At 37.7% G+C, this 144,179-nt stretch overlaps 1 protein-coding gene and 1 pseudogene across 5 annotated transcripts; one reads left to right on the top strand and one right to left on the bottom strand.

Moving 5' to 3' along the window:
• LOC149237532 (uncharacterized) overlaps nucleotides 1-19,443 on the bottom strand; it is a 129,768-nt pseudogene extending 110,325 nt beyond the window's left edge.
• An 18,862-nt stretch (nucleotides 19,444-38,305) lies between these two features.
• On the top strand, nucleotides 38,306-104,585 carry LOC149237531 (histone acetyltransferase HAC12-like). 5 transcript variants are annotated; one of them, XM_089372681.1, is made up of 5 exons: nucleotides 38,346-38,460; nucleotides 38,561-38,649; nucleotides 102,977-103,151; nucleotides 103,735-103,837; nucleotides 104,144-104,585. In XM_089372681.1, the coding sequence occupies exons 3-5, from the start codon at nucleotides 102,997-102,999 to the stop codon at nucleotides 104,306-104,308; spliced, it is 423 nt and encodes a 140-aa protein (XP_089228807.1). In that variant the 5' UTR covers nucleotides 38,346-38,460; nucleotides 38,561-38,649; nucleotides 102,977-102,996; the 3' UTR covers nucleotides 104,309-104,585. The 5 variants fall into 5 exon arrangements, with proteins under 5 accessions (XP_089228805.1, XP_089228806.1, XP_089228804.1 ...); XM_089372679.1 differs by lacking the exon at nucleotides 38,561-38,649 and having other exon boundaries at nucleotides 38,306-38,460; XM_089372680.1 differs by lacking the exon at nucleotides 38,561-38,649 and having other exon boundaries at nucleotides 38,325-38,476.
• Nucleotides 104,586-144,179: the final 39,594 nt, after the last annotated feature.

Genomic DNA, 144,179 nt, shown 5'->3' with positions numbered 1-144,179 from the left:
GGCAGACAAAAGTAGTCAACAAGACTTTGGTGCAGCTTCTAAGAGGATACAACTAGAAGCGTTCGAAGACCTGGGATGAAAATCTGGTATATATACAACATTCTTATAACAGGGCAGACCACACTTCTACAGGAAAGTCCTCATTTGAGACTTGTTTTGGATATTTTCAACCTTCACCTTTGGATATTGCATATGGGCAGTAAGGATGAGTGAGGGAAGATCCTACATGAGATGCTTTGAGGGCTGAAATATTTATAGAGAAAATCAAGTAGATCCATCTACAAGTACAGGAAGCACTGCAGAAGTCGCAAGAGAAGTATAAGGCCATGCATGATCAACACAGAACAGAGAAATCATTCAAGGTGGGAGACAGAGTATGGCTACAGTTGAACAAGGAGAGGTTGCATGGGCCTGGTAAGAAAATCAAGGCTCTAAGGTATGGTCCCTTTGAGATATTGGAAAAGGTGGGTGATAATGCTTATCGACTCAGTTTACCACCATATATGCACATTTACTTAGTTGTGAATGTAGAGAATTTGAAACTCTATGAGCCTTCCATGCTAGATCAGGAAGAGGAACATGTCCTACCTTCTGTGGAGGATTTGGCACTAGACGCTCAGGCAAAGTTGACAGAAGATACAGTTTTGTAGAAGAGGTCTAGAACTACAAGACAGGGGCAATATGACCTTCGACATATTGGGTTGAAGGGACAACTTCCAGGCAAAGCTAAATGGTACACTGGAGAGAAGGTGGAGGAAAAATTTCCTCACCTCATTCGGTGGAAGCTTTTGGGGACCAACAACCTCCCAAAATGGGGAGGTGTGATCCGAATTTGATCATTATATTGTTTTTCATCCATATCGATGCATTTGGAGTAGAAAAGGTGGAGGAATCAACTCATGGGATTGTTTTTACCAGCGAGACCCAGTTTGGCGAAACGAGGTCTGAAACCTTCCGGGAGCATTTTGAGGCATCAAACGATGTTTTTTGGTGGTAAAACTTTGTCGCTCCAGTGCACACATTTCCATGATATTCGACACACATAGACCTTTCCAACAACGCAAGAAGCATGTCAATCAGAGTTTGTATGCAAAAGTTATGCCACTCAGAAGTTGACCTTCCTATTTTCACACCTATAGTTCGAGAGGATTTCGTGCCAACACCCATTATTTATGGAAAAGGGGCTAGCCACGTATTTATGATGTAAAAGACTCTAGAAGAGTCTATTTTGTAACTCTAGTTAAGAGTTGATGTAGTCAAACTTAACCACTAGTAGGTTATCTAGTTGTGTTATAACCGTGCCACTAAGAGGAAGATGCATTCCATTATTTCGAGATCATTTTGTTCCATAGCTAAGCAAAGATAGCTAGGAGAGATAGGAGGTAGAGCACACAAAGAGGATTTGTGTACTGTAGCAACCCACGGGCAACATGCATTACTTCTTTGTACTTGCAGCCATATTTCCAGACAGAGAAAGAGAGCGAAGCGGCCTAACTTTCCAGCTGGGTTTTCTCCTAAAAGGGTTTCCTAGAGAGCATATCTTGTGTCGTATGTGTGTGCGAGCTTATTTTATCATTCTCTACTTTTTTTCATAATTTCCATTTGCATGCATGCACTAATTACAGTAAAATCTACAGATCTAGAAATTAAATAAAATTGTAATAGTGTATAATCTCATATTTTAATATAATATTATTAGATATGTTGTGAAAAATTGTCAAGTGGAATATCCACGGAAGTTTATGGATCAACAAAACACATAAATTACAACTTACTTGATAGAAGTATAAACAACTGGAGATGGCTCCAACATCTAGCTCCCATGTTCTAGGTCACCAATCCATCCTTCTCCACTCTTCGAGGGATAGCCATGGAATGCCCATTTTGGATGTGGTAATAACTGCATTAATTCTTGTGCCCGTGGATTACTGTATGGATCATAAATGCAAGAAGGCTTCTCCAAGTGTTATGCAACATATGGAAAGTGCTTTGTATCATTTATGTATATCTTTGCACCTATGGCAATGATGTGATAAGGAGGGCATACATTAAGACTATTTGGGTGGAAAAAATTGGTAAGACTTGGGTTGATGATCATCTCACTATATCTGGTAACATCAATATTTACATCCCCATCACATGGTCTTCCATGATTTTCCTAGCAACTCCCCATATCAATGAGACAACACTGTGATCCGGATTTAAACAAGAAAGCAACAAATTATAGAGATAACCATAAACATAGAGATGCAATGGAAATAATACTTCATTTCATTAATGTAAAATATTGAAATATGCTTACAAACAGAAATGGAAATAAACCAGCTAGGGCGATGGTAGCTTATCTCTTAGAAGAGATGTGGCAGCTACATGCCTCTGAACTGCCTTACAATGAGGCTCAAGGGCCTTTTTATTATTGAACAATAAGAGAAAACCCTAAACAACCAAAACCCTAACCCGAGGAGATGTAACACCAAGAGTTTATGGGCCCCGTTGGGGTGAGTTGGACAACCAACTTCCCAGGGTTATGACTTGGTCATATTATCTCCGTTTGACGTGCATGATAACCCGTTGGAAAGATCTCTCCGAGGACTACGACGAAAAAGACAATTTTAGAAATTAAATTGTTGGCGGTAGATTTCCAAAAAAAACATCGTTTAGGGCCTCAAAAAGGCTTCGGAAGTTTAGGACCCGAAAAACTACTAAAAATAGTAAATTGTGCTACAATTAAGGAAACTGAAAAACTAAAAGAAGCAATGGTGGGAGTCCAAGTGGAATTGGCGGGTGGCCACCAATATCCACCTAGATCAAATTGGCTCTTTAGGCCACCTCCCTTAGTTACACTGTGTCAAGTGAACCTTAAAATTGGGTGACTTTGGAAGTTGCTCCATCATTTCCCCCAATTTCATAATGGTATCCTCCTGGATATCCTCGAGTAGCATCAACACGTAGGTATAACATCAACCACGAATACTTTTTTGAAGTTTTCAATGTATGGGAGAATACCCAACTCCCTGTTGCGGGTTTCTTCTCCCATACTACAAAATAATAAGAGTGATTTTCTACTCCTCATTTTAAATCAACATCTAAATCATAACTTCCACAGAAGCTACGCTTCAGGCTACCTCCTGGTCTAATTCTGGACCAAGTATGGTAGACAAAGGGTTGGTTCATACAACCTTGGCCAAAACAGGGGAATCTTCTAGGAGCTTTAAAAGGACCTATCGTTTACCATTTTGAGGGCATAACCCTGATTCTATGGGGATCAGGTCTCGAATAATCTACAACTGAGGTTGAGTGCGCCTATACTCCCTCTTTCCAGCGGTAAAATTTATGATGGGCAACCTAGATACTTGAACGTCAAATTGAAGGTTTGAGATTTTTTTTTTACCTATCACTTTATACGTTTGAAAAAAATGTCATCAAATACATTTAAGAATAAAAAACAAAATAAAAAACATTGCAGAACGTTAAATTCCAAGCCTGAATCCCTCATTTAAAATTTCATGAACAAATTCATTGTGTATAACAAATAAGGGTCCAACTATGACGTCTGGAGAAAAAGTATTCCTAATTTGTTCTTTTATTACCATGGACTATACACCTAGCCTAGCTATAAGGGGTAGAATGTATTAATTTCTAGTCTAATAAGTAATTATGTTTTTTTAAATCTTGACAATGTGTGAGGTATCATGAGGTAAGTGTTTTAATGCATATCAATATTTACTAGCCATTCAATTTATATGGTTGTGCTACTTGAGAAATAGAAAAAAGACAACATGTGAAAGATTGTAACATAATAAAAATGACAATCCATCACCAATATTAGCATAAAAAACATAAATATTTTTTAAATAAATTATTATATATTAAAAAAAACTTTGATTACGTAAATTCAATCTAATTTGATTTAATACTCACTGGATGATTGTTGTCGAATCCTTACGTCAATGTTTTACTCATGATGAAGTCCTTGCAAAGTTTTTCCAAATGTCAATGACCCACCATTTGACCTCTTTGCCTACTTCATGGGTACATTTTTTCTTTCCTTCGGCCCCACAACCTACAATTGGGCAATATAAAGGAAAACAATCTCTAGCAAATGTGGAAGAGAGCTCACTACTCAAGAAGATCCCATTTCCTCAACATGCAAAACGCCAAACTCTTAACAATCTCAACAAGGTCATAAGTTTAATCATAAATTCAACCGACATTACAATGACCATCCAACATTATGGTGCATGATAAGTGTTTTCTCTAATCTCCAGTCCTCTTTTTATAGTAAAATTGGTTTATGCCACTTGTCCATTTCATGCAAAATTATAATTTCTTAATTCCTTATAATTCACCATCACATGTGTCATCTATCTACGCATGTGCACTAATAATTCCCTTTTTAAATGTTAAAACAAACATTTTTACTCAGTGTTGTCTACTTGTTATACTTTTTGAAGTTTTTGGCGGGAATTCAACGAAAAAATTGTGGTCAAGTATTGATTTGTGTTGTTCAAACTAGTTTTTTCACTACATACATGGATTCAACACCCTGAAAAACCCCTAGGACACTTAGATTGTGAAGAGATCACCCCTCAAACTTGTCATTCCAATAAACCCCTGCTAGATTCTAAGCAAATTAGGCTGGAAAATAGGGTGAAAAAACTTTCAAAAAGTCAAACTAGCCTACACTTTTTTACTCACCCATTTCTTTGTTTTCTCTTAGATCTTCTTCATATTTCCTAATTTTGTGCTACTTAGAAGTCTAGTTAAGTACAACTTGTCCTCACTTTTACTCTTATCTTCTTCTTTTTTGTAAGTTTAAATTTAAGTTAGGATTATAATTCTTATAATTTCTCCATGATTGATCATTTTATAATTAATTTAAATTATTTACATGAACATATTTTGTAGTAAAGATTTTTAAATCTGGTTTTACTTTCTTTTTCTTTTTCTTTTTTATTTCAAGAAAATATAATTTCTTTCAATTCAAGAAATTGTTTAATATGATATATGTTATGAATCTTTTTTTGTTTTTTTTGTTTTGTTTTTGTTTTTTGTTTTTTTGTTTGTTTGTTTTTTCGTTTGTTTTTGTTTTTTTGTTTGTTTTTGTATTTTTGTTGTTGTTGTTGTTGTTTTTTTTTTTTTTAAACGTTATGTTGTTTCCGGGGGCAACTTAATTGGTGATGGTTGTGTTATGAATGTTGCATTACAAATATTTCACAACCTTCACAACAAGCTAAGTTCAAGACAACTACAGAAAAATATATTCGTCAACAACTTAAAATGATTTTAACACACCTATGTTAAATTATATTCATACATGACTAATCGATTTACCTAAAAAATATCGAGTTACATTAGAATCCTAAGCTTCACAAAATCATTCTCAACCCTTATTCACCTGCCCAAAGACAAGCATCCAAGACACTTCATCCGCAAAAGAAGTAGCTAACCTATGGTATGAGATTTCAAAGAGGACACTTAACCAATTTTCTCATGCCAAGTGCAAAACCTCAAAGTTCCCATTCTCATGTTCAAGAGGTAAAAAAACATTTCTCGTGTTTATCACATTATTACATATTCCAAAAAAAAATTCCTGACTCAAACAAGATAAACATGTTTTTCCCCATAAAATAGTTTTGCATAAGTGAAGAAACTATGCAATGAATATGTTAAAACTTTAAAGTTATGTAGATCTAAGGTTAATAGTATTTCAAACCTCAAAAATTTTGAGGCCTTCCAGCTCAGCTACAAGGTAAGATGTATTAGGATTTGTATTTGGAACCTATTTGTTTGTAAAGGTATATATACACAAACTTATCAAAATATCTTATCAGAATTAATTATAATTGTAAATAATAATAAAGGATGAAAGAATACATCCTTGTCTGGGGTGGCAATCAAGGAAGAGGGGGCATGCTGCCACCGCCCCACCTAGATAATGGATTGGGGACGTGACAGCATGCCCTGGGAGAGCTAATTGCATTTAATCTAGTTTTCAAGTGATCATAATGGAGTGCAAAGTCTCCACAAGAATGCAGCTTGTGGATGTCTGGCGACATGAGGCTTTCGTATCAATTAAGTTGTTCACTCATGCAATGGGTGGTAACATTATGAATCTGCTCATGGTGTTAAATCCTCAAATGTATTTTGCATGTAGTCCTATGGAAAGGGGTTGTAGTGGGATGAGCAAAGGATCACTGTAGAGTTTGAGACAAGGACAATGAGGTAGAGTTTTCGGAGTTAGCATGGCTTGAATCTAAATCACTAGCTTGGTTGTTGACCTCTAGCATGCATTGTATCCCTCCTCATCACACACCTCCTTCTAGGTAGTAGTAATCCTGAATTTCCTTAGTGGAGCATATGTTTCTCAATGCGCCCCATCCAATGATCTAGTGTTATCATTCATTGTTGCATGTGATCCAAGGAGAGGAGAATATCCTTCTAGCTTTTTTTCATATCCAACAATACCTTGCCAAGGAGAAACTTAAGGTGTCAATAAATATCCACCATGTACATGTATTTCTTGTATCAAATGTGCATGTGCCCGACCTTAGGGTTATATATTTTAATAGAGGAATACAACTTGTTTGGTGCTAGAGGGGAAGGAGATATCAGACTTTCTGAAATCGATCCAAATTTCGACTACCTAGCTGACACGGCGAGAGATTAGGATAAAAACAAGAACATGTATAGAGAAAATAGAGTTGAATCTGAGATGATGGATGCCAGGGTGATTTGTTGGAAGATTATGAGCTCCAAAATTGTGAATATTCCTATAATGATACTTACTTGGCAAAAGTTCTTTGAGGCACAACATTACCTCAAAAACAAACCCCTTTTAATGGATAGAGATGAATGTTGTTGGGGAGATGACATAAACCACAAATTCTTGCTAGCTTTTCCAACATAAATCCCCAAGACTATAAATTGAATAGACGAGAGCCTGGAATAACAAGCCTACGACTTGCTTTTGTAGAAAAAATAACACTTCCAAGGGGAGATAAATAGAATTTTGCTGCCATGAGTGATGGCCAAAATTTCAGCCCCATTCCCTGAGTTTGCACTACAAACTAGAATGAGATCCATAAGATTGGAGGTAATCATTGAATTTTTTTATTTTATTTTATTTATTTATTATCCATATGGTTCATGGTCACAGATCAATGATTATAACATCCACGAAATAATCATACCAGACAGATCTACCTGAAACGATCACTTCCTCTCAGCTCAACCACAGAGCCTAACCCTGAGAGTGCTGAGAGAATTGAACCCATAACCTCTCAATAATAGATGTGCTTTAACGATGAGGACTTGACAAACTAGGCTAGGGTTATATATATATATATATATATATATATATATATATATTATTTACAACTTTTAATAAAGTTAAATATATTTACATAAATTATTATAAAATTAAATGTTTTGATGGTTATAGTGTTGGTTGGGAATAACAAACCCATGTTTGGCAATAAATAAGGGGTTTCCAAAAGGGAAGGCATAGAGTTAGGGTTTGTAATAGTTGCAACACAGAAACAGGGTTCAGGTGCGCACGCGATTTGATTGGGGTTATGGGGGTCTCTCAGTGAATTCATAGAGTCATACTTAACTAACTATTCTCTCAACCCCAGTCACATGGATATATTTCCCTCAGATTCAAAGTTTAGACTATCCAGGGCAGAAGTGGGATAATCATATGGGGTTTTGAATAGGGGCATGGTAACTGTTGGGGCATTAGGGATTTTTCGGTTACTTACCGAATTTTGGCAACCTTAGTTCCCATTCTTCTGAGTTACCATTGGGTTCACAACTTTACTCACTTTCTCAAGAAAACTACAACAACTTGGAATTGGCGGTGACATGTCAAGTTAATGTATTGGTTCCTCCTCTCCTATGGGGTTTAAAATTCCCTTCTTCGAGGCTATTAACTAGTGGTTTTCAATCACCTGAGTTAGATTCTTTTTAGTTTTTTTCACAAGATGGGGAGAAATCTTCTTTCTCGACTGCAAAAGGGAGTTTTTCTCTCTCGGCCACTGGTCTAGCCTCTAAGGTGGAGCTGGTGTTGGAGGGTTTCTAAACAGCTTCAAGTGGCATTTTGAGGACGTTCTCAATGAATGGGGATGAAGTTACTCTTCCTACTAGGACAATAGTAATTGAACAACAAGTTAGGGATGGTGAGGGTGGATAGCTTCACACTCACCGGTTAAAGATTGATTAGTTATGAGCTCCAAATTAAAAAATGATAGGGTCTTGTGAAGTGAAAAGTGCCCAACCGATTATATCCTCAGCTTGGGTGTTAACGTTGAGATGGAGGAGGTTGAATCTTTGGTAGAGAAGACTCTGGTCAGTCGGGCTAGAGAGGGAAAATTTAGTATTGGTACGTTGCGTGAATGGCTCCAAGCAGATATTGGCCCTATTGGAGAATGTAACTAGTTTCAATATTCATAATTGTCAATGTACTCACGTCATTATGTATATCCTATTTTACAAAAAAAATAAGAAAGAAAAATATTATTTTTAAGCATGGGTTCCATGTTTCATTTTATTGGGCATCTAGGACCTAGGACCCAGGGTTTTTCATGTCAAAAGAATAATTTTATTGAGTCAAGAGAGTCCTTGTCAGTTGTATAAAACCCTATTGGGCAAGATATAATATGTAAAATATATTAATTATGACTCTAGAAAGTCCTATGAGCCTCAAAGCACAAGTCAACCCTGCCAGTGACAAGTCGGCCTAGGAGAGGTTATTCAACCTCATGGAAAGGCTATAAATAGAAGCAGTTTTGACCTCATTTGACACATTCAACCTAAAAGCAAGAAACAAGTTTGATCTGCAGTGAAAAGAGAAGGAAATAAAGAGCGAAGATCAAGAAGTCAAGGAGAAAGATCAAGCAAAAAGAGGGAGGCTGTAAATCAAACTTAAATTTATTCACACGTGCGAGAATGTAGAGTTTCTAGGCTAATTGCAGGACCGAAAGTTGAAGGTAGAATTGCAAATTTGGTGTTGCAGGACCGAGACATTGATTGGGGCAGTTTGTGAAGAATTTGACTTCCATTGACTTGGAAAACCTTGACTTGTTGAAAGAAGGATCTCTTGGAAGTCTAACACACGCAAATAAGTTAGGGTTTTTATTGTTCTTAAGGGTCGAAATTCCAGACTTGAAGTAGAGAACCGAAATTATGAAGTGAAGCGGATTTGAAGTGGTTTGACCTTTGTTGACTTAATCAAACTTTGACTTATTTGAAAGAGATTCTTGAAGGGTTGACTTGTTGCTTGGAGGAAGACTTGGTCTAGGGTTTTGGGTCTTGATTTTCTCATTTGAAGTGGATTCTATAAGAAAAAAAAAGATTCTTTTTGGGGTTTCCTCTTGGAGGGGTTTTGCCCTGGTTTGGAGCCTACTTCTTGTGTTCATTGTCTTTATTGTTTTTTCTCTTGATAATTGTTTGATGAAAAGATATAATAAGGAAACATAAAGAAGATAACTGAAGTTCACCAGCAATTATTAAGGTTAATGAGAATTTGTTTTAATATATGCCCTACTACACTCTCTCACAACCCCTAAAGTAAATTCCTCTCCAGATATTTTTATGTTAGCTAAAGGGTGGATTCAACTCAACTTTGGTTCTCATGAGGATGCAAAGGCTATAAAAAAGCATGTTTGGTCAATTGATTCTAGCCATGTCGCATTTAAGTTTTGGTCACTTTTCGACACAAGTGGGGAAAGGTTAGATGTGTTTTCGATCTAGGTTCGGTTGGTCGGGCTCTCATTGAATATGTGGAATGAAAAGAGCATCAAGGATCCCAACAATAACATTGGGGTTTTCTTGGAAGTATATTATTCTTTTAAAGAAACAATCGATATATCAATGGCTTGGATTATGGTCATTCTTGATTTAAGAAAATACCTTTATCAAACTATTAGTATTGGTAGAGCCTATGAGCGGCTTCAGGTTCTTGGCTATGAAGGGGTGAACAAATTTATCGATCAAACATGAACTCTAGCTAAAAAACCTCCAAAAAACGTGAAAAAACAACCCAAAAATGAAAAGTGTTGATGTTGCATCAAACTTTTTTTTTAAATCAAGGTAAATTTTCAACATTTTTTAAAAATGGCTATAAAAACCAATTTTTTTTGTGCAAAAAACACCCTGAAAATGAAAAGTGTTGATGCTCAAAATACGCCTTTTTTTTTTCGGGGTAAATTTTCAATATTTTGTAATAACGACATTAAAAATAAATATCATGACTTCGAAAAACCTTAAAATTCCAATGATTTTCAGGCATGACATTAAAGATAAAATATCACGTCTCTGAAAAGCTTGAAAATTCCAACAATTTTCAACCATAGTATTAGAGAAAAAATACTTATAATTGTTTTCAACCATACATTAAAGATAAAATATCATGACTTAAAAAACCTTAAAATTTTGACAAATTTTCAACCATGGAATTAAAACTAAAGATCATGACTACAAAAAACCTTAAGTTTTCAACATAATTTTTTTTATGACTAAACAAACTTTAAAAATGAACACTTGAATGAAAAAATTATTATACCAACAATAATTTCTTTTTTAAATGCTAAAAATATAACAATTTTAAAATCTTGGCCTAAGACAACTTGACAATTGCAACAAAAAAATTAAAAATCAACCATCAAATTGACACACAATGTAGGTGAACTTGACCCATTGTAATGAAAACTTAAAGACCAACTATGAAATTGACACATTATAGGGGCATAGTCAATGCATTTAACGAAAACTTTAAAATTGAATATCAAATTGACACATAATGGGATCAAGTTGTTATTCAAGGATCGACACAAACAATGCAAAAAATAATAATAATAATAATAATAAATAAATAAATAAATATGTGTGTGTTTGTGAGAATAAATAAAAATGAAAACTACAAAAAAAAAAACAAAAATTAAAACATTGAAAGAATAAAAACAAAAAAAAACACAAATTAAAGAAATAAAAGGAGGAGAAGTAATAAATAAAAATATATATTAAAACACAAAAAAAATTATAAAACATGAAAAAATAAATCATATATATATATATAAAGACAAAAAAATAAAATCAAACATTAAAAAAATAAATAAATAAATAAAACAAAATGTAAAAAAAACAAAATGATCTTATAAAAATTAAAAAAATTAAAAACAAAAGACAAAAGAAATAATAATAATAATAAAAACAAACAAACAAACAATTTAAGAAAAAAATATAAAAATAAATAAATAATACCTTATTAATAATTAAAAACAAAAAAAACATTTCAGATTGGATGCTTTTGTGATTCATGATTTAAGCCAAGATCTTTCGAAGAAATCATATAGAAACATTAGGGTTGACGCGTTTTGAACTCCTATCGAGGTTCATCATAGGAAATGGTTTATAATACCATTTAAACCTTTTTTTTTATTAAAAAAAAAAATATGAATTCAAGCTTTTGTAATCCATACTTGAATTATTGAGAAAACTTTCGGCAATAATCACATAGGAGGTGTTTTTTTACGTGTTTCGAACCATCAAGTGTGGTTCATCACCATGACAACATGGATAGTCGATCTTACCATACGATTAAATAGAGAGAGTGTTGTAGAGAACAATTAGTTTTTAACAATTAAAATATAGCAACTAATTTTAAAAAATACTATTTCTTAATAAAAATATTTCAAATGTTAAATATGACCATAAAAGTAAAACAAATTTTATTTATTTATTTATTTAACAATATAATATCAAATTAAGTTAACAACCAAAAATATCAAGTCAACAAATAAAAATAAAACCAAATAAACTATTATCATTAGGTAAAAAAATAAAAATAAATAAATAAATCAAACATTAATAAAAGTAAATTAATGCTGAAAAATTAAAATGACATTGACCGTTCAAAAATCAAAGGATTCATGAGCACGCAACCAACATCAAACATGCGAGGACCTGATTCTCAGCTCTAGCAGAACATGTGGAAAATACTAAACATCACATGTGCATTAAGAGACCCGAGTCATTGCTAGGATCGGTCATTTCCATCAACGCAAGTTTAGGGAAGCCATATAAATTGAACGGAGGCCCAATAATCTAAACAGAGATGATGGATGGAAAATTCGTAGTGGCTTGGTCGTGGCCCTTTCTTCTTAATAATTTATTAATTGTATTCACTCTATTTTTTTTGTTTATATATATATATATATATATATATGAATTACCACTGATTCGTCTATTTTATTTGTCTTATTTTATAAGTACATTTTCATTTTTCATTTTTAATTTACTTTTATAGTTGTTTGAGTTATTTATTTTTATCTTTTTACCTAATGATAATAGTTCATCTGGTTTTATTTTTATTTGTTTACTTGATATATATATTTTTAAGCTTCACGGGACCACATTTTCATCATGTCCAATATATCCCAATGGGGGCGGGGGAATTAAACCAGTGACTTCACATCAAGGAGTGCCTTAACAGAGCACCCGATCAACGTCTATCTAAGACCTTGTGGAATGTCGACTCGATAGTTTTGTTAGTTGACTTAATTTGATATTATATTGTTAAATAAATAAATAAATAATGTTTTACTCTAATATTCAAAGTTATTGTTTGAACTATTTTTATTAATAAATAATATTTATAAAAACTAGTTGTTATATTTTAACTGTGAAAATTTAATTGTTCTCTACAGTGCTCTTTCTATTTAATCGTATTCTAAGATCTGATTTTCCATCTTGTCATGACGATGAATCACACTTGATGGTTCTAAACGAGTCGACAAAACATCTCCTATGTGATTATTGCCGAAAGTTTTCTCAATAAAAAAATAATATATATACATATATACTTGTTTTTAAAATTAAATTAAAAATAAAAAGTTGAGGCTCTTCGAGCCATGGGCGGGGCAAGGTTGATTCCAAGAATCAACCTTGCTTGCCCAGGGCCCGTGCATGGGGGCTTGGGCGGGGGGGGGCTCATGCAACTCCCCCTCGCTTAGGCCCGAGGCTCCCTAGGCGTGGGTTCTTGGGCCTGGGCGGGGGGAGGGGGTACTCATGCAACTCCCGCCCTCTTAGGCACGAGGCTCCTTTGGCCTTGGGTGGGCAAAACCAATTCCCAAAATCGTCTTTGCCCTACCCAGGGCCTGAGGGGCCTCAGTTTTTTAATATAATTTTTTTTTGTTAATTGTTTAATTTTTTTTCATTAATTTGTTTGCTTGGGGTAGCTCAATTGGCAATGGTCGTGGAAATGAAGTCTCATTGAACCAAAAGTTTTGGGTTCAGCTCTTGTGCTATGCCCCCGGTCTGGGTGAGAAGTTGGACATGATGAACATGTAGTCCTACCAGTGTTACAAAAAAATGTTTTTTCTTCAATTTATTTCTTTAATGTTTTTTGCTTTATTTTTTCTAAAAAGAATTGTTTTAATGCTTTTTGTTTTTTCAATGTTTTTATTATTTTTTATGTTTTTTATTTTCAATTTTTTTTTTAATTAATTGTATTTTTCATTTTTAAATTTTTTATGTTTTAAATTTTTATTTTTAAGGATTTTGTTTTGTTGTTTTTTTTTTTTTGTTATTTTTGCTTAAAATTTTATAATCATATTTTTTTGAGGAAAAAAGAAAAAAAACAACTTCAAATGTCATAATTTTTGGATATAAAATTCATTAAAAAAAATCATAAAACTTGCTATTTTTTTCAACTTTTTGTATTCATTTTTTTCATAATTTTTTTTATTTAACATTTCGTTTTTAGTGAAAAAGTCTTGAAATACATATATTTTTTCAATTATATCTATATGCAAAATGTGTATTTTTTGTCTTTAAAATTATTATTTTTTTAGTGACAATTATTTTATATGTTTTGAAGTATTAATTAATGATATATAAATATATAGAAAATCTTAACCTCAAAATATTAATATTATTATTTTTTTAAACTTTATAAAAAAAATTAAATTTTTCATTATAAAAAACATTGCAAAGAAAAACAGAAAACACATGTTAGGAAAACCCTTAAAAAACAAACACCTTAGGACGAAAAACAAGAAGAGGAATAAAACAACTTGAAAAAATGTTAAATAATCAACATTTAAAAAAAGTGTGCATACTTCGGACATGAGAAAATTTAAAGTGTCAGAAAGTGTAAAAATAAACCCTCTAAAAAAAGGGGTTGATGGTGCATCAAACACTTTTCAAAATCAACATGAAAATCTCAAAAATTTAAAAAAAATGTTCATACTTGATACATAAGAAAATTTAAAGTGTCAAAAATATGCTCCAAAAAAATGTGTATTTTGAATCAACACTTTTTAAAATCGGATGATTTTTTGCTACCTCAAAAAACGGTACTCAGTACAGTTCTTGTTTCATCGGTAACTTTGTTGGTGTCATTTAGGTGCAAATATTGCCATAAATATGGGCACACTGTCCGCTGTTGTTCTCTCCCTTTCAAAAAGGTTTGATGCGGGTAGGAGCAAAGAAGAAAATGAAGGTGGTTCAAGGATCAGATTTGGGGACTTGCTTGAAGGAAGGGTTATCAGACCCTAGGTCAAAGGATATTAATGTGGAGACACCACCTACTTTTGGCCTTACCAGTATCAGGGTCATCGCCTCAAGAACTGTTTCAGGATGTTGAGCTTTCTTCTCAGGCTCCTGATGGAATGTTTTCTCTAATTGTGCATCCTCTGAGTTCTCTTTGTCTCCCTCTTGATGTCTCTTCCCTTGCTATTTCTTTTTCAACTCTGGGGTTTGATTGGAATCATGAGTGTTATAGGTCATTTTTTTGCATTCAAACAATTGGCCTGAACCTGAATCTATCATCATAAATTTACACTTTGCATCAATCCCATACAAAGCCAAAAAAAATTCCCTTTCCAAAAGTTACAAGAATATTGGGTTGCATTGGCTAAAAAAACCTGATTTTGTGGATCATCGCACTTGTATTTAAGACAACCTGCACTAACGTAGTTTGCACACATGCAAACTTCGTTGGTCTGCGCTGGTTGCTTTAAGAAAAAGTGCAATGAACACCTAGAAATGAGGAGAAATAAAAATTAATTTCGAAGTTTCTCTCTCTAAAAGCTTCGAGAGTGGTTTTAACTATTTACTGTTGGATCAGATCTTGAACTCCTACTATTGAGGTCTTATCTCTTATCTCTTAGAACTTACCTCCCTCTAATGTGGATCTAAGCCCTAGAATGGTCAATCTAAAGCCACCTCATTTACCCTATAAATCCAACACCTGCCGTAGAGTATGGGTTGGCTTTTGGAGACTTTGATTATGCCCTTATGTTTCTCATTTGTGTCTAGAGGTCCGTAATCCATCCATGTGCTTTATGTGTGATTAGAGGCTTACCATTGTGGCAGTGAAAGGATAAGATAATTGGGAGAGTTTCACAAAGTAAATGCCTACAAGGGTTGTAATATTTTCCTGCCATTATTAATACAAAAGTGCATTGTTTCTTCTATACATTATGTTCTGTTTTTACATATGTAGAACATGAATCCTTGACTTATCGTGTAGAGTTGTTTGTATATGTTATTTTGTATATTTTGGTTCTCTTGCTTGTTTTGGATGATTTGCATGTTCCACTTTTAGAAATTGGAGTTGGAGCTGGAGCTAATGAGCAGGGAGAAGGAGGAAGCTTGCATTGGATTCCAAGTAGGTTTTCTTTCCATATTTCAAACATCTCTAAGGAAAAACATTGCAATGTTTTCTTGGTTGTTTCTAGGCTAAGCCACTAGTTCTAGTGAGATTACTTTTTTCCACTAAAGAAATATATCCACGAAACAACTTGGCGAGTCCATTGAGGAATGATATGTTCTTTAGTGGTTTTCTTTTCCTAGACTTTTAAAACCTCTAAAATCGAATTTGTTTGACTTGTTCAGACTATCATTGGATTTAGGAAAGCTTAATTTCAAGCTTGATTAGTGTATGTTTTTTGTGTTTTGAGAAAATCTGCGCCATCACACTTTTTCTTCTGAGACAAAGCGACCCAAAGCATTTGTTCGAATCAGTTAGTGCAACTCAACACATTGGTGCCTATACTGTACTTGCAATGATCCCTAAAAAATGCAAAAAATGCATCTTGCTCTGAATTCTGTTTTGTTTACAGTGTCTTCCTCAGTCTCTGGTCTGTCCAAGGTCTCTGTAAAGCCAACAGCTTGTGTCAAATTGAGTGTCATTGATTTTTTATAAGAGATTGCTTCTTTTGTCTCTTTTTGTCAATCATGTTTTATCATTTGACTTGGTTATTGATTTGTTAAGAGGTTGTTCATATTATAGTTGTAATATGTTTGAATTCTTTCTGATTCAATAATATTGTCATACTTTCATTTTTCTTTATATTGAAAATTGAAAGAAATAGAAAAGAGTTTCATTTTCTCATGCATTAGGGCTTTGAACTTTTGAATTGGAATAGTAAATTTGAAGATATTGTTTGGAAGTTGTTGTTTTCTACATCATTGTTTGAAACTCCTTCCCTCCTTTAGTTTGATATTCATTGAATTAAAATAGTTCTTTCTCATGCTAGTTGCATCATAGGAGTTCAAGTGAATTCGTTTTGATCGTTGAAATCGAAACCACAGTCAAGGTAAACATTAAAATTTATCAATGAACCTAAGGAGAATTTGAAACATTAAAGACAAATTTAGTGGTCTAGGCTAGAAGACGTGTTCTGGTGTCTCTAACTGTAGGAGTTGTCATTACTTGTCAGCGTTACATCCGGGGATGGTTGGTTTTCCATGTATATCAGAGTATATCATAATGTTCTTCCACATACCTTTGGGTACATTGGATAATGTTCCATGTACAACGACTATATCAGAATTCCCCCATCATACGGTTATGCATTAGACAACACTACTTTGAACTGGCTTCCACGAACCTTCAGGTATATTTTGGAATTTCCCATTAGGATGCAAATCAGCCCAAGGTAACTGAGTCGACCACCTCGTCAACTATGATACAACAAACACAACATTCGGGGAGATTGTGTGCACATACTTAGCGATATATTGCAATTCACAGTGACCTTGTAATCCCTTCATACCTAGTGACCCTTTTCATTGTTATTATTTCATTGATCGAATTCTCACTTTTTATTCTTTAGCATACCTTAGGTTGAGTATGATGGCAACAGTTCCTGAGTCTACTAGTCAAGGAAACCCTTATGAAGGGAATCCTGGTTCTTTTCCTTTTTTGGAAATATTAGTGCTCCTTATATGGCTACGTTGTCCCTTCCTGTATTCATGATAGGTTTACCGGTTTGGTTTTTTTCAACTTCCTTGGTTTTGAATGTCCAAACTACTCCATAACCAAGTCCTCCACCTGAACAACACAAACCTTAAGATGACCCTTTTCCTTCTTCACCCATCGTCTCTTCACCCCTTTATTCTTCCCCGCCTAGTGAAAGTCTCGATGCTAGTAACCAGGAAGCTAAGGAGAAGAAGACAAGGAAGAAGAAGAAGAGGAAAAATAAGCAAGGGGGCAACCAAGAAACCATTATTATGAATGTATCTAGTGCTTTTGAGCCTCGTAAAATTAAATTCTCTCGCAAGCTTTGTAAGGTTTACAAACTTCTTAGAGATTGTCCTAGTACTACCCAAGTATTAGAAGTGTGGTCCATAGGCTCACATCAAACTTTGTCATCAGCCTCTGGAGATCATGCTGGTGACAAACCATCAACTAGTGATAATAAGGTTCCAAGAAAAAAGGGTAAAGTTAGGTTTCCTTGTAGGTTATGTGAAGGGAGTCATCAAACTCACCTTTGCCCTCATTTGGATGAAGCCTCCAAATTGTTGGAAAACCTTACTGTTTCTCAGCAGTAACTTCCAACTAGTTACCATAAGCTTTCCCCCAATCCTCCATTAGTTGATGAAGTGATTGACCCAAATCCATCTCTAGTCAATACTATTCTCCTTGGACGTGAATCCCATGAGTCCCTTTCCAACCAACCATTGGTTGAGAATTTGGTTGACTTGATTCCATCTTTCGTAGACCATACTCTCCCCATTGAAAGTGAAGTGAATACCACTCAGGTTCTTCTTGTTACTTCAGATCCCACTAAACAAGGGGGAATTTCTCTCATTCTCATAGAACCCCCTCCAAGTAATCAAGTCATTGCCTTTGATTGGAATCAATTGGCAGAACCTCATATCCCTTCTTACATGCCTTTCCAAATCATGGTTAATTCTTGTTATAAGAACAGATATTACACTCATATAGACGAAGGCGCTTCTGTTTGCATTTTATCCTTGACTGCTTGGAAAGCTTTAGGTTCTCTTCAACTTGTGTTCATTACGCAAAATCTATTAGATTTTAATAGAAGAAACAACGAACCTTTAGGGATCCTTCCTTAACTATCTATTACCTTATAAGGAAAAACTATTTGTATTGATGTTATGGTAGTCCAAAGCCCCTTGGATTTAAATTTACTCCTAGGGAAAAACTATATTTATGCCATGAACGTTGTTGTGTCCACACTCTTTTGAGTGATGTATTTCCCGCATGATGGAAAAATTGTGGCTATTGACCAAATTTCATTTGTTGGCCCGGATTTGACTGCCAACCATCCAACTTCCCTAAATGTTCCTAATATGCAAGTGATATCCCCCTCGCCACAAGTTAATTATGTGACAACCTATTCCATGCCTACACCTACTGACAAAGAATATCCTTGTGTAGAGTTTTCTTCCGGAATCATCGCATCCATAGTTGTTAGAATCGACGTTTCGAGCCATCCATTGTGGCTCATCATTAGGATAGATCTATAAGTGTGTAGGACAGATCTCGTGGGAATTGAATAAATAGAGGAATGAGCAATGTGGAAAGGGAATGTTGTTAGGCAACCATGTCATTATTTATAATGATAATTTTTAAATAATTTTAATAATTTTAATGTTAATGTTAATATTAACTTTACCATTAATTTCTAAGAATTTTTCTAAAATAATAAAAAAATTATTATATTAAATATAATTAAAAATAAGAATTTTCTAAATTAAAATTTAACATTAATTAACTAAATTAAGATTAATTAAAATAATTTTCACTTTAATATTAATCAAAATTTAAATTAATATTAATATTAACTTTACCAATAAGTAAATTAATAAAATTCTAAAATAAAAATTAAATAATAGCAATTATAATTATAAAAGAAATGGATAAATCAGTTAAAATAATTGAAGATAATTTGAATTAATAATAAATATCAAGATTATCGAATACCAAATTCACCATGCGATAAAAAAATTTCGTGGAGATATGCGCGAATGCAACTGAGAAATAGGAGCGGGAGCCTGGAGTAGCCATCACGAGGGGAACCAGTTAGCAGGAGCCTAGGGCAGCCTCCGTCTAGCAGGAGGAAGCCAAGGATGTGCGCAAAGAGACACACCCAACCTTGAGACTGTGCGAAGCGCCAGAGCCATGGCCCCAGGAGGGGGTCGCGAAAAGGAAACTCCCTTGCCACTAGAGCTAACAGCTTTCCGGGATCTGGTTGCAACTTGCAACAAAAGGCCAGCATCCGAAAACCAACAGAAGTTCATGAAAAAAATGGCAACTATCCCCACAGTTGCTTTGCCTACTGAAGAGCCTTGCAAAGCTACTTTAAACCTAGCAGAAAGAGGACTTATCGGTCAGTTCACAGGCTTATGGCTCTCGCCAAAAGTGGTAGAAGCTTGGGTTCAAAGGAACTAGCGTCCCCTGGTCAAAGAAGGAATAAAAATCCATTTCGTTAGCAAAGGCTTCTTTGTATTTGTATTTGAAACAGTAGAAGACAGAAACCTAATATTCAGAAATGACCCGTATTTCATGGGGCCTCAGGGACTGTATCTGAATAAATGGACTCCAGACTTCGACCCGACCCAGGATGTGCCCTCGACTATTCTGGTCTAGGTGAGATTGCCCCACCTTCCTCTTCACTACTGGAACCCTAAATCCTTGGAAACCATAGGTAACAAGCTAGGCAAATAAATTAACCGACTAGAAAGAAGAGACCAGTATTCCTGTGCTAGAATTTGTGTAGAAGTAGACTTGGAGGAAGGTCTCCCTGAAGCCATTAAACTCATGGTGGTTGATTGGTCACACATACAAGTGCTAGATTATGAGCAACTACCATTTAAATGCAGACACTACCATGGCTACAAGCACTTTGCCAAGCATTGTAAAAAGAAATCAGAGGATGTAGTTGAGAAAGAGAAGGGAGACCAATGGACTCAGGTCCAGAAATCAGGACCAACCAAGTAGAGCAACAGGAATAAAGGGAAAGTCACCTCCACTAGGAGGGTTGATCCTCCAGAACCCCAAGCAGAAGGAAGTTCAGTCCCTCCAATAGCAGACATATCAACCAACCCCTTTGATATTCTCAACACACCAGAAGAACACCAAGATCCAGCAAATAAAGAGATTGAACAGCAGGAAAACAACATGGAAGAAAGAAAAAGGCAAGAGGAACCAGTCCAAACCCCAAAAGGTGCCTCTAGTTCCCCTTCCTATGTAGATATGACAAGAAAGAAGACCCCTGAGACATTGGGATCCTCGGAAGATGAAACATCTAAGAGGCCCTTGAAAAGAGTGGGGAGGAAATCTCATCGAGAGGCCAGAGAAGAAGAAGTAGAGAGACTAAAAATGCAAGGTAGTCAGGCCACTATAGAGATGTCTATCGACAGAAATACTAGAACCAGGCCTCCCAAGGGAGGAGCTACCCCAACCCCTACCAGTAAATAATGCGATTAGTCTCTTGGAACTGCAGAGGATTGGGGAACCCATCAAAAGCTGAAGCAGTCAAGAGCCTATTAAAGTCAGAACTTCCCGAGATCCTCATGCTCCAAGAGACTAAAATAGAAGGAGAAGCCCTTCTGGAACTCAGCAAAGCAAAATGGAAAACAAAAGTTGGAAAAGCGGTAAGTGCTAGAGGTACATGCGGCGGGTTAGCCACTCTCTGGGAGGCTGAAAAATTCCAACTTGAAAGCTCCTTTCAGACGCAACACTGGATTTACACTGAACTCCGACACCTACCAAGTAAGATAAACATTGCTCTCTTTAATCTCTATGTTCCTGTACTCTATGTAGAAAAGGAACAATGTTGGCAAACCCTGACTGATTTTTTGGAAGCTTACTCCCTCAATAATATAATTATTGCTGGAGACTACAATCTAATCCTAGACCCAAAGGAAAAAAGAGGAGGAACCAGTAGCAGGGACCACTTCCTCCCCTTAGTGGAAAACCTGATTCAACAATGGGATTTAATGGACTTCAAGCCAAAAAAAGGGCTATACACCTGGACAAATAACAAAATAGGGGAGGAGCATATCTTAGCCAGGCTGGACAGATTCCTCCTTCAGAGTTCCTTCCTCTCCGAGAAGATGATCATTTCCACAAAAATTCTGCCAAAGTGGAACTTAGACCATAAACCCATCCTCCTACTGATGGAAGAAGAAGAAAACCTGGGACCAATCCCCTTCCGGTTCAGCCCACTATGGGCAAATAGGGAAGGGTTTTTGGATACAGTGAATAAGGCTTGGTCCATTCAAGTTCAAGGATCACCCAGCTATGTTTGGGAGCAAAAGATAAAATCCACCAAAACTTCCCTGAAGCATTGGATAAAAAAACCCACAGTCTCTCCCACTACCCAAAGAAAACAAAGCACAAAGCAACTGTTGGATCTCCAAATGGGTCTGGAGACTCAAGACATAACTAGAGCAAAGATTCACAGGGAGAAAGAACACCAAATCAACACCCTCTGGACATTTAGAGAAGAGGAAGAATATTTGAGGCTCAAGTCATGCAATCTCTGGCTTGTGTCTGGAGACAAGAATACAACCTTCTTCCACAAGCAAATTCGTACCCACCTCTCTAGAAACCACATTGCTGAAATCACCTCGCCAGATGGGACTATACTTAAAGGCACAACACTGATTAAAGAGGTGACAACCTCTCACTTTCAGCTGTTGTTCAAAGAAGAAGGCATGGAGGATAATGAGGAAGCACATGACTTCCTCAAGCACATTCCAAGGATGGTTAACGAGGAGGACAATGCATCTCTCCTGAAGCCATTCACTGAAGAAGAAATCAGCAATGTCATATGGAATATGGAACCAGACAAAGTCCCTGGACTAGATGGATTCTCAATACACTTCTATAAACTCTGCTGGGACATCATCAAGGTTGATTTGTACCGAATGATCAAAGGATTCCTTCGAAAAGCCAAAGTGGGAGGAAGCACAAACTCCACCTTCCTAGCCCTAATTCCCAAAGAAGCCAACCTGGAGACTTTCGACAGATTTAGACCAATCTCGCTTTGCAACGCGTCCTACAAAATTCTCACCAAGCTCCTTGCTAATAGAATAAAACCTCTGCTAGACAAACTCATCTCTTCCAATCAAGGAGGGTTTGTCAAAGGAAGGCATATCTTGGACATAGTGATACTTGTGTAGGAAATCATCCATTCCAGCCACCAGCGCAAAGAGCAAGGTATGCTCATCAAATTGGACATGGCGAATGCATTCGACAGAGTAAGACACTCCTTCCTTCTCCAAGTTCTTTTTGCATTTGGTTTCAGCCCTGAATTTGTTAATTTGATTAAAGCATGCATTGGAGAACCTTGGATAGCCCCTCTAGTAAATGGTAGACCTGCAAACTACTTCAAAGCTTCAAGGGGAATCAGGCAAGGATGCCCTCTGTCCCCCTTCCTGTACATTCTGATGGTAGACTCTCTAAGCCAAAAACTCTCTGATGAGAAGCTCAACGGGTGCCCTAATCAACCATGCCTTGTTTGCAGACGACTCTATCCTTTTGGGAGGAGCCTCTATTAAAATAGCAAGAGCCTTCAGCGGAGTAATCCAAAGCTTCTGCAGAGTCTCCAGAGCTATGGTCAATAACAAAAAAAGTGTAGTGTATGGTTGGGCAGCAGATCAGTAATCTATTCTCAGGATTGCCCAAGCCCTAGGCTTCATCGGATATGTTTCTTGGGAAAAATTCAAGTATCTTGGCCTGCCTTTAACCTTGGGCACTACTAAGGCCCCTCACTGGATGGAAATTATCAGCAAAATCAAGGCAAAAATGACTGCTTGGGGAGGTCAGTGGCTTACCACAGCTGGGAAGCTCACTCTGGTCAAGTCAGTCCTCTCTTCCCTTCCTATCTACCAAGCCTCTTTCCTTTTAGCTCCAAAAATGATCACCGATCAGTTAGCAAAGCTGATCCGAAATTTCCTATGGCAAGGAGGAAAGGGGAACCAAAAAAAATTCCATATAGTAAGTTGGGACATAGTGAAAAGGCCAATACCTAAAGGTGGACTTCAGGTAAGAGATCCTATGTTGGCCAATCTGGCAATGGGAGGGAAGATCCTTTGGAAAATCTTCTCAAACCAAAAACACCCTGTAAGTCAAGTTCTAATTAAAAAATATCTGCACAGGCTCTCAATAAAGAATATGGATGAAGGAGTTTCTCACAAAGGAACCACGTTGTGGAAGTTGTGCACCCAAGGCTAGAAATTCTTCAAAGAACAGCTCTACAGAATTCCAGGAAATGGGAAAAGAATCAGACTGTGGGAGGACAAGATCATGGGTCTCCATCCCCTAAAGCTTGCTCCAGATATTGCAGACTTGTGTAACTGGCTCATCCAAAAAGGTATCCACAAACTTGCTGACATTTGCACATGGGATTCAGAAGGGAACTGGAGTAACTGGGACCTACATCACCCCCCTGGTTGGATGCTCCCTCAACTCCATCAATTATTGGATAAACTCACTGGTCTGGCTCTTGTGCACCTGCATTCGAGGGACAAGTGGGCCTGGGGGAAGTCTGATTCCTTCTCAGCCATGCTAGGTTTTTCAGCCCTCCAAGAATAACAACCTCAGATCCATACTACAAAGCTTTGGCAGCGTGTATGGGACCCATTTGGACTCCCAAAAATCAACTTCTTTTATTGGACTCTCATGCACAGGAGGACCCTCACAGGGGAAAACCTAGAGAAAAGAGGAATAATTGGTCCACACAGATGCCCCCTCTGCTGCAAGGACCAGGAAACGTTCGATCACCTATTCATAGACTGCCCCTTTTCTCAAGAGGTCTGGTTGCAAGCTACCACGAGGCTTAATGTTCAGTTCCCTCAACAATCTTTAGTGGTTAGTCTTTTCACAACTTGGAATCCACACTCTTTAAACATCAAATCAACTCGGACTAAAATCTGGAATGCAATCCCAAAATATATCTGCTAGGGAATCTGGTTGGCTAGGAATGAAGCCATCTTAAACAATAGACTTCAATCCACCAATGCAGTCACTGCCAAGGCAAAAGCCTTGCTGCTGAAAACTCTTGAAAATAGACCTTATAAGTCAAACAACTACCTTCTCCCTGAAGAGCTCAGTTGGCTAGGTGAATCCCTGAGACGGGTAAGCATCAAGAAGAGTAATTTACTCTATATATGGACAAAAACATGACAACTATAGTTGGGGTCTAGGTCAAAGCACCAACAACCAGGCAGAGATCCTAGGTCTGCTAAAAGCTTGTCAGCTGGCTCAAAGGAACATAGGGGAAAACCTTCAAATCTTTGGGGACTCTGAAATCCTGATTAAAACCCTTAATAAGAGCGATCAACTCAACAACCCTGCTCTAAACAAGACCCTAGAAAGAATAAGAAAGTTGACTCAAAACTTCACATCCTGCTCATTCTATCATGTCTTGCGAGCTCAGAACAAGGAAGCCGACATAATGGCCAACAAAGGATGTCTTCTAGCCCAAGGTATGCTGGTGAACAATGATGAAGACACGGAAAGGCACCCAATCCCTTAACAGGCAAGGAGAGTCGTCCAAGGGCAGAACCCGCAGAACAAAGGCGAGCTCACAGGTTTTCGGCTTTCTGCATGGGCCAGTTGAGATAGGAGTAAAAGCAGGGTGCAGAATGGATTTCACTCAGAGGACGATTTTGATGGATGAGAGGTGAAGACTTAGGGCGGGGGAAGATCCGATGGTCATAGTGAGCTGGGAAAGATGGGGGTTAAAGACGCGAGGAGTGGTAAGCGGTTTTCATCGCACCACTTCTGGTTGCTGGGTAGTTTTTCTCATATCGGACACGATTCAGCTCACGACCTGACGCATCGCTGGACAAAACCACCCCCCTTTTCGCGTGCCCCTAAGGTGATAATGGTTGGACAAAAAATCGTCGCAATAAGCGTTGGATCTGGGCGGGGGAAGATCTGACGGTTATCACGCGCTTTTCATGGCGGGGTCTTATCCTTGCAGTGGGGCCAGGTACGGAGATGGGTCCCGGTTAAAGCTCGGTCAACTAGGGACGCGATAAGCGTCGGATCTGGGCAGAGTTGATCCAACGACCATCGCGCTTTGAAAAAGAAGGGGAGTTATTTCGCTGAGAGTGGTAAGCGGGTTTGTTTGCACCGCTCTTGGCTGCTCGACAATTTTTATGAATCGGATGCGATTCCACTCAGGGGCCGACGCGTGGCAATATAAAACCGCCCATATCGCGCGCTCCTGAGGAATTAAGGTTCAGAAAGCAATGGACGCGATATGCGTCAGATCTGGGCAGGAGAAGATCTGACGGCTGTCGCGTGTCGAGATCGGCGGGGGTTAACTCTGTAGTGGGGCTGGGTACGGGGGATAAGACAGATTTTAAACAAAATCATTTTAATTTTGCGGGTTGGTATTTTGGCCCGTTGAACTTAGTGTCTGTGGGTCTTAACTTAACCTAGGGATGTACCAAAGTTTCAAAGAAAAGAGGACCATAGCAAGGCAAGGATAGGAGGCCTCTTTTGCGCCTGAATTCTCGCACTTGTTTGTACTCGAGGTTGTTTGGCTTGCCCAACCTCTTCTTATTAATAAAATTCAACCGTTTCTGTTAATATATATATATATATATATATATATATATATATATATATATAGATATATATATATATATATTATCAAAGATTAATATTAATATTAACATGAATCCTGAATTATCTTAATCAGTATTCAAAATTATATATTAACATTATTAATAATTAAAAAAAATAATAATAAAAAGAAATTTAAACATTCTTAATAAAATTCTAAAATAAAATAAAAAATTAATCAGAAATAGTTGAAATTATAAAATAAAATTAATTAAAAAACAAAAGTAATAGATGGAAGAAAAATAAATCAATTAAAATTATCATATATTAAAATTACTTAAAATTAATTGATTTTTTTTTATTAAAAATTAATTAAAATTAAAATTATCATTAATTAAAATTATTAAAAATTATCATTATAAATAATGACATGGTTGGCTAACAACATTCCCTTTCCACATAGCTCATTCCTCTATTTATTCAATTCCCACAAGATCTGTCCTACACACTTATAGATCTATCATGATGATGAGCCATGGTGGATGGCTCGAAACGTCGATTCTAACAACTATGGATGCAATGATTTCGGAAGAAAACTCTACACACAGTACAAATCATAGAAGTCTCAAAACAATAATGAATACCCTATCATTGTTTGGTCAATTTCTAGCCCTTTTGGATCCCTTGATATGTCTTCCTGTGAGGGTAATGTTCTTCCATATGATCAAACCCTCTTGGAAGCAATGGCCTCTTGGGGGGCATGATAAAGGCAAATCCTAACCTATGAGTAGAGTTCATTTTCTTGTGTCAAGCTTGTTAAAAAGTGAAACAAGGTGTCATGAGCATGGTTCCTTTTCTTGTGTTAAGCTCGTTAAAAAATGAAACAAGGTGTCATGAGCAGAGTTATTTTACTGTGTCAATCTCATTAAAAAATGAAATAGGTCACCACGAGCATAGTTTCTTCTCTATTTCAATCTTGCATAAAAATAAAGCAAACATATGAGCATAACTTCTTTTTTTGTGTCACCTTCATTTCATTCGCCCACATCATTTCCTTCCTTCCTGGTGAAGATATTTCCCTCAGTGACCAACAATCTGTGGGTCTAGAAGAAGAGTTGATGGACGAAATGAAGTTGGGAAGGCATGCCTCTACCATTATGCTGGGGGTAACACATTTATCTCAAGCATAGTTTTTCTCTATTTTCAAGCTTGTGGAAAACTGAAATCACTCTCAAGCACATGTTTTCTTTGTTTCAAGCTTGTGTAAAAATGAAACCTATTCTGAGATTAGTCTTTGTTCCTTCTCGTGCTCGTAAATACATGAGAATAAGTTACCGAGTATACTTTTATCACTTTTTTGGGCTCACTAAAACTTACAAAAAATGAACCCCCCTGGAAGGATTCCACAATTTATCCCTCGCAATTGCCACTTTTTATCAGCCTATTTCTACAAGATGAACCTTGGTTTTAGCATTCCATCATCACCATTTACTTGGCCGATCATTCACTTTCACCTGATGTTTTACCCTTTACTAGAGGAGCCGTTGCATTGAGTGGTATTATTAGCCTGCCTCTTGACCTCTACATGTTTTCGAGCAGTGCCATCATGACCAAAACCAGTTGCTACCCTTTTATACCACTCGTTCCTCCAGGAAGAGTCTTCTTTAAGCTCTTTTCAGACTCCTAAAATATGAAAATATTGTCAAGCACTTGTCTCTTTCGCACTCATTCAAGTAAATGAAAGGATGTTTGCCCAATATAAGTTTATTCCTTTTTTGGACTGGATGGGTTGATTACGAAAAAGGAATACTTTAGTCAAACATGACTAAAAGGTTCCCCCGGGTATTGTTTTATGCCTTTTTGGGCCCAAGAGACTAAATTTGCAAAAAGGAACCTTTCAGAGTTTTCTTTTTGGCCTCTTTTTCAAATTCTTTAAATATGAAAAAGAAGTTGAGTCATAGCTTTGCTAGACTCATAAAAATGTAAACAATGTAAGACTCATCAAACATGACGAGACTGAACCACTCCTTCTTAGGGTTCGTAAAAAATACTCAGAAGGATTCATCCGAAGGATGAATTTACAGATCAAGCATATGTTATCCTTCTTAAGCGTGTAAAAGAATAAAGAGGGACTTGCCAGAAATGGGGGAGAAAATGGGGAAACAATACATGGAACTTGTTTATGGTAATGAGTCACCTTTGAACATGACACTCTTTCACCTCTGTGATTGTCCTGGGTTAGGGAATCCTCTTGCCTCTCTTTTGATCACTCCTTATTGGATGCCTCTCATTTGACATCTGTTAGCCTTTTCTCATGTCTACTGCCCTTGAATCAACTCTGAATCATCACATTTTGTCTCAAATCTTGATGCCCATTTCGTGTTGTTGATGAGGGATACATTAAGGACCTCCTGCGATGGGTCACTTCATATTGAAATCAACACATTATCTAAGAAGTGGATTTAGAAACTCCCTTTAGTGCCTTGGAACTTGCATGCCTCAATGACAAGTTTCCTCGCTTTTGGTACCAGGTTCTCATCATTGGCCTTCGACCGGAAGATTCTGTGAGGTGTTCAACTTCAACTCATCTATTCACACCTCATAGATTGTGCTTAGTACCTTGAGGGCCATTATCATTATCGGTGGTTTCTCTCGCATCTGTTAATGACTTTCATCATTGGCCAGTAATCAGATGGTATCTACCATGTTCAACTCCAACACATCTATTCACATGGTTAGACTCGTAATATCGAGTGATGAGGTAGAAGACCCCAAATCTAGTTTCATCCATCTAGACTGCGATTTTAGCATTCATACAAGATCTACAAAGTATGATGGCTATGATTTTCCATAAAGTCATCCAAGAATGGGTCCACAATGTGTATCAATGAACGTGACTTTGATCATTGTACATGTAAAATGGCTTATATGACGAGTGTGGGTACACCTACCACAATGATGATATAATGATGATAATGTATTGTTACAATCAATTGATGATATTAACTAGTCGATTCTTGATCCAAAATTTTCACAGGGTAAAGCACTTTAGTCCTTAGCCACAAATTCTGACTTTGTACTTTAGCGGGCAATTTGTTACAGGTCATTTTTTTGCATACAAACAAATGGCCCTAAACCCAGATCTATCATCATCGATTTACAGTTTGCATCAATCCCATAGAAATCCAAAAGCATTCCCTTTCCAAAAGTTACAAGAATCACAAGTTACATTGGCTAAAAACCCTAATTTTGTGGATCATTGCACTTGTCTTTAAGACAACCTGTGCTAGGGAAGTTTGCACAAATGCAACCTACGCTAGTCAATGTAGGTTTCTTTCACAAAAAGTGTGATGAACACTTGGAAATGAGGAAAAATAAAAACAATTTCAAAGTTTCTCTCTCTAGAAGCTTCGAGAGTGGTCTTAACTATTTACTATTGGATTAGATCTCAAACCCCTACTATTGAGGTCTTATCTCTTTTTTCCTAGAACTTACCTCCCTTTAATGTGGATCTAAGCCCTATAATGGTAAATCCAAAACCAACTCATTTACCCTATAAATCCAACACCTGCCATAGAGTTTGGGTTGGATTTTAGAGACTCTAATTATGCCCTTATGCTGCTCATTTGTGTTTAGAGGTCCATAATCCATCCATGTGCTTTAGGTGTGATTGAAGGATTACCATTGTGGTAAAGGAAGGACAAGATAACTAGGAGAGATTCACAAAATCAAGGCCTACATGGGTTGTGATATTTTCCTACCATTATTAATACCAAAATGCATTGTTTCTCCTATACATTATGTCTTGTTTATGCATATGTAGAACATGAATCCTTGACTTATTATTTAGAGTTGTTTGTATATGCTATTTTGTATATTTTAGTTCTCTTGCTTGTTTTGGATGATTTGTAGGTTCCACTTTTAGAAATTGGAGCTGGAGCTGCAGTGAGCAAGTAAGGAGAAGGAGGAAGCTTGCATTGGATTCCAAGTAGGTTTTCTTTCCATATTTCAAACATCTCTAAGGAAAAACATTGCAATTTTGTCTTGGTTTTTTCTAGGCTAATCCACTAGGTCTAGGAATATTGCTTCTATCCCTAGAAAGAATTTATCCATAAAATAATGATTATGGGGGATTGGGGTTTGGTGTGTCACAATCTGTATCTAGGGCTTCACTTGCTCAAATCATTTTCCCTGTCCCCCCTTCGTCATTGGCTTTCTCCTCTTTGAGAGCCTCCACTTCCTTTAGTGTATCTGGTTTCTCAAGGGATTCTGATGTTGGTGATATCCTTTATAAATTTTTTTCTCGTCTAATTCCACCCCCCCTTCCTGATGCCCTCTCTAGGGGCTTAGGTCAAATAGGGTTGTCCTCTCATAAATCTCGCAGGAGGAAATCATCTTTGTCCATGGCCAAAGAAAGAGCTAAGGATGATTTGGTTGTTGGAAAGAAATTATCTGTCACTAGGGCACTTAGAGCATTGAACGCCCAGGGCATGGTGTCCTTATCAAATTTTTATCTTTCAATAGTAGAGGCTTGACAAGTGACTCCAAAAAACTTTCCCTCAAGAGATTGGTCAAGGTTGAGGGACTGAATGTTGTTTTCCTTCAAGAAACTCTGGGGCCTGGGGAGACAGTATCTAAGTGGTGGCCTGGGTGCAGGTGTAATGGACAATCGTTCAAATCCGAAAACGATTTCTGCAAGTTCAGGTGGAATTTCTTCTTGTACTTCCTTTGGAGTATCAGTCATCTACCTCCAAACTTGGATATTCTGCTAAATTAGCAGAACTGCTTAATTTTAGCCGCAATGATAAGTGCTTTACAAGTCCTCTAAGCATCACACATCGCAAATCACATTTTCTTAAGGCCAAGGTTCATTCACTCATGAAATATTGTGATGCGAAACTAATCGGCGATCCTCCACCATTTGATCAAGGCACACTTGATCCAATGGTTAGTAGCGATATTGCACGGGGATCTTGCACGACGTTTACCCACCCTTACGGAGCCAATAAGGAATATAAGTCCTCGATCTATAAAAGTTCAAGTTCGGTTTTGAAATTAACGTCCGATCACTTTATGATCTGATATCCATTGGATATAAGAGGCCATCAAATCTACGACTCGAGGGACTTCAACAAGCACACGGATTAAAAACGGCTCAACCCTCGCAGTTGATTATGACCTAAAAGTTTGAAAATGAGATCGACAGCTAGGAGTGAGTGCGGGGCTTCAACCACGATCAAGAAATCCGTACACTCTTACCCCCGCAGTTGCTGATCATCCAGATCTTTTACTCCGTCATTCTTCTTCCGCCAGATTTAGTTCTACTCTTTGTAAATCGAAGCTTAGCTAATTAAAACTCTGTGATTGAAACACAGTCAATTTAACTTAATACACAACGAAAGAGAGATTAAATGCGATCACACCAGTTTATACAGAACTCTAAATTTTTAGGCCAAACTGAAAATTCAATAATACACAGAGATACTTCGGAGGGATACAACACCTCTGGGATTAACCAATTATACACAAAAATACATAGAGATAAAATTTCTGTAACTTAATCTTATATGGCCAAAACAAGCCAAATCAGTCAAAATCCCATTACAATCATTCAGAACTTACATAAATACCATTTCATTCTAACAATCAGATCCTTAATCACTGGATTGAATCTACCTAATCTTAAACAATATCTAATCTGGTTGATATTCTCCTCGAGAATCTCAACTGAATCTAAATTGCATGAATTTATTACAAAATCACTCAATCCCTAAATCCTAGCTCAAATCCTATCTAGAAAACTTGTAAATTGACAGCTAAAGGATCCCACTCCTTTGCTTGTAAACTTTTTTTTGTATTTTTGGAATAAATTCGAAGCCTTTTGTCTTCAAGCCTCATGCTCCTGCATCACTAAGGCCCTGGAGTAGATGTTGGGAGGGTGGAATTTTATTACCTCAAATGTTTGTGGTCGTTCAGGAGGTCTCATTGTGGGTTGGGATACTCGAAATGTTCCTGTTTCAAAATTTTGGAGTGTTAATTTTGATAAGGGCTTGAAAATTTTTCTTTGGAATTGGGGGTGCCCCTCTTTTATATTAATATTTATGGGCCCTATGAGGGTCGTCTAGAGTTTTAAAACAACTTTTTTAATCTGAAGATGTTGGAGGTTGAGAATGTGATCATCGGTGGGGATTTAGATTTTTCTTTGTTTGCTACTAAGTCCTGGGGTACAAGAGCCAAAATTCGACAACCTTTCTGACTTTTTTGTCAGCAAACTTATGGATAAAAAGTTGTTGGATATTGAACCTTCAAAACTATTATCCTCGTGGTGAAACCATTGTGTAGGATGCTAATATTGCTAAAAGGATTGGCATATTCTTAGTGGTGGAAGCGTTGGTGGAACATTTCAATAAATTCATTAATGGATTGGGTCTGGGGGTGAGTTTGACCACTTGCCCATTCTACTGGAGATCAAAAACCCCGTGCCCAAGCCTGGTTTCACTTTTAAACTAAACTCCTCCTAGATTAAAGATTAAAAGTTTGTTAACTTGTTCAAGGAGGGTTGGTCCTATTATATGTTGGACATTGGATAAACCAATGCTCCCCGTGTGTTTCATGACATGGACTAACTGCCTCTCGTGGATCCTTATCTCTAGAGATGTGATCATTGACTAACACCTGCATGTTTTGGTTTGATGGCAACTGTGATTCCCAACAAGTGGTATCAGAGCATAGGTCACGAGTTCGATACAAAACCGACTCACGTTGGGGGAGAGATTGTTGGACATTATTTAAATCGATGTTCCCTATATGTTTCATGACATGGAATAACAACCTCTAGTGGATCCTTATCTATGGCAATGTGATCATTAACTAACACCTGCAGGTTTTGGTCTAATCGTAATCGCGATTCCTAACATTATACCCCTAATTGTGGAATCTCGATTGCCCAAAATTTTGAAGATAACCTCAAACGTGTCAAAAGTTTGGCTATGGATTGGTTTAAGCGGAAACAGAGAAGGGAGGAGCAGGAGCTATCTAACATTGAAAGTGAAATTCTTGATGTATCTAATTCTAGGGATGGGGGATTCCTAAATGCCGATGTTAGAGATTCTTTGGTTCTCTTGGAGTCCTGTAGGAAGGCCATTATTGAGGCTCAAGAAGCAACATGGCGACTAAAAAGTAGAGCCAAATGGCTTGAAAATGGGGATGAAAACACAATTTTTTTCCAGGCGTTCACTATGGTAAGGAAGATGAGTAATACAATTCAGAACCTTCAAGACGAGGAGGGAAGGGAGGTCACAAATTTTGAGGGCCTTACTTCTCTTGGGTTTGCCCATTTAAAAAGATAATTCAAAGAGTCTGGTGAGGATAGCATTTTCAAAGTAATAGAGGTTGCTCAATTATTTTCCAGGTTCATAGAGGATGAAGATAAGAAAGCATTGGTGGAGGAAGTCTTAGATGAATAATTGAAGGTTGTCCTTGCTAGCTTTCAGAAAGACAAAAGTCTTGGGCATGATGGTTGGGGAATTGAGTTCTTTGAAGGGTTTTATGAAATTATTGGCTCAAACTTACTTGCAGTGGTAAATGAATCCAAAAGGGAAGGAATGGTCATAACTACTTTCAACACAAATTTCATTGCCGTAATTCCCAAAGTGGACAAACCTTCTTCTTTTGAGGACTTTTGTCCTATCTCCATTTGCAATAGTATATACAAGTTATATCTAAAGTTATCATCGAAAGATTAAAGCCTATTTTTTCAAATTCTATTTGAAATGAACAATTCAACTTCCTTGAAGAAAGACAAATTCATGAAGCAATTAGAGTGCCCCAAGAGAAGCTTCATAACATCAAAACTCTCGAATTAAAAGTAGTCATAGAACTTGATCTTTATAAGGTGTATGCTTGAGTGAGATGGATATATATTAGATTCCTCTTGATTAATCTGGTTTTCATAATTAATTTAGTGAATTGGGCCATAGGTTGTATTCAATCTGTATCTTTTGTTGTTCTTAAAAAGGGGTATGCATCTCCTTTTTTCCATGCCCAGAGAGGTCAGAGAGATGGTTGTTCCCTGTTTCCTTTGTTGTTTCTTTTGTTTGCGGAAGGCCTCATTCACTTGTTGGAAGACGCTAAGTGCATAGGTAAATTTCAAGATGTTATTGCAAACTCTCTATCCATTACTCATTTACTTTTTGTTGACGATATCCTAATTTTTTGTAATGGTGCTTGTAGTGTTGTGGATAAATTATCAGATATTATTGACCTATTTGGGAAAGCTACAAGCATGGTGGTCAATGATAGTAAATCCTCTATCACTGTTCATAATCTTGTAGGCCATGAAGTGTTGAATATCCATAATACTTTTCCCTTTCCCTTTCATGATATGGAAGTTGGCCTAAAATATCTGGGTTTCCACTTGAAACTAAACTGTTATAGGAAGGAAGACTAGGTATGGTTAATCACAAAGATTGAGAAAATATTAAAGGGTTGGAGGCTAAGGTGGTTGTCAAGGGTATGGAGATTTATTTTAGTAAAATCAGTCCTGGAAGTGATTCCGGTATTTTGGATGTCTGCAACCTGGATCCCTAGGGGAGTGTTAGAAAGAACTAGAGGAATTTGTTTCAAATTTTTATGGGTTGGCTATCAGGACCATTTCATTCTCCCTTGGGTTAAATGGAACTGTATAACGATGCCCAAATCATTAGGTGGATGGGGTCTCAAAAATATTTTTTGGTTCTCGAAAGCTCTTGTAGCCAAATGTGGGTGGAGACTCTTGTCTGCTCCTAGCTTGTGGACTCAGGTGGTATATCAAAATACATTCATCCTTACTCTATAGAGGAGTGGGTGAGGTTGAGGGAAAAAACATGTGATAATATCTTGGTAATTTTGAGGGTTGTTCTTAATTCATTAGATCTCATTGCTTATGGGTTGGCTTGGAAGGCTGGAAATGGGTTTAAAGTTAGGCTAGATCAGGACCCTTCGTCAGGTTGTGGGCAATCCCATTTGCTGCCTCAGGTACTTATAGATTCCCTTAGAAATAGAGGCATTACAAGGATAGCTCATATAAATAACCCAAACCATACCTTTATAGAGCAACAAGAATGGATTTCCACAGAAGATTTACGAATCGGTCAGCAATTTCATGAGCATTGGAGGGGCTATCTTGATGGCCTTGTTGTGGCTCATATCAGGCTCTCCCAAAATGATGATGAATTGGTGTGGGCTCACTCTCCTATGGGTATTTACACCCCAAAGCTGGGGTATCTTCATTTGAATGTGATAATTTTTGAGGAGGCTGAGGAGTGGTGGTGGAGAGGGGTTTGGAAAGTGAAATGCCCAACTAAAGTGCACCTTTTCTTGTGGTATCTCTTGGCCAAAAAGGTCCCTACTTGGGATAATATGAAGAGACATAAGAAGATTCACCGTGGATGATGCTCCCTTTGTAAATCGAACATTAAATCCATTGATCATCTATTTGTTGATTTCCCTTTTTGTTGTTAGATCTGGAATTTGTGTAGTGTTGTGTTTGGCAAGGTCCTTGTTTTCAGGAAAAGTGACAGTCTTGGGTCCAAAGTAGGGTTAATGAATCATATAAAGTCTTGCCTCTACTAATTTGTTGGGGTGTTTGGTTAGCTAGAAAGAAAGAAATTTTCCAAAATAAATATTCCTCTACGAAGCAGGTGGCAATTGAAGCAATTGTCATTCTCTCACATCTTCCTTAGCCATCTGTTTCTTCTAAGCATCAACTTGTGATCCCGAAGGAGCCTGATAAATCCCACCCATGGGGGTATTTTGATGGGGCAAAGCAAGGGGATAAATTCACTTGTGGTGGTGGTTTCATTATGTTTTTATCTGATCAACATTATTATAAAGTAAACATTGGACCGGGGAGGGGCACAAAAAATATGTTTGAATTATTATCTTGTTGTTCCTTATTGGCTTTTACTCGGGAGAAGGGTTGTGATTAGTTACAAGTGTTTGGTGATTCTTTGTCGGTCATCAATCATGTTAATAAAATTCGTCAATGCCACAACATTTACATCTTATTCATATTTTGGAGGATTTACAGAGAATCAAGCTTTCTTATGTATCTTTTTCTTGCACTCATATTTATAGGGAGTGCAAGAGGGAAGAAAACAAATTATATAAAGAAGGCCTTCAACTGAACTAGGGGCTTTTGTCTACTAAAGAGTTCCTAAATGGCGCACATCACTGTTACTATCATCGTCCTTTTATGGAAGACTTCGATGCACAAAATTAGCTCCTATTTTCTCACTGTTATCTCTTTATTTCCATATCATGTTGTCATGTTTTGAATTTGATGTTGTATCCAATATAGCCAAAAACTCTGTTTTTGTCTTAGATTGTTTATGAGTATAGCTACTCAGATCTATTTTGAGACCTTTGAGAGGCGCTAGGGGGCGTTTGATGTAATGTATGCATATATTTTTCTTGGAAAGTTTGGTATTTTTCTTTTTGGTCACTCTTTCAATCACGACATATCCATCTTGAATACACACTCAGATGTGTATATACAAAATGTAATTTTGTTTACTTCTATAAATGAAATTACTATTTTTCCCTAAAAAAAAATAATGTTGGTTGGGAAGATCTTTTAGATAAAGAGTTAAATTGTAAATTAGGATGATATTTGGTTTTATATATGAGGTTAAGGTTAAACATTATTAAAAGCTATATGATCTAATTAAAATCTAATTAAGGGACTACTATGATGACCATAAAAGGAGATTAAGTTTTGGTTCATTTTCAAGGATATTTTTGGTCAATTTTGTACTGATTTGTTGCAACAAATGAGTATGAAATTTCCAGAAAAATTGGCTGAAAAATATGTTTAGAAAAAGACCAAAACATAGAAGAGGTAGAGTAAGACTTAAATATATTTACTCAAATTAGGCTCTTTTTCGAGTTTACTAGAAATTTGATAGTGGCTGTCATACTTGTTATTTTTACAAATCATTGTCAGATTTGAGGAAAATTCACTAAAAATATGCCAAAAAAGGACCCAAAGAAGAGGTATACTTTTTAATACATTTTTGGTTTTTTTGGGGCATATTTTTGAGTCAATTTTACTTATGGCAATGATTTGTTGAGATCAAAATTGCTATTTTTACAAATCTCTACCAAAATTTGGATAAAATTGACCCCAAAAACATGAATGAAAAAAACCAAAACATAAAAGAGGTATTTTTTATACATTTTGGTAAGTTTTCAAACATATTTTTTAGTCAAATTTACTTCTAACCGTGATTTATTGAGATCAAATTTGTTATTTTTACAAATAGCTACCAAATTTTGAGGAAAAAAAGCAACACTAAACAAGAAAAAAACATATAAATTAAACTTAAAAAAAAAAAACTAATATTCCCTTATAATCATCATCTTGATTACTTTAAATTAAATCATACATTTTTTTGGTAAATTCTGATCTTAATATGTTTCCCTTTTTTAATCAAATTTACCATTTCAACCTATTACTGTCAAATTTATGAAAAATTTGGCCCAGGGAAATATAATAATGATTTTTTCGAATTACAAGTTTTGATTGAGTGCTAGGAACTATGATAGAAAAATGGTCAAAACTTATAAATGATAGGAGTTGTATGTAGTGTGATTTTTTGGACTTTCTGGTGTTGGAATCCGGCAAAAAAATTTGAGGCGAAATCTTGATTTGTGTTCTTTAAACTTATTTTTTGACTCTATATAGATTCAGCACCCTTGAAAACCCCTAAGACAGTTAGATTTTGCAGAAGTTATCGATCAAATTTATGATTTCAATAAATTCCTGTAGCATTTTAGAGAAATTAAACTATAAAAGCCCACAAAAAAAACCTTCCAAAAACTCACACTAAAAACAACTCGTGCCCACTATCTTGAAATGTGATGTAATTTGGGTGTGCTCGCGAGTCGCTACGAGGTAACTGCGCGGCCCTTTTCGCCAAATTGCCTGCTTTTCTTTGTTCTGTTCACACATGCGGGGCCCGGCGGTTCGAACTTTACACCTCGTCCTTCCGCCACTGCTTTCTCCTTTGAATTTAATTTAATTGAATCATATATTTTAACTTAATGGATACACGGGGCACAAAGGATTTCATGTGTGTGGGACGCTTCAATCGTGGATTCCTATAATCAATGAATAATATTTTAAGGTTCACTAACTAAAATTATAGTACATGGGAACTTAGTCTTTTGTTTCTGGATTTTTGCAATTTAGTTTTGTTTTTTTGTATGATGAGTTTGTTCAAATTTTAACAGTTTCCAATAATGCCAATAACTAGTATTAATAAATTGTTAAAAGCATTATATTTCAAAATGAAATATTTGTTTTATTCAGCTGTCTCACAATTGTAAAAAGATAAACTTTTTCTTCCCAGACTTCTTTAATTTTTTTTTTCAACATTTCACGAGAAATTGATGCTAACTAATTCTTAATTGAATTATAAAAGTCTTTATAAATACTAACTCCAATATACTTTTTTATTAGAAATCACAAGTGATATTAAATCCTCACACCGTACTTCTTTTTTCTCTAAGCTGCGTAGGCATAAGGGTTTCTGATCGGCCGCAGGATTGCTTCATTTTTGTGCGTACCAGAGGTGTATTGGAGCAATTGTCGGTATTTTTATGGCCCTTTAATTCCCTATATTTTGTCGCAAAACATTTCACTTTTACTTTTTCAAATTGGAATATTTTCAGTCTGCACTGCGTAAATTTTTCCCCTTAGATCGGATGTTGGGTTGGGCATGCATTTTCAGTCTCCAATCTCCAACGTGTAATTATCACCAGTAAGCTCAGTGTTTTGCCCTGTTGTAATTCAAGTAAAATTAGCTCGTAGGATTTGAAATGGTGATCACTGTTTGTATAAATGATAGATGCTCAGGTGGACGTGCTCTTTTTTGTTATGCAAACTATACATATTCCCTATTTCTGCATTAGAAGGTTGATCAGGAGCTTACTGGATTGACCAGCACAGCAACTGTTTTCGAAAACGCCCACTTAGAATGCAAGTTGTAGATGCCCAGGTTAGAATCAGTACCTCACTAGATTCATGCTATGAGATTGAGCTTTTGCTAGAAGGTAAGGTCTGAAAAGCTTTATTGGAGTGTATCAATTTTGGGCTCTAGGGTTGTTTGTTTTGAGTGGAAGTGATCGTTTAAATTTGTTATCGCAACTGCTAATTTGGTATGGAAGTGAAGATTATATCGTACGCTCAACTGAAATTGATCCGTTGGATAAAGGGTTGCAACACGTGCTTCTCAGAAATAATAATCATGTATCTTCTCTGTATTTAACGAAAACCTTACCAGGAGATTCATTTCTCGTTACGGTTTCCATCTCATCTGAACCTTACATTAGTACATACCTAATCGATACTATGTGCATAATATACTCAGATTGGGGAGTGTAATGCAGAGGGGCAGGTAAGCACTAGTTTTTGGTTCCCATTTCTAGTAACATAGAGTTGCAACGCTTTGTTCTCACTTATACCGAGCATATATACTTTTGTTCCAGGTCATAGATGTCTAAGTTTTCCACTATTGCATGCTAGTGTTTATCGCAGAGGTGATGGATTCTTGCGTTTCCGCTTTCTCTTTTGTTTTCTTTCTGTGAGTGTGAACCTAATAGTCACACAAGGGTGATTTATGCAGTGCTACACACAAAAAGTTTGCCAATCATGAATTTGGCTTTGGGGTGTAAGTCCCCGGGTTCACGTGACAGCATCCTCCGTCACTCTGTTACAATCATCACTTAGAGGTGCCTGGGTTCACGTGACAACATCCTCCCTCACTCTGTTACTGTCATCACTGAGAGGTGCCTGTGTTACAATCATCCTCAGAGGTGCTCATGTGCTTTGGGGTCCTCTTTCTTACGAATTGTCTTTGTGATGCGAATCATCAGTTAGAGGTAGGGTGCCTGTGTGCTTTGTGGGTCCTCTTCTTTGTGATGATAATTGTCTTGGTCATGCCAATCATCACTTAGAGATAAGGTGCCTGTGTGCTTTGTGGGTCCTCTTCCTTGCGATGATAATTGTCTTTGTGATGACAATCATCACTTAGATAGGTGCCTGGGTGCTTTGTGGGTCCTCTTTTTAGGAACAAGTGTCTTTGTGATGCCCATCATCATTTAGAGGCAAGGTGCCTGTGTGCTTTGTGGGTATTCTTCCTTGTGATGATAATTGTCTTTTGATGCTGATCGTCACTGATGATAATTATCTTTGTGATGCCAATCATCACTTAGAGCAAAGGTGTCTGTGTGCTCTGTTATAACATCACATCACTTAGAGGTGTCTGTGCTTTGTGGGTCCTTTTCCTGATGATAATTGTCTTTGTGGGTTCTGTGTGCTTTGTGTGTACTCTTCCTTGTGATGATAATTGTTTTTATGATAATTATCTTTGTGATGTCAATCATCACTTAGAGGTGCCTGTGTGCTTTGTGGATTATGATAATTGTCTGTGATGCCTTCTTAATTCCAAATTCAAATTGGCATACTTCCTTAATGAAGGTTTCTTTCAATGCTAATTTGATAATTTGATAATCAGTTTTTGACTATCTGTGCTATTGAATAAATTCATATGGCTTGTAGTTGTGACCATTGGTTAGGTTCTTTGACTTTTCATCCAGCTGTTGTGTCAGGGCATCTTTTGTGTTTTCAACGGAAATGATTCTGAGATTTTGTGTCTTAGCTACCTGCTAATTTTTTTCCAGGCGATATTAATGATTAATGCGCAGCTTTATTTTGAAGTTCATGGCACATGCAGTGGCAAAATTTGACAATTTGAATTAAAGAGGCAACTTTTGAATATTTGAAGAATGGTCATTGACATCTTTAATATGGGTGTACGCTATAGTGAGAGCAATCATGGTTTGTCTATTTCATTTGTTGTAAGGCTTCACCAGATTCAGGTTGTTAGAGATGAGTAGTGAATTGGGAAGTGTATTGTGCGATGTTGACAACACAGTTAACATGGGAATGAGTTCAAGATGAGAGCATTTTTGTCAAGGTATTATATCAGATTACATTACTGGTTGGGAGAAATGTGCTCCCTGCATCAGTTGTTATGTCACAGAAGTAAGAAGTAGATGGAAGAATGCTTTTTGTTCAGAAGTCCAGCAGCTTGGCAGATGCACGCAATGTCTTTGACAAAATACCAAAATCAAAATCAAATACTTGGCCAAGGAATGCCTTGATCAGACGATATGCCATGCACGTCTGCTATGATGATGCCCTGACACGCTGTTAACAAATGTAATAAAATGTAATAGGAGGAGAGCTTGCAACCAAAAGTTTTAACCTTTCGCTTTGTTCTGAAAGCTTGTGCTAGCCTTGCAGCTATGCAGCAAAGGAATGACATCCACGATTGCGCTATTAGAAGTGGGTTGGAATCAATATTTATGTGGGAGTTTAGATGATGTATGCCAAGTGTTTGACAAAAAATGCCAACAAGATGGTTCATTTGGAATGTGATGATAGGAGTATACATAGAATGGCCTGTGTCATGAGTATGGAACTGTTATGGAATCTGATAAGTTCACCTTTGCCTCACCTTTGCCTTTGTACTCAAGGCTTCTGTCGGTTTATCAGCTTCATAAGAGGGCAAGGAGGTTCAAGGTCATGTAGTAAGAACCTAAGTCGCAGTGTTGGCTACCAGCTGCGCGGTCCTTTTCGCCAAATTGCCTGCTTTTCGTTGGGCGGTTTACCACAGGCGGGGCCCAGCGGTTCGAACTTTCCACCTCGTCATGCCACCCTTGCTTTCGCCTTTCACTTTAATTTAATCAAATCATATATTTTAACTTCATGCATTCATGGGCATAGAATTGGGGGTTTTGTATGTGCGTGGGGATACCTGTTCATAGGAGTCTGTGCCTCGTGTAGGCCATAAGGGTTTCTGATCGGCTGCAGGAGTACTTCGAATTTTTACAAATTGTCGGGACTTTTAAATTCTTCTGGGTGTACTTTCATTTGATGGGAGCAATTGTGGGTATTTCAGTGGCACTTTAATACCTTATGTTTTGTCATTATTATTATTTGTTCGAATTCTTCCCCATTGTTCTCCGCGCATTTTTTTTTTCTTAGATCGGATGTTGTCTTGGGTATGCGTTTTCAGTCCCCAATCTCCAACGCTAGTTCGCTGTTTTGCCCTGTTGTGGTGCAAGTAAAATTAGCTCGTAGGATTTGAAATGGTGACCACTGATTAGGGTACATTCAGTGTTTGTATAAATGATAGATGCTTAGGTTGCCCGTGGCCGGACGTGCTCTGTTTTGTTGTGCAAACCGTACATATTCCCTATTTCTGTATTGGAAGGTTGATCAGGAGCTTACTGGATTGACAAGCACAGCACCTGTTTTTGAGAACGCCCACTTAGAATGCAAGTTGTAGATGCCCTGGTTTTCCCATGTTAGAATCAGTACCTTACTAGATAGACGGTATGAGATTGATCTTTTGCTAGAAGGTAAGGTCTGAAAATTTTTATTGGAGTATCAATTTTGGGCTCTAGGGTTGTTTGTTTTGAGTGGAAGTGATCGTTTGAATTTGATTTCGCTACTGCTAATTTGGTATGGAAGTGAAGATTATATTGTACGATCCACTGAAATTGATCCGTTGGAAAATGAGTTGCAACACGTGGTTCTCAGAAAGAATATTTATTTATCTGCTCTATATTTAACGGAAACCTGACCAGGAGATCCGTTTTTGGTTACGGTTTCCATCTCATCTGAACCTTGCATTAGTACATATCTAATAAATACTATGTGCATAATATACTCAGATTGGGGGGTGTAATGCAGAGGGGCAGGTGAGCACCAGTTTTTGGTTAGGGCATCTCATGGTGGCAGGCATTCCCAATCCATCTCTTTCGCGCTAATCATAATCTTTTGAGAGCGGGGGAGCTAATGGAAAATAATGAAATAATTTCAAAACTATTAACTGGCCAGTTGTGGGTAACGTTATTGTACCTACTCAAATATGAATGAATGAAAATTTTAATGTCCACTAGACTAGTTATAGTCTATGGGACCACTAGCTTCCCTGGTTTTTGCCTTTTGCAATTCAATCCTCTTATTACTCAAATTAATGATGAGCTGACCCAACTTTCTAATATTCCCCTCACTTAAAAGACAATGCCAAGGAACTGATGTTAACATACTGCTTTAACTGTCTCTAATGTCTCTGAAAGCATCACATTCCAAAATGAAATGTTTTTCTGATTCCACTGCCCCAGAAGTGAAAAAAGTACACACCTGCTCTTCCCAAGCTTCTTTAGGTCTTTTCCTCCGACCTGTTTCGCATCGTAATTAATGTGAGTTAGTTCTTAATTGAGCAATAAGAATCTTTGCTCTCCATGGAATGCTAGCTCCAATGTACTCTTTTTGTTGGAGATCACACATGGGTTTGAATTCTTGAACATAATACTTCTTCTTTCTACAACTCTTTTCCCCATATATGCTTACGAAACTTCTCCATAACATAGCTCTTTAAATCCTTACTATTTGTGGGATATGCATTGATGTAAATATTCCATTTTTGCATCCATATGTTGTTTTGTCTCATCCATGATTTCTTTCTTTCACTTATTCCTTTATTGAAGATAACTTCAGGCCATCTACCTTCTCCCATTTGCTCAATTCTCTGAAGATACCTTATGAGACGCACCATAGCAATTGCTTCGACAGAAGTTGCTCCTCTTTCACTCAGCATTATCTCATAAGAAACTGAACTTTTTATTGTAAACTTGCTCATGATCAAGCGTTTTTGGATTTCTCAATTTGCTTCCATTTTGAGACAGGGAAGGAAACAATAGGCGGGGTAAGAGAAATAGTAGCTAGACTTGTCAATTAAACACCTAATATTATTAAGGTGCTACACGTGCCTAAACCCCAGAAAATAAGTTATTGGTTCGTGAAGGTCAAAGGAAAGTGTCTCGGAAGATGGATGGAAGGCGAACTCTGCTTTCCCTAAAACAATCGATGAGCAAATCCTAGGGTTTGCTTACCTAGCACTTCCCTCAAACCTGCCAAATTGTTTTACCTAGCTTCTCTATTCCTTCAAAATAGTGACCCCCTAACTTTTAATAACATAGAGTTGCAACACTTTGTTATCAGTTATACTAGAGCATATATACTTTTGTTCCAAGTCATTGATGTCTAAGTTTTCCACTATCGCATACTAGTGTTTACCACAGAGGTGATGGATTCTTGTGTTCTTGTTTTCTCTTTTGTTATGTTTTCTGTGAGTGTGAACTTAATAGTCGCACAAAGGTGATTTATGAAGTGCTACACAAAAAGTTTGCTAGTCATGAATTTGGCTTTGAGGTGTAAGTTTGTCCACCTCCATCCCTATGTTCACGTGACGACATCCTCCCTCACTTTGTTACAATCATCACTTAGAGTTGCCTGTGTTACAATCGTCCTTAGAGGTCCCTGTGTGCTTTGGGGTCCTCTTCCTTATGGATTGTATTTGTGATGCCAATCATCACTTAGAGGTAAGGTGGATGTGTGCTTTTTGGGCCCTCTTCTATGAGAGCCCCACCCATGGTGCTCTCATAAAATATATTGTAAATATTTTACAGATATGTGAAATCAAAGAAAAAGGGGACTGAGTCAAAGGGGCATGTATTCCAGACCTAGGGAGGAGGATTGCTTGCTTGGGATGTTGTGGTTTCTTGTGTAGGAAACTTGAATTGCTTGGACAACCATTAAAAGCTGGTTGGTGCACGAATTTAATGAACTAGCTCTTGAAATTGAAGGAGCTACAAATAAAAGTACACATGCCATGTTGCTTGAAAAAACAACAACAAGAAAAGAGGGCAAGAGATTTATGAAGGGGACTGCATAGTGCAAGCAAGAGAGGACGAGGCAGTAAATGTTGGCTGAGAAAATAAGCTAAGGCAGTAAGAACGAGGAGGAAGGATCCTTGCAAAAACAAGGAAAAAGAAAGCAACAGGGGGGATTCGAATTCATGCTGGAGGCAGACAAAGAAGGCACCCATTCGAGGGTCCAAAGAGTGTAATAAACAGGTCGCGCAAAATAGAAGAGAAGGGGATTGGTTCTTTGGTTTCCTGGAGGATTTGGGTTTTGTTGCTAGTCTCTTGAGTCGTGTAACAACTTTGGGTCCCTAGAGGCTGTGGGTTGAGATAGGATCCCTGGAGCCTTGTAACAACTTTGGTCCTTGGAGGTTGTGGGTTGAGATAACAGACTCTGGAGCCCTATAACAACTTGGGAAGAGGCTAATCCTGGAGAACATCAAAGGAAAACTTGACTGAAGACCCTTGGTTTTTTTTTTTTTTTTCTCAGTAAGACTACTCTAGGAAATTATATTATATACAGAGAGAAATTACATGCATTGAGACAAGTTTTCCAAGGCCATCGATGGCACTGTGGTGTGGCAGCTGACAGTTGCTTGCATTGAGCACTAGATGCCCCAAAAACTTGACAGAAGGACACTGTTTTAACTTTAACAATGCCCACGCAGGGGCGGAGACTCAAGAACTCTACCCACGCAGGGGCGACTCTGTAGATTCGCAGAATTCCATAGTAAACTGAGGGACGTAATTGAAAACAGAGCAGGACCTAAACTAAGATAACCAGACCCGTTCATAATGTGCGACCGAGACAGAGGACTGCAAAACATGACCAAAAGACTATGACATGAGACAGCAAAACAGGACCTGAGAGGAGGGAGGATGATGGTGCTATTCCTCTGGCTCCAAATCTCCCGGGTCCATCTCCACGATCGGGTACCCAAAGCCTTCGAGGGGATCTTCCTGGACCTCGTTCGCTTCCGCGTTGGATGAAGACGCCCCCGCTTTGGACGCTGAAGCCACCTGGATGGGCGCCTTCCCTTTTGCAGCAGCTGCTTGATCTTCGGCTCTGTCCAGCGGATTCGCAGAGGGTAATTCGCTGTTACGTGCTCCCTTGAGGTCCTCCTCTGCGTCTCGAACAAAAAGGATTGAAACATGGGCACTAAGATTGCCCAGCTTGAAGACTGCTGTGCCGAACGCTGGAAGCATAGGCTGCCTTGGTGGTTCCTCATTCGGGATGGAGGTGTCCATGTACTGGGAAACTTGCAGCTGGGGAATTCCAAACCTTCGAAAACAGTAGGAGCAACAACAGTGGTGATGCTCTTCTGCCACTGCAGGAGGGCGAGAAGGAGCCCCACGACCAGGCCCTCTGCGACATGGCTGCCTTTCTCGCGTTCGTGCCATACAAACAGCGAAACTGCCCAGAATGTCCTCCTCACAAATCGAATTCCTGATCTCCAGAGTTTTCCGCGAGCAGAGAATGTTCCTGCTCGATTGCAGGTGAAACTGAACTTGCCAGGAATGTTGCTGCAGCATCCTTGCTCCAGCTTTAACATCTGCTTCCCTCTCTTGGAGTCTGAGCGCCATGAATGCGCTGCGCTCTCCCTTCCTGCCAACATAAATGCTCATTCAATTCTCGGAGCAGAGGCTCCCTTACTTATGCCAGCGGCCTGAGGCGCCTCGTCCCTCCACGGGTTGGCTCGTGGCAGCTCGTGCTGGCCATGTGGCCTCACCGTGGGTGCCGTCTTATCACCCGCATCCGGGTGGCTTGCATCTTTCTGGATGAGGCTGATGAGATCCTTTACTTGTTGTTGGTTTTGAATGATGGCCAAAGATCCTGAGCAGAGGATCTGGTTGTTTTCAACCCCAACATTGGCTAATAAATCAGCACTCTTATTACCTTCTCTCCGTATGTGAGTGAAAGAGATGGCCTTGTTGTTTCTGAGAAATTGCTCCATGTTCTGTAGCCTGGCTTCTAGTCTCCAGCTTGGGGCGATTTTTCTAGCTTGGGATCCATTCTGTAGGTGAGTAGCGATGTTGATGAGCAGTTGGGAATCCCCTTCAACTATCAGGGGCTGGAGATTGAGCTGGTCCGCTAATAGGAGACCTTGCCATAAGCCCTCTAGCTCGGCCGAGTTGTTGGTATCCCACCCCATGTTTCCAAAGTAGATTTGCAAGGTTGCGCCTGTGTGGTTTCTTAGGATTCCTCCAAATCCTGCCTCCCCCGGATTTCCTTTGGACGCGCCATCAAAGTTGAGTTTGAAGGAGTTGTTGGGGGGGGGGGTCCAGCAGCTATCCTCTGCACTGGTGCCTCTGGGAGATTGCTGCCTGTTGTCTATAAGAGGCAATTGTAACTGCCAATTGTTGAGGATGTTTCGTTCATTGTCAGCAGAGGGGTAGTCTTCCTTCGACCAGTTTCTGAGCATTATGGTTTCCTGGAGATTTGCCTGAATTTTGTGCCAGATGTCCTCAAAGCGGGAACTTGCATTTTTGAAGATGCGCTTATTCCTCTCCTTCCAGATGTTCCAGAGAGCTATGCCTGGGATAATTCTCCATAAGTGGTTGAGGAGCTCACAGTTGTAGGGATTTTTTGGCCACAGCCTGAGAGTGTTGATGAGGTCGTCATCTGCAATGCATCTTTTTTGACATCTGAAACTTATTTTTTCCCATATCTTGTTGGCTAGAGGGCAGGAAGCTAGAAGATGCTGGAGGTTTTCTTCATGTTGAAAGCAGTTATGACATAGGGAAGGGCCTTGGAAGCCTCTTCTTCTGAGTTTGTCCCAGGTGAGAATTTTCCGGTGCCCTACTAGCCAGAGGAAGTGGGAGATTTTGGGCCAGGCTCCTATATCCCATAGATTGTTCCATAGAGGATCAGTAGTAGGTGGAGGGTTACTGATCAGCTTGTAGGCTTCTGCTGCGGTATAGGTTCCTTTGGGTTTATATCCCCATCTGAGAATGTCTAGGCCCTCATGATAACGAATTCTTCTTTTCCTTAATATTTCCTCAAGGTTCTCAACTTCTCTGCTGCTAGCGTGAGTGAGAATTTGATTACCTTGTTTCCAAGTCCTGTATCCCTGCTCCCCTTCCTGTGTCCAGAAGAGATGAATGTTTTCCCTAAGCTGCTCCTGTCTTGTTGGAATTAGAGTTGGCGTGAGAGTGCTAGTTAGTCTGGGCATTTGATTCCATGCATCAGACCAAAATCTTGCGAATTTCCCATTCCTGATTTCCCAGAAGCTATGCTGTTGGATTAATTGATAGTGCTGCTTGGCAGCATTCCAAATCGAGGATCCTTTCTCCGTGGGCGTGAACCTGATTAGTTCTTCTGGAGGCCTGTGATTGGCATACTTGGCCGTCCAGATTTTGACCCAAGGCTTTTCCTGGTTCGTCATCCATTGCCACCAGATTTTAGCATTCATGATAGCATTGCTTAGTTCTGGATCTCGAAGGCCAATGCCACCATTGCCTTTGGGCTGGCAAGCAGTGGACCATTTGACCAGAGCCCATTTGCGGTTTGTGGCTGAGCTGCCCCAGAGAAATGCGCGCTGTAGGTTTCTGATTCTTTTGATGACCCACTTAGGAGCTGCAAGCACTGAAAAGAGATAAAGCGGCATAGATTGAAGGACGGATTTAATAAGCACTGCCCTGCTGGCTAGGTTGAGAGATCTGAAGGTCCAGTGATTGAGGCGGGCGTCAAGCTTTTCAAGAAGGATGTTCCAAGCTGGCTGTTTTAAGGCAGTGGCGGTGAGGGGAGCGCCAAGATATTTGGAGGGGAGCGTTGCTGCAGAGATGCCCAGAATGCGAGTTATGGCAGATTTGACTTGAGGCGGGGTGTGAAAGAAAAAAATCTGTGATTTGGAAACATTGACATGGGTGCCTGAAGCCTCAGCAAAATCGTTAAGGAGGGATTTGAATTGGGCTGCTTCCTGGGCAGAGGGATAGCCATAGAGCATAGTGTCATCAACAAATTGTTGATGAGAGGAGGCAGGGGTTTGATGGATCGAGATGCCCTTGAGCTTGTGCGTCTGGAGCGCATTCTTTATGTGTCTGCCAAGACCCTCCGCCATCAGCACAAAGAGGAAGGGGGATAAGGGATCCCCTTGCCTTATGCCGCGAGAGGGCCTGAAGGGGCGGGAAGGGATACCATTGATCAGGATGGAGAATTGCGAGGAGGTTATGAGATTCATGATCCAACGGATCCATAAAGAGTCAAATCCAAAGGCTTTTAACATCTGCTGAATGTAAGACCAACTAAGCTTGTCAAAGGCTTTTGAAAGATCCAGTTTGAGAATCATACCTGCTTGTTTTGAGTGCTTGAGGGAATGGATGATCTCATGCGTGAGGAGGATACCATCCATTATTTGACGCCCTTCCACATACCCGGACTGTTCCGGCGAGATTAGCATGGGAAGCAGGGGCTTCAATCTGTTGGCAATGACTTTGGTGATGACCTTGTAAATAACATTGCATAGGGCAATGGGTCTGAACTTGTCAGGTGTGATGGAGTTCTCCTCTTTGGGGATGAGTGCAATGAAAGTGGAGTTGAGGGATGGGAGGAGCCATTTTGTAGTTCTAGATTCCTCGACTATTTGCCAAACCTCTTGTTTGATCAGGTCCCAGAAAGCATGGAAGAAAGTGGAGGTAAATCCGTCCGGGCCTGGGGCTTTTCCTTCTTTGAGCTGCTTCACTGCTTCGTCAACCTCCTGGGGAAGAATGGGACTCATGAGAAGTTGGTTGTGATCCTCCGTTATGAGTTTAGGCACATTGCTGATTATTTTTTCAATTGCCGGCTGCCTATCATTTGCTGGCTCCTTGTGGACAAGCTGGAAATGATTCAGGAGTGCTTCTTCAATTTCTTCATGCGATTCTACTTTTTCCCCTGTCGGTTTTTGAATGAAGGGGATGGAGTTGTGTGTTCTTCTTTGCACCGTGGTTCTGTGAAAAAACTTTGTGTTGCGCTCCCCTTCTTTCAGCCACCTTACCCTGGATTTTTGTTTCCAGTAAATTTCCTCTTGTTTCCTCCTTGTTTCCATTTGACTGTTGATGAGTCGTTCTTGCTCCAGGGTGGTCTCCGAATGTCCCTCTGTTATTATTTTTTGTTGGAGGTTTTTTAGTTCTTGTTGTAGCTCTTGCTGCGCTGTGAAAATATTTCCAAAGACTTCCCGATTCCATCTTTTGAGTTGAGTTTTGAGGAATCGCAATTTCTGTTGAAATTGATACATCTTAGCGCCTTCCGGTGGAACGAATGAGGTCCAGGTTGTTTTGACGAAGTCCTTGAATGCAGGATGAGTTAGCCAGAAGCTTTCGAATCGAAATGGCCTTTTTGTCTGATCTCCGGGTCTTCTCCATTGCAGAGCTATGGGCCAATGATCTGACCCCGAGTGGGCGAGAATTTCCGCTGAGAAGTCGCCGCCAAGATGCACTGAGTTGTCAGAAATAAGAAATCGGTCCAGTTTGGAGGCGATACGGGAGTTACCAGCTCTGCGGTTGCTCCAGGTGAAGGTTCCATTGCAAAATGGCATGTCAATGAGGGAAGTTGCTTGGATGAATTCTTTGAAGTGTGCTGCATCCGGCTCCAATCTGTGTCTTCCTCCCAGCTTTTCCTCACTTTTAGTAATCATATTAAAATCCCCTGCCATTATCCATAATGGATGGCTTCTGTTGTGGCTGAGGGCTTCGATTGTGTCGAGAAGCCTGATTTTGCTACCTGTGTCTTGCGGAGAGTAGACGTTGGTTAAGTTGCCATGAATATTGGTGCCCAGGATGTGGAAGGCAGCTTGAATGAAATGGTGAGAGGCGTGAAAGTCTTTTAGTGCAACCGCTTGGGAATTCCAGACTATAGCTAGCCCCCCTGAGGCCCCTATAGCGTCAACAGAAACCGATCTACATCCTGGCCAAGCCTTGGAGAGTATCTCTTCTAGGGTGGTGCTGTTGCACTTTGTTTCCTGGAGAAAGCACATCTGAGGCTTTTCCATTTTTATCATATTCTTCAGCATCCGTAATTTTCCGGGGCTGTTGAGCCCTCTTAGATTCCATGATGTGAGCTTCATCGATCAACTACTTGTGGAGGGGCTGTAGTACTTCGTTAGCTTTGCATATCTGCCTGAATCAACTAGGATCTTTCCAACTTCGATGGTTCGCTGAAGATATGTCTTCCGTCCTCTTTTCTTGAAGTCTTTTGGCTTTAGGTGGCTGTCCCAATGGCTGCCTGGTTGTATCCCCAGTTGGTGTTGCTGGAAGGCTTTGGAGATCACCATTTCGAGCTTGTCGAGTTGTAGCTCTGAGATAGATTCGTAGGCCCTTTTCCTGCATGCTGTTTCTAGCTCCTGAATATCTAATCCGTTGAGATCCATGCCTTCCGTTCCCTCATCCATTTGCTGCACTGATTCATCCTCATCCCTGTGAAGTTCTGAGTCTTGGTATACGTCCTCCTTTCCATCTACCTCCATATTCTTGTCAGGCTGCTCAGGGTTAGCGATGAGGACAGATGAGGGAGCGGTGGGGGTGGATGATTTGGTAGGCGGATCGGGGGGAGGAGGATGGGATGAAGAAGATGGGCGCGAGGGGAAGGGATCCGAGGTGAGGGGTTGGTCCTCAGAGGTCTGGGTGAGGATGTCAAAGCTATTCTTGGAAGCTGCATTGAAGGGCTGGTTGGGCTTAGGTTTAGGACCATTCTGAGGCTTCTTGTGCATGCGTTTTCTGTGGGTGACTTTAGTGAAACCATCCTGAGATTGGTTTTCAGGGGGAGCATGGGTGGAGTCGCTGATATTGAGAGGACAGTCCCTGAAGAGATGTCCTAAAGCATGGCACCTTCTGCATCTGAATGGGACATGCTCGTAATCCAGCGGCTGGGACCATTCTTCATCTCTATGAGAGAGTGTGATTGAATCTGGTAGAGCTTCATTCAATCGAATAAAAACACAAATTCGTGCGTAGGAAATGTACTTACGCATTTTAGTTTCTTCAGCTGTTTTGATGTATTCTCCCACTCTGTCTCCAATGCTTTTGAAGATTCTTTCGTCCCAGTATTCATCCGGCAGGGAATAAAGTCTGATCCAGACCGGGGCGCGATTCAAATCTTCTTTGTCTGGGTTGAATCTAGGGATCCAATCTCTGAGATAGAGTCCTGCAGCATTGAAGAAGTAAGGTCCTCCTTCTAAGATTCGATATCTGTCCTCTAGGCATACAAAGATAGCAGTGAAGAAACCCTTTGGCCCCAGTTGAAGTGTGACGTCCCCTTTGGGTTTCCATTTTGCCGCTATCCATCCATATAAAGCCCTTTCGGTTGGCCAGAAGCCAATGAATTTCCCTATGAGGGCATGCTCAGTCATGTACTCGATTCTTTCATCTATTATTTCTCCTGGCAGCTCTATTCTCGGCTTTTCCTTGGCGACAGGTCGACATGTGGAAGAGAAGACTTTTTGTCTTTGATCCGGCATATCGTTTCCTCCTGGTTCGTGACTGCTCTCATTTGTCTGGTGATCCTTCTCATTATTCTCCGTGTACTGCTGTTTTCCTCTGTTCAATATTTCTTGACTCACTGAGCCAAAGATGACTGTCGATTCAGATGGGCGATGTGTGGGGGAGGGCTCTGTCGCCCCCCCTGGGGCTTTTCCATTGTCCCGTCTAAGATTCTGCAGCTCTGTCACGCTGCAGCACTGCGTTTGCCTGCTTGGTGCGCCTGCTGTACAGAGCCGACGGCGCCGTTAGGGTTTGCTCTTCGAACCAGCGATCCCTCTCAGCGCTCTCCAGCCTACTTGCCGTTTTGAAGACCCTTGGTTATTACATTACTATTACAGTGGATTTTAGACTCCCTGGAAGGGGGTGAATCACTATTTGTGTGCACTTGGGGTGAGGTAGAGTACTTGTGGACTCCCTGTGTTAACAAAGGAAGTAGCTGTCGGCTAGTGGGATTGAGGAAGGAGGTCCTTTGGAGTCCCTATTTTAGCCGAGAACTGGTGATCTATTCCCTTAAGCAAGCATCCCCCTCAGACTTTGGAATCTGGCTTAGGGGTGACAACTGCAAGTAAGAGTGGCTGCAACTGTCTACGGTTGAGTGGAGAGTCCTTGTCCTAGACTCAGTTGCCCTGCAAATTCAAAGATGAGTACCCGCTTATGCTTGTTTATCTGTTGATAAATCATGATGCTTTTCTAATTGTAATAGTTCTGGATTTTGGGACTGTATTTATGCTCTTAACGCTTGAACATGTGGTTACACCTATGTGGGAATATGACAATGATGGATATGTTAAATATACCTATTTGTGTGTTTTTTCTCTGAAACGAATGACACTGATAAATAAACTAAGCAAGTGTGAGCTTCTGAATTAGAAACAAAACGTTGCGTGAATGGCTTGCTGGTGTTGATCACAGAACATCTAATGCACAAACTGTGTAATGAACTACATGGTAACAAGGGCTATGCTATATCATTGAACTAAACTCTATTATGAATGAAATGCTTAACTGTGTTGAAAAACAACACTTAAACAAATAACATAGAGACATCATGTCATGCTACAGGCCGTAGCAATATCCATAAAAACTTGGAATGAAACTTGAAAACAGTGGGCTCAGAGACCCTTTGTTACTATGAAACAATTACATAAGAGATCGCCCGCTTGGCATGGTCTGTACCTATTCATGGAAATTCCTTCGCTGGGCTATAAGCCCTAGAGCCTATGCAAAAGGCGTTATGCTAACATTGGGAGGGATATTTCCCTTAAGTGTAGGGATAGTCGAAACCAAAGCAGACAGGCTTCGCCAACCATGCATTATCAACACTCTGGATGTCTTCCGCTAGCACCAGGGTGTAGCTAGTTCGGCCCCTAAAGTTTTTGCATAGCGTCATGAAGTTGCTTACAGGCTTGACATGGATTCCGACACTGTTAGCGTGTGGTAGGCGAGGTGGAGACCTTTTAGGAGTCCACACCAAGCCCACAGTAAGGGCGGGCCACAAGAGCATGCTTGAAATTCCTTGTCCGATAACGGGGAATGCAAATGGGCCATGAACTCGTTGGAGAGTCTTTCGCCCAAGCTCAAGAGGGGTAGCACCATAGGACACTTTAATGAGCCATCGATGTGGGCAAGAAGCCTTGGTGTTGATCTGGAGGTTTGTCGGACCTCTGAAACAGAGCCACGGTCGAAACGACCGGCTTAATGAAATCAGTACAAACGTGAAACTTGTGTTGGGGCAATTGCAAAGATCCCCATATGATACATCACATAAAGCAGGGTCGAGATCCCTTGGTCGAGCCATGGTAGAGGTTGAAGGGAAATCTCGAAGCAACGTAGGAGGGTGAGTTGTAATCTTATAACAAAATTTGGACGAACCTTATCCTCAACACTGATCAAAACACTAGTTGTGGAGGCTTTCCTTTGGCACGACTTGATCCCCCTCTAACGCAATTGGTCATGGGGGTTCCAATGTGACCCAAAGGTGGAACCTGGAAGTTTTACCTCGGAATATCTCTAAGGGTGCAAGCAAGGGAGAGTCGAGATGACGCGACAAGATGACGTGTGCCTGATAATGTTGCCATTGGCTGGAGGGGTGGCCCACAGTCCACGTAAGATGAAAGTCTAGCTCGAAAAAATGAAAGGAAGGCATGCTAAGAAGTGCCGGGAACACAAAGGTGGGATGATGTCACCTTGGAAGATTAAAGTGGGGAGTCAATAATAAGTGCCAGGAAAAGACTAGTAGGATGACGTAGTCATACCATGCTAGCAGAGTGCGCACTCGATTGGTGGAAAAGGGGACCTGTTAGCCAGGTCAGCCTGACGCCATGATTCCCAGAAGGTGTAAAGCGGTGCTGCAAAGGAGGCCTCGGGCTGGAGGAAGCGGGATGACGTGAGGTGACGTGCGTGGCAGTAAGAGTGGGATGGCGGACCAATGGGAGAAGAAGCCATACGACCCCACCATCCATGCAAGCTTATTAGTAGTAGAGCCCTGACGGTTAGCAAAGGGCGCTCACTAGAATGCGCTGAGAGGGACCCAACAAGATGACATAGGTGGAGCACGCTGGCCATACACGTAAACACGACGATGATCTCATTGGTGGAAAGAGGACCACAGCCAGGTCAGCCCGATGTTGTGATCTCAGAGAAATAAAGTGGTGTTGTAAAGGAAGGTGACGAGATAATGTAACTGGAAGGATGTGAGCTGGTAGCAGCGGCAATTGACAGGAGATTTTGGGTCAATGAGGAGGCGACAGAGGGGCCCACTGTCCAGGTAAGCCTAGTGGTAACCAAGCACACAGTTTGGGAAACACCGGGAGAGGGCAAGCTAGGTGACATGTCTAGTGGGACCCACTCGGGAGGCACAACGGTGCTATGTTGAAGGCGTTTGATTGATGCGGAAAACGGAGGCTGGTGGTCTCGGTGGGCGTAGTGACTATATATATATATATATATACATCCAAATGTGAAGTGATTGACTCGTCGACTAAATAAGAGCAAAAAAAATGATTACCCCATTCCTCTAACAGAACTTGAGGGGTCGGGTGACGTCACATCTTTGTTGTGATGATAATTGTCTTGTGATGCCAGTCATCACTTAGAGATAAGGTGCCTGTGTGCTTTGTGGGTCCTCTTTTTGGAAAGAATTGTCTTTGTGATGCCAATAATCACTTTAGAGGTAAGGTTCCTGTGTGCTTCGTTGGTCCTCTTCCTTGTGATGATAATTGCCTTCCTGATGCCAATCATCACTTGGAGATAAGGTGCATGTGTGCTTTGTGGGTCTTCTTCTTTGTAATAGTTGTTTTTATGATAATTGTCTTTGTGATGCCATTCATCACTTACAGGATAGGTGTCTGTGTGCTTTGTGGGTCCTCTTCCTAATGATAATTGTCTTTATGATGCCAATCATCACTTAGAGGTAAGCTGTGTGCTTTGTGGGTGATCTTCCTTGTGATAATTGTTTTTGTGATGCCAATCATCACTTAGAGGTAAGTACTTGCTTGCTCTATGGGTACTCTTCCTTGTGATAATTGTCTTTGTGATGTCATCGCTTAGAGGTGTCTGTGTGCTTTGTGGATTCCCTTCCTTGTGATAATTGTCTTTGTGATGCCTTCTTAATTGCAAATTTCAAGAAATTCAAATTGGCATATTTCCTTATTGAAGATTTCTTTCAATGCTAATTTGATAATCAATATTTTTCAGTGCTAATTTTATGATAATCAATTTATGACTATTTGTGCTACTGAATAAATTCATATGGCTTGTAGTTGTGACCATTGGTTAGGTTCTTTGACTTTACATCCAGCTGTGATGTTAGGGCATCTTTTGTGTTTTCAATGGAAATGATTCTTTCTTGTGATATTTGTCTTTGTGATGTCATCACTTAGAGGTGTCTGTGTGCTTTGTGGATCCCCTTCCTTATGATAATTGTCTTTGTGATGCCTTCTTAATTGCAAATTTCAAGAAATTCAAATTGGCATATTTTCGCATTGAAGATTTCTTTCAATGCTAATTTGATAATCAATTTATGACTATTTGTGCTATTGAATAAATTCATAGGGCTTGTAGTTGTGACCATTGATTCGGTTCTTTGACTTTACATCCAGCTGTGATGTTAGGGCATCTTTTGTGTTTTCAACAGAACTGATTCTGAGATTGCTACCTGCAAATTTTTTTCCAGGTGATATTCATGATATATGCAGTGGCAAAATTTTTCAATTTTGTTGTTTTTCCACAACACTGGAGAATCTAGGTTAGGGTCTTAGAAAGCAGTGTTGCAAACATCTCGATAACAACTCAATTTTATCTCAAAATCATGATTTTTTTGCCTAGCCGATGTTTGCCGATTTTTATCGATATTTTGATGGTATCTTGATTTTGCCGATGTTTGCTGATTTTTACTGATATTTTCCTGATTTTTACGATTTTTTGGTTTTCTAGACCCTTCCCGATTTTATCCCGATGCCGATGTTCGCAACATTGCTTAGAATCTCTGACACAACCAACTCAAATGCCACAACAAACTACTTTGCATAGCGAAGTAAATACAACAACAAATTAAATAGTGCACAAATATACAACTTTTTACAAATTTTCAATAACCCAACTTCGTTATATCATCAATCTATAATACAACTGTCTAGGGCTCCCGTACCAGGGATCATGACCCTCATACAATCACTGATACAAGAATACAAACTAGGGTTTGGTGTCAATCCTTTGACAACCAATCTACCTTGAACAAGGTACCAACTGACCTACTAGCTGATGTAGTGCCCTTCATAGCTACACTTGGTCCATGTACCCTGAACACAATTGTTGGTCCTTCTGCTTCCTATCTGCAGCAACACAAATATGCCTCTATCAATGGATCCTGCTCCTGTAGGTCACTGAACAAACTCCAATCTTCCCTCTAGTTGATCATTAGTCCATCAATGAATCAACGCTTGGGACTTTTGTGAGTTGTCCACAACTCTGTTTGTGAACAATTGCTAAGCTGCCCACTTGTTGCTCCTTAGTCCTTCAAGAATGCAACACTTTGTACTTCTTCCCACTATGGCCTTCCTATGCTGCTCCAATGAAGACAAACTTAGGGCATGGAGGCTGCCCCCTATCACTGTCAAAAGTCCTCCAACAATTAACTTAGGGTTGATACAATTGCTCCCTTGGATTCCCTTTAGCTCCTCAAAGAACAAACCCTCGAGCCAAACTTTCTGCCACTCCTAGCAGACCTATTAGTCCTTCACAGATTTGCACTTAGGGCACACAAGGACACCTTCTTGCTGCCCTCCAAATAGTCCTTCAGATTCCCTTCAAAACTGTCCAAACTAGGACCTCCACTCTTGCACCCTCCCTGCTTGAAGATGTCCACATTTAACCCTCAAAATACTTTAGATCTAGGCGTGCACTTCTTGAGGTATTCGATCTTATCTAGGGCACACGGAACTTGCACCAAAACACAATTCCCACCTCCATAAACCTCCTATTCTTGCCCTTTCGTTGGAGATGAATGCGACCTAGTCTAGGGAGCCTAGTAGGCTACTTAGCCTCCCAAAACAAGGTTGTCTCCCACCTGCAATTACAACAGAAAACTTCGGTCCATACACAGAGAAATTCCACTTGATTTCTGCCTAGAATTGCCCTCACAATCTCGACCTATCCTCCTCTTATCTTCGTTGCCTTATCCCTGCTCAAACTCGACCCAAACAGTCATGAGAAACAAACCAAAACAAACTTCTTCCTCTCCTTCGCTTGGCCTCCTAGAGTTGCGGCTAATTCAGAGATACTCTGCCCTCTTGGTTTTGTCTTTCACATGAGAAAGGAGTGTGATGGATGTGGAACGAGGCTCCTCATCTCTATTTTTATGCTTCTCTAGGCTAACGTCTAGCCCTTCCAAAGGGTCTCCTCAAGTCAAGGCCAACTTGAATTCTAAGACAATTCCACTTAAAACACATAAAAATCAATTTCTCTCAAGCGACAAGGGCTCTCTTAGTGCTTTAAGCAACCCCTTACTCCTTTAAGGGTGCTCTATCATCTCCAAGTGCCAGGTCATGAATATTCATCTTGGTTTCACACCCACAAGCTTGGGTGCAAAGCCGACATCTTGGGTTCTTAGCCCACAAATCCCTTTTGTGTTGCCAATTCCTCCACAACCCTGTATCCTAGGGTTTGGAGTACCTCCCAAGCAACCAATCTCAACAAATTTGAATTAAAGAGGCAACTTTTGAATATTTGAAGAAGGGTCATTGACATCTTTAATATGGGTGTATGCTATAGTGAGAGCAATCATGGTTTGTCTATTTCATTTGTTGGAAGGTTTCACCATTTTTAGGTTGTTAGAGATGAGTAGTGAATTGCGGATTGTATTGTGCAATACTGACAACACAGTTAACATGGGAATGAGTTCAAGATGAGAGCATTTTTGTGAAGGTATTATATCAGGTTACATTGCTAGTTGGGAGAAATGTGCTCCCTGCATCAGTTGTTATGTCACAGAAGCAAGGAGAAGTAGATGGAGGAATGCTTTTTGTTCAGAAGTCAAGCAGCTTGGCAAATGCACGCAATGTATTTGACCAAATACCAAAATCAAAATCAAATATTTGGCCATAGAATGATTTGATTAGACAATATGCCATGCACGTATGCCATGACGATGCCCTTACACGTTGTTACCAAGTGTAATAGGAGGAGAGCTTGCAACCAAACGTTTTAACCTTTCCCTTCATTCTCAAAGCTTGTGCTAGCCTGGCAACTCTGCAACAAGGGAATGACGCCCACGATTGCACTATTAGAAGTGGGTTGGAATCAAATATTTATGTGGGAGTTTAGATGATGTATGCCATGTGTTCGACAAGCTATGCCAATAGGATGTTTTCATATGGAATGTGATGATAGGAGTATACTTAGAATGGCCTTTGTCATGAAGCTCTTAAGCCTTATTATCTAGTGTATGGAATTGTTATGGAATCTGATAAGTTCACCTTTCCCTTTGTACTCAAGGCTTCTGTCGGTTTATCAACTCTATAAGAGGGCAAGGAGGGTCATGGTCATGTAGTAAGAACCTAAGTCACAGGGTTTGCTGAACTTCAACCTTCGGAATTCGGCAAACCTCAAGAAAGATTTGAAATTTGTCAAACCTTAAAGACAAATTTAAGTGAAATCATGGTAGGTTTTAGTTAGAGTTTAGTTTGAATAAAAAAATTAAAGAAATTGGAGGACCGATAGCCGGAAATTTCTCATTTTTGAGCTTGACCCTCAGTGGTGAGCATTTCTCCATTTCTTCACCATGTATCAGGCATCCGTTGCCACTGCAGTTTGCATGTACAGTGTAAACCCTCTAGGGTTTGCGCAAGTCTCCTTGTGTGTAAACCCTCCACTCAATCCATTGCCTCCTTTGTAGTTGCCTGTAGACCTCTGCTTGGTCATCGCTGCCTCTCTCACCAAGTCGCAGTTGCCAATAAGCTCGAGCCCACACTTATCATACTAAGCCCGACCAACTACTTGGAAACTATCTCGACCAGACTTACCATAAGCTTCCAACTTTCTAGGGGTGAGTGCTTTTGTTTATTTCTAAAGTTAATGTGTGTGTGAAATGTATATAGATCAACCTAAAGTTGAACTTCGTTGGAAAATTCAAATCCAAATCAAATTTAATAGTTGTTGAACCCAAACCATGTGATTTAGGTTAGAATTGGACTTCATTCAGATGTGTTTGTGGCAACCGTACTTGTAGACATGTATGCTAAATGCGTGAATATGGAGGATGCATGGCAAGCTAGGAAACTGGATTCGTCCTAAACCCCCTGCGAATCCCAAATCCGGCGAATCCGACACGATTCGGTCCGGATTCGTGTCCAAATCACAGGACACGTCGTGTTCGTTTCGGACACGTTGTGTCCGAGGGCGTGTCGCGATTTTAGGACACGTGTCCGGTTTTCAGGACTTGCTAAGCTCAGCGCAGGTATGAAAAGGGCGTGTTTGCTCATTAATATTTTCATTTGGTAAGTGATTTGTGCTGTTGCAGCAAGGAGTAGAGCATTTTGGCAGCTTCATAATCAAGTCTAGGCCCTAGTATTGATATGCTATTCATGGTAATGTTAAATTCTTAAAGTAAAAGTGACATTCTCCTTGATCTTCATTTTCATCCTTTTACTTAAATTTTTAACATTACCATGAAATGACTCAGGATGTTTGAGAGTGGTTCCGGCCTCATTGGATTTCATATGGAGAAAGTAGAATTTTAGATTTCATTCAAAATCCAGTAGACTTATCAGTGTTTCAGGATTTTAGGATTGGGGGATTGCAATGTTTCCATTGAATTTTGTCATGTATTAGGGTATGGAACTCGTATTTAATCAAGAGCACCAAACAAAGAGCTTTTGAATATGTCGCTCCAGCTCCCGTTTTCGCTCCCGCTCCCCGCTTTCGCTCCCGCTCCCAAGTAACACTGTTCCTGATGATATGGGTCTGGACACCATTGTTGAGTTGGTTTTGGCCAACATGGATCTCAATGATCCAGTGCTAGAGCCTGTTAGATTTGATGACTTAGCCTCCATACCAGCAGATGCAAAGGCGGCTATGGATACAGGGGAGGAGGAGGATGTAGAGGAGAGCAGTGGGGACCATGATGATGGGGACAGTGATGCTGATTCTGATGCTGATTGATGCCTTGAGGCTTGTATACCTGTAGTTGTTTTATATTTTCTATTTCTATTTACCATTGGCATTGCACCAACACTACCTATGTAACACATTTTGATTTGATGACTTAATGAGAAAACTACAGTTGTCAGTGTGTTTATCTTACTATCTTGTAGTTGTAAGTTGTCTTTCAGTTATGAATTATGAATCCTGATTTAAATTTTTAATAGATTTATCATTTATGTGACCAGTACCATTGACATTTATTTGAATTTTGTATGTACTATGCATGCTAATAGCTATAGATGAAGATCTATGTTTGAAATCAATAAATTTGTATCATTAATTAAAATTTGTGTAAGAAATATGATAATATCTCATTTTTAATATATATCTATATATATATATATATATTTAAATATATTATATATATATATATATATATATTTTTAATAAAATAATATATAATGTGTCCTGTTCCAGGGGGTCAGTGTGTCCCGAATCCGACACCACGAATCCCGAATCCTACGTGTCCCGAATCCCCGTGTCAGGTGACTTAGATGGCAAGTGTTTGACAAAATTCGTAACGGACGTGGTTGCCTGGAATGTCATGACTGCTTGGGCTAATTTTCCATGATTTAAAAAAAAAAACGAATCGCCAATTTCCATTTTTTATAAAAATGATTCGCCCAAATTTTACAATACAAAATTATTTTGCCTTAAAAATCGCCAACATTATATAGAGAGTATATTTAAAATCATTATAAATTTGAATAATTTTATAAATACATAAACAAATGTTTTATAATTTGCATATTAGGGACTAGTGAGATTCGCCAATGTTTTTAAACTTCAAGATAATTTTCCATCTTTAAAATTTTCCCTGATGTATAGAGTGGACATGGGGAGCAGGCCTTGGTGCTTTTCATGAAATGCAGCTTGATGTAGTAATGAATACAATCATCATGGTGAGCGTGGTCCAAGCATGTGTGCATTTGGAAGCTCTGCAACAAGGTATGTCGATGCATGGTTAGTAGGTTACATGATTCAGAGAGTGTTAGATGTTTTCTTAGGAAAATCTCTTGTTGCTATGTATGCAAAGTGTGGGCATATAGAGATTGTGCGGCAATTGTTTAACAGAAAGTCAAGAAGGAATGCTGTTTTGTGGGATATGATGCTTGCTGACTATACCCAAATTGGGCTTGCTGACTGTTGTAGCTCTGATACCAATTGTTGTAGCTCTGATACCAATTGTTGTAGATCTAACCCAGAATATATGAGAAATAACAAATATACTCAATAATAATGCAAATAAACCCAAGAATAAGATGAAATGATTCTTTATTATCAAAACCCTTGAGGTAGGGCAACACTATACATTCACTCCTTAAGGAAGGAGAACACTCCACAAGCCATATGCTTGTTCATACAAGAATACTTCTCTTCATATTCTCCATGTGGAGTCTCTAGCCTCTATATAGGCCTCATACATACAATACCATGGGTCATTACCATGGTTCCCTCATACCATCAACTAATACCATGGGCCCATTACATTATTATTAACTACTTGTGGTCCCTTACATGACATGGGTTAACCACCTTATTTATTACTATGGCCCATCCCATTATTACATTATTACCTTGGGTACCTCCCTTGGTACCCCTTATTATCCCCCCTAGGTATATAACACTGACGGAGCTTTGAAGCTCTTTCATCAAATGCAATGTATAGAAATAACACCAGACTTGGTTACAATTTAGAGTGTGCTTCAAGCATATGCTAATTTGGGTTATTTGTAGCTAGGCAAGTAGATCCATGACTACATAATTCATAACAGACTGGAGTTGGATGTTTGTGAATAATCAATCCAATTGTGATCATGTACAACAAGTGTGGAAGTAGAGTCTACAAGAGAATTGTTTGACAATATGACTATAAGAAATGTGGTCTTGTGGAATGCATTAATTTTAGGGCATGTAGACAGTGAAGATGCCAAAGGGGCCTTCACACTCTTTTATGAAATGCGACTGGCAGGGGTAACACCTGCTTTGGTTACTATTGTAAGTGTACTCCAGGCATGTGCCCATTTAGGAGATTTTGGACAAGGCAAATTGATAGATGACTATAGAGTTCAATGTTGATTTTGTAGCCTGGGAAGGTTTTCTACATTGGCTTGGTGTCTTAGCATGTAGAAGATATTTGATTGTTTCTTTAGGTGATTGCTTGGTGGAGGTAAGTGATTTTATGATTTCTTTCCTAAAATTAACTTAGGAAAAATACAACAATTAATTTAATTAATTATTGTGAACTACTAGGCTAGAGATCTTAGGAAAAATACTAAAATTATTCAAGTGACATAGATATAATCTCAACCATTGATCTCAAGTGAGGCTTACGATTGAATCCTAGCCATCAATCATTTAGGATATTAGGGTTAGGAATTTTGGCATAATGAAATTATAAAATAAGCTTAAGTGAGAGTTGAAGACACAATTGTTGAGGAGGCGATTTTCTCAAGAGCGGGAGGCTCGATTGGACTGACGAGAAGTGAAAAGAAATGCAGCAGTGAATTTCGGGAGAAATTTCAGGGAAGCCAAAGCTAGGAAAGAGAGAGGTTGAGTTAGTTGAAGAGGAGGGTCGAATTACTTGAGTAGGGCCGACATATCTAGAGGTTGAATTTCTCAAGTGCGCAAGGGCCATGCGAGGGAAAAAAGAGGGGCGAATTGCTGGTGAGGGAGGCTAAATTTTCCAGATGTCGAGTGTCTTCACTAATGTTGGTTTCCATGGGCCGATTTTCTTGAGATTGGTTTTTCCTGGTGGGGCTGAGTTCTAGGTTCCTAACAATTGTATTTTTCTGTGTATTCCAGTGTTGATAATATTGCCGAAATATCGGCGATATTCGCAAATATCGCGATATTTTCGGCGAGCCGAAATATCGCCCCCAAAAAATCGCGATATTTTCCTGTTTTGAATTTCGCGTGCGATTTCCGATATTTCGGCGATATTTTAGAAAATATCGCGAGACGATGGAAAATATCGCCGGACGGCCTGTATAAATTAATTTTTGGGTTTTGCGATTCGTCATTTTGTTTTTGTGAGAGCTGGAGACGAATGCGGTCGCTGCGAAGGAGGGTTTGGCTGCCACGAACAGGTATGTACTATGAATCATGAAGTCACAAATATGTGCATCCACCGCGCTCAACTAAAAGAATAGGAGAATAATTTCCAGTCTTAGGAGCTAAATCACTGAGCTCCACGCAAGCATTCAATGGATTTGCAACGTAAACTACACCCATAATGCCAGCTCCTGAGATACGGGGTGCTGCAATGCAAATATACAGATGAGAAAACAGGTGACCTCCATTTGGACTTGTAATGTGTGAAATGAGCACAAGAAGCAAAGAAATGATAAACTAATTCAAATAACAATAACAAATTGTAAGGTCTTCAATTAATTGAGCAAATGATTCGTATGGCAGTGTGTATGGCGGCTGAGTGACAATTTCTGTTTTCTTCAAGGTATTGCTATGCTTCTCTTCCGTGCTTATCGTTTCCAGATTTCTCTTCCTTTTTCTTCTCAGTGTGGGACCAAATGGTAATTTTTTTCCTTTCAATTTGGAAATCTAATTGTATACGTGCAAGGGCCTGACATGATCAATAACCAGGAACCAGAGAAACTCTGACAAAAAAATACTGTCCGAAGGCTAGGTCAGACAAAATCTCATAAGGCCAGGCTCATAAACAAAGACTAATACAAAATGTGAACCAAATAAAGCTCCCCAATAAAATAGCCAAAATATTTGGAATACAACTGAGAAATTCATTATAGGATAAAATTATAAATATATAATATATGAATGTATGAGTAAAAAATTAAAATGATATGATAACATTTACAAATGAGGGACCCAACAACAGTAAAAATCACCAATTGTAGAAACTTTATATATTACATTTTTTAAAATTTATTTAATCTAGGCTGGGAGCTGTCTCTGAAATTTGAATTATAGATAATAAAAAGTTAAAAACCATTGGCTGTATCAGAAATAAAATTACGCAGCAGAGTTTAAATCAGAGAGGTCAATCACAAATTGCAAAATCTCAGAAATAAAATTTCTTTCCTCCACTGATGATGATGAGATACTTTTATTATTATATGTGATGTTATTTTGTATTGGTTCTCCACATTTGAGTCCTTGAATGGACAATTATCAGGGATTAGCACGATTTGGTATTGCCTTTGATATATCATTTCTATTTGACATCATATATATCAGTGTTTTCTTCATATTTATGTGCCAATGTGTTTATTTCATGTTGTTATTGCTTTATATGTTTAAAAATCTGAAAAAAATGAATATATTATGCATTTTTTATGTTTGCCGATATTTTCGCCGATATTGCCGATAAGATATTTTCTGGACCCTCGCTGATATTTTCCCGATACCGATATTATCAACACTGGTGTATTCTCTGTGGATCTAGGCCCAATTTATCCTGAGAAATTTAATATGAAGGAAGATTGTGTTGGGCACAAATTTGCTGTTGGTGTGATTGATTTCCTTATTTTACTTCCACTGCATTTTATTTTCTGAGTTAATATACTAGTGTGTTTATTTTATTAGCAATTTCAAAAATATTTGAGATAAATATTTTCTGGGTTTTTAATAAATTGTTGAAGTAAAAGAATTCAGATCAGGTATAAAAGAATTTAACATTCAATGTGGTTTTGAGTCTGATGTTTCTATTGGAAATTCTATGGTAATCATGTACATAAAGTGTGGTAGTCTAGATGCAACACATGAGCTGTTTCACAAAATGTCTGAAAGAGATGTGGTTTCCTGGAGTTAAACTTTTTGTGCATATGCCTAGAGTGGACTTGGTTTTGAGGTCTTGATACATATTTATTAAACGCAGCAGACAGATGTGAAGTCAGAGCATATAGCCTTTCTTTCTGTTCTGGCTGTATGCAGTCATGCAAGCCTGGTGGACAAGGGCTGAAAACGGTTTGATTGCATGATCCAAAAATACAGTGTTATGTCTTTGCTGGACCACTTTGCTTGCATGGTTGATATTCTTGGTTGTGATGGGTGCCTGGAAAAGTCCAGGGAGTTTGTCAACAAAGCAACTTCTGAACTAATTTCTAGTATGTGAGGGGGTAGGAAAACAGGTGCATGCTGACATCATTAGTGAGGGGTTTGAGTCAAATCTCTCTACTGGAAATGTTCTTGTTACTATTTATGCAAAGCATAAGAGAATAGATGATACGTGCCAAGTTTTTGAGAGAATGGGCAAACAAGATGTAGTTTCATGGACTGCCATGATTGCAAGGTGTGCTGAAAATGGAAGAAGTGAGGATGCTTGAAAGTTACTCTGAGATTTCTTCAAAGGTATCTGATATTATTAAGCAGCACCTTATGGAAGAATCACAACAGAAAGGATATAACAGTCACTCTAAGGCAGCTAGAGGGTGATATTGATATGCTTATGAAAGAAAAGCAAAAACAGGATGAGAATTTGGCTACATTGACAGAGAAGAATGAGCAAGTCATGGAACAGTTATTGGAAGATACTTTTCTATTGATGAACTGCATTGTCAACTACACAATCTGAAGCGACATGCTTTTGAAATTCAATAGCACTGGAGAAATAGCTAGAGACGTTACAGAGGGAATTTTCTGAGCAGAGATCTTCGTTAATGAAAGAGAGAAGTTCTTGTGTTGTCACATTGCTTCGTGCAGCAGAAAGTTTAGAGGAATCCATCCAACAAGTTTCTTTTGATTTCCATTCTGAATCAGATTGACTAACTATTATCGCTTCCTTGTTACGCTCATCAATGCTACCATAGAAAAAAATTAATAACTTGAGGAGCTTGGAGATAAAACTTGAATTGTGTTGTTGTGAAAATACAGAGATACAAAAATTATTTGAAGAACCCACTTGGAAATTGGAACTCATCCAACAAGAAAGAGAATCACCTGTTAGAGTACTTTATGAGACTCACCATAGACTTGGAAATTTGATTGGACTACAAGATAGGATTGATACAGAAAATGAAAAGGTGCTTCATTCTTTATATGTTTAGATCAAGGACAATGGAGGAGATGGCCAAAGTGCATAATCTGTCTTTTGTTTTGATATCATGTCTGATTAATTAGATAAACTAGCTGAACAGTTGCAGAGAAAAACTGAAGAAAGACAGCAGTTTGAAACTACAGTGGGTGAGCTTGAGTTTGCTTGATTTACAAAGAATAAATTTATTCAAGATCTTAATGCCAACTGTGCAGACCTGTTTAAAAAGTGCATTGAAAATGAGACAGAATTTGAAGAGAAATGTGCTAGTATGGTCTCCCAACTGGCTCCACTCTCTGTTGAGAAAACTTTGTCCTCAGAGTTGGCTACTGTTCCGAGGGAACTCTTAGAACAGGAGGAACTGATGAAAGACAGTCTGGAGATGTAGTCTCAATCAAATAGGCATTTGGATGCCATGTCAGAGAAGTTTGTTACTGCCATTAAATAAGTTTTTTAAGATGGTATCTCTGTTGCTGATCCAGACATGCATATAATTTCTCCTTTAGAAGGTCATGTAGGTTTGGTTATTGCAAAGTACAAGGCATCTCTTGAACAAAATGATCGGTTCCAGAGATGTGTAGAAGAGTTGGATTTGCAACCTGATGATGGTTATAGGAAGGAGGAAACTTGGTTGCCTCTGGATGTTGCCCGGAGAGAAGCCTTCAGTGGCAAAGAGATGGAACTGCTTTAGTGACATGAGAGACTTGATGAAGTGGATCTTGTAAGATCTCAATAGGGAGAACAAATGAAGGATTTCAAAGAGAAAAATTTGTGAAAATTTCATTAAATGCACCAAATGGGAATTATTCACCTACTGAATACAGTTTATTTGTTTACGACAAATAGCAAATAACTCACTTATGCATTCTTCACAAATAAATTACGCTGTGGAAGTAAAATAAGGGAAAACCGATGCAGCAAATGAGGGTTTATTTTATTATTCTTCAGCAAAAATAGAGTACAATAATCTGCTTGCAAAACACTGGCAAAGCTCCGGAAATTTTTCTCCACTACCCCAATTGGCAGATTGACTTGGAAACTCACTGTTTCCTCTGCAAAACCCAACTCGGCCTCCTCTAGTAGTTCACACTCCCTTCTGCTCTGCGCATTGGCTGCTGGAAATGCGCATTGGCTAACTGGATCTCGAGTTGACTGATCCTGCACTCCTTTGGTGATCTTGCACTCGCACTAGGCAAGCTTGCTCTACCTTCCGGAACTGATTCTTGGCAACTGGAAAACGATCTGCTGCCCAGATCTGTGCATTTGAGAATTTGTACCAATTGGTACGACCTTCATACAAATGAATTCAACCCTCTCTTTGACTTTGGAAATCTCTGTGGAAATCTCCCCTGGAAATCCTTTCTCCAACTTTCGCTGAAACCCTTTCATTGATGCTTCTCTAGTTTGAAGTCTATGCTTGTTGAATATTGCGCATTGGGTAATTCACATTGCCTTGCTCCCTTGCTTCACAATTGTGTCTTTCTCCATCCCATCAACTTGCTCTTATAATCTCTCGTTGGAGTGTCAACGACCAAGATTTAATTGTGATCGATGGCTTAGATCATCTTAGACTTCATTGAGTCACTTTCTGGAATTCTCTAGAGCAAAAGTTGATTTCCTCAATTAGTACACATGAATTAATCAATTTTCCAATGTTACATTAGGAACATTTTAATTATTGGTCAAGTAATTTATTTGAGAGGTTTCTAAGTGTTTTCTCTCGAAACCTTTTTTGGATTTTGGAGATCTCGTGTTCCTTAGCCTCTCTGACACCTTAGAGACTAGAAAACTTGTCTGATGCTACCCCAAATCCATAAACTAACATTCCCTCTTAGCGAAGAAGGTGTTCTCTTCATCATACTCCTCTACATACTGTAGCTAGACTGATCACGCTACTGATGTCTGACATCTGTGACACCTCTCTTCACATCTCACATTGATTTGACTCCCTGTCATTGGAAGTCACTGTGAAGAAGTCAATCTGGAAAATACTATCTATCAACTACTGTGCATACTCTGATTTATCTCACACTGCTGTTGTTATTGCTCTGCTACTATTCCTGCACTGTTGTTGCAAACTACTGTAATAGTGAGTCTTCACTTGATCTCCCTTTGAAATAGAACTGGGAAATATCTCTTAAAAGGAAACCCCTACATGGAGCCTCACTCTGGCTGGAACTGCACATGTAACCTGCAACTAGGCAATTCGCACTGCCACCCCTGTTTGGGAACTCTCTCATGGAGTCTCTCTCTGGCTGGAACTGCACTTGCTACTTACAACTGGCCAATTCGCACTGCCTGTGTCACTGCAACTAGCCCTACAATTGTCTCTCGAGTGTGTGGCTGCGCCCAATTGGCTCTACAACTGTCTCTCAAGTAACTGACCGCATATGGTTTTGTCTCTGCAACTGTCTCTCGAGTGTGTCGCTGTGCCCAATTGGCTCTACAACTGTCTCTCAAGTAACTGACCGCATATGGTTTTGTCTCTGCCACTGTCTCTTGAGAATCTAACTGCGCTTCCTTGGCTCTGCACTGTTTCTCAAGTATCTGACTACGCCCTGCTAACACTGAACTTGTGTACCTCTTGTATCACGACTGTTCCTCCTACTACTTTAATTACTTTGGCTCCCGTAGCATGGGTACTAATCCATGTGAAAAATACAGAGAAACTGGATTTAATCTGCTGATCAAGGCTCCATGGCTAGATCTACACCTCCTTACTGCTCCTTCATTAGATCCTGCTCGATCTGGCACACTGGAGTCTCACACTCTTGGATTTAGTGCTGCTATATCTCCTTTCAAGTCTTGTCCTTGGCTGGGACCCTTCTTCGCTTTCCAACTTGCACTTCCTACGACACCTGTCTCTGACAACTGGAAGTTGATCTGTTGATTAGATTAGCATTCTGGTTAACTCGCATGGCCTCTTCTGGCAATCTTGTACGACTATCTCTAGAAAGCTGCAAAAATTTGCGATACTCAAATAAATTGGAGAACTATACGTTGGGAATCTCCTTCCAGCAACTAACTCGATCTTTCTTCTGCACTCGCACTCCCTATTGGAAATGTACATATCTGTTTTTGCACTTGCCTTTCAGTGTTCTTCCTGGAATTCGCACTGCATGCCGCTTCTATTGGGTAACTCGCTCTACCTCCCAAAAGTCCTATGGAATTTGGCACATGCACTGCTAGCCCCGAAACTCGTATTGGCTGGACTGACAAGTCTGCTATGGCCTTTTGCTGCTATAAACCACAACATCCGTTCCTGCAACTAGAAAACTGGAAACTCTCTTAGAATTTTATTGGAAATTCCCTCTGTGTGCTTTTCTCTTCCTGTCTTGCGCAGATCTGCGACTGCAACCCTTGCTACAAATTTTCTTTGCCCATATCTACTCTACGAATCAATCGATCTGCTTACTGGAACTACTTCTTGACAACCACACTACCCGCAAACTCTGCTTTTGAGGTAATTCACACTTTTCCTTTGAACTGGATTTGGAAATCAAATTTCATGCCTCTGTAATTTGCACCATTGGCTTGGCCTGCGCAAATTTGGAATCATTGTGTTAAGATCTCCCTCTGAAACTGCACAATCTCACTTCCTTCACTTCTAGGCCTCTAATCTGATCAATAATGCTCTGATACCATGTGAATATTTCCTTAAATGCACCAACTGGAAATTATTCTCCTAATTGAATACAATTTATTTGTTTACCAACAATAGAGAATAATTCACTGATGCATTCTTCACAAATAAATTAGGCTACAGAAATAAATTAAGGAACCGAGAAATCAATGCATACACATAAAAATTTGACACAATTATTTTGGACTAAACGTATCTGGAAAAACTCTGAAGGGAAAACCAATGCAACAGATGAGGGTTTAATCTATTAGTCTTCAGCAAAAATAGAGAGCACAATAATCTGCTTGCCAAACACTAGCAAAGCTCTGGAAAATTTTCTATACTACCCCAACTAGCAGATTGACCTGGAAACTCACTGTTTCCTCCACCAAATCCAACTCGGCCTCCTATAGTAATTCACACTCCCTTTTGCTTTGTGCACTGGCTAACTGGATCTCGACGTGACTGACCCTGTACTCCTTTGGTGATCTTGCACTCGCACTAGGCAAGCTCGCTCTACGTTCCAGAACTGATTCCCAACAACTGGAAAACGATCTACTGCCTAGATCTATGCACTAGAGAATTTGTACCAACTGGTACAACCTTCTTGTAGATGAATTCGACCCTCGCTCTGACTCTGGAAGTCTATGTGGAAATCTCCTTTGGAAATCCTTTATCCAACTTTTGCTGAAATCCTTTCACTGATGCTTCTTTGGCTCGAAATCCACCCTTGCTGAATACTGCGCACTAGGTAATTCACACTGTCTTGCTCCCTTGCTTCACAACTGTGTCTTTCTCCATTCCATTGATTTGCTTATATAATCTCTCGCTGGAGCGTCAACGACTAAGATCTAATTGTGATCGATGGCTTAGATCATCTTAGACTTCAAGTCACTTTCTGGAAGTCTCTAGAGAAAAAATCGATTTCCTCAATTAATACCCATTAATTAATCAATTTTCTTAAGTTAGACTTTGGAACCCATTAATTATTGATCATTTAATTTAATTGAGAGGTTTCTAAGTGTTTTCTGTCAAAACCTTTTTTGGGTTTTGGAGATTTTGTGTTCCTTAGCCTCTTTGACACCTTAGAGACTAGAACACTTGTCCGATGCTACCCCAAATCCATAAACTACCAAAATTCATCTCTGAGAGCAAAGCTTAGCATGGCTGTATCTAAAGGCAAGGCATTGGTTCAACAACGACATGCACTGAAACCTTCATTGACCGAGAAGCCAAATGAGCTAGATTGGTGTTGGCAAGAACTGAAGGCTAAATCTGTGCATTGCATGAGGCTGAATAAAAGATCAAATCGTATGGAGAGGCTGGAGAATGTGTGAAGGCATTGGAGTTAGAGTTAGTATCTATCTGAAATTCAAGAAATAATCCATGAGAATCCTTTTTCCATGAGGACACTATTCTTCAGAAAATAGAAGAAATTCTAGAGGAGCGGAATTTACTACAGTAATTTCATTCCATGGAAATTATTGAACAAATTGAGTGGCTTGCAAGGTCATATTTGGATGAAAATGATCCACTTTCTGGAAGTTTTGACTAGAGAATGCCTTGAAGAGATGACAAAGATGATGCTTGTTTTATGGCATCCAAATTCTGAATTAGATGCTGTCAACTTGAATCAAAATCAAGTGATTAAACATTTAAGAAGGAGATACGAGGAACTTTAGGGTAAGTACTTAAGGTTGGCTAAACAATTTGATATGTTGGAGTAGTCTTTACTGGAAAGGAGACACCTTGCTCAGAGATGGGAAGAGGTCTTGGACAGTTTCAGTGTTGGGATGCCAGCTTGGAACTAGAGGTTTGTGTTGAATGGCTAGGCAAAGCGTTGGATCAGGTTCCTTAGGATATGGCTAATGCTTAATGACAAATTGAAAATGTTCCAAGTGTTGGTAATTTACTTGCTGCTGAATTAGAAGGATTACATATATATATGTTTACTCTGGAGGCTAATCTTTCAGTAGAAAAGCTTGATAAAGAGTTTTTTTTTTCAAAAATTTTGAGGAGCTTAATTGCAAATATGAAAGTGTGGCTGAGCAAGCAGCTAAATGTGTATGTAACCACCTTCCTTTAGGAACCTCAAGCATGTCTGCAAGGGTAGCCAACACCAAGTGAGCCTTCTGTGTGCATGCACCAATATTGTTGCTCTAGAGCAGTGAAGACATAAATTGAACATTTTCTGTTCATACAGTTGCAACAAAAGGTTGAATTAGAGAGCACAGGTGATGAAGAGACTCACAAAGATGAATTTCATCGTGCAAAACTGATGAAGATTTGTTTGAAGTGGTTGATATAAGTATTGGAAACATATGTCCAAAAGAGATGAAGAAGTGTTAATTTTAGATAACAATGGTATGTTCTATGGTTGCAACAATTACTTCAATATTCTTTTATCGGCCCAATGACAATTTCAAGTTTATTTTCCAATAGCAATCACATTAACCATCACATTGACAGTTGTTGTAGATAGAACAAAAACAATAAATGCAGAGGACAAGCCAAGACAAGAGAACACCAGTATTTGGAGAATGCCAGGGAAAAGCCCCAAGATGGGGAAAACCCTTTGATCAATTCTTCTTATTATTATATCAAATGTTCAACAGAGAGAGAGAGTACAATAAAGTCAAAATAGACTTGCCAATAGATGACCAAAACCACTGTCCAAAACAACGTTATCAAACCTGCAATTCTGCCCAAAGTGAACAACAGTGAAATCAGTCCTAACCAGAAAGTCAACATTGGTCAAAATCTAGTCAAACTTCTCCAAAACAGCTCGGTCAAGGGAGAGAGGAACTCGAATTCTCTCGTTGGTCAAAGTCAGCCCAAAACAATCATCCAAACAATAGTCAAACTCAGTCAACCTGAAGTAAACTCTGTTTTCAAACAAGCCTGCAGTTAATGCAGGTCAAAAGTGCCCAGAAATTCTCGGTTTCTGTGCCAAACAGTATGGCCTGCTCAAACTGAAAAATGCCCAAAAGATAGAACTGAAATTCTGCCCATAAAGTCAAAGTCAATGCTGGTCAAACTGCCGAAAATTTTTAGATTTTCAGCCCTGTAATTTTTGTCCTCCTTTCTGCCACATGCGTGAGAAAGTCAGCTGCCCAATGAGTTGAATGAAGCAATTAGGCGAGTAGAGAGAAGAATGTGTGCGTTGATGAGGTGCCAAATGAAGTTTGAGGTCATCCTTATTTTTACAAGTTGTTGAGGGTCAAAAGACATGTTGCTTGGGCTTCATGAGCCTACATGATGGTGTGGCCACCCTTGACAATTTACACGTGTGGGCTTGACCTCAAAAACATATTTCTCCTTGTCCAAATTTAGTGATCTTTAGGTCGATTTTTGTCCTCACAAAAAGAGGAATTCAATGCAGTAAATCTCTTCATCAAATGAGCTGGCCAAAGTGGAATTTGGCCCTAGTTGCTAACTTTAACAAGAAGGCTATTTTGTTAAGTTTCCTTAAAATCAAGATAAAATGCAGATTTTTGAAGAGCAGATCAAAGTGTCAAGTTTTTGAGCATCATTATTATGAAGAATTTTGAAGACGTGTTAGCAAAGATTGCTTTGGCAGTATTAGCATATTCAACTTGTTTGTTGATGGGCTTTCTAATGGATGGTGACTAGATTTCAGTTTGGGGCTCTTCGAAAAAGTGATAAAATAATCATTAGTGATAGTGTTGCTGCTTATAGTGTAATGCTCAGTGGTTCATGTAAGGAAGGCGAAATGCAATTTGCTTGTGATATTTTCAATAGAAGGTCCAGGACAATTTGGTTTGCTAGCAACATTTACTTACATAGTAAAGATGGAAGGAGCAAGGCCCCTCCTTGCAGTTGTATTTCTCAATAGATGTATATTCTTTTGTCCACAATTCTTAATATTTTGATCTATGAATTCAAGGAAGTCCCAACCATTCTTGGAGATGATATCCCAAAACTAATAAGAAACAAATTCTTCACTCAATTGCTGTTCAAGTGCCATAGAGTTTAAAGTTTGGTTACTGGTAAGTCCCATAAAGTTTAAAAGTTTTTCATTTTTCGAAATTTACTTGCCAACCTTAAAGGGATATTTTTAAATTAATGATAAAAGTTGAACAATTTATACGAGTGTTATATGAATTTGCTGATTGCATGTACTAATTCTTTTATTCTCATGTTTTACTTATTGGTGTGATGATGACTATGTAGGTTTTGAATATAACTAAAGGTGGAGTATGAAGGAGATTTCTAAATCCCATTGGTGTGCATATTGGATAGGGAGATCAAGGTGCTTTGGAATTAAGCTATCAACCTAGTATAAGTGTGACTATAATGAACCTGTTATAGTCCTTAGTTTTAAATTTTGTAATTAATTAACTTAGATCTTCAACCTTTAAGTGCAGACAGTAACCAATAACCATATAGAAGACAGTCAAAGAACAATAAGACAACAGATTTGGTCCAAGACCAGGGAAAAACCCCACTGTGGGGGAAACCCTTTAAGAATATTCTTCTATTAGATCTTCATCAAATGTTTAGCAGAGATACATAAGCAGAGTACAAAACCCTTTTCTCAATGACAACAACATTACCCCTTTTTAAACTAGGACAAATCTTCTGAAGTGTGAGATCTGATACAAGGGAGATCTGCCACCAATGATAATACAAGATAGAGATCTTGCCAATAATACGAAATCTTCCAAACAATAATGCAAGAAAGAAATCTCTAGAAATGTGAGAGAGAAATCTCCACTAGATCTACTAATGATGAAACGAAATAACAGGCTTCCAATAAATCTGCTAACAGTGAGAGAGATAAAATACTGATGCAAGAACTTTATCACCAATGTGAAAGAGATCACCAGTGATGATAAGAGATCTGCCACTAATAATAGCTTCCACAAGTTTTAAGGTCTTCTTCACAATGTCTTCCAGCTAGATCTGAAACAAGAGGCTGATCCTCTCACCATACCACAGAGACAGATCTCAGATCTTCTTCCCTCTCGAGGCTCAAACTTGAGATAGAATATAGATCTGTGAAGACATAAGCTTAGACCATATCACAATTCTAAAATGGCATCCTGAGGTGGCTCAGATCTAGATATGAATTGTATCAGATCTAGATCTGTGGAGGCAAATCTGAAGTAAATCTCGGCCTAGTTACAGGCCTGAAGCAGTTATAATCTCTGACCAATCAATGAGCTCATATCACAGAATAATGAACAACCAAATCACAGTCTTCAATAAAAGATAGAAGAGAAATTTCTTCACTTGATCTAACCCTTAAACATCTCTTTGAATACCTTCACGTAGGAGAGCAGATGAGGAATGTGTGCATGATCGAATTACATATCAAGGAAAGTGGATTAACCTCTTTATATAGCCACCATGTGATCTGAATGAGAGTGTTTCAAGGCAAGCCAACTAGCCATCATGTAAGTTTCTAGGCAAGTCGAATTGACCATCTAGAAGAGCCAACCTAGCGCTTTTGGAGCTACTTGGGAATAATTTGCTTCATAAAGTTTTTGTTTTTGTTTTTGTTTTTGTTTTGTTTTGTTTTGTTTTGTTTTGTTTTTTTTTTAATTTATTTTTTCTAAGGAAATTTCTCCCTTAGTTGCACAAAATTCAACACTCCCTCTCAATTAGGGAGGAATTTCCATCAATAGTGTCAAAACTGTTATACTTGTCAAATCATCATGACTCATGCTGAACGTTCTTGAATCATGACTCATGGCAGGGGAGCCTCAACTACCACCCTGAATCCAAGCTCAGCCAAATAAAGGCTAAGAAACCATTACCGGGGAGTCTCAAGCTCCAACCCAACCTAAATATCATTGGGGAGCCAAATGCTTCCACCCGGCATCAGGGAGCCACATGCTACAACCTAGAACAAATACCATTGGGGAGACTCATGCTACCACCCAGAATGAATATCGCTCAGTCATGAAGACTAAGAAACCACTGCTCAGCCAATGAGGCTAAGAATCCATAATAGCTCAGCACATAGGCTAAGAATCCATAATAATTCAAGAACACTAGCATCTTCGAACTTGAGCGAGATACTACTTACCATGACTGGTAAGGATCACAATCTGATCTCAAGTAGCCAACACCCATTGGCCAGATGGGTGGGAAACAAGATGCATGACTGGGGCATACTCCTGATTGGAGGTCCCTCATCCCCAAGAGCTCACTAGCTCAATTCCTCATCCCTGGGAGCTCAACTAGGGGGGAAGAGCACACATCTCAGTGTTCTTGATCAGCCGGGTCCCGGACCTGGAAGGGGTACATCCCTTAATCCAAGCATATCTCTGAAGACTAGAAATTTCTTCTTCGACAGTGCTTTGGTAAGTATATCAACAATCTGCTCATCAGTCTGAATATGGTGGAGTCTCACTGCTCCTCTCTGTACCATGTCTTGAATGAAATGATATCTGATTTCAATGTGCTTGGATCTGTCATGAAATACAAGATTCTCAGACAATCAGATCCCACTCATATTATCACAGAATATCACTGTAGTATCCAGGACTTGCTCAAATAACTCTCCAAAGAGTTTTCTTAACCAAACAACTTCACAACTAGCTAAGCTAGCAACAATATACTCAGCTTCAACAAAATTGAGAGCAACTGATTTCTATTTCCTGCTCATCCAAGAGATCATGGCGGATCCCAAACTGAAACAACAACCTGAAGTGCTTTTTCTGTCAATAATGTTGCTTGCCCAATCAGCATCCGTATAACCATGCAGCTTTATATTGCCAACAATATATCGAAGACCAAAGTTAATTGTCCCATGTAGATATCTAAGCACGTGTTTAGCAGCAACCCAATGATTATGTAAAGGCTTGGTCATGAATTGACTCAAGGTGTTTACAACATAGCAAATATTAGGACGAGTGTTCACTAGGAACATCAATGCTCCAATCAACTGACGATACTTAGATGGATCAGATAAATCAGGTCCAGCTTCATCACCACAAAGTTTCTTGAAGTTCATCTCCATGGGAGTGCTCATGGATTTGCACTCTACCATTCCAAACCTTTCCAATAGCTTTACAACATACTTCCCTTGGGAGAGAATAATTTCGCTAGGTCTTTGCCAGACCTCCAGGCCCAAAAATAAGTGCATCATCCCAAGGTCTTTCATTTCAAATTCAGAGGCAAGCTCCCTCTTACACTGAATCATCAGAGGTTCATTACCTATCAAAAACATATTGTCAACATATAATACCAAAATCAAAGGCATACCTTTTACAACTTTGAAGTAGAGGTTTTGATCAACACTGCTCCTCGTGAATCCCATCTTTACTAAGTCGCTGTCAATGCGAGAATACCAATCCTTGGGGGCTTGCTTTAAGCCATAGAGTGCTTTCTTCAATCTACATACATGGGTTCCTCTGTCATGTACCTCAAATCCTTGAGGTTGTTCAACATATACTTCCTCCAGAAGAGCACCATGAAGAAAAGCTGTCTTGACATCCATAGGATGGAGAGTCCACCCTTGACTAGCAGCTCAAGCATTAGGAGCAAAGATGTCTTCAAAAACAATTCCCTCTTTCTGAGAGAATCCTCAAGCCACAATCTTGCTTTATATTTTTCAATACTGCCATCCATGCCATGTTTTATTTTGAACAACCACTTTGAAGTCACAACTGATTTGCTCTGAGGTCTAGGAATAACTTCCCATACATCATTTTGCATAATGGATTCATATTCTTTTGTCATCGCATCCTTCCATACTTGGTGCTTTATTGCTTCTCAAATGATTGAGGTTCACTCTGTATGATAGAACTCATAACAACAACATAGTTTTGATATTGATTGGGTTTCTCGCTTTCTCTAAAAGTGCCCCTGGGAGTAGTATGTTTTCCAACATCCTATAGAGTATCATGAAGCCATAGATGCCTTTTCTTATATGGAGGAGGATCTAATGGATCCATAGGCGCAACAGGTTCATCTAGGTCCTCATGATCAGGTTCATAAGTAGAGGGATCCACGTCATCATTTGTTTCTTTAAAAGAGATAGAAGGAGGACTAATTCTTAATTTTTCAAGCGCTGCATCTTCATCAAATGTTACATCTCCGCTGAAGTCTATTGTTCTTTGAATAGGTGTATAAATTTTAAATGCTTTAGAATCTTCACAATAGCCCACAAACATACCTTTCTTACCTAAAGCCTCAAGCTTGTTCCTCTTTTCTTTTGGTACATGAAAATAAACAGGACAACCAAAGATCCTTAAATCACTGACATCAGGTTTCTTGCCTGTGAATACTTCTTCAAGAGTCTTGTCATATAATGCTCGATGAGGAGTCCTGTTCTGTACATATACGACAATGTTGGTAGCTTCTCCCCATAGGAACCTTGGCACATTCTGATCATGTAGCATGGCATGAGAAACCTCCTGTTTAGAAATCCAAGGAGGTGGCAAGTTAATTGATTTCTCTTATTATGACATTATCTTGTGATGGTTTATTATTATTATTCTTTCATTTATCTTTTCATTATCATCAAGACTAATGCCAATCAACAAATAGAAGAGGACACAAGATGTAGGCACATAGTCAGGGCAAAACCCCACTATAGGGGAAAACCTGGTCAAGAATTCTTCCTTCAGTAGATTCAAAACAAGATGACATGACCAAGAGCCTCACAACCTAGACTAGAGACTCCCTCGATCAAGTCATCCTTGTTTGATCTTCTTCATTTCTCTGTGTAGCATGATCTATAGTCATATATATATACTTCTCATATGACTTCCTTTCACTATGTTTGCACCAAACTCATAATCAGAGATATACCAAAATTCATGTCACTGTGTGAGCACCGAGTCCTTGTCACCGTGATAGTACCAAATTCTTGTCACTGTGTTAAGGCACTGAAACCTTGTCACTGTGGTAGCATTGAAACCTTATCACTATGATAGCACCGAGATTGTGTCACCATTGAGGCATCGAAACCTTGTCCCTGTGGTAGCACCAAAACCTTATCACTGTGATAGCACCAAGACCTTGTCATTGTTGAGGCACCAAAACCTTCTTTGCAATTTATAGCGAAGTTACATCCTCATTGTACTGTGACTTCACCGAAATTCTATGAACCGATTCTCTAAAAATGATCCAAACTGTCTCTGTGTAGTTTGTGCGAAGTCCTTATGCTCATATATATAGTTGTTTCCTACTGAAATGAGCCGACATGAGTCAATTTGATGAAGCCGACTTGTTGACAAATAGTTTGAAGGCCGACTTGCAAGGAGACTTGATGGAGGAGTCTTTTTGACCAAACAAAATTTGACTTTGACTTAAATAAACAATCCTAAAGCCTACAATGGAGGCTTGAACTATACCAAGTGACCCAAGTATGAAACTCGTGCTTTAACAAGTCAATTCAATTAATAATAAAAATTCTTTTGCTTTCTTTTGACAAGTATATTTCATTTTGACTCATGTACAATTATGAAAACTGAACCTAGTTACATTCTTCGACACTCCCTCTTAACTAGGGAGGTATTCATACTTACATATATCTATAGAGGTACATGGAAGATCTCAAACCACATAATATAGGAAGAGTTTAGGCACACAATGCCATGGACTAGATTCCTGACCAGGGCAACCTATCCAGGTGGGACTAAGATGGAATAAAGCTTTTAGCCAGTCTAGGTACCATCATGCTTACTTGCTAACCATCAACCTAGGGATCTAGGGGCGTATTCGAGGTTAAAGCTACGACCAACGCCACCCTCCCTACTTTGGGAACTAGACATCAACACATAGTGCCGACTAGATGTCCTCCCAGGCAATGTCTTACACAAAGCCTCAACTTCCAGATTGTTCCAATCGGTAACAAATCCTCCCTGATCAAACAGATCGACAACAAATCTCTCCCAATCGAGCTTATCGACAATCTTATGCATGTAAAAAACATGCTATCAAACCTTTGAGAGATTTATCTATACAAACACAATCCCAATCAGTAACAAACTTTCAAATGTACATAAATAAATACAAACCTTTGGGGTCTTTCAAACAACCGATGTTGTTTCTCAACTTTTCACAGTAAGACTTAGAGCTTTCCAAATGAATCTTGACAAAAGATTCCTCAACCATACAACTTCCTCTCCTAATTTTCATGCAACGACTTGTTCTATAAATATATGTGGCTCTTATTATCTCAACAACCCTTCAAAATTTATTCTCCAATTTTTTTTTCTCACTCATGGCCTTCACTAAAACTTACAATTGTTTAGTCCTGGTCTAGTGCATGACACATGAAGTAGAGAACCATATCCATCACTCCCTCTTAGTGAGGGAGGATCTAATTTTCATCCAGGGTCCCCTCAAGTTAGGGAGATTGCTTTCATTCAAGATCCCTCTGAACTTAGGGGCTCAACTTCTTTTCTACGATGTCGGAGAATCTTTCATCGCTTGCATCCTTTTCATCAAAGTTATCATGACCATCATGCTTATCATATCAACTTTGCTTTACGAACATCTTCACCATCTTTGAAGATTATGTACCTGCACAACTTAGATAGCAAGTACAACCAAATCTATAGAAGCATGAAGTTAACCATATCAAAATCACGGAAGTATTCAACTTTATATATCAGAAACCCAAACTTAATTACAAATAAGAGACACATACTCTGCAACTTTTTGCTAGGGTTTATGTCATAACCCTTAGACTACTTCATCAAGTCATTGAGCATTTCATAACAACTTTCTTTACATCTAGGGTTTCAATGTTCCTTCCAGAGGTATGACATACCCTACTACAATATATTGCAAACCCTAGAAACAATACAAACGAACATAGATCTGCAAACTATTTAACAACTTTCAAAATTCATATGTTAGACTTCCCACTAGGATCTTCATTCAAACCCTCGATTTCATACATGAGATTCAACAATCAAAACCAATCATAGCTCAATCAATAACATGACTAGCTTCCACTAGGGTTAGTTGCAAACCCTAGATTTTCTCAACCAATCGGACATCAATCATAACTAAAACTCAGATTTCAACAATCTTACAAATCCCAAATTATCACATTGTCATCATATATAAGAGATTTTTATTTCTACCAAGGTTTAACTCCACAACCCTAGAATTCACAAATACTATCATCCTAGAGAAACAAACTTTGACTAGGGCTTAGTTCCAAACCCCAGGGCTTATGACCATCAACAACTAGGTCAACTCATATCTATGATACATGCATATCATAACATGTGTTAGTCAAACCCAACTACATAAATATCAATAAGAGTTAAACATATAACAAACTTGATCAGACTAGGGTTTGATTGAACAAACACACACATGCCAAGGATTTCATTTCTAAGACATTATAAGGGTCTTGCTTATACACCTTACCAAACCCTAATAATCTAGGGTTTCAATACAAAATATAGCAAACCCTAAATTATCAAAACTTCAAAGGTTTAGGCTTATCATTCAATGCTAACAAGTTAGGGTTTTCATACCCATACCAAAATCCCAAACATGAAAGCATCAAGCATTTTCTCTAGACTTCAACAATAACCCTCGGTAGGCTAGGGTTCCACACATAATCATCAACATACCCTTAAGTTAGGGTTTTCACAATGAACCTTTCTAGCTAGGAAACCGGATTCGTCTTAAACCCCCTGCGAATCCCGAATCCGGCGAATCCGACACGATTCGGTCCGGATTCGTGTCCAAATCACAGGACACGTCGTGTCCGTTTCGGACACGTTGTGTCCGAGGGCGTGTCGCGATTTTAGGACATGTGTCCGGTTTTCAGGACTCGCTAAGCTCAGCGTAGGTATGAAAAGGGCGTGTTTGCTCATTAATATTTTCATTTGGTAAGTGATTTGTGCTGTTGCAGCAAGGAGTAGAGCATTTTGGCAGCTTCATAATCAAGTCTAGGCCCGAGTATTGATATGCTATTCATGGTAATGTTAAATTCTTAAAGTAAAAGTGACATTCTCCTTAATCTTCATTTTCATCCTTTTACTTAAATTTTTAACATTACCATGAAATGACTCAGGATGTTTGAGAGTGGTTCCGACCTCATTGGATTTCATATGGAGAAAGTAGAATTTTAGATTTCATTCAAAATCCAGCAGACTTATCAGTTTTTCAGGATTTTAGGATTGGGGGATTGCAATGTTTCCATTGAATTTTGTCATGTATTAGGGTATGGAACTCGTATTTAATCAAGAGCACCAAACCAAGAGCTTTTGAATATGTCGCTCCCGCTCCCGTTTTTGCTCCCGCTCCCCGCTTTCGCTCCCGCTCCCAAGTAACACTGTTCTTGATGATATGGGTCTGGACACCATTGTTGAGTTGGTTTTGGCCAACATGGATCTCAATGATCCAGTGCTAGAGCCTGTTAGATTTGATGACTTAGCCTCCATACTAGCAGATGCAAAGGCGGCTATGGATACAGGGGAGGAGGAGGATGTAGAGGAGAGCAGTGGGGACCATGATGATGGGGACAGTGATGCTAATTGATGCCTTGAGGCTTGTATACCTGTAGTTGTTTTATATTTTCTATTTCTATTTGCCATTGGCATTGCACCAACACTACCTATGTAACACATTTTGATTTGATGACTTAATGAGAAAACTACAGTTGTCAGTGTGTTTATCTTACTATCTTGTAGTTGTAAGTTGTCTTTCAGTTATGAATTATGAATCCTGATTTAAATTTTTAATAGATTTATCATTTATGTGACCAGTACCATTGACATTTATTTTAATTTTGTATGTACTATGCATGCTAATAGCTATAGATGAAGATCTATGTTTGAAATCAATAAATTTGTATCATTAATTAAAATTTGTGTAAGAAATATGATAATATCTCATTTTTAATATATATATATATATATATTTTAAATATATTATATATATATATATATATTTTAATAAAATAATATATAACGTGTCCTAACGTGTCCTGTTCCGGGGGGTCAGCGTGTCCCGAATCCGACACCACGAATCCCGAATCCTACGTGTCTCGAATCCCCGTGTCAGGTGACTTAGCTTTCTAGGGTTCCACAAAAGTAATCAAAGATATGAGGAGAGTAGATTTCTCTAATGATGAATCACCCAAACAAGAATCTTTAAGATTCAAGAAAGCTAGACATAACAATGTTAGTAATGTAACACAAATTTCAAAATATGATGAACGTACCTTTTATATTAAGAGAGTTTTATAAGGTGTATAGTCTAAGACATACCTGGAGATGTTCCTTGACAAACGTTGTACGAATTCCTTGGAGTGTTCTCTTTGTATTAAGCCATGATCTTTTATACCTGTAGTAAATACTTTCAAGCAAAACATGTGGTACCAAGAACATGATTTTAATTTTTGAAGTTAGATTTTCTATGTAACAATGGAGGATGGAATCCTATGATATCGAAGATCAAGTTATTCCTTCTTCCAATCAACATTAGGACTTTTGCTTGACATCCTAGATTACTTGTAAACTCTAGAAGATAAGGATTAAGGTTCTTGTATGTCATTTAGGGATTACATCTGTATCCTAGACTAATTGTAAACAAGAATTATATTGACCATCTAAGATTAGATATATTGAAAATCTAAAAGCTCATGCATATACATACCTTGTGTTTACATACCTTTGATTTGATAGCCCATTAGACTTGTTGCATATGCATCTTGTTAAGTAGGGAATAGTGACAATGCTTACTTGATTTCTTTGCGCTGGTTCCTTGTGCTCGGACTATCAATTCAAATCTTCAAAGAGTAAGGCTTGTATTTCTTTCTCCACTGGACAAACTTCGGATTCCTTTCATAGTCCTCAAATGAATGCTTTAGATCTTAGACTTCAATTTGTAGGAGGACTGCTACTGTTCTAGTAGCATGTTGGTGATAATGATGGACTCCAATTCAGCCCTAAAATGATGAACTTCTGCCTGTAGTGAAGGTTCCTTCCAAGTTATATATCTTAACTAAGGAGGCTTTAGACCTTTGATCGTCTTGGATGCTTCGATCTACTTTTGACAAGAATTCGATCTCAGACAGTGACTTTGCTCCAATTCCAAAACCTTCTTGCCAATAAGGTGATTTTCAACCTTATTTCACAACAACTCTTATACCATGTTGAGAAATCCAAGGAGGTGGCAAGTTAATTGATTTCTCTTATTATGACATCATCTCGTGATGGTTTATTATTATTATTATTCTTTCATTCAACTTATCTTTTCATTATCATCAAGACTAATGCCAATCAACAAATAGAAGAGGACACAAGATGTAGGCACGCAGCTAGGGAAAAACCCCACTCTATCGGAAAACCCGGCCAAGAATTCTTCCTTAAGTAGATTCAAAACAAGATGAGATGACCAAGACCCTCACAACCTAGACTAGGGACTCCCTCCATCAAGTCATCCTTGTTTGATCTTCAGTTCTGTGTGTACCATGATCCGTAGTCATATATATATATACTTCTCATTTGACTTCCTTTCACTGTGTTTGCACCGAACTCATAATCAGAGATATACTGAAATTCATGTCATTGTGTGAGCACCAAGTCCTTATCACTATGATAGCACCAAATTCTTGTCACTGTGTTAAGGCACTGAAACCTTGTCACTGTGGTAGCACCGAAACCTTATCACTGTGATAGCACCAAGACCGTGTCATTGTTGAGGCACTGAAACCTTGTCCCTGTGGTAGCACCAAAAAACCTTATCACTGTGATAACATCGAGACCTTGTCACTGTTGAGGCACCGAAACCTTCTCTGCAATTTATAGCGAAGTTACATCTTCATTGTATTGTGACTTCACAGAAATTCTATGAACCCATCCTCTGAAAGTGATCCGAACTGTCTCTGTGTAATTTGTGTGAAGTCCTTATGCTCATATATATAGTTGTACTTGTTTCCTACTGAAATGAGCCGACATGAGTCAATTTGGTGAGGCCAACTTGTTGACAAATAGTTTGAACGCTGACTTGCAAGGAGACTTGACGGAGGAGTCTTTTTGACCAAACAAAATTTGACTTTGACTTAAATAAACAATCCTAAAGCCTATAATGGAGGCTTGAACTAAACCAAGTGACCCAAGCATGAAACCCATGCTTTAACAAGTCAATTCAATTAATAATAAAAATTCTTTTGCTTTCTTTTGACAAGTATATTTCATTTTGACTCATGTACAATTATGAAGACCGAACCTAGTTACATTTTTCAACACCTCCATGATAGTTCTATTCTTTCTTTCTGCCACACCATTCTGTTCAGGATTATATGGTACAATGGTCTCTTTCTTGATACCAGCTTCTCTGCAAAAGTCAATGAATTCATTTGAAATGAATTCTCCTCCATTATTTGATCTGAAGACTTTGATTTTCTTTCCAGTTTGGTTTTCAATCAATGCTTTGAAATTTTTAAACATATCAAAGGCTTCATCTTTGTGCTTTAGAAAGTATATCCATGTTTTTCTAGAGAAATCATCCACAAAGGTGATATAATACAAATATCCACCTATGGATGTCACTGGCATAGGTCCACACAAATATGAATGAATTAGCTGCAGGATGTCATGAGATTTGGTTCTGCTAGAGGGGAAAGGCGCTCTCATTTTCTTTCCACTCTCATAACCAAGGTAAACACCATCATGTTTTGATTGGATTTTTGACATTCCAGAAACCATCTTCTTTACTTTGGGTAGTGCCTTATAATGAAGATGAGCTAATCTGCTGTGCCATAACTCGATCTGATTGAAATTGCATTCTTGAGCCATAGCTTTAACAGGTCTCCCATTAACCTTGTAAAGCCCTTCGACTCTCGATCCAAGAGTAAAAGCATTTTTCATGTTTGTTTTCTCTGGCCAGGTTAACACCTTTCATTTTATAAAAGCCACCTTCATTCCTTTATCTTCTAGAGTAGATATAGATACAAGATTTTTCTTTAGACCAGGTACATATAAAACATCTTGAAGGTGAATAGTTTCTCCAAGATCCAAATGAAAAGAAACTGAGCCAAACCATTTTATAGGGTATGTAGTGTTATCTCCAAGGATAATGTTTAAACCAGTCTCCCTCTCAACCAAATTAGAGAGGATTTATTTATAACCAGAGAAGTGCCTAGAGGCACCACTATCCACTAACCAACTATCTAAAGAATCTGGAGGAGAAGCACTAGACAAAGCTGAAATCAAAAAGTACTCAGATTGAGAAGCAACAACATTATTTTCATACCTTGTATTTCTGTATCTCTTTTGAGGACAAGGCTCTTGATCATGATCACTGCGAGCATTGCTTCTTCCTTCATATATTCTTCCTCCATAATTCCTCCTTTTTCGATCAGGAGACTGATTGTAGTTGTTGCTACTCCTTTGATTATAAGAGGACTTTCTTTCTGGACAATCTTGAACATAACGCCCATGCTTGTGACAGTTAAAGCATTCACCATTCCTCATGCTCTTCTCGAAAAAAATGGGTTTGGACTTTGGCTTAGAAGATTCTCTTCCCTTTTTTCTTCTTTGCTTGTGCAGTGAAAGCAAATGGTTCTCCTTCATGTCTCTGAATTCTACCCCTTGAAATCACCCTTGATTCTTCCTGCTTGCATCTTCCAATCAATTCATCAAAAGTTGGCAGAACATTGTTATTACTGATAGTAGTAATGAATACTTCCCAAGCTGCAGGAAATCCATCAAGGGCTGTGTGTACCAATTTTCTATTAGACAGGGGCTTGCCAGCAGACAAAATTTGGTCCTTAAGTTCAGTAATCCTTATAAAATAAGACTGAATAGATTCTCCCTTATTCAATTTGATATCTTTGAGTTGTTTCTTCAGGTCAAGGACGTGATTCAGATTTTGGACTTCAAACATGCCAACAATCTTGTCATACATTTCCTTAGATGTCTTCAGTTTGGAGATACAGGTAAGAAGATGATCTTTCAAAGAATCAATGATAATTTTGTGGGCTTTGATCTCACCTTTTTTGTATCTGATACCATGTTAAATTTTGCAATTAACTAACTTAGATCTTCAACCTTTAAGTGCAGGCAGTGACCAATAACCATATAGAAGACAATCAAAGAACAGTAAGACAACAGATTTGGTCCAAGACCAAGGAAAAACCCTACTGTGGTGGTGTTGTCGCGCGGATTGACATGACAACGCTCAGATCGGGGGCTGTCACTCTGATCCTCGATCCCTCCGTTTAAGCCTGTCTCTCGCGGCTAAGGGGGGTAGACCCTGTGAGGTGATGGAGGCCAACTGCCAAACAGTTGGGCTGGGAGACGAGATGCACGATTGAGATAAGCACTAAAATGATTTGATGAATTGAGCAGACCGGTGCCTTAAAAGATCTAAATGATTACTAGCTAGATGATATAAGAACATGAACCACGGACAACAATCATTTATCATCAGATAAAGAGAGCAATGCTTTAAATATCTAGTAAAACCACAAAGCTCTTCAAATAACGATATCCAGCAAACTAAGAGAAATAAATTGCTTTAAATAACAGTGAAACCAGATATCTATTTTGTGTTCAAATCTCAGCGTGAAAGATATGCAGTGATAAGCAATTGAAGGTGGTAAAGGTAATTCTCCACAAAAAAAAAAAAACTTTTTATGCTTTTCAATTTTTTTTTTTTTTTTCAATCTAAAAGGAAAATCTAGAAAATTATTCTAAGACTAAACTATATTAAGAATAAAACAAATCCTAACTTTAAAACATAAAACATTTTTTGATTTTTTGATTTCCTTTTTATTTTTTATTGATTTTTATATTTATAAAATAAAAATCTAAAATCCTAAAAGAAAACTAGAAATTATCCTAAAAAATACAAAAAAATAAAAATAAAAAAAATAAAGCTAAAACTAAATCCAATCCCCCTTTTTTTTTTAGGAAATTTTAATGCAACTATCTAAAAAAAATTAAATCTAAATATTTAAATCCTAAAAAAAGGAACTAAACATAAAATCTGTGGAACGAAACTACTGAAAACTTATTAAATAAATTAAACCTAAACAAAACCTATGCTAACCTACCACTATGCTACCACACTAAAACAAATCAGAATTCATTTGAAATCTAATTAAAAGGAAGCGTAAATTTAAAATCTAACCTACGTCTAGAACTTAGATCTAACACCTACGCAAAAATTGAGATCCAAAGAGCATGCTGATACGGTGAGACTCAACACGCGTAAAACGAAAGCGGCAGAGAGAACGAGGGTTTGCGTAATGGCTCAACGGGTAAACCAGTGAATCGAAATCACGACGCCGGAGCATATTCAGACCTGGGCACTAAAAATTGAATGAAAAACGGCTCAAGGGGAAACCGCAGCTCAAACCACAAGGAAAAACAACGCATTCACAGTATCAACGCATGCGTTTGAATGACGATTGGAGGCAGCAAGACCAGCGTAAATGAGACAAGGGTTTTTTGCTGACAGGAGCGGAGAAAATGGGCGATGCAACCCCCAGCGACGCAACACAAGCAGTCGACAGACGAACAGATACCCAGAAACAAAGAAATCGTGACCTTGGCCTGAGAAGAAAATGCGCAATAAGGCTACACGTGATTGCGGTGAAGGGATTAGACGCAGAAAAGTCGAAAAATGGTTAACGCTCACCCCTTTTTATATGCGAAAATTCAAAACAAACAAGAATGCTAACAACGCCTGGCATACAAAAATGACTTATGAAAAACAACGGCAGCGAATAATAGATTCAACGCAGCTGCATAAGCACTCTGAGCACAAAATCGTGAATGCATATACGCAGAAAACAAGGCGTCAAAAAGATGAGCAGCGTTTGGAATTATGCTTTGCCGCACAGAACTCAGGTCAAGACGATTTTACACTGACATTCCAACAAGCACTGGTTTGCAAGCAAACAGAAAGCGTACCTTATGGAAATCGATTGAGAGATTACGCTAGTTTGCAGATGTCTCACCCAGATTTGGCAGTGTTTGTTTGTGCTAAAGGCGTTGTGAGACACGACCCACAGATTTCCCGGTCCTGATGACGGCTGTAGGTTGTAACCTGCAAAGACGAAAGCGAAATCTGGCGGACATACACAAAATTTTGCAGTAAACCCTTCAAAATTCACCAGAAGTCACAGAAATTTATAGCTCTGGACAGCCAGATTTAACAATAATTGCAGTGATGTTTTCAATATATCAGAAATTTTGAACTTTACTGTGAACAGAAAGAAAATCTCTCATGTAAAACAGGAAATAAACTTTGAATGATTAACCCAGGGAACAATCAGCTGGGCTCTGCACAGAAAAGCCTGTGGGAGTCGGCTGGTTCAGCCCAGAACTTCCCCAAACGCCCACAAATATCCTTCACCTAAAGATTTCCTGCACACCTCAAGCAACCATCAGTAAAGAGGGCAAGAAATGCTGCTAGATTTCAAGAAATAATGGAGATACCTGCCATTATTCCAGAAACCCTACAACATTCAAACCCTAGCACGTGAGCAAGGTACCTGTACTCACAATACTCTGAAAACAAGCTATTATTAACTGCTGAAAACTGAAATATGCAGAAAAATAAACATCTCACAGCAATTCCAGAGAGTAACACCAGCCAGTTTTGAACCCCAAAGTCTTTTTATTAACCAGAAAATCAGATTACAAGAGAGCTTTTTCAGTACAGACTCACAGATCAGATAAACCTGTAAAATGACCCCCTAAGACCCTATATAAAGGAAATGATCCCAACGGCTAGTTTTGAGTGATCCATGTTGAAGCGATCTCGACCGTCGATGAGGGTTAAGACATCTCTTAATCTCATCCGTCGATTTTATTAAAAAAGAGATATTTTGCATGCATTCACAAAAATATTATTATTTTATTGTTTAGGGTTTTTGCTTTATTTTATGAACTTTTTGTTATTTTTTATTTATTTCATTTTTTTTTTTTTAATATTTATTTTATTATTTTAGTATTTCATTTATTTTCTTAAATGGATCATTCGAACTAAGCCGTTGGAAACATCACCTAGGACCTAGGACTTAGGACTCATGAGGGGATTTACAACATTTTTCAACCCTCAAGACACATTTCATCATGATTTTTTACAATTTACATCTCAAAGGGATGAACCCACTTAATACAGACCCTCATAGAACACCCAGTTCTGCGACACAACTATAATCTAGCAGATTAACACACTAAGATTCTCCTAAAGTTCTAATGACAAAATCCATCCCGGCTTTGGGGTCAGGTTTGAAGGAAAACTCTGCCGATCGTAGATCGGTGAGACGAAAAACCTCCCGGGACGTAGATCATCATTAGAAAGTTAGGTCCACCTAGGCAACTTTACATACATGACTCTGATCTGCTTAGATTATTTACAATTCATACATGCAGACTGGGTTTACAACAAAAATGATCAAGCTGTTGATGACTGTAGGCTGGCACGGACACGTCGCTCAGGAGCTACCCCTCTCTGCCAACAGAAAGGAGGTGTACTGCATGGGCAGTTGACCGGTAGTGGTCAACATCTGGCTCTACTTGGGGACACGTTGCTGCACTGTAGGAATGTGAGAATCCAGAATCTGCACCCATACAACACACAGATAAAAATAAGTAGCGTCCATTCCAAAATCATCATATACATTAAGCACAGGAAAGATAAAAGCTCTTCATTTATTGACTAACTAACAACATGAAAAGTAAATCTAATCCTAAAAACAGAAATGAAATGCTGAAAAGACAAGGAGTAGGGATAGAAATACAATACAGAAGATGCCCCATGGCATCAGATATCATCTCTGAAGAATAGCTTGAGCATTTGGCCGTTCACTGGTAGATTAAGTGGTTCGCCATCCAATCTGCTCAAGTAGAATGAGTTTGGCCCAACTATATCTCTAATGATGTATGGTCCCAGCCACAAGCTGTCAAACTTCTTATGCTTCCCCGGTTTTTCATTTTTGCGATCCCAAAGTAAAACCATATCTCCAACCTGCAAAGATCTAGATTGAGAGCATTTATCAAAGCTTTTCTTAATATTAGATTGATTTTTACATATAGTTTCAAAAGCTGTCCGACGAGTCTCATCTAATTCCACAATCTGATCTATCCTATTCTGAACAACATCTTTATTAGTGGAAAATTTTTGGAGAAGCTGGTAAGCTAGGAATTTTAGGTGCACAGGTAAGGTAACATCCAAGCCATAAACCAATTCAAAGGGAGATTTACCAGTAGATTTCTTCTTAGTAATTCTGTCTGCCCACAAAGCATACTTGATTTTGCTGTCCCAAGACTTCTTGTTATCTCCTACAATTTTCTTGATAATGGTTATGAGATTTTTATTACTTGATTCAGCCAAACCATTACCCTGAGGATAGTAATTCGACGAATGAGATAAGACAATGCCATACTTGAAACAAAAAGATGTAAACTCTGAAGAACTAAAAGCCTTGGCATTGTCCGTAGTGATCTTAGCGGGGACACCAAATCTAGTAATGATGTTATTTTCAATGAAATCCATGATAACCTTTTCAGTGGCATTCTTAGCAGGAATGGCTTCGACCCATTTAGTGAAATAATCTGTAGCAGTCAAAATCCAAGAGTAGCCATTGCTAGAATTTTCATGGAACTTCCCTATGAAGTCCAGACCCCAATGCTGAAAAGGTGCCTCTACAATAACAGGTTGTAGAGGAAGGGCAGCAAGCTTCTGCTTCCCAGTGAACAGTTGACAGGCTTGACACGTTCTAACAAACTTGTGCACATCAGAAAAAATCGAAGGCCAATAATAGCCAGCTCTCAGGATTTTGTGGGCGGTAGTTCTAGCAGCATAATGACCACCACAAAATCCTGAATGAAACTCGGAGATTAATCTTTTGGACTCAACATCGTCAACACACCTAAGCACTATGCCCTCAGGATTTCTCCATCCAAGGCCATCCTTCATAAGGCAGTACTTAGTGGCTTTTAGTCTAAGAGCCCTTCTCTTATGAGCGACTAAGTGGTTAGGACATGCAAGATTTGTTAAGTAGTAAACTATGTCCTTATACCATTCATGCTCAGCTAACCTTCTTAATTCTGGTGAAGAAAGATCGTCAAGGCAGAACAAACCAAGAGTCTTTTTATTACTTTCAGTTAACATTTGAGCTAAACCTTGGCCTTTGATTAGCTTGGTCGGTCTAATTTCTAAATCATACTCCTGTATCTTAGTAACCCACCTAGCACGAGTCCCTAAGCAATCAGCTTGAGTTAATATGTCCTTAACAGCAGAATGTGGGACGAAAGCAATGATCTTAGAATAACCCACATAAGTTTTAAAATGCTTAAGAGACTTGACCAGGGCATAAGCCTGCTTTTCCATGGTATTGTACTTCAATTCGGAGTTTTGAAGTGCTCTACTCATGAAAGCGATGGGCTGCTCATGACCATCTTTATTCTTTTGAAGCAAGACACCGGCAATGGTATCTTCAGAAGCGAAAGAAAAAATCATGAAATCCTTGGAGTAATCAGGACTAACCAGGACAGGAGCTTTCGCGATAGCAGACTTGATTTCTTGGAAAGCCTTTTTGCCCTCTTCTTGCCAGACAAATTTCGCATCTTTCTTCAGAAGACTTTGAATGGGCTTAGCTATTTCCGCATAATTTGGGATAAATCTTCTAATAAAATTTATCTTTCCAAGGAAAGACTGAAGGGACTTGAGGTTATGCGGGAGAGGAATCTTTTGAATTGCTTCAACTCGCTCGGGATCGACCTTGACTCCTTCCTTAGAAATGATATGACCCAATAATTTCCCTTCTGTTACCCCAAAGACAGATTTAGCCGGATTCAAAGAAATTCCATATTCTCTGCATCTATCGAAAACTTTCCTAAGATGATCTATATGACTGATACCATCTTTAGAGAAAACAGTAAGATCGTCTTGGTAGATTTCGATAATTTTCCCGATTAACCCTTTGAAGGCATAATCCATGGCCCTCTGGAATGTAGCTCCAGCATTTGTTAACCCAAATGGCATTCTGATGTATTCAAAAGTGCCCCACGGTGTTGTGAATGTGGTCTTGTGTCGATCTTCCTTTTTAACCCAAACTTGATTATACCCAGAAAAACCGTCTAGCAATGACATCATTCCAGACCCAGTTACTCTTTGCAACAAAGTTTCCATTTTTGGCAAAGGGTAATTATCCTTTTTGCACGCTAGATTAAGGTTTCTAAAATCGACACAAAGTCTTATTGTACCATTCTTTTTCCTGACAATCACTAAATTCGAACACCATGTCGAATGCCTAGTTTGAGCGATGATCCCTGCTGCAAGCATTTTCGCAAGCTCTTTCTGGACCAGGGGGGCTAACTTAGGATTAATCTGCCTAAGTTTCTGCCGGAAGGGTCTAGCATTTTCGTCCTTTAATGGAATGGTATGCTCCATAATATCCTCCCTATAGCCCTTCAATTCGTCATAGGAAAAAGCTAAAACATCTCGATATTCGCGAAGTAAATCGGTTAACTTTTTCCTTTCCTCCAAACTAGTACCTTTACCGATTTTAACTATTTTCGGATTTTCAGAAGTACCAATGTTAATTTCAAGGTACTCACCTGGGTCCAACTTGTTTTCTTCTCTCAGCTTCGTGGCATCATGCCGATCAAAATGTTGCTCTAAGGCAACCACATTTCTGGGAGTGGGATTTATGATATGTCTATGATCTAAAGACCCATCCTCGCCAGAAACTAACCGGAAATCCTCAAACTCGTCTAAACTATTGAGAAAACGAACGACTTGTTTTTCATCATTAAAAACTTGCCAATGCTCTGAGTTGTTTGGAACATATGGTCTGAATACTACTTCCATTTTAATTTTATCGTTAATTAACTCATCAGACAACTGAGAAGTGGTAGCAGCTACGGCAAGTTCATCTGCCGAACTATTTAGCTCTCTAGGAATTGCTTCAAGGTTAAGGGCATCGAAGTCCTCCATAGTATCCCACACAGCATTTCGATAGTTTCTTAATCTCTGATTTCTGCATGTGAATTTGTTTTTAAGCTGCATGATAACCAGATCGGAATCCCCCTTGATGCTAAGCAATTTAATCTTCAAAGCTTTGGCCAATTCAAGGCCCAACAATATGGCTTCATACTCAGCGACATTGTTGGTTGCTTCAAATTCTAGACGATAGGCAAACTTGAATACGTGACCAAGGGGAGACTTAAGCACTATTCCAGCGCCCTTACCATGACTAGAGAACGCACCATCGAAATACATATACCAGACTTCATCTTTAAGACTTTTGACCTTTTCATCAGGAGGAATTATGAAGTTGGACATGATAGCATAGTTCCCGATGTCAGATTGCTCTCTAATTATTTCGTTATGAGGCTTTTTAGGATTTTCAACATGAAATTTCCTCTCAGGCTCTCTATTTAGTCTAACGAAACCGTCACCGCTAGGAGAAGGAATCATAGCATATGACCAATTCATCTGAATGCTTCCCCCTAGATCAGAGGCCCACTTTCTAGATAACAGCATACCCCAAGCATCAGGTACATCAACGACAACAATATCCATAACAACCATGATGTCTGGGTAAACCGAAAGATGAACTTGCAAATCCTTGATTAAACCATGTACTTCGATTTTCTTAGAATCCATGGCACATATATTATAGTAGGGTCTGGAAACTCTTAAGTTAAGTTGTTCCATAACCCTTTTAGTCATAACACAAGCAGATGCACCTGAATCCAACATGCAGTTATTCAATTTATACCCATTGACTAATAAGGTGATAAAGAAGGGTTGATGATCCTTGTTATCAGCATCTACGCTTTGCAGATAAATAGGAGCATCATGATAGTCAACCTCACGAATCTTCTGTTGAGAAGCGTTGACTTGAGGACCCTGAATTGCTTTTAGTAACTTGTCTCTTTGGGAAGGGATCTTAGCGATCTCAGATACGGGAACCCAGATTTTAGCATTATTAAACCAACTCCCCAAATCGACATCTATTCCAGAGTTTATACCAGGGTTTAAAGTTCGAGGAGGAATTTGATTCCCGCTCTGATCTTTATCCCTTCTCTGGTATGTCAAACCCTTATCTCTAGCAATTTCCAGAATTTTCTCAGGAGAAGGTTTCTCACCATATAACCTAGCCAAAATGTCATCTTCGTCTTCAAGGTTATTTATACTAAAAGCAGATTGAGGATTCACAACATCATAGCTCCTTTCCTTAACATCTATCCAATCATTCATAGGCAAAGGAAACTTGCTCCCTACTACGTTTATTTGCTCACCTGTCCCAAACATTCCATTATCTAGAAGTCTTCTGATGATGGGACAAGAAGACTCTTCGTGAAAAGCATCGCAAGCACGACAGTAAGGAGGAGCATTATCAACCAGATTAGTAAACGGATTAGGAGGCCTCTGCTCACTAGATTGACCCTTTTTTTGCCAATTACTGTTTCTGTTATTATTATTTCGAGGTTGAAAATTTTGTGATTGCGCTCTTTCCATTTGAATCAACCTATTCTGCAAAGTGTTTATCTCCTTGTTATGATTAATTTCCATGGTTTCAATTTTTTGAAGTAACTTGAGAACAAGTTCATTTTCAGGCTCTTGGGCTGCTTTTCCCTTAGGTTCCTTTAGTTTCGTAGCAGCCCTATCATAACCTGGGATTTCAGACTTCCCAGAAGCTGCCTTGTCCTTTTCAAGTTCTATAGCTAAGGCTTGGCAATCTCGATAATCACCAAGTTTAGCACGCCTTAACTCATAAGAAGGTTCAGGACCAAAGGCATCGATGTAAAAATCTTGGAGAGTTTTATCTGTAGGTTTATAGTCTTGAGGTAATTCCCTAATGATACCATTAAACCTTCTATTAAATTCTTCAACAGTTTCATCCTCTCTCTTTTTCATTAGAGTAAGAGCTCTTACAAGATGTCTTCCCTCTCTCTTATCTCCATATTTTTCTTTAAATGAATTAATGATTGATTGTAAAGAGTCAAATGAATTTGGAGGTTTTTCTGTAAACCAGTCATAAGCATCACCTCCTAGAGTCAAGATAAAAAGAGTCATCCTGACATCCTCATGATCAAAATCAGGAGATCTAGCATACTTAGCCAACCATATGTTGAAATCTCGCAAATGGGAATTAGCAGTAATAGCATTGTCTCCTTGAAAGTTAGGTAATTTGTCTATCCCAACAGATGGAATATCATTAGGGTACCCTGGGATGTTAGAAAAATCACAAGGGGCATACATACCCATGGTGCTACGCCTAACTCGACCCCTAAAGAGCAAATGAATGTCAGAAAGGGCTTCTTGTCCAAGATTTGTAAGGAGTGTACGAGAAGCGAGTTTGTGCGATCGCACCCTGTAAACCTTTTCAGGATCAGGAGTGGGGTTGCACAGACTGCCTGGATGTCTTCTAGTGTACACTCTTGCAGATAATATGGGAAGTGGAGTCGCCACTTGAACAAGAAGCTAAGCACAGCCAAGCTTGAAATGAAAGAACCAAGGACAAAAAAACTCTATCCCCTGCAACGGCGCCAAAAAATGTTGTCGCGCGGATTGACACGACAACGCTCAGATCGGGGGCTGTCACTCTGATCCCCGATCCCTCCGTTTAAGCCTGTCTCCCGCGGCTAAGGGGGGTAGACCCTGTGAGGTGATGGAGGCCAACTGCCAAACAGTTGGGCTGGGAGACGAGATGCACGATTGAGATAAGCACTAAAATGATTTGATGAATTGAGCAGACCAGTGCCTTAAAAGATCTAAATGATTACTAGCTAGATGATATAAGAACATGAACCACGGACAACAATCATTTATCATCAGATAAAGAGAGCAATGCTTTAAATATCTAGTAAAACCACAAAGCTCTTCAAATAACGATATCCAGCAAACTAAGAGAAATAAATTGCTTTAAATAACAGTGAAACCAGATATCTATTTTGTGTTCAGATCTCAGCGTGAAAGATATGCAGTGATAAGCAACTGAAGGTGGTAAAAGTAATTCTCCACAAAAAAAAAAAACTTTTTATGCTTTTCAATTTTTTTTTTTTTTTTCTTCTATCTAAAAGGAAAATCTAGAAAATTATTCTAAGACTAAACTATATTAAGAATAAAACAAATCCTAACTTTAAAACATAAAACATTTTTTGATTTTTTTAATTCCTTTTTATTTTTTACTGATTTTTATATTTATAAAATAAAAATCTAAAATCCTAAAAGAAAACTAGAAATTATCCTAAAAAATACAAAAAAAAGAAAAAATAATAAAAGTAAAGCTAAAACTAAATCCAATCCCCCTTTTTTTTTTAGGAAATTTTAATGCAACTATCTAAAAAAAATTAAATCTAAATATTTAAATCCTAAAAAAAGGAGCTAATCATAAAATCTGTGGAACGAAACTAGTGAAAACTTATTAAATAAATTAAACCTAAACAAAACCTATGCTAACCTACCACTACGCTACCACACAAAATCAAACCAGAATTCATTTGAAATCTAATTGAAAGGAAGCGTAAATTTAAAATCTAACCTACGTCTAGCTTTCAGATCTAACACCTACGCAAAAATTGAGATCCAAAGAGCATGCTGATACGGTGAGACTCCAGCACTCGTAAAACGAAAACCGCAGAGAGAACGAGGGTTTGCGTAATGGCTCAACGGGTAAACTAGTGAATCGAAATCACGACGCCGGAGCGTATTCAGACCTGGGCACTAAAAATTGAATGAAAAACGGCTCAAGGGGAAACCGCAGCTCAAACCACAAGGAAAGACAACGCAGTCACAGTATCAACGCATGCGTTTGAATGACGATTGGAGGCAGCAAGACCAGTGATTGAAAGCGGTAATGAGACAAGGGTTTTGCTGACAGGAGCGGAGAAAATGCGCGATGCAAGCCCCAACAACGCAATACAAGCAGTCGACAGACAAACAGATACCCAGAAATAAGGAAATCGTTACCTTGGCTTGAAAAGAGACTGCGTGCGCAATAAGGCTACATTCGTGATTGCGGTGAAGGGATTAGATGGAAAAAAGTCGAAAAATGGTTAATGCTCACCCCTTTTATATGCGAAAATACAAAACAAACGAGAATGCTAACAACGCCTGGCAAACAAAAACGACTTATGGAAAAAACGACGGCAGCGAATAATAGATTCAACGCAGCTGCATAAGCAATCTGAGCACAAAATCGTGAATGCATATACGCAGAAAACGAGGCGTCAAAATGATGAGCAGCGTTTGGAATTATGCTTTGCCGCACAGAACTCAGGTCAAGACGATTTTACACTGACATTCCAACAAGAACAGGTTTGCAAGCAAACGGAAAGCGTACCTTATGGAAATCGATTGAGAGATTACGCCAGTTTGCAGATATCTCACCCAGATTTGGCAGTGTTTGTTTGTGCTAAAGGCGTTGTGAGACACGATCCACAGATTTCCCGGTCCTGATGACGGCTGTAGGTTATAATCTGCAAAGACGAAAACGAAATCTGGCAGACATGCACAAAATTTTGCAGTAAACCCTTTAAAATTTACCCAAAGTCACAAAAATTTATAGCTCTGGACAGCCAGATTTGACAATAATTGCAGTAATGTTTTCAATATATCAGAAATTTTGAACTTTACTGTGAACAGAAAGAAAATCTCTCATGTAAAACAGGAAATAAACTTTAAATGATTAACCCAGGGAACAATCAGCTGGGCTCTGCACAGAAAAGCCTGTGGGAGTCGGCTGGTTCAGCCCAAAACTTCCCCAAACGCCCACAAATATCCTTCACCTAAAGATTTCCTGCACACCTCAAGCAACCATCAGTAAAGAGGGCAAGAAATGCTGCTAGATTTCAAGAAATAATGGAGATACCTACCATTATTCCAGAAACCCTACAACATTCAAACCCTAGCACGTGAGCAAGGTACCTGTACTCACAATACTCTGAAAACAAGCTATTATTAACTGCTGGAAACTGAAATATGCAGAAAAATAAACATCTCACAGCAATTCCAGAGAGTAACACCAGCCAGTGTTGAACCCCAAAGTCTTTTTATTAACCAGAAAATCAGATTACAAGAGAGCTTTTTTTAGTACAGACTCACAGATCAGATAAACCTGTAAAATGACCCCCTAAGACCCTATATAAAGGAAATGATCCCAACGGCTAGTTTTGAGTGATCCATGTTGAAGCGATCTCGACCGTCGATGAGGGTTAAGACATCTCTTAATCTCATCCGTCGATTTTATTAAAAAAGAGATATTTTGCATGCATTCACAAAAATATTATTATTTTATTGTTTAGGGTTTTTGCTTTATTTTATGAACTTTTTGTTATTTTTTATTTATTTCATTTTTTTTTTTTTTAATATTTATTTTATTATTTTAGTATTTCATTTATTTTCTTAAATGGATCATTCGAACTAAGCCGTTGGAAACATCACCTAGGACCTAGGACTTAGGACTCATGAGGGGATTTACAACATTTTTCAACCCTCAAGACACATTTCATCATGATTTTTTACAATTTACATCTCAAAGGGATGAACCCACTTAATACAGACCCTCATAGAACACCCAGTTCTGCGACACAACTATAATCTAGCAGATTAACACACTAAGATTCTCCTAAAGTTCTAATGACAAAATCCATCCCGGCTTTGGGGTCAGGTTTGAAGGAAAACTCTGCCGATCGTAGATCGGTGAGACGAAAAACCTCCCGGGACGTAGATCATCATTAGAAAGTTAGGTCCACCTAGGCAACTTTACATACATGACTCTGATCTGCTTAGATTATTTACAATTCATACATGCAGACTGGGTTTACAACAAAAATGATCAAGCTGTTGATGACTGTAGGCTGGCACGGACACGTCGCTCAGGAGCTACCCCTCTCTGCCAACAGAAAGGAGGTGTATTGCATGGGCAGTTGACCGGTAGTGGTCAACAGGTGGAAAAGTTGAAAACCCTTTAAGAATATTCTTCTATTAGATCTTCATCAAATGTTCAGCAGAGATACATAAGTAGAGTACAAAACCCTTTTCTCAATGACAACAACATTACCCCTTTTTAAACTAGGACAAATCTTCTGAAGTGTGAGATCTAATACGAGGAAGATCTAACACCAATGGTAATACAAGATAGAGATCTTGCCAATAATACGAAATCTGCCAAACAATAATGCAAGAAAGAAATCTCCAGAAATGTGAGAGAGAAATCTCCACTAGATCTACTAATGATGAAACGAAATATCAGGCTTCCAATGAATCTGCTAATAGTGGGAGAGATAAAATACTGATGCAAGAACTTTATCACCAATGTGAAAGAGATCACCAGTGATGATAAGAGATCTACCACTGATAATAGCTTCCACAAGTTTTAAGGTCTTCTTCACAATGTCTTCAAGCTAGATCTGAAACAAGAGGCTGATCCTCCCACCATCCACAGAGACAGATTTCAGATCTTCTTCCCTTCTGAGGCTCAAACTTGAGATAGAATACAGATCTGCAAAGGCATAAGCTCGGACCAGATCACAATTCTAAAATGGCATCCTGAGGTGGCTCAGATCTAAATCTGAAATGTATCAGATCTAGATCTGAAGTAAATCTTGGCCTAGTTATAGGCCTGAGGCAGTTATAATCTTTGACCAATCAATGAGCTCAGGTCACAGAATAATGAACAACCAAATCACAGTCTTCAACAAAAGGTATAAGAGAAATTTCTTCACTTGATCTGACTCTTAAACATCTCTTTGAATACCTTCGCGTAGGAGAACAAATGAGCATTGTGTGCGTGATCGAATTACATATCAAGGAAATCGGATTAACCTCTTTATATAGCCACCATGTGATCTGAATGAGAGTGTTTCAAGGCAAGCCAACTAGCCGTCATGTAAGTTTCTAGGCAAGTCGAATTGACCATCTAGAAGAGCCAACCTAGCACTTTTGGAGCCACTTGGAAATAATTCGCTTCATAAAGTGTTATTTATTTATATATTTTTTCTAAGGAAATTTCTACCTTAGTTGCACAAAACTCAACACTTAGGAGAGGTCATGTGGGAGCATGGAGAGGCAGTGTGGGAAGAGTGCCCACAACTTTTTGAAAAATTTGAGAAAAACTGATGTACACTTGTATATAGATGTATTGGTGACGGTGAAAAAATAAGAAGGGAACGTAATACCCTAGCTTGATCTCCAAGTTGTTAAGGTTATGTGTACATATGATGTTTTAGGCTGGTAAGCCAATATGTTTTTGGGTGAGTGCTTGTAATGCCTTTAGGTTAAAGAACCTATATGTTGAAAGACTGATGAACACGTGGTAGTGAAGAAAGTAACATCTGTAGTTAATAAAATAACATCGGTAGTTAATAAAGTAACATCTGTAGTTAATAAAATAACAGCACGACTCTGAAGCATAGAACTAAAAGAGTATAGGGGGCTAGGACTCCACAAAAGGGAAAAGTCAGTGGACTAAACCGAGAAGTGATTCCTAAGCTAAAGTCATAACCTTATATTAATCTTTTTGTCACTTTCTGAGGATATATCCCATGGTCATAAAGCAATGTTATAGTGAGTAATAAGGCGTGATATAATCCTAAAATCGTGACATGATATAGCTAACGTTCAATTGAGGCCTGATATTCCTTAGTCCAAAATGTACGGGTTAAATTGCTTAAGTCTAAAGCATGAGGTCGAACTTCATAAAGGGAGGATTAATAGGCTTAAGGGAGTGCCATGTGTCAAAAAGCACGAGGCATGCAAAAGTTAAGGGGCTTAATGGAAACCATCACTCTTTATCATTGCTCATACAATTCATGTGGCCAGCCTTGCTCTGTCATTGCCATATTTTCTTGCCATTGTCATGGCACTTGTGTGCTGCTGCTGAATTGAATTGGGAAAAGCCTATGAGCTTATGTGAGCAAAATTCTAAGTGAAGTCTATTGTTTGAGCATACAATCCTCATTGGGTTTGCCTGAGGGAAGGTTGGAGCTTTGAAGTGAGGAATGTGGAGTACTGGAGGGTACCTAGAGACTCCATTGATGCAGCTGGAGTTTTTGGAGCTTCAAGACTGATAGATTTCTTGGTCGGTTTGTGCTGGAGCCTTGGAAGGTAAGTGGGATAGCTTAAGGGATTATGTAATAGAGAAGGGGGCCACTTGGGTTGTGTAGGCTAATGGGGAATGGGAGCTTGTTGGTTGGAATTGTTGAAGATTTTGGTACCTTGACCTTGCTATTATGTGGGCTTTAGCTTGTTGGTTGGAATTGTTGAAGATTTTGGTACCTTGACCTTGCTATTATGTGGGTTTTAGACCATCATTGCCCTAGTGGAGTCATAGCCCAAGCTTGGGGTGACCTGCTGCTGAGAAAGATGGAACAGTGAGATCTATGGCTGGGTGGAACATCTGAGATTTGCAGCCAATTGCAGCCACTCCAGAGATTTCAAAATTATTTTGCTTATTGTGTTTTAATGTTGTTTGTTATGTGTAATAATGTGTTTAATTTCAATGATATTGTGCACATTTATATTTCTGTTTGTTTGTTATTATAAGTTATGCATGGAATTGCATGTCGTAAGGATTGCATGACCGTATCATATGCAGGGCATCAAAGTTGAGAATTAATGGGAGGGAAATCGAAAAACGATGCCAGCAGGCACCAGGTTGGTCGGGTACATCACGTTTTATCTTCACAAACATCAAATCTGGGAATTATACGAAGGCCATGGCATGATGACACTGATTTATATCAAGTGCGGCAGTATATCAGAGAGAATATGTAAGTTTTGAAAAGGCCTAATAATCTTGATTCTTAATAGCAGTAACATATAAGTTTTATTTTAAAGTTTGTCCATTTTATTTAAGTTCTTTAATTAAAAGTTCCGAGTGTTTGAGCCAAGAGAATTAAATTGTCTCATGTAGAGAATTTAGTTAAACACCAAGCAGTTGCAGTCACGTACCACGGCTGCTATAGTTACTGCAAAACCCAAGACTTTAGTACGACCTTTTATCTGATAGTATGCTTAGTTCAATAATGTTTCCCAATAAATGAATACATTTTACTCAGTACCATGGACCAAAGCGTGTATCGTACGATTTGGAGAGTCAAACTTTCTTGTATGCTTTCTTTTTTTGGGTCAAGGAGATTTTGGGTGAGAGTCAAAACAAGTTTGCTTTTATGGTATGAATGTTCTGCACAACACTTAATTGCTTGATTTCTAACTGTTGCGATGAATGCAGGGAGTGGAGTCTAATATTATATGAAATTGTCTTTGGATTCTCTAATTTTTTTCTTAAAAAGGTAGTTTCGTAAATACATTACAGTTCATCAGTTTAATTTTATGTTTTATTTCTTTTGTCAGCTTGCATGTATTTCATGGGCCCATTTCTTCTGAATGGCAACAGCGGCTTCCCAACCTCGTTAGGCGCTTGGAGGAAGTTCTATTCAAGGAGTCTGCTACAAAGGTAGAGAGCACTTGGACGCCATTTAGTAAATCCTTTGCCTCGAGGGTTAGCTCGGCATTCAACTGAAATTTCGTCGAATTTCACATTGTCATTTTACAGCTAAACAAACATACCTTCTGCATGAGCCAGATAAGGATTTACGCTAATTTGCTGGTTGAAATTGAGAGTATTTAATTTTTTGGGTTGTGGAAATAATTCTATTCCACCCGAACTAAAAGTTATTAGATTGTTGAACTGAACCTTGTGACATTCTTTTGAAGTGTTTCATGTGGTTTAGATAATTTTTACTTTTTTGGTTTCTATCAGGAAGAATACATGAACTTGAATACTTTGGAGCGGCGTTTGCAGTCTCTGGTGAAACGGCTTCTTCATAACAAGCTGATGAAACGGCTTCGTCATAACAATCCTCCTGTTGGAACAATGGTACCAACTCCAGGATTGCAACAAAGTGGAAATGTAAATGAACGGTAGAACCTCTAGGTACTGACATTTCCACGGTTAGTGGTTCTGGCAGAAGCACTGTGATCTTAATACAGTTGGTATGGGAATTAGAAGACCAAATAGTAATGAAAACGCTAGTATTTAGTGTGGTGTCTCGGGTGCAGATGCTCTGGGAAATAGGTCTGTCCCAAGGTCTTTTCCTTCCAAGATCTTTTCCAAGCTAGGAAAATTCTAAGGATGAAAGTTTATTTTAAATTTTAGAAATTTTGACGTTTTTAATATTTATTTTTCTGATGATTTGATATTACGGTATATAAAATTGATGTCAGTGTATATAAAATTTTGTGATTTTAAGGTAATTTTTTTATAATATAAAATAAAATGTGGACGAATAATTTTTTAGGAAAAATAGAAATTGGTGATTCTTTTTTAGAAAAAATATGGAAAATTAATTTGCTTGCTAATATTAGACCCTAAAATTTTCCTTTCCTCTTGAAATTTTTTCCTTGTTCATTTTCCCTGTTCATTCCCTGTTCAGAAAAAATATGGAAAATTAATTTGCTGGAAAATTAATTTGCTTGCTAATATTAGACCCTAAAATTTTCCTTTCCTCTTGAAATTTTTTCCATGTTCATTGTTCATTGTTCATTTTCCCTGTTCATTCCCTGTTCAGAAAAAATATGGAAAATTAATTTGCTTGCTAATATTAGACCCTAAAATTTTCCTTTGCTCTTGAAATTTTTTCCCTGTTCAGAAACTTACACTGTAATTTAAAATTTAATTTAAAATTAATTATAGCCCACTACAAACCATAAATACTGTGTACTGTGTTTTTATAAATTGTTTATTTTTGAAAATTGCCGTGAATGGATCTTTAAGTACATGCTAATTCTTTAAGCTTTTCATTTTTACATGATTATTTAAGAAGTCCTAAAAAGATTCAGAATTTAAAGATTCACATAAAATTCAAAATAAAAGGTTTAGTTGCAAAAAAAATGCATATGAAGAAATATATATATTATTTTTCTGAAACTTTTTCATTTAACATCGTAACCATTTTCTAATGATTCACATAAAATTCAAAATAAAAGGTTTAGTTGCAAAAAAATGCATATGAAGAAATATATATATTATTTTTCTGAAACTTTTTCATTTAACATCGTAACCATTTTCTAATTACAATCATTGTATATGTTGTGCTCTGCTTTTTCTTCAAACTGTATATAAAGTTGAATCGAAAGTTTTATGTGTTTTTGTTTTGAAAGTTTCAGAGTTGTAGAATAATGATCCGCCAATGGTTATGATGGTGGGTATGTTTTAACAAAGAAACTCCATTAAATATATATCTCCTTTGCTTTATTATTTATTTGAATTTTAATTATTAGCATCGTGTTTTGTTCCGCTTTTCCTTTTGTTGCTCTGTGTTTATTGTTGCTTTTCCTTTCCCTAGCATGTTATAATGATGTTCAGTGTTTTTTTTCCAAATGTATTGTGTTGGGTGTTTATTGGTGTTTTTCTTTTTGTTGCTCTGTGTTTATTGTTGCTTTTCCTTTTCCTAGCATGTTATAATAATGTTTAGTTTTTTGGTCAAATGTATTGTGTTATGTGTTTATTGTTGTTTTTCTTTTTCTTGCTCTGTGTTTATTGTTGCTTTTCTTTTCCTAGCCTGTTATAATGTTTAGTGTTTTTTTTTTTCACAAATGTATTGTGAACTGAATGGTAGTGTTGTTATGTCTGGTTTTGTATGAAATTTAAAAAAGATAAAAAAGAGGTGAGTGTAATATTTTGATTTTAATTCTATATATATAAGCTGAATAATATAATTTGACAATAAGGTTTGAATAGACTAAGACAAAAGCAAAAGCTGACAAAAGCTTACGTAAATGATTTACTCAAAATTTCTATGATCTCAAGTATTTATTTTCTTCAAGTATTTCTTTTCATTATTGACTAAATGCTGTTCAATTAATTAGTGGGGAATTAGCTATGAGTTGTATGAAAATTGTGGTTGTTAATTGTTGTCTTGACAAATTTGTTACAATTGATAATCTTTGGATCCCAACAATGAGATTTCTTGGCTAACCACATTGGAGCTTTGGAGTGAAGTGGAATAGCTTGAGGGATAGAGAAGGAGACCCTATTCATTGGATTGTGTAGGGATAGAGAAGGAGACCCTATTCATTGGATTGTGTAGGCTAATGGGGAAGAGGGTTATGATTGGTATTCTTGTTAGTGTTGATATTGACCGTACAGTAGGGAATTGGCTTGTGAGAAGAGATTAGTCATAGGAAGAGGCTGTCCTTGTGGATCCATAGTCTTAGCTCGGGGTGGCCTTTATTGCAAAGAAAACTGGTGCAACATGGAGCCTATAGTTGGGTAGAATATCCCTCTTCTACAACTAGGCGGTGGGGAATTTTTGGAATGATAAGCAATATAGATTTTTATTGTTGCTACATTGAAGTCTAATGTTGTTGTTGTATATGAGAATTGTGTATTTATATTGCTAAAAGTGAAATGATGGAAATTAGTTTTGACTCATGCTACATTCATTGCTGTTTGATATATATTTGTATGTAATTTTGATTATATTATAGTCATATATTTTGATGAAGGAGACATAATTCTATCTTTGTTATGTAATTTAAATTTAGTTATGTCATTTTATTATAAATGACCTTATGAGTACTTAAGAAGAGGGTAAAATTAGGAGGGAAGTGTAATTATCATATGTCATTTTATTATAAATGACCTTATGAGTACTTGAGAAGAGGGTAAAATTAGGAGGGAAGTGTAATTATCATTTTGGGAAATGCTGATTATATATACTGTTATGATTTCCATGTTTCATTATTATTATTCAATATATAAACAAAAAATCTGTTAAACTTTATATTCCATATTAGAGATATAAATGTTTCGATTCTTGATGGTCTATTCATTTTCAACAAGGCTGGAAACCATTATGTCAAAGCATACTATGTTACCTGCAGGGATTAAACCTGGGTAGAGAGTATAATAACATTCCTCGACCATTCGAGATAAATTCATTGACAAACTAAAGATATGTTTTATATGTTGATGTGGTTAATTATACTTACGATCATTGAATTAATTTGTTGTTGGCACTGTATATTTTCCATTGAGTTTTATTTTGCTATAAATTTGTTACAAAATGGTATTAGAGCTATTAGTCACAACATCGGTGTTGTATGGGCCATAAGTCAATTGTGCTTTTGTATCCAAAGAAATCTTAAGAATACAATGTAATATATTCCACTTCCTTGTACTATATGTATGTCAGCGAATTTGATTGTACTAGAATTTAGTTACATTTAAATTGTCAATTTGAATTGTTAAACATGTGAAATGTAATGCACAATATATGCTAGGTTGGTTTTTAACTTAATCTAGTGAAATTTGACATGAAATTACAACTCTGATCTATGAAAAGCAATCACAATCTAACTAACTCAACATAGTCATGGTTCTAAACATTTTAAAATCCTCATGCCATGTACATATTTGTTATGAGACACAAGCTCAATTGAACATATAACTGATAATTTTACTATTTGAGTTTTGTGATTGCAGATAAAGAGTCTCGATTCAATTGAAAAATTCATATGAATAATCTTCATTGAGTTGACACACCACACCAAATTGTAAGCAAATGAAATTGAAAATACACAATTAATTCGGTGATAATTAACAAGAACTAGAAGCATTGAATTAAACATAAAATCAATTTAATTGTAACTAAAAAAAACTATGAGAAGAAGAGCAATGCATCCCTTACACAGGGGCCCCCCTCACTTAGTGAAATGTTGCTAAAGAGTCTACAAAACTAAAGCTAACACAACACACATGCATTAGAAAAGAGAAAGTTGTTGTTTGATATTAATCAAAGGAGAAAATAGAAATCTCCTTCTTTTGATTCATAAAAATATGCTTAACACTTGACCTCTGTTGAAATCTAGGGCATCAATGTTAACAATTTCTCTGCTTGATAAATGCTTGTGATATGCTTGTTCTTCTTTTACTTATGAATTTTCACTTTGTTAGCTTATTAGTGTGTTCTTTTCATCAAGACAATTATCAAAATAAAGACAAGTGACACAAAATATAGGCTTCTCTAGCCAGGGGCAAAACCTCTCACCTCTAGAGAGGAAAACCCAATAAAATTCTTATTTTAGATTTTCAATTGATAAGTACCAAGACCATGAGACTGACCCTTGACTCTAGTATCCCCTTCAAGAACTTTGTCACCAACCTAGTCTTCCTTGTCCTTCCTTCTCTTGCTCCTAGAGAAACTCAGTCTCTACTTCTTATGTCGTACCTTCATAATTGCCCTAGAGAATCTCGGTCTCTAGGTCTTCTAGAGAAACTCAGACTCTACTTCTTTATTCTAGAGGATTCCTTCCTTCGCTATCCCAAAAGAAACCTATTCACTGACTCTAGAAGATTCCTCCTTCGTTGCCCTTGAAAATACCTGCTGCCCCAAAAGATATCTCTTCGCTACCCCAAAAGATCCTACTTCATTGCTCCAGAAGATTCTACTTCGTTTGCCCCAGAAGATTCTCCCTTCGATATCCTAGAAGAGTGTCCTTTTCCTTTTAGAGAAAACCCTTTCTTTCTACCTCTTTTTCACACTTCTTTCTGCACTTTTACGTTGGAAAAATGAGTTCAAACTTGATGCTTAGAATGGAGGCTGAGTTCCCCTACTTATACCCCTCTTCTCTGGGTCTTTAGGCCGACTTGACAACGAGATGTAGGCTGACTTGTTTTGGAAGCTTCTTTAATGTTTGTAGGCCGATTTGAAGAGGTTTGGTGACAAGTTCTTTGGAGTATACTTTACATAGACAAGATGACCTTTTACAAAGTGTAACATGAATTCATTTACATGACAATGACTCTTATATTTTATGACTAGACGACAAATAAATCCTAAAGACTCTCAATGAGAGTCTTGACTCGAAAACAAAATCCTTGCTCATTAAACCCATGAAGCAAGTCAATATAATAATTTTCATTTTTCTTATTTTAATCTCTTTACATAAAATCATAATTACGTGTCATTATGAAGACCAAACCTAGTTACATGTTTGAGCTCTCCCTCTTAACTAGGGAGGTATTCGTAATGGTACCTTGGACTTTCTCAATCTAAAGAATTTCTCTTAAGAAAAATTCGGATTTGTAACTAATTTGTATAGTATCATACCAACTAACATTTATATAGCAAGGCCTTGATTAACAACTCTGTCTCTCCATAGAGAAAAATGCTAGTGAGACAAATGATTTATAGACATCCTCATCATTGTCTCTCTCACAACACCCCACCCGGGTTCTCTCAGGATATGCTCCATGAGGACTATTACTTTCTTGGAATCCACATCACCAAAAAGAATATCAGCCCCCCACGACTACTCTTTCCATGGGATTCCCTAACTCATCCCACAAGAGCATTGGATGCCAAATGATTACACAATCCTCCATTGTGTCTTCTCAGGTGAAGCACATAACAACTTGTCTATCGCTCCTTATACCAGGAGATTTTATTCCTTTGATGTACCCATTCCTATCACAAAGGAATGTACCTAAGCTTTCGACTTAGAAATTTCCGAGTTTCCTCCAAGTAAGAAACTTCGTCTCGGGCTCTCTCTTAACCGGGGACATATAACATCTCTAGAACACTTCGCTGCATGAAGATCTCCTTTCTTCGATGTCATGAATTTCATTTAAGGAGTCTTCAATTTTTGGGAACTTCTATATATAGGGCATAGATCATCCATCACTTTTATTCATGAGTTAGTCATCTCTTTAACTCATCAGAAAGTGATCCATTAGATTTTCCATATGTATTTGCTTCATGTCATTCTGCGTTCATGCCATATTTCCGGAAGAACATTACATCCTTCGATATGGTATGCTTGGAAGTCACTCACAGACCTTCCCTTTTACAGTTCTACATAAGCCCAACCAGATGTAATAATAAATGTACACTTCAAATTAGAATTACCTTTGTGATGATCTTTCACCATGACATCTTCCTGTAAGTATTGGTATCCTACATGCAAATTGACACATCTTCCACATATATTTAGTGTCAAGGGTCTCTGACTTCTTCCGGGAGACATTCTAGTCAAATCTTCTTGGAATTTGAATGCTTTCTATCATCGTTTTATATTATCACGATCTCTTCCTTTATTTTCATACACGTCATTCTTAGAAGCTTCCAATATTTATTGTAGTCAGCTTCTTCATATATTATGTTGATTTCATCTAGTGTGATTTACGTGCTTCTACAATACTTTGGAGGAGGTGATCCTTCCTTTTCTAGATCATATTGTAACCATATGACTTTCATAATAATCCATGTGAGCATACCTCATTTTTCTTTGGTCATCCAAAGGGACTTTATCCTTCAGACCTGCTTTTGTTGTGTCATCATATTATTCCTTGAATCCCACAAGTTGGAATTCCTAATGAAAACTTTTGCTACATTTCTCTATCAGTGAGTCCTTTGATGGAAATTCTATCAGAGAAACTTGAGGGTATTTTATGTCCTCATTCGACATATTTTTTCTTCTATGATGATTCCAGTCGATGATGATCTTTTGCTTCTTATAAAGACTCATGAGGTTTCCTAAGAGCTTCCTAATTAGTAGGATTTGGACTAGACATACTTTCTTCCCATGTCAGGAGCTCGCTCTTCTAATGTTTCTAAGCTATTTTTTTAATGAGATGCATCCTATTTAATTTTAAACTGCATCAAGACCATAATTTACAGGTGAAAAGTACCTTCTTGAGAAGAAGATCATCTCAGTCATAGTAAAAATCTTTTACTTCTTCATTATTAGGCTTCTTGGACTCAGGTTCTTGCACTTCTTTAGTAACATGTGCTCCTTCTATATTCCTCTTGTCCTTACCACGATTAGGACAATCTCTTTTGTAGTGTCCAAGTCCCTGACATCCGAAGCACCTTATCTTATTCATGTTCCTTTTCCTTGAGGGACCAAATTTTCCAAATTTTCCAATTCTTCTTGTCGTTGTAGCATATGCTTGATTCTGTTCGCTTGGTCCGACATCAACCTTTGCCTTTTGTCTAGTTTCTTTGATCTTACATAGTGACCATAAATCTTGAAATGGAGTAGTTTCTTTCTTCCCATATAAGCTTGAAGTGAAGCTGCCCCATTCTTCTGGTAGTGAATTTAGTACCATTGTGGTCATCTCTTTGTTAGACATAACTTCTCCTAGTTCTTGTAGTTGATCTCAAATTTTTGATATCCTCATGAAGTATGAGGTTGTTTCATCTTCCTTGGATATCTTTAGCTTGTAGAGTTATTTCTTTAAGGAGATAACTTCTCCTGCGGTACTTACAAAATACAACTCTACTAGTTTGTCATATATAGCTTTGCAATTTCTAATTTTGATACATATGGGATTAGAGTCTTTAATAGATTCTATAAGAATCCTTTGAGTTCTCACTTCTCCCTTCATGTATTTAGCATGAGCTTGAGTATCCTCTTTTGGAGGTTGGGTTATTGATCCCTTAATGTGAACCATGACCTCATTGTCAATAAGATTGAGGTCAATCCTTTTCTTCCATGCAAGGAAATTTGCAACCCCAACTAGTTTATTGCTTTCCTTGCAAAAAAACATTTTGATATTACTGGATATAGTCATGGACTTACTTGTCAAATCGATGCTTGCTTCCTCCTTCTTGATGTTGATGGATGGCCTTTTCTTGATGAACAATGTAAACTTTGAAATAATGGTGTAAAAGATTTTATCATGACTCCAAAAAACATTAAAATTTCAAAAGAATAATGAAAACATAAAATTAAAAATAAAAACAATGAAAAAAACAAAAAAAAGTTAAAAAAAATAGCAAAAGGTAAATAAAAATATATATTAAAAAAAATACAAAAAGACAAAAAAAAATCAAACATAAAAAGCAAATTAGCAAAAAAAAAAAAAAATCAATCATAAAAATGTTAAAAAAATAAAAAATTAACCAATAAAATATAAGAATTAAAAACTATAAAAAATATAAAGAAATAAACAATAGGAAAAACTTATTCGAATTCAAGTTTCTGTGATCCATATCATAATGTATAAATATTTTTTCGGAAGAAGTCGGATTGAAGATTTTGGTCCACGCGTTTTGAACCAACAAGTGTGGTTCATCATCGTGTGCTGATGATGAACCACATTTGATGAACCATATTTGTTGGTTCGAAACACATCCACCAAAATATTCAATGTGACTTTTTCCAAAAAAATATTTATACATTAGAAAAACATATTTAAAAAAAAAGTTTACATTTTTTTTGTTGAATTGAGGCTTCTGTGATCCATAACATTTATTATCACATAACATTTATTAAGAAGAGTTTCGGCATAAATCACATAAAGAAAACCTTTGTCTACACGTTTCGAACCAACTAGTGTGGTTCATCGTCAGGACAAGTTGAGAAGTCAGATCATGGCTGCCAATATATAGGGAGAGCAGATCATCCAAACGGCTAGGTTGACTAGGTTGATCATCAACGGCTAGCTAAAATAGCTAGATTAAAATTAAAATTAAAATTAAAAAAATTAATAAGTCAAAGGTAATAGAATAATTAACTAATTGTAATATATAAGTTATTATATTTTATTTTATTAATATATTTTTCATAGGTTAATAAATAAATTTAATTCATTTATAATAAAAAAATTTGGAAAAAAAAAAACAAAATTTAAAAAAACTATAAAATTAAGTAAAAATAGAAATTTTTTAAAAAACATATAAAAAAATAAAATTAAAACAAATTAGATTTAAAAAAAAAAAAAAAAAAAAACTACTAAAATTAAGATTAAAAACATTTTAAAAAAATTTAAAATAACAAAAAAAACTAAAAAACATTTAAAATTTTAAAAAACATACATATTTTCAAATTTAAAAAATAAATCAAGCAAAAAACATTTAAAAAAAACAATATATTTTTGATTTAAAAAAAAATATTTAAAATTTTATATTAAAAAATTTAAAATTTAAAATTTAGAATTTTATATTAAAAAAATTAAAATTTAAAATTTCCATTTAACAAAACAATATATTTTTGATTTAAAAAGAAATATTTAAAATTTGATATTAAAAAATTTAAAATTTAAAATTTAGAATTTTATATTAAAAAATTTAAAATTTAAAATTTCCATTTAACATTGATTTTAAAATTTAAAATTTAAAATTTAAAAAACCATTTAAAAAAAACATTTAAAATATTAAAAAAATATTTTAAATATATACATAAAATTAAAAAATACATTTAAAACTTAAACATTAAAAAATAGAATTAACCTATTTTAAAAAAAATATTAAAAAAAAAAAAAAACCAAACAATAATAGGCCACCGCCCAAGGCCGCCGGCAGCCGAGGGGTGGCCTATTGTTTGGTCTATTTTTAAAAAATAAAATTTTATTTTTTTAAAATATGTTAATTCTATTTAAAAAAGGTTTAAGTTATATATACATATATATTTTTTAAATGTAATTTGTTTTTTAAATCTTTTAAATTTTAAAATATTTTAAATGTTTTTTTTAAGTCAAAACTATAATTTGTTTTTGTTTTTATTTTATTTTATTAAAAAGGTAGGTTTTAAATTTTTAAATGGTTTTTTTTTAATCATATATATAAATTTTAAATGTTTTTTATTTTTAAAAATAAAAAATATATGTTTTTTTGTTTTGGTTTTTTTAAATTTAAAATATTCATTATTGTTGGATTTCTTATAGTTAGTATGAGGTCATTATTTAACTAATTTAATAGGTTATGTTTTTATTTTTTCTTATTATTTCATATAAATTTAATGATATATGTTTTATTCATTTAGATAGTTTTAATAATAATAAATGGATCTATTAATAGGTTATGGATCTTGGTACTTAAATATAAACATTTATTTTTTGAGGTAATAAATATAACAAACTAACTCTTAAATTAATTAACTAACTATTTGTTTATTTAGTTTTAATAAGAAGAAAAAAGGCTTATTAATAGATGATTCATACTCTTAATAATTAATTGCTAGCATCTCCTTTTATTCAAATATGGTAATAAATATAATTAAACTAACTTTCAAATTAATTAACGAATTATTTTTTTCCTTTCCCTATCCCTTCGTCTTGTTGCCTGGTCAATCATAGCCGTTTCTTAGTAGCCCTTGGTCTAGTCTAGTTGCTCAGTCAAAGCCGTTTCCTATTCAAATATAGCCATTGGATGATCTGCTCTCTATTTAACATGCAACCATGAATTATGATGTAATTTTCGCTGAAGACTCTTCTCAATAAACTTGATATGGATCATAGAAACCTAAATTCATATATATATATATTTAAAATTTAAAATATTTTTCGTTGTTGTTGTTTTTTTTGTTTTTTTTCCTTACTTAATTTAATTTAATTTTATTTATTTGTTCATTTTTATTTTTATTTATTTATTTTTATGGTTTATGATATATATATATATATATATATATATATATATATATATATATTTTAATATATATGTTTTTATATTGGTTTTTTTATATATATTTTTATATTTGCTTTTTTATGTCAAAAAAATTGACATAAAAATTTTTGAAGTGTAAAAAAAATGTAACATTTAAAAAAAATATCCACACTTAATACATTAAAAAATTTAAAGTGTCGAAAATTGTTAAATTTAGAAAATACTTATTTACATTTTATACATTAGAAAATTTAAAGTAAAAAAATAGGTCTTTTAAAAAAAGGGCATCACCACTTTTTAAAATAAACATGCAAATTACTAATATTCTAAAATGTAATGTACATAAAAAACTATGCTCTGAAAAAAATATGTGTGTTTTGCATAGCTCCTTTTCAAAGTCGGGTCATTTTTTTGCTATCTCTACGAAACGGGTAACAATATCAGTTCCCGTTTCAAAGTTTACATTGTTGATAAGAGAGAGCTTGATTTATGATCCTTTGATGATCTGAAGTTCTTCTAGGGTTTTACTTTTTCTTCCCGCTTCCTTCTTATGATGTAGATCTTGGACTTGTTGATAACCTTTGACTTTCTTTGATTCCCCTTTTGAAGTTTGATTTGTATGTCAAATTGCTTTGTTCGCCCTTTCTTCTCTTCAACACCTTAGCTTTGATACCATGTTGAGAAATCTAGGGCATTCAATGTTAACAATTTCTCTGCTTGATAGTTGCTTCTAATATGCTTGTTCTTCTTTTACTTATGATCTTTCACTTTGTTAGCTTATTAGTGTGTTCTTTTCATCAAGACAATTATCAAAATAAAGACAAGTGACGCAAAATATAGGCTCCTCCAGCCACGACCAAAACCTCTCACCTCTAGAGAGGAAAACCCGATAAAATTCTTCTTCTAGATCTTCAATTGATAAGTACCAAGACCATGACATTGACCCTTGACTCTAGTATCCTCTTCAAGAACCTTGTCACCAACCTAGTCTTCCTTGTCCTTCATTCTCTTGCTCCTTCTAAAGAAACTCAGTCTCTACTTCTTATGTTGTACCTTCACAATTGCCCTAGAGAATCTCGGTCTTTGGGTCTTCTAGAGAAACTCGGTCTCTACTTCTCTATTCCAGAGGATTATTTCCTTTGCTATCCCAAAAGAAACCTATTCACTACCTCCAGAAGATTTCGCCTTCACTGCCCTAGAAGATTCTGCTGCCCCAGAAGATATCTCTTCACTGCCCCAGAAGATCCTACTTCGTGGCTCCAAAAGATTCTACTTTGTTTGCCCCAGAAGCGTCCTCCTTCGATACCCTAGAAGAGTGTGCTTTTCCTTTTAGAGAAAACCTTTTTTTTTTTTCATACTTCTTTCTGCACTTCTTCGCTGGAAAAATGAGTTCAAACTTGATTCTTAGAATGGAGGCCGAGTTCCCCTACTTATACCCCTCTTCTCTAGGTCTTTAGGCTGACTTGACAACTAGAGGTAGGCCGACTTGTTTTTGAAACTTCTGTAATGTTTGTAGGCCAATTTGAAGAAGTTTGGTGGCATGTTCTTTGGAGGATACTTTACATTGACAAGATGAACTTTTACAAAGTGTAACATGACTTCATTTACATGACAATGACTTATATTTTATGACTAGATGACAAATAAATCCTAAAGACTCTCAATGAGAGTCTTGACTCAAAAACAAAATCCTTTCTCATGAAACCCATGAAGCAAGTCAATATAATAGTTTTCATTTTTCTTATTTTCATCTCTTTACATAAAATCATAGTTTCATGTCATTATGAAGACCAAACCTAGTTACATCTTTCAACAACCTCTCCTTTGCTTTATTCTAGCAACCTCCTCCTTCCTAATGATTGGTATTCTTTCATATTTATACATATAACTCATCCTTCATAAAAGCAAAGAGGTTACAAGGAGATAGAACCAACCTCTAAATAAGTCAATCAACAACCATATTTTTTCTCCAAGATGGGTGCAAGTGTCTACGAAAGATGATCACATAAAAATGGTCAAGAGAGCTTCGACATTCAGGATCATACTATAACTCTGTAGTGATAATGACCTTAAGAAATCATTGTTTAATACTTTAAATGGGTCATAGTGTGTACGATTCATTAAATGTATCCCTTTTCCATGCTACAAGAGATACGAGTGCATTGAAGCTTATAGATATGGAAGTACCCTTTGTTGTAGAATCTGCAAACAAAGTAATGCCACTAGCACGTTTTCTCCCTTTAAAATTTGATATAAAGACTTGAAAATTAGTTTCATCAAATCTAGGCCTATTGAATGTTAGTGTCATTTCTTTTAATTCTAGTAGATCCTTAGAAACATGCTAGAAATTATCTTTGCACCTATGCTGACAAGTGCACCACTATCATGATGAACGCATTTTGCCAATGACAATGTGGAACCTTGATATGCTATAGTACTCATCTGCTATGGTATTATTTTTTCCCCACTGCTATTACAATGCCTTGAATAGACATGGAGTGTTATAGTTGAATTAGTCTAGAATTTTTCCTCTTAATAACTCCGCATTCAACACTTATCAGCCTTGGCCAGGCATAAGGCCGTGCGTCCAAGCCTGTGGCCTTGCAGTCAGGCCTGCGACCACCTACAACCTAAATTGGTCCTCTTTCTCAGCTTTCTAAAAATGACCTTGGTATGCTAAAAGATGGCCTTGGTTTCCTCTATTTTAGCCTCGTACCATGCTTCTTCCGGCCTCACGCTGTTACTCTTCTTGTTGCGGCTTGGATTAGGACACATACCAACCCTAGATAGACTTCTTCTAGCTTGTCTCTTTAATGGTTGCTCTTATCAACAAGGAGTTGATACCATGTTCAATTTTCTACAAAGATGAAAAATAGAAACTAATTTTTTGATTCGATAATTACTTCTTATTGATGTTCAACCAACTTATCTTATATCACTTATATCATTGAGTAATTAATTACACATGAAATCTCAACAATAATGCAAATTTAAAACGATACGATCATAAAGAGACAATTAAGCACAATAGAGACAACAAATTTTCCTTGGGAAACCCAAACTTGGGAGAAAATCCAACAACTTTTCTTCTTAGGAGAAATTACTCTTCAACAATATTTACAATTCCAAAATTCTTTAGAAATATATGCCAAAATCCAAGTCTATTCATTAGTCAAAATTGGTCAAAAATATGGATTTTTTCAACATTGGTCAACCCTTCACAATAGTAAATTTTGGCCAACATTTTGATCTGGTTAACTTTTCTCATGTGATCAAATTCAAACCTGTGGTTGACCTTGTGGTAAAATTGGATCTGCAGTTGACTTCCTATTGTCAAAAATTCTCTCTCGTGGTCAAACTCAATCTTCTTATGTAGTCAAACTTGGCATTTTCGTGTGGTCAACCTTGGACATATTTTTGGTCAAACACAACAAATCAAAAATGTCAAATGGCAGCTATGTAATCTTGGTCAGACTTCCAAATCTTCTTTACTTTGGATGTGTGGATACAAATAGAAGAGATAGCGTGTGTTCAAAATTGGTGGTGGAATGAGGAGTCACGTCATGAGTTTATATAGGTATAATGGGTGAATTTGACCAAGGGACATACCCTTTCATGGTGGGGACGACTTGACTATTTGAGCCTACATGAAGCCCACAAATTATAATTATAATTTTTATTTCCATAATTTCATAGGCCAACAAGAGGCCTCTTAGCATGTAGGAATACCTCTTGATGCTACAAAAAATCAACAATTAAAACCCCTTCATGGAACTTGTTAGCCTCATATATTCAAAACACCCACAACATGCTCATAGGTCTTCAAAACAAACATAAGAGATTATAACCACCAAACATGAGTCAAAGCAACATCAAACCCTTCTGGTTACATTAATCTTTTAACTATGATCGTATAGCTTCTTTGGAAATCAATTTGGTCAAATAATGACTCCAAAAACTCACAAAAACCATATTAAACCATTAACTATTCTACAAATACTCACTTTCCAGGCAAGCTCTACAAACTCTCAATATTTCGACATTAGATCTATATAATGGACACACACACACACATAAAATGAGATGAACCTATTATTTGTTGATGATTGAACCCACGACCACAATGGACAACGCACCCATTGTACCAACTTCACTCTACAATGTCGCTTGTTATGGCATTCAAATCAGTTAACTATACTCTATACATTGTGACTGCAATGGGGTTGGGGATGTGGACCACCCCTCGGGCCAAGTCAGACTCAATGTGCTTAAGCTACCAATCATAACCTCACGAGACTAGGGCGTGCAAAATCCCTTGTGCTAAGTTAGGTTCAACTGTTGGGTTGTGTTATATTCTTTCCATGTAGTTAAAAGGGTTTTGAAGGGCACCCGTAACCCCACTTTATGGGGTCCGGGGCAGCGCCCCGAAAAATTTTGGTTTTGGACCCTATGTTAGGTTGGGTGGACCCACCTACGGTTTTGTGCATGATTTTCGCACATGTTTTATTGGACGCGATGGTTTTCAGTCCATGGTATTGGACGCGATGGTTTTCGGTCCATGGTATTGGATGCTTCGACATGTATAAATATGTATTGTAACATTGAAAGGAACATAATGAAAAATCCAGCGAGTAGTCCCGATTTTGGGATCCAGGGGAAAATCTCTGTGTATGCGTTTTATGTGTTATGCTCTCGCATTTTTTATTTTCTATGTTTTAGAATTCGTATGTAGGTAATTTTTGTACGGGGTTAAAACCTACATCAACAATTTGCCCCATCAGTGTCAACACATACAAACACGGTTCAATCCACCAATTGAAATCTCAATGGGGCTGGTGCTAAGCCAATCATAACAAGGTTGGTGCCAACACATGCAAACATAGTTTGATTAATCAAACATAACCTCCCACTACTACAAAAAATCAATAAATTAAACCCCTTCATAGAACTTGTTAGCCTCATATATTCAAAACACCCAGAACACGCTCATAGGTATTCAAAATAAACATAAGAGATTCTCGTCCTCAATTATGAGTCAAAACAACATCAAACCCTTTTGGTTACATTCATCTCTGAACCCTGATTGTCTAACTTCTTCCAGGACTCAATTTGGTCAAATAATGACTCCAAAAACTCACAAAAACCATATTAAACCATTTAAAGCATTAACTATTCTACAAATACTCACTTTGCAGGCACACTCTACAAACTATCAATATTTTGGTGTTAGATCTATAGAATGGACACACACACACACACACACTAAAACCAACTTGTTCTCTATTGAGGATCAAACCCACGACCACCAATGGACAATGCACACATTCTGCCAACTCCGCTCTACAATGTGGCTTGTTAAGCCATTCAAATCACTTCTCTATACTCTATATGTTGTGACCGCAATGGGGTTGGGGATGTGGACCACCCCCTCAGGCCATGTCAGACTCAATGCGTTCATGCTACCAATAATAACCTCATGTGGAAACCCCTTTGTGCCAAGTCATATTCAATAGTTTGATCCACCAATGCCAACACTTCTAAACACGGTTCGATCCACTACTTGAAATCTCAATGGGGCTAGTGCTAAGCCAATCATAATAGGGCCGATGCCATGCATTCAAACATAGTTTGATAAACCAAACATAAACTCATTGGAATGATGCCAAGCTAGACTCTATGTGTTCAAATAACATCTTGTTCCACCAATTACCAAGTTCAACAAGACCATAACATTGGCGATGAAAACAAATACTCCATTTGAGGAGTTCTCAGAATGAGACTAGAATTCTGTTGATTCAAACCATATTATTGACAATGAAAACAAATACTCCATTTGACGAGTTCTTAGAATGAAACAAAACTTCATTTGATTTAAACCATAATATTGATGATGAAAACAAATACTCTGTTCTAAACCAAATTTGTGCAAATGAATCAACGTTAGTTTATAAAGACCATTGATATTTTTTTGTTCAAATTGAATAGTGAATGGAGCAGGTATATTTCATATTTATATAAGGCCGATGGTCCCAAACCTCATGGGGTTGAGTGCCAGTGCTTGTAAAACTTGCCATTAAAACTGATCAAACAACATAATGATTTGTTGATATTAGCACCGCAAACCCATCTAGCCATATCATATGACCAAGATCAATAACCAACATGAGCTCAATGTCTATGTGACCATGCCCATATAATTGAGACCTTATGGTCTCTAGCCATTCCTTTAGTGATGTCATCATGATGTCATTGATACACATGGTAGCCCATGAGGGGTGCTATGTGCCACCTAGTTTCAAACTTATTGCCAACCCAAAATTTCCATTTGTCATTGACACGTGGTGGCCCTTGGTGGAAATGCATCAACATGTTGACGTTAGTAGCCTCCACGTCCTCATGTAATAGAGCATCACCACGTGTTGACATCTAGTTGATCCATGGAAGATCTGTTAAACATTGTGATACTTTTTTTCATCTGACCATTGATTTGTTGGAGTTACCATGGATCTGTTCGAAACATGCACACCCTTTTGATGATGTTAAACAATGCAAATATTTTGGTGATCAAGGTTGTTGATATGTTCTGTCTATGATGGATCTGTTTAGAACTTTCCCCCTGTTTAACCCTTTTAAAAATTTGGGTTTGAGCCTATAGTTTTCCCTTTAAATTTTTTTACAACTAATGTTGATTTTCAACTAGCCATAACTTCTCATACGTGAGGTGTTTTTCTGAGTAGGATATACCATTGGAAAGGTATCGATGAGATTTATGAAAAAAATGTTATTTGTAGGATGTTTTGAGCATAATAACTTCATCAAAAAATTTAATAACTTCAAGCACCCATATCTTCATGTAATAAGACCTTGTGAAAGATCCACCTGTCATATTGCTTCACAAGGAGTCCTGCCGCTTCTTTGATAATAAAGGATGGCCTTGCTGCTATTGTTCTATACATCCCCTTTGACATTAATGACATATTGTTGTCATCAATGAACACTATGTGCAAAACTAAGAACAAATCTCAAGATCAACATGATTCCCTAAATGAGGTTGTTTCCTAGTTAAGTTTACTTGTGTTGCAACCTTAGAGTTTCTCATTGGAGTGCCATGATCCTGTAATTTAATATAGTGGTTGTTTATGTAGTGAATCCTATAGAGGGATATTTTTCTATAGCAAGTTGTCGAGGAGAAAATGAGGTTCATGCAAAGGTGGAGTGGAAAAGGTGGTAAGGAATTTCAAATAGCTTAGCACAATGTAATAGCATCTTGTAGTTATTTCTTGTCCTTCAACTATTTGACTCTTAACTTTATGATTATTTTGTTTAAACTCCACCGTTTTAGAAATCATACCCCTTTGCTAATGATGTGATATCATGTCACTTTTGAGATAATTTTTGCTGACCTCACTTGTGATTGTAGTTTTCATTGATTACAAGGGGAATAATCATCTCATGTCCTTGTGTTTTCCTTGCACGTAGGATATATACACACACACACACACAAAGATGTTATTGCATAGAAAAAATATGAATATGAAAGGGAACAACAAAGTAAAACTATAATTTATGGTACCTAACTAATAATCAATTGTGTGATGACTACCACTGTCCAATGTTTCCACTAGACTATTGACACTGTTGCTTGGTTGTTTGCAAGGGTGCTTGTAGGAATACAAGATATCCTGTAGAATTATAGGAAACTTATTTTTTTTTTCTTTTGAGTTTGATTATGTTTTGGTGAAGTTATGGGAAAATTTTCAAAGCTTGAGTATGAGAATTTCATTGACATGTAACTTTTTATTGAATATGGGACTTTCTTATAGAAATACATGGTTGCTATAAATTTCATTGTAGGTACACATTTAGATGGAAAAAAGGCTTATGGAATGGATGAAAAATAGTGGAAAGTGACTAGAAATGGATAGAGATGGGTGTGGGTTGAATGAGAATGAAATGAGACGGAAATGGAAATTATTACCAGAAAAGAAGAAATTGACTTGTGACAATGTAAGAAGGTTACCTTGCAAGGTTTTGAAGGTAATCTACTTTGATGACCTTGCATTGAGTTTTCTCTTGAAGTTGTCCCATGGAGTTTTGTATTATGATTTTTATGTAAATAATGTTTTCTTATTACAAGTATTCCTTGTGAATATACATACAATCAAACAAAAAAAGGGCAATGGTGCTATTTTTGGTTTTCACCATTGCCCTACCCTGCCAACTCTATAACGTTTTCTTGGTAAGGGGTTTTATTTTGCAAACTTAGAGTTGCCCGAGAGAGGTTTTCTGCTAAGAGTTTGTCCTAGGCACCTCAGAAGAGGTTTTCACCTCAATATTTTATTATTATTATTATTCTCTCTCTCTCTCTCTCTCTCTCTCTAGGATTAGATGGTTGAGAGGATTTAAACCGTGAATCACATCTATATATATTTTTTGATTGCTTTTGTGAATTCATCTTTTGTAATAGGTTTCTTTTAAACCTTGAGTTTGATACCATTCATTAAGAGGGGGAGTCGATCTTCGTCAATGGTCCTGATTTTGATAGAACCATTATTATAACATTTCTCCACTACATATGGCCCTAGCCACCTAGTCATAAAATTTCCTTTAAATCCTTGAAATTAATTCATAAAGTAAGGCCCAATTACCTTCCTTGAATCCTCTAGTATTGATGAACTTTTCATGCATGATTGTTCTTTGCATTTGGAACATTTGAGCGTGGAATAGAGCTTGCATCCTCTAATGCATTAAATTTTTGTCTCCTTTCTTCTTGGGTACTAGATGGATATGTTTCTAGATGTGAGGCTATTCTTAATGTGGAAAACTTGTAAAATATGTTCTCTCTGAAAAATTCTACTAATTTCTACTCTGTAATTGTATTATCTGCTTTCACTTTAGCCTACTTGGTCAAATAATCAATATACACAATGACGTACTTCTTCTACCTTAATGGAGGATTAATAGGTCCAATGAATTTCACAACCCATTTTTCATATTGCTCTAATAATATTTGTGGATGTAATGGAATTTCATTTTTCTTGGTGGACTTCCCCATCCTCTTTCATTCATCACATTGGGAGTATAATAATGAACATTTTTGTGAAGGGTAGGACAAAAATAACCATCCCGCGAGATCTTGTATGTTATTCTCTTGGCTGCAAAGTTCCCTTCACATGCAACATCATGGAAGGCTTCTAACATATCCAATACTTCATCCTATACTATAAATATTTTAAGAATCTAATTAGATCCTAATTTGAACAAAAAACCTATGATCTATGTGTAGGAGGTGATCTGCTTGATGATCTTGCATCTCTCCCTTTAGGAAAGATGAGGAGGAGTCATCCCAATAGTCAAAAAATTGGTTATGTTAGAAAAATAAGGAGTGTCTGACAAGATGGAAAATATATTCTCATCTAGAAAATGTTCATCAACCAAGATTTCATCTACATAAACTATTAGTCTTGTTGAAAAAATGTAGCAAGAAAGGCTCATTTTGACTTTAGCCTTAGTCAAATTGAGTAAATCGAATTTCCACATCAGTGCGACAACTTGGAGGAAATTAACCAGTGTGACATGGATCTTGTCACTTAGTTAGCTCAGTGAATTTGAGTTAGAGGGATTAGAGTTCAGTTATGCAGGTGTGATTGCTAAATTTTAGTAATCTAGTTCAATTATTTTCAGTTGTATTCAGTTAACTGACCTCTAACTATTGATAGATTTAGTTGAAGGCCAGTTGTGTAGTGGGACAACAATGTAACTCAAATATCGGCCAGTTAACTGATCAATCGACCCAAAATAGATAGTGCATGTAAGGAATTCGAGTTCCTCAGTTGAAGTGGATATGACAAGGAAATGTAACATCAATTGTAGATTAGTTTTGAGTGTACATGTGTTGCATGAGTAAGGAGATCAATCATTGGGAATTGCACAATCAATTTCGAGGACATTCCTATCTTTTAGGGGCTAATTTCCTTAGTATTTGCGCAAGGAAATAAGAGGCTTGGTGAGAAAATAATTGGCTAAGTGTTGTCCAAAGTTTCTCATTGAGCAGAGACAACAATTATTCTTTTGTAGGTTGTGCTCAGAGTTGGAACAAGCAATTGTAATGCACAGAGGCTTGAGGGGTTTTTCCCAGTTGGGTTACCCTAACAATTTCTATCAAATTTCTACAAGTATAGACAAGAAATTTGCAATAACATTTTGCTTCCCAATATTTTCAACTATTGTCATATCAATGTTGCAATAATAATATCCGTATGATAATCATAGCATTAGCATCATGTTTATTCATCAAATACTTTATTGCAACATGATTAGTATGCACAAAAAATTGATAGGCATTGACATAATTCCTAAAGTTATTGAGAGCATGAATAACCACAATAAATTCCTTCTTAGTTATTGTAAAGTTAAATATTACATTTGAAAAATTTCTTGTTGATAACATAAATTGCATAAGGAATATTATCTTGTTTTGACCAAAAAATTCCCCTATTTCATTATATGAAGCATTAGTGTGAATCCTTAACAAACAGGGAGAATATAGGAGAAGAAATCTTGCTAAAATATTTAGTGAACCTCCAGAGTATCTCAGATGGCTAAGGAAATTTCCAACATCTTTTTTCTTTTGAGAAACAGGAAGGTGCTTCATGATGTTCGCCTTACTTGGATCTACTTCAAATCATTTTGATGATAGGTGATGTCCTTAGACAATCCCCTCACTCACAAGAAGATGGAACTATTCATGTATTAATGAGATATTAGTCTCTCCACATATGATGAGGTTTCTAAGGTTGGTGAGATATTCTTGAAAGGCATTTCCATAAGGTGTAAATTCATCCATAAAATTACCCATAATGTCATGAATAAGATTTGAAAATATCCTAAGAAAAATTCTTTGAAATGTGGCAGGGGCACTGAATAAGACAAAGGGAATAAGTTATCCAGGAAGACATTGGTGGCCACCCATCTATTACATTGGCTCACAACATAATTTTCCTATTTTAATGTCATGAATAAGATTTGAAAATATCCTAAGAAAAATTCTTTAAAATGTGGCAGGGGCACTGAATAAGACAAAGGGAATAAGTTATCCAGGAAGACATTGGTGGCCACCCATCTATTACATTGGCTCACAACATAATTTTCCTATTTTGGCAGTTTTATATTTTGGGCAGTTTCAAGCCTTGAACTTCTGGAGCCGTTTTGGGGTCCTAAATGACATTTTTGGGGGAAAGGGGAAAACATGAGTTTTTGAATAACATTTGCAGTCAATTTTTTTCTCCTTGGATAGTCCTTTATAACAAACTATATTGCGCACTAAACAAAGATTGTATGCTAAAGTTACGACTTCGGGTAGTTGACATTCCAACTTACCCCATCGGGGCCCATAAACCTTCGGTGCTTGATTTCCTATGGTTAGGGTTTTGGATGTTTATGGTTTCTCATTGTTTCTTCATGATAAGAAAAGATTTTGAGCCTCATTATAAAATAGTTCATGAAGGCACGTAGCCATCAAATTTATTCGCAGAGATAAGCTACCACCATTAGAGCTAGTTTGCTTTTATTGTGCATGTAAAGAGTTTCAACGTTTATACTTATTAAATGAAGTTTAGTTTCATTGTATCTTTGTGTTTTATTCTAAATATTTATTTCATTTTGTTCCCTTCTTAAATTTGGATCAATGGTATCAGAGTGGTTTGCTCTTTCACTGTTTTTCTGTGCATGTCCCTAATGAGGTCGGGTAATAAGGAGTTAGGACTCGAACCGCTTGAGCCCTTGAGAGATTGGCCTCACTGACCTCGAAGGTATCCCATGGGGGAAGAAATAAAAGATGAGGGAGTGGAAGATCCTATAAAATTATTGCTTGAAGAATCTCTCAAGTGACAAAGGAACGAGATGATGGATAATTTTGCCTAGATCCTTCAGTGAATACCAATAAGTGATGCATCTTCATCACACAACCACTTCGGAGGCACCACCCCCTTTAAGGTACAAGTTAATTTTTATATTCCTATATTTGAAGGCTAGATAGATCTAGATGCTTTAGATAAATGGTTAAATTTGCTGGAAGGATACTTTTTAGTCCATAATTTTTGCAATAAAGAAAATATTACTTTTTCACTCCTTAAGACTAACCCCACGTCCAAGATTGATGGGAAACTTATTGTGAGAAAAGATCCAAGGAGGAATCCACACTATTTGTAGTTGCACCCTCTTGGAGGTATTTTTGGGATGGTGTTAAGGAACAATATTACCCTGTTGGAAGCTATGAAGACAAGTACATAAAATGGAACACACTATGGCAGAAAGGGACCAAGAAGTACTAGAGTTGACGAATATCTTTCATACCTTATGCATGAAGTTTGGTATCAAGGACTTTGAAAAAAATCTAGTGCTCAAATACCGTCGTTGTCTGCATAACAACATACTGATATGTTTTTAAAATCTAGCAAAAATTTAAATAGGAGAAACAAGAATTTGGATTTGTGGATCCAAAGTAGGGCAAGGACACCCCCAAACCATAGAACAAAGAAGAGAGACAGGGTGGAACACCCCATGACAACCCATTGAAGTTGTAGGCAAAGAATAGTGATGGGAAGACAAATATAGTGGTGTGAGTTCTAGAAGAGCCCCACCCATAACATGAATGAATGTCACGTAAAGTAGTCATTGGTGGATGAGCTAAAAGCTTCAAATTTAGCCACAGGTTTTGAATCTAAGCTAGAACCCGACAAAGGAAAAAAAATCATTGATGTAAAACCCAATGCCACCATTTCCACCACCAATGTCAAGCAAAGTTAGCCCGAAGATCTTGAGGAAGGTGAGTGTCTCTTCCACTCACATATGTGGGTGAAGGGTGCTTTGCTGCATTTCATTGTCAATAGTGGGAGTCAAAAGAAACTCATCTTATTAGAGGTCGTTAAGTGGTTGGGCTTTTCGACAACAAAACCCACAACCATACACCATTAGGTAGCTCTACCAAGGGGGAGATCTCTACATTAGTCAATGGTGTCTCCTGCCCTACAACATTAAGTCTTTCATAAATGAGGTATTTGTGATGTTTCTCCCCTTGAATTTTGTGATGTTTTATTAGGCCAACCATACTTATGGATGTCATGCTCTGCATGAGTCTACACCTCATAATTTTATTATTACTTTGGGAAAAAAAATATATAGGACACCTGAGGTAGCTCCGCCTGCTTCCATTTCTTTGATCTTTGCTAAGCAATGCATTAACATAATATCCTAGACTAGGAAATTTATTTTCTTCTTGGTTCGCTCTCAAAGTAAGGGAAAGATCATGTCCACATACATAGCCTCCAGAAAGAGATCCTCCATGCAACATAAGAAAGTGGATAAGGTCGTGGAAGAGTACATGGACATATTGTCCTCACCCATTGGGGTACCTTTGCATTGTTAGATAAAGCATTTGATCGATCTAACCCCTGATGCACCTAAACCTAATGGGCAAATCTATCACCATTCTCTTATGAAAAATGAGTAAATCAAGTGGTAGATCCAAGAGTTTATACAAATAGGTCACATTTGACCCATTTCCTCACCTTGTGGGAGCCCAATTGTACTTGTATAGAAGAAGGATGGGACCTGGAGACGATGCATTGATTATCGGGCTCTGAATAAAATCACAGGTAGGAATAGATACCCGATTCCATTGATTGATAACCTTCTTGACCAAATCCAGGGGGACGAGTACTTCAACAAGATTGATTTGAAGTCCAACTATCACCAAGTTCCAATAGAACCCATAGTTGTATGAAAGACTTCATTCAAGTCCAAGAAGGGTTTCATTGAGTGGCTTTTCATGCCCTTTGATTTGACAAATGCCCCCACAAATTTTATGAGGTTGAGGCATGACATCTTATGGCATTGCATAACCTTATTTTTGGTTGTATATCTAGATGATATCATCATCTTCAACAAGAATTGGGAAAAGCGCTTTGGTAGGTCCTTCACACTCTACGATAACACAAAATATGTGCTAACTTGAAGAAATGCTTATTTGGAATAGATTAGGTCCAATATCCGGGTTAGATAATTGATGAGAAAGGTGTGCATGTGGATCCAGCTAAGATCCAAGTCATTAGGGATTGACCGATGTTGATGAATCTAACGGAGCTTCAAAATTTCTTGGGCCTTGATAATTTCTATTGAATATTCGTGTTGCAGTTCTCTCATATCACTTGGTCCTTATGCCAAGTTACCAAGGGTGAAGCAAAACATTTTTTTTTTGGTTTGAGTCACAACATAATGAATTTATTGAAATGAAAAACCACCTTTACTTTGCACCAATCCTCACCTTAACAGGCCTACAACATCCACTTGATATTGAGACAAATGATTTTGACTATGCTATTGGTGCAGTCGTCTCTTAGCAAGGGCATCCAGTGGCCTTTCAAAGCAAGAAACTCTCTGATACTTTTATAAGACATTCCACCTATGATAATGAAATGTATTCTATTATGTAGGCCCACTGGAAAAGGAAAAATTATATTTTGGGGAAGGACATGATCATCCACACGAATCATAGAACTCTTCAATTTATGAAAACATAGGGGAAATTGTAGAATGATCACCATTAGAAATGGTCCATATATGTGCAACAATTCCATTTGAAAATTAAATAAAAGAAGGGTAGCACTAAGCACGTCACATACTACCTTAGTCAGTCCCTGATTGTGACACTAAACACAGTTCTCAACTTGTGGGCATGAGACCTATGGATGGTTGCAATTATATGATGATGATTCAAAATTCATTGCCACCTACAAGATGTTGAAGACTGACAAGCTAGTTCTAGACTTCCACCTTCAGGATGGACTGTTGTGCTACATGGGACACCTTTGTGTTCATTTAAGTGAGTGTTCCAAGTGGATATGGGAAGAAATTTACAGTTGGGTCGCAGGGCACTTTGGTGTGGAGAAGACAATGTCAATACTAAATAGTTATTTTTATTGGCCAAAACTCCAATAGGATGTTGGCAAGTATATTAGAACCTACATTGGGCCTGTGCCATCATCAAACCAACCATTAAGAAGAAAGGCCTATACATCCCTCTTCCTACTCCTATACGACCTTGGGAATCCATATCGAAGGACTATATGTATGGACCCCTTTATACCAAGTATGGTAATGACTATGCATTTATGGTCATTGATGGATTTTATAAGATGGACATTCTGGTTTCCTACAAGAAGAGTATCACAACATAAGCCATTACCAAGCTATTTTTTGAACATGTGTGGGTACATTTTGGGATCCCACAAACCATCATATTATATTGGGATAGTAGATTCTTAAGTTAATTCTAGTTTAGCCTCTAGTCACTGTTGGACACTAAGCTCATTAATTTATCTTCCTTCCATCCCCAGACTAATGGACAGACAAAGGTCGTCAACAAGATGATCATGCACATATTAAAAATGTACAACTCCAAGCATACACAGACATGGGATGAGAGTCTCCCATATGTCCAACACAACTATAAAAAAGCTCTCCATAGCTCAACTTGCCACAACCCCTTTTAGGTGAGCTTGGGATTTCAACCATTATGTCCCATTGATGTCACACTACCCCTTGAAACTACTTAGGAAATTTTTTCACATGTTCAATATGAAGTTGAAAAAGCTACCAAGTTTATTGAATGAATTCAGAACATCCTCCAACAGGGCGATTCTATATTACATAAATCCAATGCTAAGTACAAAAAACGTCATGATCAACGCCAGGTGCCATGCAAGTTTCAGGTGGGAGATAAGGTTTGGTTACATTTGCAAAAGGGATGATTTATACGTGCATACCTGAGGCTTTAACCACTCTTCCATGTACCTTAAACCATAACCAAGGTAGTGTGTGATGGTACTTTTTATCTAAGTATCCCCCCATTCCTTCGTCAACACCCAATGTTCAATGTGGACCACCTTCAACCCTACTTTCCATTATTGTCAGACACATAAAAATTTATAAAACAACTGACATTGAAAAATATTAACTTAGATTTCATTAAAAATGCAACGAATAATCCGATCATGGACACAAATATTAAGAACACCCACTAGTAGAGAATCCAACGATATTGTGTTGTTAAAGCAAACAATCTCTTGCACTAAGACAAGTGGCTCACTAGGGACAGAGTTCAACAAAAGTTTACTCATCTCATTCAGACACTGAACCAAAATAGGGACCATTCCTTCCTAAGGGGGAGGAATAATCCATGTGGATATTTGTGTCCACCCACCTATTCCACTGGCTAAAAGCACAATTTTCCTATTTTGGTAGTTTCAGGCCCTGAACTTCTAGAGCTGTCTTGAGGCCCTAAACAATATATTTTGGGGAAACAGGAAAACATGAGTCTTTCATAAATGTTTTTAGTTAAAATTTGTTCTCCTCGGGTAGACCTTTCTAACGAGTTATCATTCATGGCAAACAAAGAGAGTATGCGAAAGCTACGACCTTGGGAAGTTGACATTCCAACTTACCCCATTGAGGCCCATAAGCTTTTGGTGTTTTATCTCCTAGGATTAAGGTTTTAGTTGTTTATGGTTTCTCATTGTTTCTTCATGATAAAAAATGCCTTTGAGCCTCATTATAAAACAATTCAATATGGTGCGTAGCTGTCACATCTCTACTAAGAGTTAAGTTACCACCATTCGAGCTAGTTTGCTTTCATTCTACATGTAATCCATTTCAACATTTCTACTTTTTAAATGAAGTTCAGTTTCATTGTATCTTTGTTTTTTTTCTAAATCTATATTTCATTCCCCCGCGCTTATTAAATTAATATCAAAAAGTTTATAAGAAAATGTCCCCCAAAGACAAGTACAAGTGGTTTTATCTCAATTTTTAGGAGTAATCTGTATTTGGTTATACCCACTAAACCCATCCAAAAATGAAAATAACATTTTCCCTGCTAAAAAATATAAAAGTTGGTCAATAAAGGAAAAAGGAAAGTGGTCCTTTCTAGTGGATTTATTTAACTCCCTGTATTCCACACATATTCTTCATCTACCATTATTCTTAACAACAATAAATAATGGTGATACCCACTCATTGTTAGAAATTGGATAGATAAACCTGACATCTAGAAAATTTTGTAATTCCTCTTTGAAAATGTATTTAATTGTGGGGTTCATTCTTATTTGGGGTTGGAGAATGGGTTTATGATATTATTTTATGTGCATTTGATGAATACAAATAGATGGATGGATTCCATTCATCTTGTTGGGAGTTTTAATTAATGATTAAACCTCTTACTATTAATTGTCAACCAGGACTCGTAAGCATGAGTTGTACTACATTTTTGGTTCAAAATTTAAATGTAGAGTATATGATTTTCCTTTGATTGTTAAGTACATAATGACTAATTAAGTACTCATCTCATTCCTAGAACACGTAAACAAGTTGAAAGGATTCTACTTAACCCAATTGACTCTGCATTTATTCTAATTCTCTGAAATCAAATGATAACTTAATGAAATTGAAAGCTCAAATGAAATTCATTCCAACTGCAAATCTTAAATGAGAATTCAAACTTCTAACTATTGAAAGAAATCAAATGCTCATTTTACAGGTAACAAAGCTTGATAAAAGACTAGTCTATGATTCTGAAATCAAATCCTATTCTGCTACGTTTAATTCATTCAAATCACACTGTTTTTATTTGAAAATGAAAACACTTCCTAAACCGTACTTTAAATGACTGCAGAACTAATGCTACAGTAGTGGGATCTCAAAAAAAATATCTAAGTTTGGAATTTATCAAATCCTGGACTACTGTATTAGAATGAAGAATTAATCTATGACTGTATTCAATAACTCAAAGCAAGGTAAAGGATTGAATTATACTGCAAACTTAAGTCACTCAGTTCAACATTCAAAATCAACCTGCATACTTCATTACAGAGAATGGAAATCAATTCTTCATCGATTATATGAGAAATGAACTAAATTATCCTATGATAATTTAACTACTTCAATCAACGCTATGTAAAGATATTGCTTCTATGATAAATCACGCTTATGAAAATGTCTAAGAGAAATCAAACAATTTAATAACGGAAATGGACAATGCAATTCCTACTTATGACTAATTTAGATTAGTTCAATGCACACCATCAATCAAACTCCCTTTTCTACACAGATAAATCCACACGATTGATCGCTTATCATAAACCTCATTACAAAGATGAACACATAAACTTAAATAGACAGAGATTGCGTTCAAAGATTTCAACATACATTTGATTAACTCATCACAAGCATTCTGATCACAACGTAATTGAATGGGATTTTTATATGACAACATAAAGCATGGCTGATATGAAATATGACTCTATGTTTGTGAAAGACAAAGCATAACTTTGTTTCAAGGATTTATGCACAGTCTCTGTGACACACAAGGATCTACGCACTCAGACTTTCGAATCAAAGTGTCTATAAATGAATGCAAGGTTATCACACTTAAAATAACTCCAAAACTAATGAAATTCCTCACGGATTTGTACAATAAAATTCAACAAACTCAAACGAGAAGTGAATAAAAACAACTGTGATAAATCAACACACAATGGTACTCCTACAGACTAACAATGAAGCCTATTCCCAGATGATGGTGGGCCCCGCCACACTTGGGTAAGCTTAGACTACTTGCAGGAAAGGAAAGCTTAAAACATAAAAACAAAACTCATAGCAAACCATTAATCGAATCGATTCAAGCTAAATGCATGGCCATAACAGAGTCTTCGATTATGAATAATAATGTCTTTGAACAATACTTGAAAATCAACAGTTTTGCAATAAAAATCTTCTCTTTGGCTAACAACTCCTAGCTTATTACAATTCAAGCCTTTCTAGGCGTAAATTCAAGTTCTGAACAACAATAAATCATACATGGTAAGTCCAATGACTTGACTAATATTAAAATTTAAGATCTGATCGCTGGAACGACCTTGCTATACTTAGCACAATGAATTCTTAACAAATCTTGATATTGGAATAGACTTGTTTCAATGAGGATGTAGAAGATCTTCATCATGGCAAACACCGAACTTGTTCGATCAAATTCTCCAGCTGTGGTGTATCGAAACTTTAGACGCACAAAGTCTACTCAACCTCCATAGTGTTGAGTACAGATCCTGAAGTGGGCTGTTAAGTACAAAAATAGAAAAACACGGATGTTGACAACAACTCCATTTGCCTTAACCTGTCCATACTTGATCCGAACTTAAACAGGAACGAAAAAACTTACAAATATAATCATAAACACAGAGATGCAACAGAAAAAAACTTCATTTCATTAATGGAAAAATACTGAACTATGCTTACAAACAAAATGGAAATAAGATAGCTCGGGCTATGTTAGCTTATCTCTGAGGAGAGATGTGGCAGCTACATGCCCCTAAACTGTGTTACAATCAGGCTCAAAGGCCTATTTATTTTTGAGAAACAATGGAAAACCCTAAACATCCAAAAACCTAACCCTAGGAGATGAAGCACCAAAACTATGGGCCCCGTTTGGGTAAATTGGTACATCAACTTCCCGGGGTCGTAACTTTGACATATGATCTCCGTTTGGCTGTCATAATACCCCGTTTCGAAGACCTCGAAGAGAAGGTCGAAAGAAAATAGTCATGCTAGTTTGGGACATTTCTAGTCTGTCTGTTTTCCCTAAAAACAGAGTTTAGGGCCTCAAAACGGCTCCGGAAGTTTAGGACCCGAAAAACTGCCAAAAGTAGTAAATTGTGTTACAATTAAAGAAACTGAAAAACTGAAAGAGATAGTGTTGGAGGTCTAAGTGGAATAGGAAGGTGGCTACCAATATACACGTGGATCATTCATACCCCCTTAGGAAGCAATGGTCCCCATTGCGTTGAGTGCCTCCATGAGATGGGGAACTTCTGTTGAACTTGGTCCCTGGTGAGACACTTGCCTTGGTGAAGGAGTTGGACAACTTTGACAACCCGATATAGTTGGATCTCCTCCTGGTGAGTACTCTTGATCTGTGTGTCCATGATCCGATCAGTGGTGGCCTGTTCCATGTAGTTTGGGTTTAGCTCTATTGGTGTGAGCTGTTCTGCAATGTCAGATGTGTCCAACAATGGTGGGAAGTATGGCTGAAGGCGATCTACATTGAACACTAGGTGTAGACCAAGGAACGATGGGATGCTAAGCTCAAAGGCATTTTCACCGACGACCTTGGTGATGGTGTATGGCCCATATCAGAGTGGGCGAAGCTTGCGATGGGGCCCAACAAGGCACTCTTTCTGCAAATGAAGCCAAACTTTGTCGCCCACCTGGAACTTGTGCGACACTCGATGTTGATCATGGCGCTGCTTGTACTTAGCATTGGACCTGTCCAATATATCATGGACCTGTTGGTGGAAATGTTGAATGTGCTCAATGAAGCTGTTTGCCCTTTCAGCTTCATACTACACGTGAGACGAATCTACTTGAGTGCTTGTAAATGGTATGGCCACATCAATGGGGCATAATGGTTGAAATCCCAACCGTACCTGAAAGGGCTTGTGGCCTGTTGAAGAAATGGAGAGCTCTGTTGTAGCTGTGTTGGACATAGGGGAGACTTTCATCCCATGTGCATGGATGCTTCAAGTTGTACATGTGCAAAATGTGTACGATCATTTTGTTGACAACCTCTATTTGGCCATCAGTTTGGGGATGGAAAGTCGTGGACTTAGTGAGTTTTGTATCCAAAATCGACCAGAAAATTGACCTAAATTCAATCAGGAATTTTCTTTCCCGATCTAAGATAATGGACTATGGGATCCCAAAGTGTACCCACACTCACTCAAAGAAGAGCTTAGCAGTGGCCTCTACTGAGATACTCTTCTTGTAGTCTGCCATGATGGCCATCTTAGAGAATCTGTCGACGACCACGAAAACGCAATCGTTGACGTGCTTAGTGGAAGGAAGGCCTGGCATATAATCCATGGAGATAGATTCCCAAAGCCGGCTAGGAGTAGGTAGAGGAATATACAAGCATTGCTTCTTGATGGCTGGTTTGACAATGGCACAGGATCTAATGTAATTCCCAACATCCTGACGAAGTTTCGGCCAATAAAAATACTTCTACAATACCACCACTATTTCCTCTACTCCAAAATTTCCAGCGACCCGACTGTAGTGCACCTCCCAAATCATCTTGGCACACTCACTTGAAGGAACACATATGTGTCTCGAGTGGCATAACAGTGCATCCTAAAGGTGAAAATTTGGAACTTTCTTCCCTTCCGGGAGTGTCTGGTATATGCTACTGAATTCTGGATCGCTCTTGTAAACATGCAACGACATCAACATCTCGTGCCCACAAGAGTTGAGCAAAGTGATCAACGCCATGACTAGTGGTCTGCTGAGGCAATCAACAATATTATTGTTACTGCCCTTCTTATACTTAATGTTCAAATGGAACTGTTGCAGATAGGTGGACCATTTCGGATGGTGATCGTTCTGCAACTTCCCTTGTCTCTGTATGAAGTGTAGAGGCCGGTGGTCTGTGTGGATGACCGTTTCCTTCCCCAGAATGTAATGCTTCCATTGAAGACATGCCTGCACAATGGAATAAATTTATTTGTCATAAGTGGGTTACTTTCGGACTGTGTCTGAAAGTGTCTCACCAGAGACTTGACCAAAATTCACTCAGGAATCTGCTGTCCCAATCTGAGATAATGGACTATGGGATCCCAAAGTGTACCTACACTCGCTCAAAGAAGAGCTTAGCAGTGACCTCTATTGAGATACTCTTCTTGCAGGCTGCCATGATGGCCATCTTAGAGAATCTATTGATGACCAAGAAAACGAAATCGTTGCCATGCTTAGTGGAAGGAAGGCCCGACATATAATCCCAAGGTCGGCTAGGAATAGGTAGAGGAGTATACAAGCCTTGCTTCTTGGTGGATGGTTTTGCAATGGCCCAGGTGGTGCAAGATCTAATGTATTTACCGACATCCTGACAAAGTTTTGACCAATAAAAATATTTCTGCAATACCACCACTGTTTTCTCTACTCCAAAATGTCTAGTGACCCGACTGTAGTGCAGCTCCAAAATCATCTAGGCACGGTCACTTGAAGGAACACATATGTGTCCCAAGTGGCATAACAATGCATCCTGAAGGTGAAAATTTGGAACTTTCTTCCCTTCCAGGAGTGTCTGGTATATGCTTCCGAATTCTGGATCGTTCTTGTAAACAATCAACCACCCTGACGTCTCGTGCCCACAAGAGTCGAGCAAAGTGATCAACGCCATGACCGGTGGTGTGCTGAGCCAATCAACGACATTATTAGTGCTGCCCTTCTTATACTTAATGTTCAAATGTAAGTGTTGTAGATAGGTGGACCATTTCTGATGGCGATCGTTCTGCAACTTCCCTTGTGTCTGTATGAACTGTAGAGGCTGGTGGTCTGTGTGAATGACTGTTTCCTTCCCCAGAATGTAGTGCTTCCATTGACGACATGCCTGCACAATGGAATACATTTATTTGTCGTAAGTGGGGTACTTTTAGACCGTGTCTGAAAGTGTCTCACTGTGGTAAGCCATTGGATGCCCATGTGGAGTAAGAACTACCCCAATAGCATAGTCAGAGGCATTTGTGTCAATCTCAAATGGTTGTTGCAAGTCTGGTAATGTGAGCATTGGTGCAGAACAAAGGTGATTCTTCAACTCGGAGAAAACTCGCTGTTGGGTTTCCGACAAAAGAACTTTGATTTCGCTCCACCCTTGGTGACATGACTTAAAGGCCAAGCGATATGAGAGAACCCCAACACGAACCTGCGGTAGAAATTGGCAAGACCCAAAAAGTTGCAGAGCTTTGTTAGAGTGGTTTGGGTTGGCCAATCTTGAATGACTTATATCTTGGATGGGTCCACATGTACACCCTCCTCATCAATGATGTACCCCAGATATTGAACCTGGGTCAGGCCAAAGGTGCATTTCTCTAAGTTAGAACATAACTTGTGTTATCGAAGGGTTTGAAGGACCTGCCGAATATGGTGGAGGTGTTCTTCCCAACTCTGGTTGAAGATCAATATGTCATCTAGATACACCACCATGAATGCATTGGTGAAGGGCCGCAAGATGTCGTCCATTAGTCTCATGAAGGTTGCAGGGGTGTTCATCAATCCGAACGACATGACCAACCATTCGAAAAGGCCCTCCTTCGATTTGAAGGCAATCTTCCACACATCGGAGGGTTCGATAGGCCCCTGATGATAAACTGACTTCAAGTAAATATTGCTGAAATATTTTTCCCCCTTGTGCTGGTCTAGAAGGTCATCAATCTACAGGATTAGGTACCTATTCCGGACAGTGATCTTGTTCAGCGCCAGATAGTCAATACAGAGTCTCTAGGTCCCATCCTTCTTGTGTACCAATAAAATCGGTATTCCACAGGGTGATGAGCTTGCCCCGATGTGCCCTTTCTGTAGTAGTTCCTGAATCTGCCTCTTGATCTCATTGTTCTCCAGAACAGAGTGTCGATAGATTGGTCCATTGGGAAGCGGCGTGCTCGGGGTCAGATCAATGGAGTGCTTGACCTGATAGTGCAGAGGTACCCCTGTGTGTGAGGTGAAAATGTCCTTGTACTCCTCCATGACCTTATCCATCTGTTGCTGTTGTGCAGAGGAGCCCTGCCTAGAAGTCGTGGCCACGACCTTCTTCTTGCCTTGGGGGTGAATAATAAGGAAAATGAATTTCCTGGTTTGGGAAATGATCTTATTGCATTGCTTTGCAGTGATAAAAAATATGGAGGTAGGCTGGGCTACCTCTGGTATCCTGTACAACTTATTACCAAAGCAATAATCACAGAGCGAGGTCTAGACTCATATACAACATGTCTATTCCACAAGTATGGTTGTCCTAATAATACATCAAAAACTTCAAGAGGAGCAACGTCACACAATACCTCATCTATGAAGGGCTTGATGTTATAGGGAAGGCGAAACTGCTAGCTGACATGAAGTTCTCGTCCTTGGTGAAGCTACCCAATGGTGTACGACTGTGGATGTTGTTATCGAGAAATATAGTGTCCACTCGGAGCTGCTAGTCCCACTAAGACTGGTAGCTATCTTAGAAACAAACAAACTAAAACTACTTTCTCTTTCCTTTATGAGAAGTAGATAAGAGGGGAACAAAGGACACCAACCTCAGTCTTGCGCTTGGTTCCTCTCCCTTCTGGCAGATCCTTGCCGCTTTTCCTTCGTCTACCCTGTTTCAAAGAGCACCTGTGGAATGAAAGCAGCATAATACTATCGAAGAACATAGATCTACAATCATAAACAACATAGGACCAGATATATATTGACCACACAAATGCATATATCATCAAACACACAAGAATGTGGAGGAAAACTTGAATAGCTTTATTAATATCAAGAATAGCAAAGAGGATTACAACTAATTGTTCTGACCCAGCATCATCCTCCCAGCATGAAAGCCCTTCTTCACCTCATGAAAAGCTTAGATCACCCAACACTATGATATTCCACCAAGAAACCAAAAACACTTCCTTACAAGATACAAAATTCCAGCCTTTGGATCTCTAGGATGAGGGATCCATATATAGATGATTGCAGGGGGGTGAGTTAGCTCCTGGGATTTTGATTAGTGTCCTCTCTCTGATAGTTCTTGATTCCACTTGGAGATTGATGATCTCTTACTCATCCCTGGGCGAATTCAGAGATGCAAGTGTCACAGGAGAAGTTTCTAGAAGATTCCATGACGATTCACCTTGCAAACTGTCTCTGCCATTTGTCTACTCTCGCCCATCGCACCCTACAGAAGGGTTTTCCAGTATGCATCGCACCCTTTTCACTGAGCAGGTGAGATGCATCACACCCTCTACACTGGGCAGTCTGTATGGTCCAGCTTTGACCAGTTCTGAGTAGTTTTATGTGGAGATCTTCTGGGAGATGATATAATCAACTGACTTTGTTCCTTTAGGGTGTGAAGCAACACTTTGAGGGACTTAGGAGCCCTTGGTTTATGGACATGTATGATTGGATTTGCAGTGCCCAAAAATGTCTATAACAGTGGCCCCCTAAAGCATGATGTCGTTAATCTTTTGATGTCAGGTGAAATTCTTTATCATGAGGGTCCGAAGTTTTTTCGAGCTGGAAGTGACCTGTAATAAGATACAATACAATACATTTTCTTCATAATATTTTTCACGATATAGCTGAGGCGGGCATTCCCATGCTTAGCTTTATAAATTCATTTTCATGTACATATGACAGACAACCGTCTATGTGGTATACTGATGATTTTGATAGAGTCATCATCCTTTGATTCGGATGATCATCTATGCAGCAATGATGTACATTTGATGTCTTTATTTTCCTGAATATTTCGCAGCTCGGATGGATGAAACTAGATCCGGGGTCTTCAAACTCGTCCAATATTCACTCAGAGTACAAGTCAATCGATGTGAAAGATGTTCTGGAGTCGAACATGGAAAGACATCGCCTGATTACCAGCTAATGATGTAAGCTGTTAACAAGCGTGAGAGGAATCACCGATAATGATGATGACCCTCAAGGTACTATAGTACAATTCGCATGGTGTGAAAAGGGACTTGGCGTTGAACACCACGCAAAATCTTTCGGTCGAAGGCCATTGCTGTAAACCTGTCGCCGGAAGTGAGAAACTTGCCATTGAGGCATGCAAGATTCAAAGTACTAAAAGGGTTGTTCCTAAGTCGACTTCTTGGATAATGAGTTGATGTCGACAAGAAGCGACCCATCGTAGGAGGGCATTAATGAATCCCACATCTACGACACGGAACAGAGTAAATGATTTCGGAGATGAAAACTATCTGATGATACACGGTTCAGGGTGGCGATCATGAAAGAATGGAGTGTGAATGTATTGCAGTGGATGAGACACAGGTGAATTCTCTGAGCGACTTCTCTTGAACATACCGGTGACAATGACATGGATTGGTAGCGTTAACCCCAAATATGGATGGTGCGATGGACCAATGGTGATATGACCGGTGAAAGGAATAACCCAACTCGACTCAGATGTGGAGTGAAAGTGTCATGTTCAAGAGCGACTTGCTACCAATAAAGTTTCTTCAAGTTTTCTTCCCAATTCTTCCCCAGTCATTGCTAACTAGTACCTATTTAATTTTATCAAGCTTGAGGAGGATAACATATGCTTGTTCTATAATTTGCCCTTCGGGCAAACTCGTCGCTATGTTTTAACGAGCCTAGTGACAGTGAAACTCGTTCTTGTCTATATGGACAAGTTTGTCGCTATTTGGTTTTAACGAGTTTAACGACAAAGATAACTCGGTCCTTTTCAATTTTAGAGAGTCTGAAAGGGACGTAAAGGAAAATCCAATAATCCTTTTTCATCATATAACAATGTAAACTTTGAAACGGGAACTATAAACTCAAAATGGGAACTCTGGCCAAAAAACCCCAAAAAAACATCAAAAACAGTGCTCAAAACGAAAAGTGTGTATACTGGAACGATGTTTTTATTTTTTAGGCGTCAATTTTGAACATGTTTTAAAATTGGCAGTGACTACAGAATTTACTATGAAATTTTCGTGCAAAATATAGCTTCAAAATGAAACTGATGACACTGGAACAATGATTTTTTTTTAGGGTCAATTTTCAGTATTTAAAAAAAATGCTAATAAAACCAAATTTCTATGTGTCAAACAAAGTTGTTTATGTGGGAAAAAACACACTAATGTTTTTGGCAGAATATCATTTTTCTTTCCTAAGTATAAATTTAACATGTTTTCAACCATAACATGCTAGATACAAAAAAAATTGAAATTTTTTCAACTATAAAATAAAAAAAACCATGACATTATGAACAAATTACATCACTAAATGCATTCAAAAGTAATTATTTGTATATTGAATAAAACATATTTTATATCTCTAATTTAATATTGCATTGTAGATATTTTAAACAATAAAATTTATCATAACTAAGACATATAATCCAACAACATAAAAATGCCTCATAACTTCTCATTTAACACCATATGGAAAACATTAATTTTATTTGAAGATACGATGCATACATCAGTTATATAAACTGTCTTAAACAACTATTCAAAATCACTCATGTTTTCTGGCACACCATCAGAATTCACATCTTCAGATGAGTGACTGGATGCTGACGAAGATGTTCCGTATTCTTCTCTTTCATCAACTAGTGCCCCATCTGAGTCCACATGCATGCCCAACATTTCAGGTTTCAAAATTCTTCTAGATCTACGACTGGTTTCAGGTGACTCCCATGTTAACATTGTTCCTTCTGGTAACAACCTTTTCAGAATCTCTATCGTCTTGAAGCGAAGAGTTCCTCTCTTTGTTAAATTGAAGTCATAAATAAGTATGTCTACATCCTCCAATTTTAATATGTCTGTGCGGCAGCGATTTACATTTGTACCCTTTCTTTTTCTTTTTCCGCCATTTTTTTTGTCAACTACCATCTCTGGCTTATACACACCATTGAATGGGTGTGTATTTGTGGCATACCAATGTACTTCAACACTTGTAACATCCTCATTTTCTGTAAAGACCTTTATAACTTTAGCAACCCAAAATGGATAGCCATTGGGATCTCCATCTGCTAGCACTGCAATCATGCAACCCTCCTTAATATCCTGTACTGAACCCCTATAAAGGTCTTCCATGGCTTCACGTTGTGCACAAGATCTTCTGGAACCAATATACATCTCTCTTTCCTCTGCCTGTGAAGAATTAATAATACCTTGAGATTGTTGCTGTTCAACAATGTTTACTTCCTCATGTTCATTCGACACATTATGTGGCCAAATAAATGGATTTTTCAAAGGTATATCTTCATTTATTGTTGTCGAAATGATATCACTTTGATTATTGAAAAACGACTCCCACCAAACTGAATCAGCAATGTCAAAGTACTCATATGTATATCTAATACATTTTTTAATTTCTTCCAGGCAATCAGAATAATTTATAGCCCTGTTCTGTCTACGTGCATTCTGAACTTCACCAACTGATTGTAATAACAATATTTTTGATGAAAATATTGGATGATCTGGAATGAACTTCAAAAATTGCAATCCTGATGACGGTGCCCATTCTGTAGTAGTTGAATACTTCTTGCCCCATATTAGTGTTTTCCCATCAATTTTTTTGATACGAAATTGATGTTGGAAGCTAATGTCATTAAGTTGTTCAATGCATCTCCCCTCACCATATGATCCCAGAATAAACCTTCGCATGTCAATAGTTTCTTCCAACACATCAAAAGTAGGCTCTGGCATGTATGATTTCTTAATACATTCAATTAGTGATGGCAAGCTACCAACTTCCTTCCTCCTCAATGCGACTGAAAAACGGCTGAACATCTGATCAATATGGTCATGAGTGTGCCCAACAAGAAGGAAACCAACCTTTACCTTTTGAAAAATTCCCAATTCAACAAGCATGTTTAGATATCCAAAAACAACCTGATTTTTGTTTTCACTGCAAGTGTTGTCCAATTGTAGATACAAAACTTCAGGAAGATTACCAGACCAATGAGAAATCACATCATGAATTATAGTTATGGTCAGTTTTGCATCATTATGAATATTTGGAGCTGTGAAGTACACCCTTGGCAACATTTTCCCATTGAAGACCATACAACCGACCAAGTGAAATTGAATAAAGTTTTCCTCCTGTAAATTTTTGGGTGTGCGAACAAAATGTGGTAAAAGTGTTTTCTTCTGGTCCATACCATCAATTATCAAACCCAAATATTTATTCGGATTATCATAGCACTTTTTTCGATGCTTGTACAACTTCTTCCTTTCGTTTGTTTGTTGTTCGCGATGCTCCTGAAGTTGTTTGACAATTAAATCTACACAACATAAAAGAGATTCATTAAGAAATATGTTTTCATAGTTGATGACTATACAATTTTAAAAGTTAAAGTTATAAACGCTTACCTCTTTCTGAACCTTCACTTTTGTCCCTTTTTGATTTAAGAGAAGCACATGTACTGCAAATCCCCATCCTTGTCTTCTTAGGAATACGGACATTGTTGAATTCTTTCTTCCATACCTGCACAAAATATTGATATGTAATAAACTGGCCATGTCCCTCAGCACCTTCTGCATATTCTTTGTATAAGTTGTAGATTTCTCGTCTTGAAAAATTATCTGGAATATGTATTGTCTTTCCATTTGGCATACACTCTCCATGCTTTGAAAATAAATCTTTCATCCATGACATTGCAATATTTGATAATGGACCAAACTGTCTTTATGACGTACTTCTGAATAAAATGTGGGATACTTTTCCAAATTTTCTTGAATTCTCGAGAGACGAAAATTCCCAATCGAATGAAACATTTTGAAACCTTTTCTATAGATAAAAAAA

This window comes from Pinus tabuliformis, chromosome 8 (genome assembly GCF_031772625.1).
Source record: "Pinus tabuliformis cultivar Carrire ecotype Pingquan chromosome 8, CPIR1, whole genome shotgun sequence".
In the NCBI taxonomy this organism is placed as follows: Eukaryota; Viridiplantae; Streptophyta; class Pinopsida; order Pinales; family Pinaceae; genus Pinus; species Pinus tabuliformis.
This window is presented reverse-complemented; position numbering and strand designations above follow the sequence as displayed.

Coding starts and splice junctions, on each gene's coding strand:
- LOC149237531 (XM_089372679.1), top strand. CDS start 102,997: ATGGGAGGGAAATCGAAAAACGATGCCAGCAGGCACCAGGTTGGTCGG. Junction 103,152..103,734: donor CAGTATATCAGAGAGAATAT/GTAAGTTTTGAA, acceptor TTCTTTTGTCAG/CTTGCATGTATTTCATGGGC. Junction 103,838..104,143: donor TCAAGGAGTCTGCTACAAAG/GTAGAGAGCACT, acceptor GGTTTCTATCAG/GAAGAATACATGAACTTGAA.